The sequence below is a fragment of the Pleurodeles waltl genome, chromosome 1_2, assembly GCF_031143425.1.
Source record: "Pleurodeles waltl isolate 20211129_DDA chromosome 1_2, aPleWal1.hap1.20221129, whole genome shotgun sequence".
NCBI lineage: Eukaryota > Metazoa > Chordata > Amphibia > Caudata > Salamandridae > Pleurodeles > Pleurodeles waltl.
Genome location: NC_090437.1, coordinates 1,233,277,122 through 1,233,421,300, shown reverse-complemented (window position 1 = coordinate 1,233,421,300; position 144,179 = coordinate 1,233,277,122). Strand labels below are relative to the sequence as shown.

At 43.2% G+C, this 144,179-nt stretch overlaps 2 protein-coding genes across 3 annotated transcripts in view; one reads left to right on the top strand and one right to left on the bottom strand.

The window, feature by feature from the left end:
• Positions 1-4,598, top strand: part of FABP1 (fatty acid binding protein 1) — a 6,522-nt gene extending 1,924 nt beyond the window's left edge. The window contains exons 2-4 of the mRNA XM_069204502.1: positions 941-1,113; positions 3,036-3,128; positions 4,481-4,598. Coding sequence (XP_069060603.1) covers positions 941-1,113; positions 3,036-3,128; positions 4,481-4,531 — 317 coding nt within the window. The 3' untranslated portion in view covers positions 4,532-4,598. The remainder of the gene's footprint in view (positions 1-940; positions 1,114-3,035; positions 3,129-4,480) is intronic.
• A 43,223-nt stretch (positions 4,599-47,821) lies between these two features.
• SMYD1 (SET and MYND domain containing 1) lies at positions 47,822-134,064 on the bottom strand. Of its 2 annotated transcripts, XM_069204479.1 has the most exons (10): positions 133,679-134,064; positions 110,599-110,775; positions 87,972-88,185; positions 86,903-87,033; positions 83,782-83,820; positions 71,313-71,508; positions 63,598-63,690; positions 55,394-55,557; positions 51,867-52,035; positions 47,822-48,248 (listed from the first exon to the last, which is right to left on the bottom strand). In XM_069204479.1, exons 1-10 carry the CDS (start codon positions 133,798-133,800, stop codon positions 48,090-48,092), a joined length of 1,464 nt encoding a protein of 487 aa, XP_069060580.1. In that variant the 5' UTR covers positions 133,801-134,064; the 3' UTR covers positions 47,822-48,089. The 2 variants fall into 2 exon arrangements, with proteins under 2 accessions (XP_069060580.1, XP_069060588.1); XM_069204487.1 differs by lacking the exon at positions 83,782-83,820 and having other exon boundaries at positions 133,679-134,062.
• Positions 134,065-144,179: the final 10,115 nt, after the last annotated feature.

Below are 144,179 nucleotides of genomic sequence, written 5' to 3'. Positions count from 1 at the left end.
TTTCAGCCACAACAAAACCACTCGACTTAGCAAAAATTGCTCCTTGTAGGCATGAAAATGCCACATTGGAGACATCTATGAAGGGCAAAGGTGCTCACCATCGTGGGCACAGATAGTTCACAATGAGCCAACAGGGCTACGCTAAAATGGTAGGCTTCAGAAAAGAAGGGGTGTTTAAGCTGTTTGGTGGGGATCCAGGGTGGGTTGAGGGAGCTGAGGGTGAGCAGAGGGGATTCTCATACTCGGCTAAAGGGGGGGGGGGCATGCTTTACAAGGATGGTGCACAGCAAACAGAGCAGGGCAGGGTTTGGTGCTCACGTGAACAAGAGGGCGTGGCGTGTGAACAGAGATTTAAACTTTGCAGAAGTTCTGTGTCAGGAAAGGCATGTTATGAAGAGCCTAGGGGTTCACACTGAGAAGAGGGGTTCAGTCCACAGAAGGGGGATCAGGGTGAGCAGAGAAGTTCTAGACAGAGGAGATGGGCCTGAAACATAGCAGAAAACCTGGGTTGACCATAAAGTTTCAGGTAGAAGTGGGGGAGCTCAGTGCGACTAAAGGGGTTCAGATGGAAAAGAAGGGGTTCTCAATGAGCAGATGCGGCTCATTCTACACTATAGGATTACAGTGCAGAAAAGGATGTGCGGCCTGACCAGTGATGAGGGCGTTCATGCTCAGCAAAGAAGGTTCATGGTGAGCAGAGGGTCTACAAAGCTGAAATAGCTCTTCAACATGAAGTCCAGAGCTCCTTGGTGGTGGGGCCGCCTATGTCAAAGTTTGCAGCAATCAAAAACACTAAAGTTGTCAAATGACTTCTTTCGCTGAATTTTGAAAGGTTTGAGTCTCAGTGTCTCTTACATCACCAATCAATGGAGCATCAAATTCTCTGCGTTTTCCTACACTTCGGGCTCCCCGTACCCACTATCCTCACTTTTACCTGCAGGCCTCCCCGATGAGATGATCCAAAAGGGCAAGGACATCAAGAGCATCTCAGAGATCGAGCAGAACGGCAAATCGTTCAAGGTGACTGTGACAACAGGAAGCAAAGTCCTCGTGAACGAATTCACCCTGGACGAGGAGGCCGAGCTGGAGACCCTAACTGGGGAGAAGGTCAAGGTAAGGAAGCTTGTCCCCCCTCACTCTTCTCTGACCTACTCCAGCAATTAAAGCAAAAAGGGAGCCAGTCTTCCAGATTTAGGGAGTCAACAAGGCTTCTACGCCCAAATATACCTCTACTGTGTCACAGCCGCCAAGGTGATGCTCCAAACACTACAATCCAACATTCCACCTTCCCCAGTTGTGTAGGTAAATCACCTACGCCACCATGGAGATGATATCGTTTTTTGATTTTTTAAAGGGGCAAAAGCTAGTGCATGTTTGTAAAGGAGAAATAAAAATATAGGTATTTTCTTCTTTACATCTCCTTAATTTCAGCTGGACTGGGGGTTGGGAACTACCCACATGGGGTTAGATTTACGCAGCATTGTCTAGCCTTTATCCCAGAACTGGTCAAGTGTGCATACATTTATAAGGCGGATGATCCACATACAATTGAACAAATGCAGTTTATTACCGTGAGTGACTGTGTTGATTCTTTGCATAATTTATGCTACACATCTATACATTAAAACATGTTTAATTTCCAAACGCATGTGTCCGAGGATTGCCAAAGGGCGCGATTGTTAAAATCTGGGCACACTCAAAGGCAGCAATTTTGTAGGTATTGGCAAATTCACACTTTTCTGATCTCCTAGCTGTATGCATAGGGATCTGGGGTAAGTTGTGTAGCTAGAGCAGTGAAATGTGCAAATCAATGTATTTACATGATTGCATGTAGAAAGGATAGCACATATATCACATATAACATTATTATTGAACAAAACAACACAAAACGAAGCTAATTTTCGAAGTGGTGCATGTTCCTATCGATATCCATACAGTCCTGGGGCACTTGTGCATTTAATGTATGCAGTGTACACATTGTGCGTGGGCGCTATGAAACGCACCTGGATCAGGAAAAAAGCAGAACAAGTAAACTTGTGTTTCTGTTGACACAGTGTCTTTAAGGTGACAAATGATGGAGCTATAAGTTTGTCACAGTTTGCATCGGTGCGCTTGAATCACTGTGTGCGGTACAGGGAGTGCTATGTTCTCCAGTGAGGTGAAGGGCAGAGAGTAATCAGAAACCTTTCTGTTTGTTTTCTCCCTGGGAGGGACAGGGTTTTATATCCGCTCTCACATTTCTTATTGACCCAAATGCTGCTATTCTATCCAGATTCTTTATTGTAGGTCATAAACCCGAGGGGCGTGTTCACCAGGGAACAGGACCTGCAAAAGCACTGTGTGATTTCAGACAAAGAGTAGCTGACCCTGGTTCTCCAATTTCACATCATCCTTACCATGTATGAATCCGCCTGTGTCCAGAAGGCATATCCAAGAACCCCCACCCCGAAACAAATGTAATTAGGGGGTGCTTCCACCTTGTACCCCGGCGCCGGCCCTGCTGGAAGTTAGACGCAGCAGATCATTCTGCAGTCGCACTTGTCTAGCGCTTCGTACCCCTCACAAAGCGCCAAGGCACATTAGCCACGAGGAGCATTTTACAGGAAGAATGTGCTGATTGCAGTGTCCACTGTCTTGCAGCATACAGATGCGAAGTGTGAGTGGCCGTGATTGGTGCATCTGCCTTGACCTCACGAGGCACGTGATGCGAGAAAGAGGCGCGAGAGACAGTGGGTGTGCACTTTACATTAATGCTTTGTTGCAGAGCCAAGCAGAGCTTTTTCAGCGCTACGCAGAAGTCTGCGAATTCCGCCCAGGCCTATTTCTGACTTTAGGACTCAATGCTATTATGGAAGCATGGAACCACAGTTCCCAGAATGCAAAGCTCTGCAGGCTAAAAAGTCAGAGCTCTCTGAATGTTTAATGAAAGGAGCTGAATGAATACCACCATTAACTGAGCTATTTTTGTCATGTCATGTCAGGTCATTGACATTTTGTGTTAGGTCCATGTTCTTACCTACTTTTTGTCTCTGCAGTCAGTTGTGAAGCTGGAAGGGAACAACAGACTGGTGACGAATCTGAAAAGCATCGGCTCAGTCACTGAACTCTCTGGGGACATTCTCACAAATGTAAGTTCACGATCTCCCGCTGCTCTCTGCCTCTCTTCACAACTCGTGATCGTCTCTCTTCTATGTCCTCTCACATTCTCTCTCCTCCGCCATCTTTGTCATTAACAACAATGGAATATTTAGTTGACAAGCTGCAAATGGTTTCCACAGGAACCAGGTGTGGCATATGGGGTTTTAGGCTTTGTACAATATATGGGTTGTAGAAAAATGAATACATATTCTGCCTGTTAGTTCAAGTTGGCAGTTGAACCCAGTGTACAAGGCTGCACACTAGTAGCTAGTCTGAAGACTAGAATCAACTGGTAGATGTCTAATACAATAGACCCCTTTGTGTGTACGTGGTGTATATATTTATTTTCCAAATACGCAGGTGTATGCATAACTGTTTTATATGTATATAATTTATTAGGAATCAGCAAAGACTATCATTCTTCACTGTTTGTGAAAAAACTTTGATGCTTAGAGGATTTTTCAACACAATGAAATACTAAAATAGTTTCCATGTCAGTGCACACTCATCTACAAAAATGCAATTCCCTCATCCCCACTCAGGGCCTCACTCACTCACGCACTAACTCACTCTTTCACCTCACTCACTCACTCACACATCCCCTCCCTAACTCTTCTCACATCAATTTCTAACGGGTCGCCTTACTTTGTATCTGACATTAAAATGAACAAGGTGTTTAAACCACCTGCGTTTTTTGGGAATCAGTTTCAAGAAACAGAAGGGACACTGTTAGACAGTCATAGAATAGAATGTGGCAAAGAGAAGCCCATGGGGTACTGGATAAAAAATCACTGGAAGACGATCAGGTCCTACTTCCGGGATACACGTGGGGAAATGACCTACTGTAGTGTAATCTAATGGAAGGTAACTTCTGGTTGTCAAATGCCGTTTAACCTCCTGTGTCATTACAGGAAAGCACATTGCAACATGTAATTATGGCGTTGCACCACTACACTAGGTTTGAAACATCTTTATTGCAAACTTGAATATGAAAGATGTTATTGAACAGTGAAGAATGGCTGGTGTAAAGAACCAGGAATAGTTCCAGCACTGGGTGACCTCAAGCTGGTAGATTGGCAAGGGTGGTAGATTACTGGGTTGCAATGTAGTCAGACGGGTTGCATGCAGCTAAGCAGCCTTGGCATGCTCACCCGTCTCCCAAGCTCTTTAATGAGTAAGATATTGTTAAACAGTGTAATTGAGCACTGAGTTTAGGAAAGCGGTTCATTAGGTGTAAGATCAACAAAAGTGGCTGCATCACCATAGATGTTTAAGAGGCTTATGAGGATGCTGGTACAAAGGCAGACACTACTTTAATGCTGAGTCCTCTTTCTCATTTCAGGTCTTGACCGTCGGAGACCTCACCTACAAGAGGGTCAGCAAGAGGATCTGAATGCCTGCACACTCCCCTATGTGTATTGTGTATACTTTGTGTAATAAACATCCATTTGTAGAAAAAATGTGATCTTATGGCTTCTTTTAAATTACAATTCACTTAATACTCACGGTTTGTTAAAATGTCTTACAAAACAACACTTATGCAAGGAAAGCAAAGGAGTGAGCTATCTTTTGACTGTGAGAAGTGACCATGAGTACAGTCCTTCTGTTTTAAATCACAGACATCCATATCCACATTTCCATACCATAATTTGACTTACTTCACACTAAATCACAACGCCAGTAGATAGAACCATCTCAGCCAGCTTCCTCTTGATGTAAACCCAAAGGGATTCTTTCCAGTTATAAGAACTTTGACCGTATTGTTTCGTTGTTGAAGTTTCTTCATTTATTGCATTTTATTACTATTATTTTCCATTTCTGAGGATATTTATAAAGCGTGGACTCTGGGAGCTAGCGCAGTACTTTATAAAGCACTGGGCATCACCTCTTCCTACGCACAAGATATAGGCGCTGGTACACATACAGATGTTTCCAAAAGCAGAGAAAGAGCAGGACGCATTACAATTCCAGGTCAACAAAGTTTACAAGGCAAAGATACCAGAAGTGACATGGTGCACTGCACCCACCTTGTAGTTTCTGTGAGGGGGGAGATGAGATGGTGAAGATGCAGTCAGAACAGTACTAGTTTGAGTTTATTAGAGCCCTGATTCAATTAAACTCTTCTCATCTACCACCTAAAATGATGATAGCAAAGGCTCTCATGGTATGATAAAGTATTTTCAGGAGGCCTGATTCATCAGGATGTGGGATACCTGAGCCCTCTGGACCATGGTAGTGGAATGGTTGACTTCCCGTCAGCAATACTGTAAGAGTCTGATTTGCCGGATCAGGAAAATCCATGGCACCCAATGGTAATAGTCAACCTGGATTGAAGGGATGGTTGCTCAGTTGAGGGTAGCGCTATGCCCTGGGCTGCATGTAGATTGCATCCTAGGTAGTAATTGCCACAGGTAGGACGGAAACTCGATGGTCCAACCACCCATGACACCCACAGAGAAACTATGACCATTAGGGTCTGGTTAGTGGACCCAAGAGTAAAGTACTGGTAGAAAGGAGCTCAGGTCTGGTGTGGAGGGCCATGAGTTATCTACTCTAGCAGATGATGGCCCTCAGAATTGCACTGGAAGGGTCATTACTGACCTGAAACCCTGTGCTGTTCGAATGACAGATAACAGGAAACGTGGACCAGGTAAGCCCCTGCAAAACAGAAACAACAAATGCCACCCTTAGGAGTTAGGGCTGTGTGCCAAACCAGAAAGATGTAGATTGCCAGCAAGTGGTGAGGGTGGAGAATTAATATTGTAGTCCCCGATTTGCGATCGTCCAGACGCTTGAGATGCCCCAAGAGTGTTTTTCACATACAAGGTTAAATCAGGAAATAGGCTGGAGGTGTCAGTATTGCCTGCTTGGCCATCTGAGGAGACTTTTGGGTACCCAAGTGCACAGGATGCACAGGACCCTAGAATGGCAGGATGTGTCACAAGTGGCCACCTGAAGGGCAGAAACTCTTAGCCCTCCTTTAATGTAGAATGTAGCCATAAGACTTGTTGGGGGAAGGATGGCACAATAATTAGCCTTTGTCTCTAGGAAAAAATGCCCCCCCTTACTGAAGTTGAGAGAGAGATGTCACTCAGATCTAAGGCCGAAACCTTCCTGTGCCTGTCAGCACCCGGGACAGGAAGGAGTCTTAGGCATTGTGTCTGATTCTGATGCTAAAGGCTTAACACTAGGATGCCTGGTTTCCCTAGCCCTAAGAGAACTAAAGGGTCCAAACTATTTCTAAATAGGTCCAAGGAACCTGAAGGTAATTCTTTGCCACACAATAGGTAGGAAATGAACCAAGGCAGTGGATTTGCATATTCACCTGCAAATCAATGGACAGTTGCCAGATCCAGTAAACTGAAAGTCTAGTTTGGCAGCCCAAGTACTATCACAATGGGCCTTTGATTTTGAGTTGCCTAATTGTCAAAACCTATCCTTGTACATAGGTATGAAACTGAACTAGGAAGCAAAATAGGGCATATAAATAATGCCCTATAAGGCTATGGCCATAATGAATACATCCATGTAAAGGCTAGAGATGTCCTCATTGATAGGGTCGATAAGTACGGACTTGAGTGGACAGGTATAGTGATGGAGCCTCAGCCTGTAAGACAGCTGCAAGATTGTCCAGCAAGGCACAGAACTGAAAAGTGCCAAATTAAGGAGCATATTTACAAGAATTGATGCACAAATGCGCTGTCATTTCTTACCACCTTATGTGCGCCATATTCACAAAATGGCGCACCATGGTGGTAAGAAAAGGCTAGCATTTAAAAAAAAGCAGTAGGACTTTGTGACATGTAAGAAAAAAAATGACGCTAGTGCCGTAAAAGTGCTGCTAGCCTGATTAGCAGCACATATTTTGACGCAAGTCATGCTAGTGCCTCTTTTGGGCTTAAAAGCGTCTAAAAAAAGCCAACGAAAATGCCAAACAAAAGATACAAGGTGCTACAATGGAGAATGCAGGACAGTATGGACCCCAGAGAGACCCCAATGAGCCCAGTACAAGCCTGGATGTCTAGACAGACTACCAATGGAAGTGGAAAAGGAAGAGGAATTCTAGGTTCAGTAAGGAGGAGAACAACACCTTGATCACAGAGGTGATGGAGAACCAATACCAGTTCTTTGTCACCTCTAAATTGCCAATAGTTAGGAAGGAGGCCATATGTCATTCCATAATTGATAAAGTCAATAGTGTGGCAGAGGGGAAGAGGACTGTGACAGACTGTAAGAAGCACTGGCACGATTGCAAGCGCAGAACAGAAGAGAAACTGTCCAGCAACCGAAAGTTACACTGCAGACTGCTGGTGAAAGTCCTGCACCCCAGGAGCAGCTGGAGGAGATGGTGGCAGCGGCCATTCCTGAGGAGTTGGTGGCAGCAGATCAGGGACAGGACATTGCAGCATATGATGACCAACAAAAAACACAGGGTAAGTTGCAGCGGGGGCAATGTTGTAACTAACAAATGGCATAAGGGGCACATAGGAGGCAATGTCTGCATGCAAAAGAGTTGCAAGGGGGCACAATAATAGCTAAACACCAAACACATGCAATGTGCACTGACTTCCCCATTATGTGCACAGACCACTTCACAACCCTCACACCACTTTCTTTACTGTATCAACTTTACCATCTGGCCATGTTTAGCTCTCATTGGGCATCATGTACCAGGCCTTTTGTGCAGGGTGGGGCAGCAAGGGCTAGGATACAACTCCCTGCACCTCTGGGAAAGGGCACAAATGTGACGTGCACACAACATACTGGGCGTTTCAGTCATTACATCTGTGTTGATGCACAATTTGCTACCATGTGCCTATGCAGGCACACCTGCACCATACTGCAATGATGCCTGTGTTTTGGGGATAATTGCTGTTGTGCATGAAGGGAAACCTTCCTGTACAACATCAGGCACAAGTGGTGTTTCCCTCCTATTATGTGTGATGCACACATAGAAACATGACATTACTGGGACAAACAAAAATGTCACTCACCCTCTGGTCATTTCTTCGCCACCCCTAAGGTGGAGGTGGTATATTAAACTGCAACATTCCCAGATGTGAAACTCTGGGAAGGCTTCAGAAGTTGGGTGGATTACATGTGCGTTGGGTGGGAACACTCCTAGAAACACACATAGAATGTCACCCACATGCAGTGTGAGGTCTGAAAAGGGCACATGATTACCAGGCCATGAAAAGCCACACAAGGGGACTTCCTTGGCCTGATAAATATGTCCTGGCACACTGCACCACTGAAGTGTAAAGTACAAATTATGGTCTGGTGGGGCAGTATGCTGTCAGTGTCTGGGAAACGTGGCCCATTTTTAACCATGTATGATGAAATGATGCAGTGCAGTGCAGCAGGCCAGCCTACTTTGCTGTGCTCCATCATTTTGAATGTGCAGGGATGTGTATTTGTCACTAACGTGCAATCCACCCCTGTACTACCCTTGGTGATGGGGCACAAACTGCTGCCTAGCATCAACACAGGCACTCCTTGAGTATGGTGTAGGGGTGCCTGTGTTGCAACTCTGATTGCACATGTGCAGGAAGGGAAATATACTGCAACATTAACAATAAGGAATGCCGTCTGCCACTTCCAATGTCTGTTGCTGATTGCAACCCACATTGAAAGATTCAAAATCGGCCCGCAGCAGTATAAGTCATATGTAGCACCACTGCAATGCCACCCCTGATGAGCTGAAGCAACCTGATGCATTCACACATTGACAAGTTTGGGCATGTGTCAGGTCCTTATGCCACCCCACATGTGTTGTAAGAGTGATGCAAGAGGGAGAACTGTCCACATGTATCTTCCTTGTCGCCTCTTGTTATGTGTGCTGTATCCTGCACCATCTATAGTAAGGTGCAACCCCCTCTTGCGTATGTGATTGTACAGGAAGGTGTCCCTTCATGCTCCACAACACTCAGCCCTGCAATGCAGGCACCCTGGCACCCATGCTAAAATCTAGAGTGCTTTTTTTGCAAATAAAAGCTCTGGCCATTTCCCTGATTCTGCTTTCTCAGCTGCCCATAGTGTGGCTGCACAGGAGACCGAACCCTGATTAATGTCAAAATAGGCTGGAATTTCTGTAGCTAAACTGTCAATACAGTCATGATTTGTCAGATATCAGGCGCTACGATGATATGGTCCTGATGCACAAAGGTAAAGATAGACTTAAGCCTAACGTTACACAATTTCGGTGTTCAGAAAGATAAGATAGGGGTTGTATCTTTATATCTGCCCTTGTGTGGAATCTCTGCCCTGAGGGTGTGCCCCGAGGGCATAGATTATGCCCCTCGGATGGGATGAAAATATATGTGTTGTAAAATAACAATAAAACAAACCCATATCCTCTCAAAGCCCCCATCCCATACTTCCCCTCCAGAGCATCTGTCACCTTGAACTTCCACAATACGTATCAATATAAACAAGTTGTTAGGGAATTCGTGTTAATGGGCCTCTGCAGTCAGGAGTTGAATATAGTGATTGCAGCGTACAGATCAATAGAAAAAGCTTCCCCGGCCTGCAAACAGAGTGTGAAGGAATCTGTTGCTTGCACACTGGTGTCAAGTTCTGATGGGCTGCAATGTGACAAGGAGCCCCAACAGTGTTTTGACAGAGTTTACCGGGTCAGGCTTCGTTCTGTGCCAAGGGATTCATGGGATCATTGTGGACAGACTCTGCCCTTCTGCAATCTCTACTGTGATTTATGATTTATTGGCTCCAGCAGCTGTTGGTTACTTGGTTTTTGAGGAAGTTGCTCTGTGTGAGGGTCTCCTTGCATTTTTTACGGTTCCCGCTGCACATTCCCAGGCTCCTGCAGGAGAATCAAAGAAATGAATTTGTTCTTTGTGGATGACTTTTAATGCAGTGGAAACTTCATCATGTATTTTAGGCTCATCGCCCACAATTTGTTTGACTCCTTTGATGGATTTGCATCGTTGTTGGACTAGCTTGGTGTAGTCTGGAAATATGATTGGTGAAGATTGGAATTTCAAGTCCCCCACTCTTCTTTCCTCTCTCCGTATTAAGTTAAGAATTCAGGGGATGATTGGTCTCAGTGGGGCTCCAGAAGAAGGCTTCAGACCAGTGATTTATGGGCCCATTCAATCACAAACCACTGGGATAATGCCTCCCTTGGTATCCATGAGAGCAGTCACGTTTCTATGAATGTGGTCATGTTGGCATCATCTACTCCTTCTGTAAAGCCTACTAGTTGTTTCAGTGGGACCAGTTTTCAGCATCTTCAGCTTTGCATTGCAAGTGATTTGTACAGGAAGCAAGTTTTGAGACAGTCGTTGTAAGAGTATTCACCTCATCTTCTAGTAAAGATATCCACCCCTTGGCCTTGGAGACCCGGACAGCCGGAGATGTTGGTGGAGAAAAGACACATCAATCTTGACCTCTCTCACCTTTGCCTTGACCGCCGCTTGTGAGGCCTGGATAGCCTGTAGTATGGTGTCAGTGCTACAGAAATTTGACAGGCATTGGTGCGACATATTGTCAGTTGCGGAGTTAACAGCACTCTATGAAGGGGTGGTGAAGCGGCCCATCTTGGTACGAGCAGAGGCCAGTGGGCCTTCATCTTTCCCCAAGATGCAGTGAAGGGGTGGTTTCATGTGAAGGTGTCTAAAGTGAGCATTGTAGGGCCTTTTCTTCTGCTGGATGGGCAGTGCCATTTGATTGCAGTCCTACGGAATGAGGAGGCGGCAGCATGAGCACCCACAATATGTGTGTAGGGCGACAAGGGTGAGGGAAACCAGATTGGTCGATTAACACCTCGAGATCCCATCCTTGCTGTTCGTGCCTGTTAGCCCAGCAGTCTAGTTTTCCTCTGGGTCTAAGGTGAGTCAAAACCTGTCTCAGTGTGCCTGAGAGGTTTGTAGATGAGGCCTAGGACTCTTTTGTGTCGAGTGTGTAGAGTCCATAAAGAGGTACTCAGGGATAATTTAGTTCGTTTCAGTCCCATATCGTCCATCCAATTGCCCTCTTGGGGTCTGCACCGGTTCGGGGGAGGAAGGAGGTCTATCCCTTCTGCTTTAAGGATGATGGTGATATTGTCTAACACACCAATGGGTGATATAGGGACTAAGAAGTTTACCTTATTTGATTTACCCTTCAGAGCCGAGGAGGCTTCTCTCCGTTTCCTCTACCTGCAGACGACCGCGCCCACATTATCTTCTGGGGGTTGCCTCTGCTGCAGCAATACTGGTGCGGCTCTGTCTCTAAGAGTCTTCAGCTGCTCAATCATCTGCGAGGGCACGGACTTGGGTCTGGGTCACCGACAGCAATACCACTCGCTCCTGCGCGGCCTACTCCTGGAGTGGCAGATACCCACAGGGTCTGGGTGGCTCCAGTGCTTTGAATAGAAAATTAGAAGCGTTGGTAGTCCCTATGTAGGGTACCTGTTTGCTCCTCAGAAGTGTTGGTACAGTCCCATTAAATATATTGCAGAAATGTTGAGAAGTATTCTCGTCAAATTATAGAAGTGCAGGTTCTCAGTATTGAACTTTACCTGCCCATTTAAAGCTCTAGGTGGCTCCAGACACATCTCAGCCCTGGCCACGGTTGAACAGTCTCCTCCGCTGCAGCCAATGGCCAGCTCAGCATCTTCACTGTCTATCTCTCCCAGCCCCCCTTGCCTCTGATGTCCAGTGATCAGGGTCGGGGGGATTCAAGTCGCCTCTATCCCCGGGCTGAACCAGCCCCGTTCATGATGGCGCCATCCGCAGAGGTGATTCCGTGGCAGCGCTGATGTGTGGCCACGTGACTGGGAGTCCCTTGCTTCTGTGTACCAGAGGGCACTGTAGGAAGTTCGGGACTCGATGTAGCCTCTGCCATAGAGGACGATGTAGGATCACGCTGAGGTGCACTAAAGTGCGTCTGCCTTCTTAGCTCCTTCAGCCACACCCCCTGTTTGTTATTTTTTAATTGCAAAACGCCATTTTAGACGCACATGGATTTTTAAAAGTACCAGAACAACACATAAAACTGCAAGATTAGTGATTATTTTGCTCCCAAATTGCTAAGCGTTTTGTAAGAGGTACCACTAACACTGCAGTCATTGCTCTAAGACATGGGTACTCACAAACATTTTCCCAGGGGCCACAAAGTTTGGTCTGTGGTGTGACTGAGGGCCGCATTGATGCTAGCAGCGTGGCGATCAAAGGGAGGGGGGGAAAACGTGGCATTCATCCCAGCTTCCTCACTTTATCAAATTGTGTGATCCTAGGCAATTGTTTTATTTCGCGTTCCCTTCATTTTCTTCATTATTGTATGTAGGAGGTCTTCACAATGCATGACTTCAGTATGTGCTCTGTGCGAACCGTTCTCCTGTGTTTGATTTAATAAACTATGAAGCTGTTCATGTATAATAGCAAATCAGGCCAATCAAATAGTGCAGATAACTGGCTTGCCTCTTAATTCACTATTGGCATTGTTTCCAAGGTGGGAGTAAGAATGAATGTTTCTGAACTTATGTTTGAAATCTATTGTTTTTAAAAAAATACTTCTCCTTGCACTGATATAATCTGATGTAGTAAAATGAAATGGTCCTGCATGTAAATGAAATACAATTTTTGAATTTTTAACAACCTTTATCATAGTTGCAGACATTTTCTGCAAAGGTTTATTAAAAAATGAAAGTGTTCCTGCAGTTAAGCGGTTCAGGGCAAATTCCTTACTTCCTTTCCTTATCTTCAATAGTGTTTAAATAAAGTATTGCCTGTTAAGTCGAGTAAACAGCAGCCTAGTGCTACTGCTGCCTTGGGGGCCGCATGTAAAGGTCAAAAGGGCCGCACGCGCCCCCCGGGCCCTACTTTGAGTATCACTGCTCTAAGACATGATGATATCAAGGCCCTTCATTGCATATGGTTTATATAATGTGAATGGGCTGCTGCTGCATTCCAAGAACACACACCAAACATGCTTATTTACAGGAACACACCATGAACTTGCACGAACCAAATAAAACAAGTTATTCCTCTAGCACTCAGAGCTAAATTGCCTTGCTAATTGCAACTAACGGGGGCCACTATGTTGTAACAGGAGTGGAGCCTTTGTGATTTTTAGCATTAGTATTTCCACAGGCTCTGTTCCCATTACTCTCAGTATGCAGGGATCTTGGAGACAGTGCCTGTGGCTAAGTGAGTCAGCTGCCCTTGTCTTAGGGGACCATGGTTGTGTCTCTGGCCTCACACAGTAGCTCCACAGAGGCCAGGCACTGAGGCTGGGGAGAGGTTCCTTTCTCTCTTAGTACCAGTGCTTAATTTGTAAATAAAAAGGTGCCAGTGCCCAAAGTCCTCCTCTTAACCACACGGTTGCTGCAATTAAATGTGGGAACACGGAATACTGAGGTAGTGTAATCCGGAAGCCGTCTCGGGCCTCTTCAATCCACTTAAAGCCAGTCCCTGTCCCTTCAGCTCACTCTTGCAGCTTTCTACTTTCTCCCATTGTGACGCTTTTTCGTTTTTTCTCTTCCTCCGTCTTTCCCATATGTGTCTTTTGCTCGCAGGAAATGCTTGAGGCAGAAGAATAGGCCCCGGCCCTCAAAAATAAGTGCCGGTGCTCAGCACCGGAAACAACAAGCACAAATTAAGCACTGCTTAGTACCCACCTCTTTCTGAGGTGAAACAGTAGCTTTTTAAGGGGGGTCATCGTCCAGAACAACTTTACATTTTTAACCGTTTTTTACTAAATCAAGCCCGCGTGCCGTCAAGTGTTGCTTAATTATACGCTAAACATTCAGTAGAGGGGTCACAGAAACACTGTTAATGTATGCCTCGCCGAGAACACAAACATCCTTACAAGAGGACACTGAGTTAGGGAAGACACAGTCAGAAGTAGAGGAGCAGGGACGTCAAAATAGGGAGAAAGGCGAAAAATAGAGAAAAGTCACTTTCCCCGGGGGCCCTTTGGAATGTGCGGGCTCTGGGCATTTGCCCACTTTGCCCATGCCTTAAACATCTCTGTGTAACAATTTATGATGGCTGACACTTCATTCATCAAATGGCTGTCGTGTCTATTTCAAATATAAATGTCACTTCTATCAAGGTGATGACTGAAGGGGGCTTCTTTGTGTTTGTTTTCCTTCATTTAGAGACAATGCAGACAGATAAATCTCCCTCCCCAGAGCTAATGGAATAGGGCCAAAGGCAAGATATTAATCCTGTAATTGATTAAACTGCAAGGCGTAGCTGTCAGATTAATCTGGCATTGGAATAGTGCTTTAGCGGTGTTCATTTCCCGGTTAAACATCCCAATAGCAGTAACATAAATCAGTGGTGTAAGAAAATAGATTATTATTTGGGGTAGGCAACTGCCCTCTTCAGGCAATATTCGCAACTCAAAAATAGTAAATTAACGTGAGCTCAACACCCTGGTAGCTATGGCATAGAGCAGAGAGGCTTAACTTAAGGCAAATTGTTAAGTATTCACACAGTGCCAAAACAGTAATAAGGTTAAAATGACAAACAATAAAAATCCAGTCCACAAAAATCCAATATGAGGTATTACATTTCTAAGTAGGAATAGTGCCAAAAAGCGATAAACTCCAATGATAGTCAATGGTATCAGTAGATCAAGACCTAGGCACGATTTCTGATTGACCAAAATGGAGAATGGGTCGCATACACCAGACAGGTTTGTCCTGACATAGACTTTTAAGACCCAATCAACCACAGGAGTACGCTTCCAAAGCTTCCCTCCCCTGTTCCAAAGCCTTTCACCCCTGTAGCTCAGAGAAGACATATATCGATTTACAGGATGTCAGGCAGAGACAAACACCAGGGTCCAGTCTTGGTCACTTATGTACTTCAGCAATAGGTCTCTTGCAGTTTGTTGTCTCCCTGTATCCACAAAGAAGGACAGGCAGCTGACCCTTGGAGCCCATTTCTTTGTTCTGGGTGCAAATGGGAGCTGATCCAGCCCTCAGGGCTCCTCTCAGATCATCAGCCCTCTTCTGATCTTCTGCTGTTCCAGAAAGTGTTCTGAAGGTAATGTCTGGAGGTGCCACATTTATGCCTTAACGCCAGCTATTGGGTGGGGCTAACTCTTGGGCACGCATCAGTAGTTCATGTTTGTCTTACAGCGAATAGGCCCAAAATGCCATGTGTCAAGGCATTTTTCAAGATGGTTAAAATCTTCGGCCACAATAAAGTTGATCTCTGAGGGCTAGGGGTATGTGTGGGAGTGTCATATGGAAATCACCAATGTCCTCCCACATCTAAAACTAAAATCCAGTTTGAAGCTGGTACGATAACCACAACAAACCGAGAGATAGATGCCTGGTGTGACAAAAGCATGTTCATTCAGGGACCAGGGTGATCCACAAATATTACCTGGCATACTGTTTTCTCACTTTCATGTGTGCCCCAAGTGTTACATGTGGCTCAAAACAATTTTTAGGCAGGGTTTAACAGTGCGGTGTCACAAGATGCCCACAGCTCCCACTCTGAATTTTCTGTGGAGTCATTTGTCAGCTTATTGTTTGCTCCTGGGAGGCATTTCAAACCTTATTCTCACCTTTTCAAGGTTGAGCACAGGCTGAGAGCTGACAGAGGCGTATGCTAATTAGTCTTCTGACAGTTCAGGCAGGTAATGGGTGACTTTCTAATAGCTACTGTTCCTTAATATTTATTAAAAATCCTGCTTCACCATTGAATTGAATTCTTAATAACTATTAAATATAGAGGCTTAATTATTCTTCAAACTGGTCCCATTCCCAAGATACAATATTAGTATTTTAATCTCTACTCTGGCTTTTTACACAGAACAGCTAAGTCAACCATGGTGAAAATAGCTTTTACCGCTTTTTCACTGTTGGGGCAGAGTAAAATTATTTTTCTACATGTCACTTTTAAATACCATGCACTTTCCCTTGGGTGCTACAAGGCTTATGAAAGAGTGGCTTACTAATATTTAGAAGGGAGGTTTTTAGGTGTCAAAAGTGTTGCTCTGCAGGTTTTAAATTCCAGAAGTCAGGGTAGGCCTCAAGCCATGTTTGTACTTCTACTATAGTGGGTAGTACGATTTGTGCGGCAGTCCACAAGTAGCATTTAACTTCCAGGCCCAGGGTGCACTTTTTCCACCATATCCTATCAACCTACAGGCATGTTAAATATGTCAATTTAGAATAAGGTTATAGAGGGAACATGGGCACTTTACTACCGATTAGCAGGTGTACAGTGCACAGAGATCCAAATCCAGCAAAGATATAGGGTCCAGCAAAATGAGAAACTCTGGACTAACCATGCAGAAAATGTGTATTTCCTACACATGGGTTAAGGAACTAGATTCAGAGGACTCAGTGTAGGTTGCAGCTGTCAAGATAGCTCAATGACTCAAGGGCCTGGTCCTAAGGTCTGTATGTAACTAAGACAAAACTGCACATATTTTGTCTTGAAAATGGCAAGTAAGCACTGCAGATATGAGCCTTTAGAAAGCTGTATAATGTCAATACTTTTGCAGTCTGTTATCATCCCTTAACCTTGATGTAAAAACAGACATCTATTCTCCCCATTGTAAGAAACTGGGTTACTGGTTGAGGGGGTGAAACCCTTGTCAAGCAGCAACCACAAATCTTCTCAGGGTGAGGTCACAAGCAAACACTAAATTAACCTGTGCTCAGTCCTCAGGTAACTTAGCACAGAGCAGTCAGGCTTATCTTAGAGGCAATGTGAAATTAATTTGTGCAACACTTCAAACAGTAAGACAGTGAAGATGTACCACAAAAGGAGCTCACAACAGAGTTAGAAAAATAGAGGAATTTTGGGCAAATAAAACAACACCAAAACAACAACAAAATCAAATTAGTAGAACCAGAGATATTGAAGTTTTTAGTAAAAGTAGTGGCAAAATGTGTGAAGAGCCAATTGAGCATATCTGGTTGCGCTGGATCAGGACAAAGTCACAAATTCAGGCCGACCGCGATTGGAGCATGGGCTGGCTACAGGGACCCAGTTAGGCCTGCTGAATAAAAGTACCTTCAATCCTTGTTTGTGGAGCATTGTGTGGATCTGCATTAAAGATGCGTTGCGCAGCTGAAATGTGCAGTGTGACGGCCTGATGCGTCTGCATCAAAAACTCTGTCATCGGGGCTTGCGATGCGCAGCCCGGCATCAAGGATGTGGCACCCAGGTCAGCGATGTGTGGGTTCTGAAGAGCTGCGAGGTGGAGTCCAGCTTGGTCGTCGAGGCTGCCACCAATGAAGGATGCAAGGGCATGTGCAGAGGATGCATCATGGAGTGATTGTTCCAAAGGCAATACGGGCTGCGGTGGTAATGTGTTTTTTTGCATTCGACGCAGCAGCAAAGATGTGTTGGTTCTGCTCGTGGGTACACCACACAGCAGAAGGGATGCATCAGTTCTGCTGGGTCCACTGAGGCTGGTGAGCACCTTAGGCCCACTTCCAAGGGTCCAGTCCTAGGGTGACACCATTTGGAAGTGTAGACTTCAGGTGCAGGCCCAAGGTTGTTGGAAGCCTGATATGTCTCTGAGGCTTCAGATCAGGAGGCCAGCCGACTAGCCCTTGGAGTCACTCTGAATCCTGAGTTCAAGGGATGCAGGTCCAGTCCTTCTCACCCAGGCAGGAGGGCACCAGGTCAGCACAGCAAAGCAGCAGTACAACAAGGCAGCAGTCCAGCACAGTAGCAGTCCTTTAGCAGCACAGCAGTCCTTCTTCCTTCCAGAGTATTAACTCTGCCATTGTGACACATAAAGATACTTGTGCACACACATACAGACTATACTCATGTGTACACACACACACACTCACACAACACATGTATTTGTGAAAGTACATGTTCAGCACTTTTGGGATCTTGGCTGTGAGTAACATACTGTTAACAGACTCAATGGTATTCATTTTATCACCTTCAGAAGGCTGAAAGCGTGAGTAGACTCACCAAGATTTAAACTTGTAACCATAAGGTTAAACACAAATGAATGCACCCACAGACAGACTCATGGGCACACAGTGATGTGCACACTTGTTCACATGCATGCTCTCACATGCAAACGCATTTGGAGGTAGACACCCGACTGAATGTTGGATCCACGGGGTTCAGGAAAGACTGAGGGCTATATTTATAGCCAAGTCATGCAGTGCAACGCAGCAAGTCACCTTGCAGTGCTGCACTGCGTGACAGGGAAAGGGCAGGAATGCTCTGTACTTAAGGCAATACGGCACATTCCTGTCTTTTTCCCTCACTGGCTCACAATGGGCTGCTTAGCACTAATGCAGGCCCCCTTGCATCATGGTGCAAGGGTGCCTGTGTTGTAAGCAGGATACTATTTGTGCAGCAAGGGGCACCTTCCTGCACAAAAACAATCCTCTGAGGCGTTTTCCTCTTTCAGAATGCAGCAAAAATAGATAGAAGAAAAACGAGGAGAAAAATAAATAAAATAAAGATAAAATAAAAAAATAAAAAATCTCCCTTTACACCTCACCTGGAGAGGCGTATCTTTTTGGCTCATTCCCAGGTTTACCTATTCTTGTAAATCTGTGAATGCATCAAAACCCATGGTTGTTGCATGGGAATACCCAAGCAACACCCATGGAAACGCCTCCCTTGCCCAGAGTAATGCAACGCAGCGACTTGCACTACGTTACATTGCTCAAGATTCATGAAGCCACGCAGGCCAGCACAAGATGGCCTTGCGTAGCTTCATAAATCTCATTATTCATTTGCGTTACTCATGCACAACATTGCGTGGTGCAAGAATCACGCAAAGGGGCTCATAAATATGCCCCCAAGATTTGAATTCCTTAACTCCGACTCAGACTGCTATCTCCATACCACCAAGTACTGCAGTGCGGGTTAGGAGGATCCGATCACGCACAGAAGTCTTGTAGGTGACCCCGACTATTTTCTGTAATGCATTGCATCAGGTCACTGAGATCACACAGTCAGGGTCCTGTCAGCGCACAGTACCTTTGTCAGATGTTGTAAAGGACACAGGACAGGATCTGCAACCAGGGGAATATTCAATAGTTGATATGAGAAGAACAGCCAGTCAGCTGTGTCATGAAAACCAACTGACTGTATACAATGGGGGGAGGGGGCCCCCTGCTCACAAGTACAAATCCATCTTCATGAGAACCAACCTAAGAAGATCTCATGGAGCAAAACCATGTGGCCATATTTATTGGGCTCCATCTGAAGCCGCAACACTCCAATGACTTCTTCCTGATCCAGTAACCAGATGCATCTGCTGCATCAGGCTGATATCGCTGCATCTTTTATCATCTTCTTCGATTGAAAAAAACAGATATTTAAGGATGCAAAGCCTCATGATCAGATCCACCTTGAAGGGAATAACTCTGACTGAGCTGTAGTCCTCGACCTAAATCCCTACTTCAACCCAATTAGAATAGTAATTAAATGACTGTAGTTAATATCATTTTTATTTACTGAGAGTCCTTAGTGTGGACACAGTGTTCTTTATGATTTGAACTGCTGTAAATTATGCGCCCCATGTACTAAAGAAGAATTCACACAGTTTGCGACCACAAAATTGCATTTTAATATGTAGGAAGCCCATTTTGTGATTTGGTGCATCCTTTCTGAATCACTAAATGGGTTTACTGGCTCATTCGAATGACAAATAGCAGGGGACTTGAAAGGACTTTCCCTTTTATCTTTAATGCTCAATGGTACGTATCAGTGGTTTTCAACTGCATTTCCAGTCTTAAGCCATTGAAAAGTTACTAACTCCTCAAATGACATATGAACCCATTCACAAAGGGGAGGACAGTTTCCCCTTTGGGAATTGTGTTAGTTTGCCTCTTTTAAAAAAATAGAATCTGTTCCTGCAAGGATCACAGATTGTTTAAAAAGTGTTTCCTATTTGGGAATGCAAAGTGATGGTTGTCTGTAGTTCCTTGCTGATCAAAATCTCTGTGCTTGTAGCAAAACATAGGGAGTCCAAATATTGAGCTGCCTAATTAATATTCATTGGGCAGGTTATTCTGTGACACCGCCTCCTATATGATGGTAGAATTTGCCATGCATGCTATTGATATATAAGTCGAATCACAAAATTAGAAACAGGTTGAACAATGGAATTGCGCAAATTGTGACCACTATTTGGGACAACTATGTGCAACCTGTCTTGATCTGCACATTGGGCCCTATATTGTTTCTTGTATCTCCCATCAACTCTTGCAAGGATAACCAATACAAACATAGATATATAAATCAGTGAGCTAAGTGTAACTACTGACCGGTAAATTGAAACTTTTTACTTGCACTACGGTAATACAGGACTTACCATGGCCCTCTGATCTTTTACTTGTTTGACGACCACTTTCTCAACATACGGAGGACACATTCTTCATTACTCCTAGCACCATCATTTACTACCAGCACATCGGTTTTCTAGTCTTATGTGATTGATGAACAGTGTGTTACACTGTTATCAAGATGGAGTCTATAGATGCTTGACCAAGTTCTAGCCTTGAAAAAGTCACTGTGTGACGAAACACATATTGGCTGTGTCTTACCGAATTTAATAAATCATCTTTTGGAACATCAAGAAGACTACTGTAATTTACATTTGGACCCTCTGCACCAACTTCTACTGTCACTATGTACAAATACTGATCTTCATGAGTGCTGTGGTCTCATTTGTGCTTATGCATATTGTGTATAAAATTATTTTTATACTCAACACTATTTGCCTTTAGGTAGTAGGGCGAGTTGACCACTTGTGCACCAAATGAGAGCTAAACTTACACATAAGAAACAATTATTGGACTACACGAGGATGTGCAGTATTATTGCCATTACTACCTTGTTAAGAATAACTTTGCATGCATGTGTAACTGGGAGTACCTTTGTTGACCAGGTGTTGTGTAAACTGCGGCATAGTGTTTAGCCATTACCTTGTCGTGACTCTGACCTGCTAAGTTCAGGTTGACACTAACCACAGGATCATGCTGTTATGTCCTTGGACAGTCAAGGAAATCACAATACACTTTGATCACATAAAAGGAGTATGTAAATATCCTGGGTCATTGTAGGTTAGTTGGCACTGTGATGACGGTCAATAAAACTAAACAGATCTACAAAATAATCTGAACTGTACTGGTACAGTGCTGACAGGAAAAAAGTAATCTGACTAGGGTGAGGATGTGGACCTGAACTTTGGATTTTTTACATGGCACAGATCAACTGAAAACTGGCTGCATGTTTGGGCAGTTTGCAAACATCCAAGAGCAAGTATTGGCAAAGCCAATAGGTGTGGCTTGAATGTGGTAATACATGCAACTCAGGCATACAGAAAAGCTGTTTGCATGCGTTTGCCACAGTACAACCAGAGCTGTTGGCTTTACCAATGTCTGTTGTATTACAGATGGCAAATGCACAATGTCTCTCACAGACATGCCTTCATCACAATTTCTCCTAAACACACAGAACACCGTCAAACACGTAATGCTCTTATGCACATAAACATATGCGACTGTTATAGCTGTAGTAGCGGTGCTGAAGGTAGTGATGATAATGGTGGCAATGGTAGAGGTTATGGTTGTTATGGTAACAATAGTAGTGTTTTCTGTAACAGTAATTGTGGCAATGAGTATGGTGGTAATGGCAATGATAATTCTAGAAATGCTAGTGAGGGTAATGGTAGTAATGGTGGTGGTGTTGGTGAGAGTGGGGGCCAAGGGTATGCCTGAATTTTGGCCCTGCCCTCACTGTGCCACTGTAGCCAAGCCTCACCTGACTGAAGAGCCCCTACAGGGGTGAAGCTGGTCTTGGGTTCCTTCTGTTCTGGTTCAGAGAGGGCTTGGCCCAGCAGGCCAGACTGAACTGTTCCTATTGGAGCAGGATCAAGACTTATTTGCATATGGCTGGGTACAAACTGAAGTGGAATCATGGGCACAAAGAACAATGGGTAGGAATGCTACTCTGAGCGGTTCCCAGTGGTTAGACAAATTGCAAGCATTCCTTTTATCGCTTTTTAAGTGTTTGATGTATTGCGCTAAACGGCAGGAGTACGCCCAGTCATAGGTCCTGTGCTCCCTGTGCTATTAGAACCAAGGTCTACCCAAGTGAAGAGTCACAATCAATGGAAAAGCCAGTCTAGGGTTGCCCGTGTTCCGGTTCAGGGACGACCTGGCTTGGCTGCTCGGGCTGGACTGTTTCTAATGGAGCAGGATCAAAAGTGATTTGCATATGGCTGGAGTGGCAGGGTCGGCAAAAGAATGAATGCAATCAGACTGATTGCCAGTGGCTAGACTTATTGCAAGCATTCCTCCCATCACCTTTTGTGTGTTTAGTGGTAATGGTGGTGTCACTAGTAATAGCGATGGCAGTAACAGTGTTGGGGTAATGGTAATATCAGTAGTAGTTGTGGTGATAGTGATTGTATTATGGTGGTGGTACTAATGCGGTAGTAATGCTTATTGTACTGGTTATGATAATCGGGTGGTAATGGTGGTGGTTATGACAGTGGTATCATAATGAAGTGGTGGTAAAGAAAATGGTGATAGTAATGGTAATAATAATTATGGTGGTGGTGGTAGTAGCGAGAGAACGGTGGTGGATGTAATGGTGGTGGTGATGTTACTGGTACTTTCAGCTGTGACCATAATGGTGTGTGGTAATGGTGTTGGTCATAGTAATGATCACAAAAAAGGCAGTAGTGGTAATGACTGTGGAAATGGTGGGAGCAATGGTGGTTACTGTGATAATGGTGCTGGCGGCACTAATGGTGTTGATAATGATAGTGTTGGTAATGGCAATGGTGGGGGTGGTACTCATGGTGGTGGTGGTTATAGGAACAGTTGTGGCGGTAAACAGAACCTGAGACAGCCATGAGTCAGAGGGTTGACAGCAAGAGTTGGGATCTTGAGAGACATTAAGATGGTTAATTTTGGCGTCAGTCAATCCTAAAGTGGAAACACGAAGAAAATCAATTACGCAGATATCTTAAGGACTGGCATGAAACTGAGCCCTGACAAAATGACTGCAGAAAAGGCTGCTGCATTGACAACAAGAAAAAGGAATGCTTATGTTATAGCTGTCAGACTTAGGGTGGTCTTCCCCTAAAATGTTTTCCTTACTCCTCCATTTTTGCTGATCTCATTTTTGTTGACGTTAGGACTGCTAACCAGTGCTAAAGTGCTTGTGATCTCTCCCTTCAACATGTTCAAATTGGCTTACACCCAAATGGCATATTTAATTGACTTTTACATCTCTAGCAAAGTGGTACTATACATTCCCCTGACCTGTACATTAAATACTACTAGTGGTACTGCTGCACTTAATGTGCCACCCACTCAATTAACCCTTTCAACATGTTCCAGGCCTGCAGTTGCAGCCAATGTGTGCAGTCTTAAACTGCCATTTCAATCTGCCAAGATAAAGCTCTTGCAAGGCTCACACCTCCCTTTTTAATACAAATAAGTCACCCCTAGGTCTACATAGCCCAGAGGTCAGTGTTTGGTGTATTTAAAAAGTTGGACATGTACTTTTAAGTTTTACATGTCCTGATAGTGAAAACTCCTATATTTGTTTTTCATTACGGCGAGGCCTTCCTCTTCCATATGATAAAATTGGGTTCCCTTATTAAATTTAATGAGGGGTAACTTTCAACTGGGAGCATATAGGAATGTTAGGTTTGGTGTCTAAAGAATTGTAATTTAAAACCATCTTTAATGGTAAATTCGGATTTTAAGTCACAATTCTGAAAATGCCATTTTTAGAAACCTGGTATTTTCTTGTCCTAACAATTCATTTTGCTCCTGCAGCCCGTATCCTGGGTCACATAACTAGGTGTAGCTGGGAGCTGGTCTTTGGGTATTGCTCTCAGACAGTGAGACAAATGGGAAATAGGTGTTTGAATGATGGCCCAGCTCTGCCTTGATAGGGGGTGAAGCTGTCACCTACAACAGTTGCACATCATAAACCCTCTATCTGACCACGTTCACAAAGGGTTGGACACTAATCTTTTGTGACCACAAGCAAACTGAGGCCAGGGCAGGGAGTTATGAAATTCTAAACACCTCTAGGGGTGGAAGCTTCTAGAAACTTTTCAAAGTGGGCAAATGTATAAATAATGAACGCTCAGACCCAACTCTTCAGTATACCTGTGGACCTGTGAAGACTCAGAAGCACTGCTGTGTTGCTCTGCCAGGAGGACTGCTACTCTGCTGCCTGAGTGAGAAGGACTGGACCTGCATCCTGAACCCTGGACCACCAGAGTGACTCCAACCGCTAGTTTGCAGGCCTCCTGATCAGAGCCTCAGAGACAGAAAAAGTCCAGCCCCCTTGAACCCAGCACCTTGGCTCTGCTTGCTGTGAGTCTTGATCCCCAAGTGGTGCTACCCCAGTACTGGACCCTCGGAAGTGGTTCAGAATATTCTCTGCCAGCTCAGCTTTGGTCCACGCAGACTCAAAGCACTACCATGTGCCGCCCAACAGCCCCTTGGAAACCACCACTGTGTGACCCATCTTGATGCAGGACCTCACATTGCGGCCCCATAGTTCCTAGGAACCTCTGAAGAGGGACGCATTTCAATGTATGACCTCAAATCGCATCTCCACAGCTCCTAGGAACCACCCCTGCACAATGCATTGCAAAGCAGGACCTCCCATTCCAGTCACACAGCTCCTCAGAACTGTCACTGTGAGAAGCACCACAATGCAGGACTTCGCATCCCAGCCCACAGCTCATTGTAGCCCCCGCTGTTCTATGCATCCTCTGCAAAGAACCTCACAACTCTTCACGACCTGGATTTAAGGTACTTTGTTCTGTGGACCTGCTTGGTTCCTATACTCAGCCATCCCTCCATAGTAGTCAGCCTAAACCTGTGACTTTGTCCCGGTCAGGCACGACTAGGTAACCACAGTTGGCGCTTTATGCATCTAAGCACTATTTTCACTTGAATCTTCAAAACTGAACAGCTCTGGTTTTACTAACTGGATTTTTCTCATTTTGGTGTCACATAATTTATTAAATTCTACTATATTTTTCTAAATTGGGTTATGATTTTCCTTCTGTTGGATTTTTACTTTATTACTGTTTGAAGTGCTACATAAATACTTTACACTTAACTAAGTTAAGGCTGATGACTTTTGTGCCAGGCTACCAGCAGGATAAGCACAGGTTAATTTGGGGTTTGCTTGTGTTTCACCCTGACAAGAATTGTGGTTGTTGCTGGAGTAGACTTTGACACCCCCTTCCGCAAGTACCTCAAGTTTTTCATATAAATGTGCAAGGTCAGTATGAGAAATAAGTGATGATGGACTGAACTTTTCAGATGTAAAATACTCCCTCGTATTGCAATGAAACTATTTTTACGAAGTGGAATGATAAACCAACAGCCATAGAGTATGAGTTGAGAGATGTACACTCCTCTGGCCTGATCCAAGATGTGTTTCACGAAGTATGAAACGAATAGCTGAGTGGGGCAGACCCAAACAAGTTAGTGGCTCAAGGGTCTGGCCTAATTTCCACTCTTATTACATAGGGAACAATAGCTTCGGTGTCAAGCCATACCTACATAAAACCTTGCCAAATATTATATAAAAATGGACTTATGAGCTACACACTTCACCAAACACAACGTAAATACATATTGCAAACACAAAAATGAAAGGCGCATCTCCCAAATACCTACAAGAAAAAAGCATAACATGCAGCCCTAAACACACCCAAACTGTCTGCAGATGAACATCTATTAATGACCCATGTTAGCTCCACCCACGTGCCCGAAAAAGCCTAAATCAACCCATCATTGCAGTTGTGATGGTGCTATGTACATCATCTTTTTGCGTCTGTGCCTAAAAACAATTGCGTTTTGCAGCAGGCACAATATGAATCAATCCTGTTTATTGAGTTATTTGAAAGTAGCCAAATCTACCGCCTACAATCCGGAGCCTGACGTGAGTTAAGACATAGAACCTGCACATCCCTGCTAGGTAGCGTACTCATATTTTAGAGAAGGATTGGATATTTTCCAAGCACTACAATGAAATGCAAGTATGGCGGGAACCACAAACTTGAAATTTGCATTTTTTCATTGTCTGCCCTTGCTGTACCTCAGGCTATCTCCACCCACCAGCCTCCAGGCTTCACTGAAGCTCCCTCCAGCGTAATTTGTGTACCTGCTACCCAAGATCGCTTCACATTGCCACAATCAAAGAGGCAGGAATAGAGAGATTCATATGCACATATTTATACTTAGTCACCATAAAAGCTGGTATGAGCAAGAACTGCCTGCTGCCTCAATAAATACTCCTGTGATGTTGTCAAATCCAGATAAAAATAAAAGCGGAAATGAGGGCAAAATTAGCTTTGATAAAACCACATACTCAGAAAGAAGGATGATGCAATTGCTTTGTACTGTTCGCGCCACTTTTCTTGTTTGTTTTTTCTTGCTTTAGGTGTAGCTTGCCCCTGCTAATCGGTGTTACCACGTGTTTCTTCCATAAATGGGTCCTTTTAAAGTGGTTACACTCAATTGGCTTCTTTAAATTTCCAGTAAGGATTTTGCACGTAGGTGGGGGGAATGAATGTGTGGTGTGGAAATAAATGTGCATGCTCCAGTGGGCATTTACAACGACAACATGTGTGACTAAAATGCCTGGCATCAGAGAACACCATTGCAAACTCTGGCTGGCTGCAGTATGCCCAGACGTGGGTCCCTTGCTTGCTGTGCCACTGGATTCAAGCTAGCCTGGCTGATGAAGGGTGATACCCTGAAACCGGTCCCTGGATGATTGAATCCTGTCCAGGGAGGACCTGGCCTGGCAGTTCGGGCTGGACTGTTCCCGTGGGGAGCACGGTCAGGACTGATTTGCATATAGCTGGGTCCAAACTGGGGTGACGTGGCAAGCAAAATAATGATGGATTAAACCCAGATCTGTGACTGGGGGTGAGTGTTTGAAAAGTTTCAACACTCCGTCCATCATTTTATTTTGTGATATTGCCTGGCTACAGTTTAAAACCACTGCAGTGACACATGGCAAGGAAAATAACTTAGTCATGTAGGAAACCTACTTATATGCATTATGCGTTTGCAAAGTCACCCGTAAGCTCATAGGGCAAAACTAAACATTACTAAAATCTATATACTCACAGTGAACAGTTTCCAAAAGCGGTCTGTCACTGTGTACGCCAAGCTACATATTCCATGAACAGGCCTGACTGTGAATACAAATCTATTTTCATAACTCAGCCATTGAAAATAGTGGCAAATTAATTCACAGTCCTGCTTCACGTGTTAATAAGAATCTAATTCAATAATGGAAATTATTTTTTGTTAACTGGTGAAATGTAGTGGAAAAGCAACTTTTAAAAGTGTACTTTATGCTTTGTGAGAACAGACTTCCTTTTACTTAGAAGCCCCACTCCAGAAACTGTAATTAACTTGTGTGAGAGACTGGGCATTGGTTGTGGTGGTTGAAACCCTTCTCAAGTAACAATCACAATCCTTATCAGGCTGACCCACAAAAACAACTAAATTAACCTGTGCTTAACCCTCTGATAGCTTGGCAGCCAGGCTTAACTTAGAAGCATTGTGTAAACTATTTATGCTGCACTCAAACAGTAATTAAGTGAAAACAGAAGAAAAATCCCACAGCAATCTAGAAAAAAGAGCAATTGTATTAAATAAGATATTACCAGAGCACCAAAAATTCAGTCAGTAGAACTGGAGATATGTAATTTCAAAGTCTTAGGTAAAAGTAGCGCCAAAAAGCACAAATCACAAACTGTGGTTATCTGGTCGCACTGGAACGAGACAAAGTCACAAGTTCAAGCTGACTGCGATGGAGCACATTTTATTACCTGGAATAGGAATGTTTATGGCCCGCCTGACGGAGTAGCTGGTTGTACTTGGATTGAGATAGAAGGTCCTTCATTGCCCTGCGTCGAGTTGCCCCAGTTCTGATGGGGCTGCCGATCGGGAGCTTTGAGGTGCTTTGTGGAGTTGTATTGCACTGCATTGGTTGTGAAGAGGCCACCAATCATCAGCTGGGAGGTGCTAGACCAGCTGTTCCCTTCCTAATCCCCTCTTCCCCTCTTGAACTCTCTCAGTCTCTGTGATTTATCTATCAGAGTCTTGGAGCTGTTCAGTGGTGGACGTGTTGGGAACGTGCACAGACCCCGAGGATCTGGTGACTCTGACACCTGAGATATGTTTTAAAAGGGTACTGTAGTGGGTGCTACAGGCCCACCAGTAGCATTTAACTTACAGGCCCTTGGTACATGTAGTACCACTTTACTAGGGACTCACAAGTACATTAACTGTTCCAATCAGGTGTAAGTCAATTGTGCCATATTTTAGGGAGTGTGCATGCACACTTTAGCACTAGTTAGTAGTGATAAATTGCAGAGTCTTAGAGCAAACAAAAATAAATTCAACAAAACAGGAGGGGTGAAGGCAAAATGTTTGGGGACTAACAACCAAGTGTAGTAACAACATGATTTTCCCAGAATCACAGGATGTTGACCTGATGCCAGGACTCAAACCTGTTCTCCAAGTCCAAAGTTGGCAGCTCTGGCAGTGATGCTTCACACTGGGCTCTAAGGGACTACTGCCTGAATAGAGGTCTGGTGCCTAGAAGCCTGCTTTTAGAAGCCCAGAGTTTTAGAGAAACCAGATCTGACTTTGCCAGCACCAAGAAGCTTTCAGGACTTAGGGTCTGGTTATTTTACATCTGTCCGACATTATGTTCACCAACCTGATGGACAAATGGCCACTATATTTAGGAATCACTGTCAGTCCAGTGGTGATCTCTCTATAGTTTACAGGAGCCACCGCTACTGAAGCTCCTGCTATGGCACTGAAAGTTTGGTTCACGGCCACCGTATTTTAGGTTTTCCCTGGTGATAACACCCAGAAAAAAGGGACATCAGACCATTTGCCCTAAAAAAGGCAGGTGGTCTGATGCCATTGTTCTGATGGCCCCTACTCTGTTGGGCCACTGGAGTAGTTGCCTGATGTCAGAAAACTGATGGTCTGCTCAACTCAGAATAGAGCGGGAAGACAAGAGCTTGGCAGACAGCGTACTCTGTCGCATTTGTGATGAAGTTCCCTCTCTGCAAAACTCAAAATCAGGTCCTGAGCCATTTGTTTTCAACCTCCAGGTATCAAAACAAGGTGCTTAGTCTACACCAGTGAGTGAGCACCCTCAGTGGGCAAGACCTCCAAGTCCAGGTGCTTGGGACTTTGCCATGAAAAAAATGCTTCTGCAGGGCCTCACTGTGAAGGCACCTGACCTTGTATATTACCACCCAGCTGCAGCATCCAGTCTTGACATGCTTGAGTATTTTGTGAACCCAAATTAAGAAGATAAAACTGATGACTGAGGCAAAGTTACCTCAACAGCGGAGCTACGTCAGCGGCTACGAAATCTTGCTTTGTCCTGCTCTGAGCTTTAGCTGTCAAAACTGAAGGCTTCGGCTAGAGTTCTACAATGACATATGCAACCTCGAGGGACCTTCACTGTCGTCAGCATCCTGCTTTGGCACGCTGGAGGATTTTGAGAAGCGGAAAAGTAACAAAGTCCCAATGTAAAAACGTTGACCACTGTGATCTACTAGGCTTATCCAACCCTCACTCCATCGGGGTTGATTTGAAAGTGCATCTAGACCTTGGTGTTCTGCAAACTTTAAAATTCAGTGGTGCTGTGTATTATTGGCACTTCCCAAATTAATCAGAGAAACCCAAACTCATGAATAAGAGATAATGAACGTGTTCCTGAAAAGGTATTAGAAATAACCAAAATTAAAGTGGAACATAGCAGCAATCTAAATAAATGCATACCTGTCCAATACGATTGAGATTAGGGTTAAAGAATAATGTTTTGTGACATTATGGGTCTTTTTAGCAGCACTGGATCATGGGCCAGGATGTGCAGCAAATGAACATGGCCAGTATGCTGTGGAACAACCTATCAAGATGACACACCTCGCAATTCAGATCCACCCATACACCAATTTGTAGGCCTAGGGAAAGAGAGACAGAGCAAAATAGAGAAACAGAGACAGTGGATTATGCTATACTATCAGGCTGCACAACTGGGCTTGACCTGCACTGCAGGAGCGTTGATATCTAATAACAACATAAAACATTTAGGATTCTTACAGTATTGGCTTTGGCATCTAACCTCTGCCATTACATGCAATGTACCTGCTGACAATTTCTGTATTTCCATCCCCCTATGGTAGAATGAAAAGCATTGGTTTCTCAGAACTGACACACAATTAGAGTTGATATGATAATTGTGAACTACAATCTGAGCTGCTTTTTACACACTGTACCTTTAGGATTATGTCATAATAATCTGTGGCTCTGATTACGTTCAATGTAACTGGTTCATAACTGAAATATTAAAAGCTTTTATTAATGATAATGGGCATTCTTCGTAACTCTTTCATCATTCATGTATCACTTTTTCATGAATTAAAAAATCATTATCATCATATTTTAGAGTAGGTAATTCCTACACATTTTCAGACTTATGTTCCATCACCAGAGGATATACAAACATAATTTGAAACTATTATAGAAAAAGAAAGCAAACTTCAGGGCCCAATCATTTATATCAAACAATCTCCCACATAATACACATAATACAAAGGCCCTCATTATGAGTTTGGCGGTTGGACAAGCCGACCGCCGAACTCATGGGGAGGATGCCACAGCCATGGCGGTGGAACCCACCATACCCTTCCACTGTATTACAGTGTTCCCACCGGGCTGACCTGCAGGAACATTGTATTATGAGGTTTCTGCTGGGCTGCCCGGCAAGAACAGTGCTACAATATTGGTCTTGGCTCTCTTAAGGGAGCCTAGGCCAATACTGTAGCACACCAGCACCATTGGAATGCGCACTGCCTGCAAAGCAGACAGTGCACATTCTGATGTTGCTGGGCAGAGTCCCTCCAGCACTGGCTTACTGCTAGCCTTTCCATGGCAGTCAGACCGCCATGGAAAGGCTGGCAGTAAGTAGAGTTATAATCAGCCAGGTGGCACTAAACTCAGTATATTACACCAGGGTTGTAATGTGGCGGTTGGACCGCTACAGTTGCGGCAGTCCGGCCCTCACTGCGAGACCGCCAGCCTCGTACTAAGGCTCAAAGTCTTTAGATAACATTGTGCAGCTTAAATCCAGCTCGAGTTCACAATGAGTTCAGCCATTTCACTTTCTCAGACACTTCTCCTCCCTGACAGCCAACGTGGTATATCTCTTTACAGCTGTAGCGTTCAAAATGCATGACTTGTAGCATCCTACTGTGTCTTTTTACTTTCTCTAGTGTAGTGTCAATATTCTTGAAAATTGTTGTCCTACATTTTTAAATAGTTAAATGATGCATTATATGAATAATTTTTAAAAACAACCTCCCCTCTACAAAAAAACAGATGTTGCTTGGGAATACTATGTAACTCGTGTTCAGATTATACCTTCCTATCTTTCGTTCAATTTCTATCTATCTTTTAATAATGTTTAGTAAGGTTGTTCACTACTTACCCTATCAAGCCACAATACATATGAAACATTATTCCTACACGGGCCTTTTATTTAAAAAACAGTTAAAAGGCACAATGTGATACAATTATTTACAAAATATTTATCCACCAAGTTTCTCTGCGTAACAGTCTTTTCCTAATATCGCCTCCTCTTTTTCTCCTTTAATACTTCTTCACAAATTTGGAATCTTCATTGTGAATTCTCATGTCTCATCGCAAATAAAGTGTTGTGCCACCCTGGATTTAGTGGTCTTATTCCTGTGATTTATTTTCCACCAGTTTGACCTTTATGGATCTTGAAGTTTGTGCTACACATATTTTCCCACAGGCACACTTAAGCAAATAGATCACATTAACTGGTTCACATGTCACATAATGGTTCAGTAACATCCATTCTCCTTTTACAGGGTGATGTGTAAGTTTACCCTTGATTACATTATTGCATTTTATACAGTTCAAACCAGGGAATGTGGTTCTTGCATTTTTTCATCAAATATATTTGTTCTACTTTGGTGTATACACTTTTATTAGCATTTGTCACAAATTCAGTTTTTTTTAATAGAACAATAGCACTGTCAGTTCACCAGGTCAGCCAAAATCTCACTATTATCACCAATATCCTTACAATGTTTTTGAATGATTGTAACCTTGCCTGGAAAAAAGTAATATCATTTTCATCTTGTTGCCTTTGCCACCCTTTGTACCGGTAAATGTATGTGTTCTATTTATATTACCAGTCATTAATATCATATAGTTCGCCTAACCATTCAGAAGAGCACCAAAAAATAGTCACTTTCACCTCATTCAATTACTGACAAAGTAATTTCATTGTAAACAGCCACCCAAATAGCAGGTAAACATTTGCATTTCTGTAAATTCTGATGCAGCTGTGCTAACGAGCGGCATGGTGTGCTGTACTGTAAATACAGCGCTACCATGGTGTTGTTAGGGGGGCACAGAGCGGTGCAAGGAAAGTGGCGCATCATAATCGATGTGCCAGTTTGTTGTTAATGTGGCCCTATATGAGGCTGGGGATGTGAAACCAGTGAGAACTGAGTACACAATAAGCTCTGGTAAAACTGACATTTGGGGCTCTGGTGACTCATGTGATGACATACATTGTTGCTGGGAGGTGGCTGACATGAATGTTACATATGGGCACCACTACGGGCCTGAGTCACAGAGCTAAACTTATACTTTTGTGTAAGTTTACAATTGTTTGCAATTCACAAAGGAATTTTAAGAGTAGTTTCTTAACAACTGCGGAAGATCCACACTTGTGGTGAAGTCTTTGCATATAAATAGAAAGGCAGTCGCAGATACTACTTGTAAAATTCATTTGTGAATTGAAACATACATAAAAGTGTACGTTTACCTTTGTGAATCAAGCCCTACATGTTGTGGGATGCCATTGTATCGTGCTGTAAAATGTTCACTTATAGTTTATAAACCTCCATAAAACATCTTCAAAAAAAGAAGAAAAAAATAGAAACAAAAGTCATGAGAAAATAATTTTGAAGTGGCCATGATTTCTGCTATTAAAAAAAAATTACCCGGGGACTCCAATTCAGGGATATTTTTTTAGCAAAAAAAAATGAAAAAACCCTCCCGTGCAGCCCGATTACGAGTCTGGTAGTCACAAGGCCGTTAGACTCGCGGTGGTGGTCAGGACCGCCGATCACCACATTACGACCCTGACGGTCAGACCACCAGGGTACCATTGTCTCCGCTGTGATCAGAGATCCCGACAGGTTGACGGCGGGTGCAGGTCATTATCAGCCAGGGTGGCGCTGCATGCAGACAGTGAGCATAGCGAGGGTGCTAGTGCACCCTGCGGGTGGCAGCATTGCCGCTGGCTTGATTATGAGCCGGTGGCAATGCTGCCGTCTCTTTCCAGCTGGGCTGGCAGGCAAAAACCTTGGTTTCCTTCCACCAGCCCAGCAGGAAGGTTGTAAAGGGCCAGGCGGAGAGGTCACCAGTATGGCGGCAGCCTCCTCGTCTGAAGTTCGGTGGACAGGATGACCTGTTTTCCGAACTCGTAATCCAGTAGACGATTGTGACACAACCATTATTCAATCCCAATATTTTTCACATCATCAAGAACAATGGGCACAACTTTTAAATCACTTTAAGGAAACATGAAGTGAACTGGTCAGGTCATAGAAGAGCAACCAAATTTTCCATAGAATGTTAGAACTGCTGCATGTCCTGCTTAGAAGGAGGCACAAGAACTGATAATGCTGCTGAGAGGTAGCATAACTCTTTCAAATGTTTGATTGGCAAAACCCACCTAACGTCTATCATTTTTTGAAAATGTTATGACAGGAACAAAGTTTCCAAGAAATGAGAGAAGATCAATCGTTTGCAAATAGTCTACAATCACATAACAAAGGAAATTAATGAATGGCTCTTAGGTAAAGTACAACAAGTTGGCATACTTGGTAGTACAGATTATTTTGGAAATATTGAATACATTTTAGAGATTTAAAATCACTTCAATTTCTTGTCTTCCAAAATGTTGAAACAATTTTAATTGGCAAAGACCAAGGGCCTCATTCCAAGTGTGGCGGTCTCTAGACCGCCACACGCACGGTGGTAGTCTGAACTCCAGCCAATGCAGCGGTCCAACCATCACATTAGAACCGCCAGCTCTGCCAAGATCTTGGATCCCAGTGGTCTGATGGTAGTGGAGGTCCTAATCCGCCAGGGCTGGAGATTCCGACCTCATTCTCTGCCAGCGGTTTCATGGCGGAAGCACCGCCATGAAAAGGCTGGCAGAGAACATGCCTTGGGGGACGTAGAGGGGCCCCTGCACTGTCCATGCATCTGGTATGGGCAGTGCAGGGGCCCCCCTGGCCAGCACCATTGCAGTGTTCACTGTCTGCGGGCCTAGTGGGAAACAGGCTACAGCATTGTTTCTGGCTCGTAATCGAGCCGGCCGCAATGCTGTAGCATGGCGGGTGCACCAGCAAAGCAGACAGTGAACATTGCGAGGGTGCTGGCCAGGGGAGACCCTGCACTGGACATTGCAAGTGCATGGGCAGTGGAGGGGCACCCCTGGAGCCCTCTGCACCCATTCTCAACCAGCATTTTTATGGCTGTGGTACCGCCATGAAACCGCTGGCGGAGAATGGGGTCATAATCCCCTGGGCAGAGCTGCTTGCAGCGCTGCCCTGGCAGATTAGGACTGCCACCACCTCCAGAACACCGGGATCTCCGATCCAGGTGGAGCTGGCAGTTCCCTGGCAGCCTGACCACCAGAGTTGTAATATGGCACTCTGAATGAGTGAAGGTTGCAGGAGACTTAATAAAAGAGATTCAGCCCACTTGCACTTACCCCAAACAACAAATTGCTGATCTCACATAGAGAGTTTGCCTGTTAGAATAATAAGTGGAAGATACGGAAGACAGAAATTGGTGTACTAATATTACAATTGTAGGCCTCCCAGATATGGTGGCCTTACTCGAGCACTGGATGAGGTGGCACCACAGGACCTCACTGGTTTATTTGCACTAGATCATGCGCACAGGGTAATGACCCAGAGGTCTCTCTCTGGGGGACCTTCAAGAACAGTGGTGGCCAGACTTCTTCACTACAGCAACTAGACATTCTCCTACAAAAAGCTAGTGCAATGGTCCATTCAAAGTTAAGAACTGATAAATCACATTATTCCCAGATTACACAGCAGAGGTGCAAATAAAATGAGCTTCATTTATGGAAGTCAAGAGAGCAGGTATAGAAGCCATTTTGCAGTACTTTTGATTTTTCAGCCAAATTAAAAATAATGATTGATGATACAATCTGGCTTTTCAGCCAGCCCTCAGAGGCATGGGACTGCCTGTAGAAACATAATAATGGAAACAATAATACTACCCTGCCCAAAACCCATCCTTCAGAGAAAACATTACTCAGGAAAAGTCCACCATTCCCAGACAGTGTTAAAAGACTTACTAAAGAATAGACTGAAAAAGACAAAGCAGCTGCTGTGTGGGCGGTAACTAAAATTGGCCAAACTGGAGCCTTGAAGAGCTGAAATTGGCCAAACTGGAGCCTTGAAGAGACACACCTCAGAGATGGGAAAATGATGGATAAAGCGGGTCTTCTACAGATTATGCCCAAACTGCTGATGATTTGTGATTTGGCACGGGATGATTCTGACGCTGAATGCCAATAAATGAGTAACCGATATGCCTATGTGCAATGATGGCTATGCTATTTATGGGGCTTCCCACATACACTACAATAAACAAGAAGCTCCCCCTGCTGAGTTGGGCCAAAGATGTCCGATGGCTTTGTTACTGGCTAGAAGGTGGTAGTTAGTTATTCCTAAAATTATACAGGGAGAACAGTCAGGAAAGAATAGGGAGTCATGTGTCCACACCAATAGTAGGAGCATCCTCTTAGATTGCCCTGACCTTCAGACATAGGCAATATTTTGAACCTAATGATGAAAGTTTCTCAGTTTGCATGGGCCATTGCTGCTCTACTGTGGGGTGAGGGAGTTGGGATAGGTTGTTTACCTTTTACATTTTCATTTATTCATCTATGATGTAGATCCTTTCGGGGGACGGAAGGGGAGGAGATTGGGGCTTTGGCAGCTCCCAGAATGCAGATAATGACTACACCAAGCCAGAGATACATGGGTGTAATAACGGCCCAAACACAATTAGTACAGATATGGTAGTCTTGAAAGAATAATTCCTGTTTCTGACATGGAACGCCTGGATAATGGGATCAGCATCCAAGCAACACAAGGTTAATGAATAATTGAGGAGAAGAGGGGCACATATAGCGGGTCATTATGAGCTCAGCGGACGGTTTTTACTGTCTGCCGAACCTCTGACCGAGAGGTTGCCTCCACACAGGCTACCTACCCGTCGGCCCCATTAAGAGTTTCACGCTAGGTCAGCGGGTGGAAACCGGAGTTTCCACCTACTGGCCTAGTGGGAAACCAGCTACAGCATTGTCTCTGGCTCGTAATCGAGCCGGCAGCAATACTGTAGCCAGCAGGCCTGCAGGCTGCCCCAAAACCATCGCAATGTTCACTGTCTGCCAGGCAGACAGAGAAGTTTGCGATGGTGCAGGCCAGGGGGGGCCCCTGCACCCGTTCTCCACCAGCATTTTCATTGTGGTGGTACTGCCATGAAACCACTGACGGAGAAGGGGGTTGTAATACCTAGGGCAGCACTGCTTGCAGCACAGCCCTGGCGGATTAGGACTGCCACCACGTCCAGACCGCCGGGTTCTCTGATCCCGGTGAGGCTGACGGTTCCATGGCGACCCGACCGCCAGGGTTGTAAAGTGGCGCTGGGGCGGTCCCACCGCCATCCGCAAGTCTGGCAGTCTGGTGACTGCCACACTGGTAATGACCTCCATAGTGTTTCTTCAAGAAATACACCTGCCCAAAGAAGGGGCTACCCATCTATTGTGTAGATGGCGGAGCCAAGTATTCTCCACAAGGTATTTCTCATTCTCTAGAGGATTGCTTATTCGGATAAGACCTGGGGTACTTAACTCAGCCACATACATGCTGATAGAAAAGGAAGATCGCTTTGTATTGGTAGCTGGTAGATTTGGTGGATGAGAAGTCTTAATGGGATGCACATATGCACCTAATTGAGACCATTTACCCTTCATCACAGATGGGATGCTAATCTGAGACAGCAATGATACAGTAGGGGGATTTTAATTGTGTGAACGATGTGAATATCGATGGTCCAAGCCCCAGTCTCCCAGTCTTTGGAAATAGAAAGTACTTTAATGGGATTGATGTCAGACTGGGGCTTATTGGACATATGGAGAACACGACATGGTATTCATTCTACTCTAGCATTTACAATGTATACATTACCCTAGGTAAGGTGCTATGTACGGGGGATATAGGTTAATAGATGTTGAGCTTGGAATATCTTGGAAGAACACTCTTAGATCATAAAACTTTGATAGTCACTATGCGACACAGGACACCTTAACCGCCTGTACTGAACTGGAAACTTCAACCTATTGCATTATCGGATGTCCTCCTTAGAACGTCAGTGAGGGATATAGTCTCTGGGTATTTCAATGGGAATCAGTGCTCCAGCTCCAATGGCCTAGTGGAAAGGGAGGCACTTAAGGTGGTAGTGAGGGGCCCTTTAGTGGGAAAATCGGTGTTCATCAGGAAAATGCTGGATAATGTATTGGTCACCAAAGACAAATCTATATATGCGCTGGAGGTAGAAGTACCTCAACCACTGTTGTGAACCTTGCAGATTGTAGAAAGCAATATATTGACTTTATAGAAAAGTTATGTTGCCATAATTAAAAAGAATATATCTCGAAAGTACATGAAAAGGAGGGAAAATAGGGGAGATTGTTGGCATGGTTGACATGACTGGAAATAGGAAGCACTCCAATTACACAGTTAACAACACAGAATGGTGCCCACTCAATGGGTGATTAACAAAGCCTTCAGGGATTATTATGTTAATTTATATGCAAGGCCTACAGAGGCACCTCCAGGGAGGTTTTCTGGAAAGGCCACTATTGGCCACTTTGACTCCCGAGGATGTGGAGAATTTGGCTGGTCCCATCACTGCCAATGAGATAAGGGTGGCTATTAAATATCTAGCCAGAGAGAAAACACTGGGATCTGATGGAATCCCAGCAGAACCACTCCTGACCCTGAGAATGGTTACCCTTCATGCAGGCCCGCTGGAGGAGGGCCGCTGGCCCTATTATGACATTCCCACTGGGCTGATAGGTGGAAACCAAGGTTTCTGCCAGTCGGCCCAAAATGCTGCTGCACGCAGGGGGCACCAGCACCCTCAAAATGCCCACTGTCTGCACAGCAGACACAGCAGACAGTGTGCATTTCGAAGGTGCTGGACAGGGGGCATGGGCAGCCCAATGCGGCAGTGCAGACGTCCCCCTGTGGCCCCCTGCACCCGTTCTCTGCCAGCCTTTTCATGGTGGTAGTACCGCCATGAAAAGGCTGGCAGAGAACAAGGTTGTAATCAGCAGGGCGGCACTGACTGCAGCGCTGCCCTGGCTGATTCCAACCTGCACCCACCGTCAGCTTGTCAGGATCAAAGATCCTAGCAGGGACGGCTGTAGGTTGGCGGGTCTGCCTGCCAGCCTCATAATGTGGTGGTCGGACCGCCACAACCGCAGAGGTCCGATTGCCACAGCAGCATTGGCGGTCCTTAGAACACCAATGTCGTAATAAGGCCCCAATACTTCCTCCCTTAGGCTGCTCTCCATGGTTAACATGAACTTAAACATTCTAAATTAAGTACTGTCAAACAGATTATACCCACACCTCACCATCTTGATCCACACAACTCAAAATGGGTTCATCCCGGTGCGTAGCATGTCCCTTAACCTTCGGAGAATATATAGAGTGTTGCAAGACACAGAGAATAAAGCATACTCAGCTGTGATGGAGTAACCTCTCTCATTTATGTAGCCATGTAGCTTTTGTAAAAAAATATCTAATTTGTTTGAAATTTCATTTTATTTCAAAATACATTGCATGCCATAACTACAGAATGCCACACCCCTTCTCCTAAGCATGCTTCACTTAGTACTGTGTCTGTGCATAGGGAGCAATAAAAACATGGAATGTTTATGATTGGCCCACGGACATCCTGAGCAAGCTTTGCGGACCACAGGTTAAGAACCTCTGAACCACATTATTAGTAAAATTCATACTTGCATTTAGGGCATTGAGTTATAAATTATGCAGATTCATGCTACCTGAATAAAGAAATAGTGCAGTAAAAACTATTTTGCCAGAGAAACTGAAATAAAGTTGGCAGGATTTTGGCTGAGGATAATGTGCCCTTCGCTTCTACAGATTTTTTAAACAGCCTTAAGCAAACATGTTTTCCAGATGCTAACATTGTGCAGGCTTCAGCTAGTACTAGAATGAAAGCAACTTTTGTTTTAAATAATGTAATTGCACCAGAATTGTTCACACACTTCGTGGCCAATGTAATAGTCTCAGCCTTTTGCCTGTATGGTGATGGTAGCAATGATCAATGCACTGAAAAAAATAAATCCCATAACTGTTGTACTTTTTATTTGAAACAGGGTTTGGTAAGCAGCAAGGGCTAGATTTATAGAAAAATGGCACAGAACGTTGCTGCGCAAAAATTGGCAGCGCCGTCTTGCGTCACTTTAGAGACGCAGGGATGCGCAGTATTGGAGTAAATATGGTGCACCCCTGTGTTTCCCCCTGCGCTGGTGCTAAAATTAACTGAATACAGAATGCAGCACGCATAGAAATGCATCACGCATAGAAAAAGCAAAAAATGAGGAGGAATAAAAGTATTCCTCCTCGTTGCGCCCGGCTAACGATACCCCTGGGGTTGGCTTTAGATTTAGGCGCCGCCTCTGGTTTACGAAATTTCATAAATCTGAGGCAGTGTCAAAATGCAATGGGTGTTGCTGTGGCACGCCCACAGCAACACCCATTGCACGCCCCTGCCACGCACAGTGCTGCGTGGGAACGGGCCGTATTTACAAAGTGACGTTAAGCCACAAAAAGTGGCTTAACGCCACCTTGTAAATACAGCGCAGTGCTTAGCGCCACAGTAGCGTCACAAAAAGTGACGCTCCTGTGGCCCTAGGGGCCTATAAATACGCCCCCAAATGTATTTACATGTCTTTATCAAGGAAAGTACTGCTGAAGGTAGATTCAATGGGGTGTCTAATGTTATGGAGAAAGTTCCACTCCATGGGACAAGAGGGTTGGCTTTGGTGTAAATAGTGCCTCAGTGAACGTAGGAGTGCATAACTCATTCAACACTAGAATACTGTGTTCAAATCATAAAACCTGCTTCTTGGCTTTTCCACGACACACAATGCAGTATATATCATGTTTCCCTATTTTTTTATTGATTTAATTATGTATTTTCAAACTGCTATACTGAGTAACCTGCAAAAGTTTGATGTGCCCATGTTATACTAATGAGCTAGAATTCCCTGGCCTCTGACATGCTTGACATCACTTTCATACCTGGCACCACAAAGCGAGAATTCCCATTTGAGCTATATCAGCATCTGAGAGCGTCACTATTCTATATCTTCTTAAAGTCCTTTTGTGTTTTTCTCATCAGAAACCCAGGCACCTGTTGGTACTATCTTCTAAAGTTTCAATTTCTGTCACGTTTGGTGTTTCAACTGCTTATGTGAAGAAAATGTATAAAAGTGGGGAAATGTGGGGGGGGGAGCTATTTTTAGATGCTCAATTGCTTGGTGAGGCAAACCTCTGTGTCACTGAGCAGAGTTACTGCTAAATGTTTGCTTACTTTTGTTTAATAAGCATGCTTTAGACGTCAGGTGAGCTTGGGCAATATTTTTCTTTCTCACCATGCTACTCATACTTTCTGTTCCAGATGCAACGACTTTAATTGTAGAAGAATTGTAGATGTCTACTTCTGGTTTGGCTATTCTTCAAAATAACGTGTATACTGATTTCTATCACTTTACAATTCCTATTACTGCCACACGCTGAAATTAAGTTCTACGAGGTTTCTTAGAATGTCTATTTGTTTGAATAGACTTAGGGCCATATTTATAGTTTTTGACGCAAAACTGCGCTAACGCAGTTTTGCGTCAAAAAAATTAGAGCCGGCTAACACCATTCTGAAGCGCCATGCGGGCGCCGTATTTATTCAATGACGTTAGCCGGCATTAGCCGCCGGCGCTGCCTGGTGTGCGTGAAAAAAAATGACGTACACCAGGCAGCGCCGGCGTAGGGGGATATGGAGCTTGGGCGCCAAAAAATGGGGCAAGTCAGGCTGAGGCAAATTTTTCGCCTCAACACGATTTGCGCCATTTTTTTCGACTCCCAACCCCCATTGAAATGACTCCTGTCTTAGCAAAGACAGGAGTCATGCCCCCTTGCCCAATGGCCATGCCCAGGGGACTTCTGTCCCCTGGGCATGGTCATTGGGCATAGTGGCATGTAGGGGGGCACAAATCAGGCCCCCCTATGCCACAATTTTTTTTAAAAAAAATACTTACCTGAACTTACCTTAATGTCCCTGGGATGGGTCCCTCCAGCCTTGGGTGTCCTCCTGGGGTGGGCAAGGGTGGCAGGGGGTGTCCCTGGGGGCATGGGAGGGCACCTCTGGGCTCCTTCCGAGCCCACAGGTCCCTTAACGCCTGCCCTGACCAAGCTCTAAAAAACAGCGCAAAAGCAGCTGGACGTCATTTTTTTTGACCCGCCCACTCCCGGGCATGAATTTTGCCCGGGAGTGTAAATACGGCGCACATGCCTCGGAGTCAATTTTTTAAACGGGAACGCCTACCTTGCATATCATTAACGCAAAGTAGGTGTCCACGCTAAAAAATGACGCAAACTCCATGGACTTTGGCGCTAGACGCGTCTAACGCCAAAGTATAAATATGGGGTTAGTTTTGCGTCGGAATTGCGTAAAAAAAAACTACGCAATTCCAGCGCAAACAGAGTATAAATATGCCCCTTAGTCTTTATTTTGACGCTTTGCTTGGATACTTCCTGTCAGCAGCTGATGGTGTAGCAGCTAGCAAGGTCAGATTAAGGAGACTTGTTCTGTATTTTAAGTACCCTGTGACTGAGATCCATGGTCTATTCTTTCAGGCGTTCTTAGCTGTTTTAATTAATGTTAACCACTTGCTACAAAGGGAAGATCTAATCATTCACAGTCGGTAGGATGCTGTGATCAAATGTATTGTTGTATAAAGATAATCAATGTTTTTTAGAAAGAAAAGCTTGCTTTTGTGTGCTGATTTTAGTAGAATAGTTCATATTTATCTTCACTATCTGATAAGATCGCACAAACTTTCTCTTCAGGTCAGCTATTTCAGCAAGCTTCGGCGGACTGACTTCCTTTGCATGAGAGAATGATATTTAAACTGCCTAACACAAAGTATGATTCTTTTTAAGTTGTGGGTTTATATTCATATTTATTTGACTCATAGCCAGAAAATAACATTGGGCCATATGTATGAACACATTTTCCCATAGACACAAAATGGGTAAAACCCTTTGATACATCTGGCCCATTATCTTTTAAACAATGTCTCACATGTATGCCTTAGTTATTTCAGTAGACTGTCTTGCATTAGCTATCTTGATATCCTAAAGGTGATTCCTTTCATAATGATAATACTAGCTTGCTTTTATAATGCTGTAAACTTATTTTCCATTTAGAGCGCTGTAGATGTCATGAGTTACTATTATTCAAATTATTGATACTCCTCAGTTTACCAAACACTGAAGAATGGAAAGATGAGTTGGCGTTGCCCTGCTTTGAATTTGCCTCCTGCCGCTCACCACCTATGTGAGTAGCAAGGGTTTAACTCCCTAAGCCATCCAGCAATATTATTACCAATGAAGAAGTTTCTTCTGTCATGACCGATAATCCAGAATTTCAAAACAACAAAAGTCTTTGTGCTGTAAAATATTTTAGAGTTTTATGAAATCCCACGAGCCAACCTAAGAGACCCCAACTCTTCACAGCTCCTGATTTTGCTTCAAAGAACCTATCTTCAATGATCAATGCTATGCTGGCAAGATAGGACAGATATTTGGCTAAGATTCATACTTTCAAGGTTGAGGTCCATTTTTTCTGGGTGGTATAGTTCAAATATACTTTATAGTGCATATTTTGCCAAAATATTCTGAAATCAGCTGACTGGACTAACACATTTAAAGCATTTTCTTTTAAACCCATTGTAAAGACAAGCTGCGATTACTATTATGCCTTAAGCATGAAAAACCACAGCTTCTATGTCTTGCTGCAATTTAGATTCATTAAATCACCATTCAATCAATTCAATTAATGACCGAGATGTTTCTTTGCTGTAGTGTTCCCTATACAATTGTCAAGCTTCAGCCTCAGATGTAGATCTGCTGAGCGTCCCAGCTGTGCACAAGTCTCTCTGGATGTATTGCTGGGGTAACTATCTTTCTAGAGAAAGAAGGTGAAAAAGGGGAAGGGAAAGAGTGCTAGATGTTTCAGATCAGTATTGGCAAAACCCAAGGTGGTTGAGGATTAAGGCACTGAATTATTCTGAGATGTTTTATAGAAATGAAGGGGGGAGGGAGATTGAGAGTTTGGCAGACAGGGTACTCTATCACAGACAAGATGGACTACCCTGACCTGTTAACAAAAAGATGGGAAGGAGAGGAATTTGGCAGCCCAGCACATGTCCTCCCCAAACAGAACTATAAGTGAAGTAGGTGCTCTTCTGTTGCTTCACCAGCTCTACACTGAGGTAAGTGGAATTTAAGTGGTCACAAGGGGCATCCCTTAAAGGATGCACTGGCTCTCACTGACTGCAGTGGAATGCTTCATCACCGGGCCGTGCTCCTCGCTCGGTGGGCCTGCAGTACCCAGCGGGCCACTCGAGAGTGTTCTTTGTTGAAGATCTTCTAATTCCACTGTTATTTACCAAACAAAGGGATGGTGCCCTTTTCTGAGGTGTGGGGAAGAGTGAAAGAGTGGGTTGTGTGTTTAAAATTGGTTACTGGCAATTTGTTGTCTATTTTATTTCCAGAAATTCCCAATGTCAAGGTTAAAAACATATAAACCAATATGGAAGACAATGAAGATCAACCTGTTTCTTGCCTGGTATGCCCTTTGAGGGTCAGCTGCAATTCTTCAGGACCGAACACTTTATGTCCTAATCTATATAGGGTATAGTGTAATAAACATGTTACAAAATAGCCTTTAATGTGAAAAGGTATACATCTCATTTTTGAAAAAGAGGAATTGCTCACAATGGAGTATTTTAATCCCTCTCAGACCTGTTAAAACACAATATATGACAAAACAACAAACATATGAACAAATATGACGACACATTATAGGTCTTCATATTACAGATTTAAATGTTACTTGTGTGCACACTATTTGCCCCAGCATGTAACTGGCTTAATCACTACATCCGCTATGGTGGTGCTGAAAAATGTGTTTTTATGAAGTCGGGGTATGTTTCTACCAGTGTTGTGGTTTACACATGCTCCTACTTATATCCCCAAAAAACTTGAGAAAACACATAAAGTTGTGGTGCTGCAAAAAAGTAAAGCTGCAGTGGGTAGGGTGTAGTGGGGTATCCCGTAAATTGGCACTTACGTTTATCCGAGGGAAGAGCCGACATTCGCCTACCCATTTCTATGGTTTCTGAAAACAGGAGAATGCGTGGTGAAGCAGTTTTGAAATCAATTCTTGGTGCCGAGCGCCTGCAATGAGAATGAAGTCACACTTGGATGCGACATGACATCAATGTGTCATGTCATTCTCAATCCAGGTGCTCGATGCTTCTCCAGAACCCACTTTGGGAGTTTGTTTTTGAAAAAACAAATACTTTGTTAAAGCTTGGTGAATGACTATCAAAACTGATGTGAGCCAGCTATCAAATGTTTTGTACTTTGACAGGAAGCACCATGAAGACGGTCCCTATCCAAGAACAGAGGCCATTGATGGGCCTCTGGTAATCTTTAAATTTTGCAGATGTTTGTCCATCAGGGTGTTGACCCTGACAATCTGTACGCTTTCTGCCAAACTCCAGATCGGGCCCTAGGTCTGAGTTGATAAGAGAAAGATGGAGAGTTCTGCTTGTATGCAGGTTGGAGTGGTAATAAATGTTGTCATCTCTTCATTGGACATAGAAATAGAAGGTATAGTCCCAAGATCAATTTGGGGATCCCCAGGATGCCTCAGGGTTCAGCAGTCACAACACAGCAGCAGGATGGAACCGAACAACAGCCAATAAACAAAATGTACAAGAAAAATAGAGAAACTAGGCTAAGGAATACAAGGAAGCCGAGAAGTAGGAAACAATGAAGATGAGGACAATGCAAGCCAAGTGGTTGAACTAAACAAGAGCAGAAAGTCACTAGAGTGACAAATCATTGACAGGCACTGAGGGCTGTGTGGAGTGTGGTTAAATATACTTTGCTGCTAATGACCCAGAAGTAAATTCCTGTCCTTGGCAGTTCCGGCTCATGTGGAAGTTATCAGTATAGTTTTCATAATCTCCATTGCACAGCCTATCGGATATGTCTTTCTTTTCCCTGTCTACGCTTTGTGACTCTCAAATTCAAGCAAGGAATGACACACCTATGACTTAACTGTTTACAAAGGATTGTAGTGTGCTGAATTCTATTGACTTTCATTTTGCAGATAATTTAATCTAAATCCCTAATCTCATCTGAATTTAAGAATGATCACGAATAGGTCCCTGAACAAAATGGGGTTTTTGAAGATCATGATTCATACTTTTGAAAAGTGTCAGAAATTGTACACAGGTTTTTTTTGCTCTGGCTCAACTCTGTGATGTAGCGGGGTGGTTATTGTTTCTATATAGTTACTTGCATCACATTTATTTTTATTTATTTATTATTTAGGTTGCACAGTGGATGTTGTGGGTCACTATAACCATTAAACTGTCATCATTAGTTCAGCTGCACAGCTGTGTTTCTCTTCTTCTTCTACACTTAACGTTTTTGGTGTTGACAGACTTGAGTGAATGAGAAGATGCCAAATTCTGTCTCCAAGACTGTGATTCAATATGATTTTCCTTCAAAGCTAGCTATGAAATCTGGATTTTAGTCAATGTCTGCATTAGGACATGAAATTATACCTTGTGATCCAGGTTTCATATACATTCTGATAACGCTTGTATTTCATCAGATGTAATTTCAAAATGTATGATGACATTTGTGAAATTGATCGGGACAAGAATCAATGAATGATATGAGAGGTCTAAGGGCTTGATTTAGGATTTGGTGGATGGGTAATCCAGCAGAAACGTGACGTATATCCCATCTGCCTTAATACAAATACATTATATGTAATGCACGTGCAATAAGGTCGACAGGATAGAAACTTATCTGCCAAATTCTAAATCAGGCCCCAGTCGCCTTTGCAAAGGAGTCAGCTTAATACTGTGGCTGTTACTGAGTAATTTCACTATGCCATTCAAATTGTTAGGAACCCATGATTTAATACCCAGTGAGGGCCTAGCAATGGTACATTGGCAGAATGAAGAAATATTTATTATACCAATAGATAACACTCTGAAAAATCCTTCCACTCCCAGCCAATCAACATAGAAGCAAGTGCCCTGCTACCCTGGAGAAAAGCCCACTACTTAAATATCCCCTACATACTCTAGCCTAAAACATCCTGTTAAAGGTTCTATGCATGTCACACACATCTATGAAGTCATGAATAAGACTTCCTAAATGTCAAATTAAAACTATAAGCACCCAACAGTAATCCACACTCTTCAACACAAACAATAGCAGTCATCTCAGAGCAGATCTCTCACCGAAGAAAAACATTCGATTTAAGTATGTGTATCAAACAGTCATTGTTGCCAATAGCTAATTTGCACCTGGATTCAATGCCACTTTTTCAAGTGTAAGTCTGTTTTCTACCATTAAAACACATTGTGAAACATTCCTTTATTATTTGCTTAGAAAAATGCCAGGGAACAATGTTGAACAAAGGCAAATCCCTTCTGGATCAATGGGTCACTATACTGATGCTTCTGCATCAAAATTACCACTAGAGAGGATGTCACTGCACTGCATTAGATTAGAGCATCATCACTTAAATTCTAAGTATTTTAATTGAATTAAGAAGTAATGGTTAATGATTTAATTTACATGAAGGGTTAGGATTCTTTTTTTAACTGAAACTAATTAGCTATTTTAATTCCTCATACATTATTTCGAAATCAGAGTAAAGATGCGGGTTAGTATTACTCCCTAAGTTAATGCTATTTTTTATTTAAATAAATTAAGTGTTAGGGTTAGGTTAAGGATAATAATTTAATGTAATTAAAATTAATTTAAATTAATCAAGGGTTAGTCCTAGACTTGGCAGAAGAGAAACTTTAAGGTTACGAATGATTGTTTTTAATGTAACATCTTTAGGGCTAGGTTATAATTAGGGTAAGGATTAGGGTAATTAGATGATATAATTGCATTTATTTTCATTCAATTGTTTTCCTTTAATTAAGAAAGATCTGTAGATGTAGAGTTAAGGTATTGTTCCAAGAAGCTGTACATCACATGCTGAATTTATATTAGCAATATAATTTGTATTAACAGTGGCATCAATGTGCTAAGGTAGTGGAACTTGAGGTAGTACCATATAATTATGTGGTGCATGATAAAAAGAAATGTGGTATAGAAAAAGTAAAGCAAATTAAAAATTGGAAGGTTGTTTTATTTTAGTCTAAGAATTCAAGGTATTAGGCAAAACAGGTACACCACACCCAAACATTGATTTGCTTAGAAATGGCCTTTAGTTGATCCCTTTTGGGAAAGTCCTTTGAGCCATGTAATGTCCAGCCTGCAAGTGACACTGTATGTAGCTGCACTATTATTTGATCCAAGCTTGGTGAGTCCTGTTGCAACATTAAACCTGAGGCTGGTTTTTACTGTTGACTGGCAGGATGCAGTCCGGTTGGGGGTTATTGTTTCTTGTTGAAGATGCCCACTGGAACTTCTTTGGCTGGTTCTGGCAAAACCTGCATTGGTCGGTTCTGAAGGGCAGCTTCCCGCATTTTGTAATAGACATATTCATTTTCATGAAACATGCGCATTTCCATCTCAGTCTGATGACGAATTACCTGAAAATAATAGAAGAGCAGATTCAAGAGTTAGGAGACTCAGCATGTAGTGTCAGAATTACAACAAAACATCAGTAACAACTTTTTGTCTTTTCTAACTCCTACCCAAGTTTTTAGAAATACCAGCTGGTATACAAACTTAAATTACATTTTCTTCAATGTTTAGCTCACAAGAAACACTTCTAGTTAGAATCAATGTATAATGCAGAAAAAAACAACTTGGTGAATACCAGGTTATTGGTACCTCACCAGACAAAATTCAGTCTGGGATCAAATCAATTAGGTGAAAAAGAAAAGAAAGAGAAGGACAGAAGGAGAGGCAAAGCAAAGAAAAGTGAAATATAGGGGAAAATAAAAACAACTGGAGGTCAAGTTGTTTCCAGATAAAAGACGTTCAGTACCTTGTATGTGTCAACGTGGCAAATGAACATTAGTTCCCGAGACCTTCTAAGGAACAGATTTAATCAGAATGTTCCTACGTTAATTTTTCATCAACATTACATAGATATGCCCTTGAGATGTTGGCCTTTGAGAAAGTGGTTACAGTATAGAGTAGGCTTGGCCTTTCATGAGAGCGTCTGGGAAGATGCTTAGACTAAGGGATGTATTGACCTTGCTGAAAAAGGGTGAGAGAGCATCTCAAGGAAGAGCACTGATGAAGGATGAGGGTAAATCATCACGTTCCTCCAAAGCTTTAAGGTAACTGAGTATGTCAGTGAGACCTACAATAGATTGTGCTTTGAGTGATGACCATTGCTGAATTCTAAAGAAAGAGGGGGCATTAGAGATGGGCCAGGCTTCGTGCTGTTGATGCTGTGTAGAGCAAACATTTCTATGGCAGTTAAAATAGGTAAACATAACTTTCTTGGCTCCCTTTTTATCTTGCCCCAAGATAGATCTGTATGGAATTTGACATGGCAAAACGTCCCCTGTTGTGCAATTTGACTGCCAAGTTTCATCCAGAATGTCACATGGTACCCATGCTATTAGCAAACAAATAACTGCTTTTCAGATGTAAATGAGACCTAACCAGAACGTCACGTTGCTTTATTTTATTTTTAGCAGTCTTATGCCAATAAATTTCACAGGAACTAAGGGCCAGATGTACATAGCTTTTCTCAGGTCGCAAATGGCCAGATTCTGTGAATCAGGTCGTTTGAGACTAGAAAAAAGCATTTTCCGATGTACCAAGACCTATTTTGCGATTCGGTAACCTATTATGAAATCACAAAATAGTATAGCGATTCAGTATTAGGAAGGGGCGTGTTAAGGGCGTCCCTTGCTAAGAGCAATTTGCAGTGGTATGCCTGAATGTTTTGCCCCTGAACTGAGGATGCAAAACATTAGCTTTCTACCACCAAAATTCAATTAGGTGGTAATCCATTCACAAACGCTTTTTTAGGGCAGGCAGTGGCTCTTAAAAATGTCTTCACTCTTAAAAAATGAAACTGAAATATTTCATTTTTCTTTTTCGAAACACACCCCGCTTCTCTTTCATGAAAACGGGCTGCATTTTTTTTTTTAAATGTTGCTTTTAAAAGCAAACACAGACATGGTGGTCACCTGTCCCCAATAGGCCACCATCCCTGTGTTTTTAGTGAATTCCCAGTGGGTCGCAATTTGCAACCTACCTCATGAATATTAATGAGTTAGGTCAATTGCAACCCAGTGGGAATTGCAAACAGTGTAACATAGCTGTTTGCCATTTCCTAATTGCAAATTGCAAATTGCAAAGATTCTCAATTAGGAAATCGCAAATACAAAGCTACGTACATCTGGCCCTAGGTCTTTATTGTGGTGAGCAGGCCTAGATAAAACATTGAAAATGTACAATTACTAGTTTGTTAAGGAAAGGGAACATTTTCCATGTTTTCTAAAGATGGCTTTGCCTAAATGCATCGAATGTGTAGAGGCAGAGAATTCCACATGGCAGGGCTAAATCAGAAAATGATCTTCCACCAGTCTGAGCCTTCCTCAGTTGGGATCTTTTAAAGAAGAGATCTGTGATCTCAAAGAAATATAAGGCCAGATGTAAGAAAAAAGCGGTTTGAGATGTCCTATATGTGTGATTTTGCGATTCACTATTAGGAAATCGCAAAACTGCAATGTACTACAGTGTTTTTAACACCGTTAGTGATTCTCAGTGGGTAGCAAGTGGACCTGTGTCATCAATATTCATGAGGCAAGTCGCAATATGTGACTGCTTTTTGAAAAAGCATTTTTTTTGTAATGCAGCCTGTTTTCGTTAAAGGGAAACAGGATGAATTACAAAAGTACATTTTTAAAGTTTTCTTTTCATTTTTTAAGAGTAGGCAGTGGTCCCTGGGACCACTGCCTGCTCTTATAAAATGTCTGCACCCCCATTAACAAAGGGAAGCAGTTCCTTGTGGACCCCTTCCCATTTGCGAATGGAACTTGAGGTTGGTGGTAACTGTTAATGTTTTGCAGCCGCATTCCTAGTCGCAAAACATTCCTATATACCAGTGCGACTCACTTTTAGGAAGGGACGCCCATGGAACGCCCCTTCGTAATAGCAACTCGCAAACCTGCTAAATAGTTTTGTACATCTGGCCCATAATTAGCTATTTTTATAGCATTCTTTTACTTTATAGCACTTTCTTTACGTTCAAGAGTATACAGTCTGGAAATGGAATCCAGTGCAAGAAATGCATGGCTGGAGATGTACATGTCCTACATTTAAGTCCAGCCAAAATGTAGACGTCCCTGTTAGGAAACCTTTGCAACTCTAAAACAGGTTTTTAAGAATGGGCAAAGCACATCCACTGAAGTAATAAAGCCATGAAAAGACTAATGCCACCAAAACCCTGTCCCTTCGGATGCAAGACAAATACAGAAAGGCTTCAACAGGTACCATAATTGGAAGAGGCATGATATTTCTACCATGATATCTCAGGCTTATTGAACAAATTAAATTATTGATTCTCGCCTACGTGATTCCAATCTTTTTTGCTTTTTATCAGTATGTGATTGTTTTTTCTGTACTTCCTTATGTATGCCTGCCTTTTTGCCATATAATCCCAACTACACCATATATGAGCACATTCTGGAACTTGAATGCCCAATTACCCCTGCTCGAGACACACCACCTGTTCCATGCTGCCACTTGCTTCTTTTCCTACTGGGTCATTTCACCCTCCATCCACATTGCTCCCCTGTGAAGAACTATGCCACCCTTCCTTCTGCAATGTATGTCTTCCGACCTGTGTGCTGTGTGCAGTGATCCACTGCTGTGCAACTAGGTTTATGCTATACAATTCTACATACATGTATGTAGCAAGTCAGAGATTTTAAAATCAGTAATATTGTGTACCATTAGGCAATATCACTTTTCAATATGATGCAAAATTTATTAAATGCGTTTTGTGAACTCTCCCCATGCACTGCACAACCTAGTAATTTTTTACAATTCCTTTATGCCTTGTTGGTAGCCAAAGTTTGCTTGGATTGCTGGATTCGCTGTAGGATGCACAACCAGTAGGGCATATCCCCTAATCACACTTTACCAGACGCTAACACAACCATACACATCAGAAACACACTACACCAGTGATTAGCTATGCACATTCAGGAAAACATAATAAAATCTTGTTGACCAACCTCCAGATCTTTAGTAATGGGGTGAGTAGGCCCATGGGTGACCAGGAGAATCGCATAGGCTTTACATATCATTCCATGTCCTACATCAATGACACCAGCATGCCAGTGAGTCACTCCAGCCCGCATTAGTGCCATCCCTAACTGGGCATTGTTTGGATGATAGATTTTCCTAAAGAAAGAGAGAAATTTGAATAGTTAATTTTCAGGACTGTTACTCCAGACTTTCAATAATACTATTTTAATGTATCCCTAAACACAAGAATCATAATCTATTCTTTAGTAAGTGACTACATCAGGTAGCACATCTAGATGAAAAGACAAGCAATAGGTATTTAAGGAAAACAACACTAAAAAGGTTGTGAGGATTATGCAACTTCCTCAACAATGTATGTTTCAGCATTTTGTAATAATCTGTGTCATCCCATGTCTTAGCAATCACAGAGGAAGAAGCAAGCATGAGTTCCCTTCAACCTTCTTCAGCTAGTTCTGTTTGTTTATTTTTGTCAATTTCTATGAAAACTGACTTAAGTTCCATGGCATGTGCCAATTTCTAGGACAACCAGGGTTCCTAATATGAAGGCTTTTCCCTGTTTTGGGTCTAGTATGGAAATATCAACTGTTCTGGGCTAGCTTCAACTCAAATAAGCAGGTGAAACAAGAACCCCCACTCAGCTGAAATGCACGTATACCTGATGGGTCACAGTAATGGCCTTGATTAATTGATCTGGATTCAGAGAAAGCAAACAGCATAAACATCCAGCCTTAGACTGGACACGGCTCACTGAATGATACTACTTCCATCCAAACCTCCTATCACAATCTCCACCATCATGGCAGCAGGATACAAAGTTATTTAAATAGGATCTCCTTGTGCTTCGGGTGACGAAGATCAAATAGGTAGTAAGCAGTGTTGGAAATTGTGAGATTCCAGGGGATGTCCAGGACTGGGATGGGGTTTGAAGGAACCAAGTAGAAATCCAGGAATTTCTGGACACATGTGGAAGAAACACACTATTAACACTGTGGCCAGGTACAGAAGAGAAGAAATGGGGAAGGATGAGATTCACAGAGTCATTGGGAGGTTGCATAGCAAAATATCCTACAGAGAAATATGATGTGATGTAAATATTGAGTCCAAAATAATGTTTATAAATTATTGGCCAACAAGAAATAGAGTTTCTTCTATTATCTCCAATACGCCGAAATTTGTGTAGGTGTCACTTATGACATGATATTTTCGTCAAACAGTATTCTGACAACAATATACTCATACCACATCAGAAAGGGAGATAATAATACTTGACAAGAAGTGGGATAAGGAAAACAAAGTAGTTTGTTTCCCTTAGTAGGCCAAGGAACAACAAAATGATACATCCAGAGAACAAATGAATGTGCGGTGACACAAACGTGGTAGATGCCAGGAGGTGTGGACACTGGAATTGAGGCATGGTAGGCCAGTTTCACAGGTTTAACGTTTTCCACAGTTGACCCTCTTCCCCAAAGTATCCTATATATAAGCATTCTATAGCAAATGACCTCAAAGCACACCGAGTCTGCAACCTTAATCAGAGTATTGAGGTCACAAAACAATATGACTTCAAAATTGTCATCTTCGACAAGTGCACAGGCTAGTGCTATTAAAAAGTGGGATATTTTCCAGCAATCTTATAGCTTTAGCCCACTTGCATACTCTTTCTTCAGCAACCAGACATTACACTTAGCCAGTGTTAATCCACTCTAGCAGCAACCGCAGTAATTGTCAAAGTCCCTGTTTCCAAGAGATACAGCTCAATGATGCATTCATGAAAATACTGATGGTCCTACAGATCATGCCTCTGAATGATGCCAATCAGTGTCCTGGATGATAAATTTGCTACTCAAGTCTCTTAGTTTGTAAAAGACATCAAACACAAACTAATTTCATGATCAAATGGCCCACCCTGATTTCGAGCTGCAATCCCTTTCCATATTTAATGAGTTGTTAGAGGGTTTTCCAACCAAAAGACACAGATATGAATTTGAGCTGCAATTGTGTGCAAATGTTAACAGTTCTTGTCCATTGGTTTCATAAACTCTGTCCCTATCAGTCACTTACTACATCTTCCTTTTTCTTACAGACAATCATTATCTCTATCTTCCTCTTTCTACCTTATGAACATACTCCATCCTAATAGCTACATTTTTTCATTTTTATCCATGCAAATTCTGAGTGACACAATAATACACATCAGAGACATGGTAATTCACAATCTACAGACTCTCCCTTGCTATTGCAAACATTCCCGCTACATTTGCACAAAAAGCAAAATTTGTGGGATCTTGGGCCAGATATAGCAACATTCTGAATTGCGACCCGCAAATTGCGAGTCAGAGCGACTCGCAATTTGCGAGTCGCAATTCTGAATGTTGGATGGTGTCCCTGAATAATCATGAGGTGGGTCGCAATTTACGACCCCCTTGCGAATGGCGGCCCTCACAGGGATGGTGGCCTGCTGCGGACAGCAGACCACCATGTCTGTGACTGCTTTTTAATAAAGTAGTTTTTTTTTTTGTAATGCAGCCCGTTTTCCTTAAAGGAAAACGAGATGCATTACAAAAACGAAAAATGAAATGTTTTCGTTCCATTTTTCACTGCCTGCTCTGAAAAAATGTTTACAGTGCCATTCACAACGGGGAAGGGGTCCCATGGGGACCCCTTCCCTTTTGTGAATGGGTTACCACCCATTTGACATGGGTGCAAAATGCGATTGGTTTGCGACCGCGTTCGCGGTCACAAACCAATCCTGCATTGCACTGTGACTCGCAATTAGTAAGGGAACACCTCTTCCTAATTGCGAATCGCAAAACGAGGTTTGTGCATTGCGATGTGCTTTTTGCACGTCGTAAACAGCGAAATTCACTGTTTGCGACGTGCAAAAAGCTTTCTACATCTGGCCCCTTATACTTACACACACATCACGCCACACCTGAAGGAGCTCCACTGGCTCCCCATTCACAAACAAGCACAATTCACACTCCTCACCCACACTTTCAAGACACTACATAACACGAGCTTAGCATACCTCAACAATCACATCTGCTTTCACAAACCTTCCACACACCTCTGCTCGTCCAAATGCCTACTTCCACAAATCCCATGCATATAGAAAACCAGATCTGGTGGGTGAGTCTCCTCTTACATCGCTCCTAAAGTATGGAACATCCTACACATAAAAGCCTCCTCTTAGCTTTTTGAATTCTGCAAGAAGCTGAAAACCTGGCTTTTTGAGTAGTCCAACTAGGTCATAGGTTTGGCTAGACTGCCACCTGCTCAGTGCCACTATACTATCACAGGTAATTGTGCGCTGGACAAATCTGCATAACATAACAAACACATTTAACGCATCAGGGTATTGCCTCTCGATTTTGCATCAAACATAAGTGAGTCCTTAAACTGACAAGATTTCTCCCTTTAAGGTTTTTGGGAAAATGACATATATGATATATGATAAAAGCAAGACTATGCACATAAAGGAGTTTGGGCTTACATGTAGCCTTCTACCATTTGCCTTGCATAATCAGCTGCTGATTCGAAGTTCTGCAGGTAGGCCATCACTTCGGATGCGATGCTCAAAATCCTTAGTAGGTAAATGTTGGTCTCAGCCAACACAGGTTCCTGTTTCTTCAGGCATTCACGACAAAGCTTCATCACCTGCATTTCCAAAATGGAGCAAATAAAAGAGAGGGCCATCAAAGATGTGTCTGTGGCTGTCTAGCGATCAATCATAGACAATTAAGCAATTTTTCCACTTGTGACATCCGGTCAGGTAGATAATAATTGGGGCGGTGTTAGTGGTGACAATGTCTTGACCACTCCTTAGGTCAACAACTACTTTCCCTTGGAGTGTACTCCTATCATAAAACTATCCAAGTAAAAGACAGTGCTTACAGTGGCAAACACAAAAATGTGTCCTGCTGATGCCAGGAGATAGCACTGCACATTTTCAGCACGCAATGAGAATAAGCATGAACGTCCCTTAGCACCAGAACTATTGCCTCATATTTTCATAGTGCCAGGACCTTCAATATAGACGACTTTCCGCTCTGTACACCTATAAAAGCAGAAAGAGGAGCACTGTGGCTGCTGCTCCGACAACTATCGGCGGCTGTATGCAGAATTCACACAGCGATTCTCATGGTGATGCCACTCAGCTCTTTCATCCGCCAGTCTCTCTGGCCCATTCTGACATTGCATGCTTAGCCGGTTCACAATACCCTATAGTCCTTATTGGTATACTACACATACCTTTCTTACCTGGCACATTTATGGATACATAGGTGGCAATGCACTCATTGAGAGTGAGTGAGTGAGTGAGTGAGTAAGTGAGAGTGTGAACGAGTTAGAGATCTCAATCTCTTGAAATCTCAGTATTGATAGTCTAGTGTACACATGTCAGTCACACATGCAGGACAGTGACACTATCTATCAAATGAAAGTATGGCTGGAAGACTTAGGTCTGATCATTGCTTGGCATTATAGATACACCTGAGGGCTGATTACTCACATTACTCTTCAGTACACTAGCATAGACTTCCTATTAGTAGAAAAAGACTAATATGCATGTTAGAATTGTAGTTCAAGGCTCTCATGCACTGCAAGGGATGGAAGGTCAGCACTAAGTCACACCCTCTAAGATGCTGCACCTCTCATAAGCAGGAAACAGTTCTGCTAATGTTTATACCTTTGAGAGCTTTATGATACATACTCTAAAATGAACTATGCAATCTTAACTAAGAGCCAATTATATACACCATATCTTGGATCTTTGAAGAACCTAGGACTAAGTTTAGGCGAGTGATAGCTCAACATTTCAATTGGGTATGGTCAGTCATTCCAAGCAATACAAAGAAATGAATGAAATCTACTCAGAATGCAGTTCCTAGGAAGCTTCATATGCTTCATTACACAATGTGAATATCAGCATTTATATCTTTGGGCAGAGCCTGGAATGTGGAAACATAGAGACTTGCTTTCATGTTAACACATTTTATTGTGCTTTATAATCGCAGCAATTGTTCAAAACAAATGCCTTTACTGAGAGCATATAATTTAGCAATCTCCTGTGCATGTTTAAGAGTGCAGTAATGTTGAAGTCTTATGAATGTGTTTTATAAAGACCTGAGCAAGTACAAAAGTGCTTGCTCAGTCCAGCAAAATAAACTTGGTCATGTACATTTAAGATAAACACTTTTTGAGACAATACTTAAACTATACTAGAAATAAATAAAAAAAATTAAAAGCATTGATCAAAGTACTGTGGAGTTGTTGAATAACGAAAGGGGATGTGAAATGAAATAGTTAAAAACATTGGAGGACAGGTAAGGCAGTGCCGGTACAATAGCCTGAGAAGAGTGTGGTGGTTGTAGGTGGAGGGTGTTGTATGCCCATTTAGGCTTTGGCCCACATTGAGAAACAATGAATTGGAGTGTGTTGGTCTCTGTAAAGGTGGTAGGTGGTCTTCTGGGAGAGCACGGCATCATTCAGGCCAGCGTGGGGAGTACCCAAGGGGTAAATCTGGGGGTCTGAGCACCAAAGCAAGAAGCAGGTCCAGGGCAGACTGGGGTGGGAAGACACCAGTGACTGTGGCCCTATCCTGCCAGCTTCATTGGCCTTGAAGAAAGCAGTTACCCAATCGAGGTCTAAAACATTGATTCCAGAGCTGCTCTACCTGCCTCCCACAGTGCCTTAAAAGTGGTGACACAGTGACAATGAACTTCATAGAAAGGTCATTCAAAATTTGAGAGAGGACTGCTCCACCTTTATTGGGGCACTCAAGCATGAAATAAGATTTGACTGCCCTGAGGCAATGGGTGTCTTCTCTGGTGAAACCCAGCACTGGCTACTCTGAAATACAAGATTTCTTGAGACAGGACATTGTTACCTTGAGAGAACAAAATGTTAGTCTTCACAGCAATGTGGACAATTTAGAGAACTGGTCCAGAAGTAATAATGTCAGGATATGAGCAGTGACTCAGAGGGCTGAAGGGAACAAAATTGAAGGTGTTGTCCGCAGGCTAATGAAACTCAGTGCTCCAGCCAGGGAGGGAGAGGACATGGAAGTAGGCAGGATGCATCACATCGCAGCTCATGCTTCTCAGTACAACAGATGACCAGACACCCTGATGAGAGTGCACCATTTACACTAGAAAGAATGGCAACTGTATGAAAAAAAGGGTGCATATCCTCTATGAGGGTCAATCCACTTTCTTTTCAAGGATATCTCAATTTTCACTCTGCAGGAAAAGTGTGGTTTTCACTGCAACAGGCTTAATATGGCTACAACTTCAACATAATGTTAAAATTGATAGGCCAGATGTTCCAACAGTAAGGCCAGATGTTTCAGATGAAATACCTCGCTGAAACAAAACACATCTTTTGCTTGGAATAAGACACAAAAGACAGAGAATAATTTCCTGGCCCCTAATCGCAAGAATGCCACAGGAACCCAGAGAAAGAGAATTGGAGAAAGGCCTCAAGAAAGCAAAAAGTGTGAAGCCAACCACAGCAGACATCAAGAGAGAGAGCAAGGGGGTCATCGATCAACTTTGTGTGGCTGACCTTTCTCTGTAGAGGACAGCAGCAGCTGATTACAGTGGCCCAACTGGGGGGTGGCCACACCTTCCTGGTTCCTCCAACAGGTCAATTTAAAGTAGGGTGGATGGGGGAGTGGGGAGGAAGGGGAATTGTAGCGTGAGTTGGGGTCTTGATGGTAAGCTGAAAGTTATTAAGAAGCTGATAAAGGTTACTGTTGTTTTGTTGTGGCAGCATGGTTTGAGGGGGTACAGGAAGGAATTATTGCTGAAATCCTTCAGTACCCCCACAAGCTATGAGTGAACCAGGAGGCCCACAGGTGGGTGCAAAAGTGACTAAGCCAACACTTAGACTTGACAATGGTAGTTACAGCCCGCTTAAGTGTACGATTGTTTTACAAGAGATAGCCACTTTAAAACAAACCTTTGCTTCCTACTGGATATACACATTTTACACTCAAACCAAAAGAGACTACAGTCCACTTATTCCCAAACCTATATTTCTCCTCAGTGGCTTGGAAAACAGCAGTGGTAATGTTACTGATAAACCCACAACTCCTGTTTGTGGAGCGAATTATTCAACTATATATGGAAAGCCACTGGTTATATTGCAAGTGGAATAGTCATCCACTCTTGGAGGGATCCATGTATGCCCCAGTCAGGAGCAAGAAACCTTCAGCAAGCATCCTCCAGAAAGCATTGAGACCACTAATTATTGGGAGTCATTTCAATCTAGTTGTTTACCGGCAGCAAGAAAAAGATACAGGCAAGACAGTGTCAATATCTATCAAACAAAAGTGTGGCTGGAAGACTTAGACCTGATCATTTCTTGGCATCATAGACACACCCGGAAGACTGACTACTCACATTACTCTGCAGTACACTAGCACAGACTTCCTATATGTAGAAAAAGACGAATACACGTTAGAATTATAGTTGAAGGCTCTTTAAGCGCCAACTGGTTACAGCCTGATAACTGGAATATTCCATTGGCCTGTTCGGGAGCATGAAGGGCAATGTGAATTGGAAACAAAATGACCAGTGCTGCTTGACACAAATAGGAGCATTAAAGAATACCTAGCTACTAATGACACAAGTGAGGTTGGGAACAGGCTAATTTGGAACACACTAGAAGCAGCCTGTTTAAAGGTGATGAGAGAAGCCCTGTTAGGCCACCTGACACAAGCACTGCGAGGGATAGAAGGTCAGCACTAAGTCACACCCTCTAAGATGCTGTGCTGTTAGCTAATGTCCTTAAGGGGACAGATCTGTGGCATATAAAACAGGGAACATTACATCTCAGCAAGTCTAAGCAGGTATGTTCACGAAGGAGAGAACACAACGAATAGGTTAATGAGTTATAACCTGCATGCGATCAGGATCCTGAAGGATGAGAAGGTGAGGATGATAATGAAGTATCCCATAGGGCAGAAGAGGAGAAATTCTTGTTCTTCCACCCAACATTCCACACAGCAGAGACCCCAGACACACATTTCAGATGACTATATTTACATTCTGTGGATTTGCCTAAACTCGCCATGATAGATAGTCACTCAGTGGAGGCAACTGTATCTAAACAGGAAGTGCTATGAATGATCAAAGGGATGAAACCAGCCAAGGCCCCAGCACTGGATGTCTTCTAAGCTAAGTTCTACAAGATCTTTGTCCCCCTAATGGGTACTTAAATGATGGAAGCATCCAACTGTTAAATGAGACTAAGGGAGTGATCACATCAGTGAAAGAAGCCAAAGTTGCCTTAATCTTTAAACCTAGCAAAAAACACATTCTATGTCCTCACACCACCCAACATCACTGCTTAACCTTGCTGCCAAAGCTTTACAGTCCTAGCTAACAGACTGGATGAGGTATTACCCTCCTGCAGACCAAGCTGGGTATATATCTGGGGACGCTTTTCCAGTGACAATACCAAGAAGGGTTTACCTCTTAATGGCATAGCTAGGCGGATAGGAAGGCAGGTTATTCTCCTTTTCCTGGACCCTGAGAATCAGATGTACAAGATAGACCTAGGCTCCATGCTGGGCCTTCCCTTTCTTGGTTTTAGCCAACTGAAAGAGACCAGGGACAAGAATCAAAGTGAATGACTGCCCTTCTAGGAGCATAGATATCGAGAAAGGCCACCTTCAGGGCTGTCCCCACTCAACCTTACAATATGAACTTGAGCCCCTCTTATAAAAAATCAAGGCTAACCCATTAATCAAAGGGATCGTACTGGGATATGATGCAATCATGTTTGTAGCCAATATCTCAATAGAGTTACTAGAACAATAATGATCTCAGAAAGAGCTGCTATTTGAATTCATAGTATTTTATGCATAAGTGGGCTTCCATGTTAACCTAAACAAGTCCAAGATAGTAGTACTGGTAAGGGAGCCCGGCTGGTGGGAAGAAAACAAGTTTGGACTCTTTTCCAGTGGCTCACTCCTGGAATTAACTACCTTGGCATCAGATTGACCACAAAGTTTTGCTTCTTTGTGCTATGGAGAGCTTTGTAGAACAAATTAGGAAAAATGAATGCAGGACTAACATCCTGGTGTAACCATAGGTGGTGATGAAAGGGATGAGCAGTGGAGCTGAAAATAATACAACTATTGAACATTTGATATATGTTCTAGGATCTTCCATTCTCCCCAAAAGCATTTACAACTGCAATATTTGGTGTTACTACCTGAAGTAAAAGTGGGGGTGACAAGATGGATTATTCAATTAGAGGAACTGCTACAATCGCTATCTTGAAAATATATGGTCTCTAAAGCTTATCAGATCCTAAACACACAACTGCCGTGCCGAATATTCCCATGGGAGAAAAGGCTAGGCATCGCTCTTGACACAAAGCAAAGGAAATAGATTTTTTTGAAGAGCAAATGATTTTGCCAGACATGCCCCAGAGAGGGAGACATTTTGTAAGATGTTATACCGATGCCACTATGTACCTACCAGACTGAACACAATGTATCAGGGGAAGCAAGGCATCTGCTGGAGAGCGTGTGGCAGGTTGGGAAACGTATCACACATTTCTAGGAAATGAAATTAACCAGCTTTTGGTCAGATGTCCTAGAGGGAATTCACCAAGTAACAGGTAATGATGTAGAACAATACCCAGAGATTATCCGACTGCGATTCCCTTGACAATTTCCTATATCTCTCCCCAAACGGGAGCAAGTAATGTTATCACTATGCAAAAAAAACAGAGCCCAATGACTGTAGACCTAGCATTGCAGAGTGTGTAGTCTCTGTTGAGTCTTGAGGAAATTGACATACAGTGCCCTAAAAATGGAGCGTACAGTCTGTAAATTATGGGGTCTGGTGGTTTAAAATCTCAACCAAGATTACAGGGCGCTATTGTGTCCAAAAAAGCTCCAGTTTATGAGAGAATCCTATAGAGGGACAATTGGCTGGAATGTGGATTAAAGGGAAAAAGGAATCAGGTGGATCTAAGAAAATGTATTGGTAGATCAGAGGCCTCCTTAGAATTGGGTGTGTGAAAAGAGATAGAGGTTTGGGTTTGGGGTAAGAGAGTAGACCGAAGGAGGCATTTTGGGTTAAGGGAGAAGTTACTTGGTGGGTATACCTACTTTACATTGTGATTTCTTGAATCAAAACCTTTATAAAAATGATTCAAACTTAAAAATGGTTCACTCAATTTCAGGCTGTTTACAATTAAAACTCCACTTCCTGGCACAATCAGAGACACATGTACCCCATGGTTACTCCTACTATGAGCTGCCAGGAAGAAACCAACCACTCTCCAGGGGTTTCAATCCATGCAAATGTAATAGGTTGGGGCTGACAATGAGATTCACTGCATTTAGCAAGTTTTTGAAAAAACCATTACATACAGTTTCTTTTCCACCAGATTGCTAGTGTGAGAAGTTGGACGCCGCTGTTCAAACGGCAAAATAGCAGTTAGTTGGCTTAGGCTATGGCAATGTCCTGGGCAGATAGCATGTACAGCCAGGTGTCCAAATAAAGAGTATGGTATGGTGTGGTAACTAAAGGGGTGAAATAGAGATTGGGCAGCCCACCAAACTCCCATTAACCCCCAAGTCAGAAGACTACAACAACCATTTCCGTAATATTGTACAAACTGCAGGGCATCTGCTGCCCCCTAGAGGGCACCAGAGTATCCTAATTGGAAAACAGAAGTAAAAAGAGCAGCACAGACTAAATTCTGGTTTAGATTGTACTATTTAGCTACAAAGTTGGCAGCTCCCATTCCTATCAAATAAGCAATTTTGACAGTTCTGCATTCTAAGTATTAAGGAAGGGTAGCTCATCGATAGGAGGTATGGTACAGAGCAAGATGTGGTACGTAGGCACAGTTAAAGAGAGGAATGATTACATAAAGTTAGAATGATGAAACATAAGCAGTGAGGCACAGACATGGTGAGTGACTGAACTACAGTCACATACATTCCGTGAAACATTTAACCATGCATTACCAACAGTATGCATATATTTCCACTTTCTGCAGTGGTGGTGGTGGGCAGATACAGCCTTACATATAAAATGGACACCCATGCATAATAAACATTGGCAAAACCAATAGGTTTGATGTTGGCTGCCAGCCTTTTGACTTTGGCACATTTTGTATTGTCATGGTTTTGGTAAAGCTTTTTAGTTGGGGGAGGAAGCAGGGCCCTTGGCATTATAAAAAAAAATTCTAAAAGCTAAAATATTTTTGTTCTCAAAAAGCTCAAATTGCCATTGTATGGCCTGGCACTGAAGGGGACTACTTTGTCTGAGGATGAGGTCTTTGTGAAAGAGCGGAATGGCGTCATGGTTAGGGCGTTAGCAATTGGCTGAAGCAGCCTCACCCACTGCTCCATGCTCTAAGCAGCAGTGGCCGGGAGAAATATGTGATTGACAAATCAGATGGTTGGTTAAAGGAGGCTAGAATTTGTACCGTTTGTGATCACATCCTTTTTCAAGGCCGTCTGCACTCAATTCCAGAATGGTGCAAATCTATACCAAAACACAGATATAACTAACGAGCTGGCATTTTCGAGTTTTTTTGTAAATGGGCCCATGAAATGTGAACATGTTATACAAAAGTAAAACGTTAACTCTGCCGTGCATATGTTCGTGTCAGTTTCCCAAGTGCAATCTGACCTTGCACGGCCATGCAGTGACGCAAACTTACCTCGTGGTACATCCCTTCAGAGCGAGCCTTTCCGATCTTCTCTAAGGTGTCTTTGGAGAACTGTATGACCTCTTTGACCTCCTCTGCTGACGGCTGTGAAAGGTAAAAGACAGTCGTGACCTTGGGCCTGAAAGTCATCAGTATTAACACTTCTGACGTCACCAGCGGCTCTTCAGTCGCTGCGTCACGTCTCCAGTCTCCTGTACGCCGATCCCTCAGTTACACAAGCTTTCACGTGCTGTAAGTTTGTCAGACTGACGGAATGGAAGCACTTAGCTAAAACTATCATTGCGGCCACTGGGGAAACAATATAAAAAACAGCTCAGCACCACCGCTTGGCAATTTAAAATGCTCACTGCAGCCTCATGAATGCCTGTCCATATGGCTTTTAGCGCTGAACTTTCTGGCACTGTAGTGTCAATGGTGTAAACATACCATAACCAGGTATGTATCGGGCCAGCGTAACTGAACAGCTTATTCAGATGTTGCTGAGGGGAAACCTAGCCCCTTTGCTATGTAGGCGGTATGCCTTTACCAGTAATGTTAACGCAGAGATTTCTTCTTGGTGTCATTCCAAGAGCTGCCTCGTCCCCTCTCTCCTGTAGTGGCCAGAGTATGTGCAGGGGTGGGTCAGTGCAAGGGCCGTAGCTTCCAACAAGTATTCGCGTCGAAGATGCTCCTGCAATCACACCCACAGAGACCACTGACAACATCAGAAACAAAAATATCTGGCAGACAGAATATCGTGTCAAAAATATCGAGGACTATAATATCAAGAATGTAAGAGCAAATACATAAGTATAGATTCACTGTTCTGAACTCCAGATCTAGGTATCTTGAAGAAAAGTATATATATGTGGAGTTAAATACAGTAAAACTTTTGCTTACCTATAGAAACTTACCTCCACAATATTTTTGTACTCGATACTCCTGACACAATATTTTGTCCCACAATATTTTTGTTACCAATATTATGTCAAAATACCCATTCACAGCTTGATTTAGAATTGGGGGCTACGTTACGACCAATCACTGTGGCGCAGTGCCACTCTGCTGATAATCTCATGTCTGCATCTCTGGACACCCATCACATGTTGTGTCCTACACACGGTACATGGGAACCTCAGACTTCATCCCTCTAATTAAACGAGGAGAGTAATGAAAACAAAAATAGAGTACAGCAGTCTGTATTCTATGTTATTTTATGAAATGTTATCAGCATCTGTATGGTGCACATCTGCTGATAGTATGAACTGGCAGCAATGCAAAATACTATAGTGAATGTAGTTCAACCTAAATACTACATGAACAAAGACTAACAATAAAAAGAAGCATGCAACTACACAAAAGTGTCCGGTCAAGGATGGAGATTAATTCTCTGTTTAATGAGACATGAAAGACACAAAGCATGTTTCAAATGTCCTTTCGAGGTTGCTCTCCAGACACAGACTTTGTATAGTGATACCTCTAACAGCAGGATAGTCTCAGGCCTGGAGCACCCAAAATAAAGGCACAAAGAGGAATGAGGTTTCCGCACTCGACTGTCAGCACCCTAATTGAAAGTGTGATCATAGAACATAATCAATCAATCAATCAATCATAGCGTTTGTAAAGCACAGCACTTTCATCCCTAAGAGTATCTGGGCTCTGAGGGTGCCGTGTCTCTGTTTAAAAGCCACGTCTTGAGTCTCCTTCTGAAGTCCGCCAGGGAGGGCGCTGTTCGAAGGTAGAGGGGCACGCTGTTCCAGGACTTGGCTGCTGTGTAGGAGAAGGGGCAGCCTCCGCTCTCTATGCGATGGATGCTGGGTGGGTGTGCGAGGTTTAGCGAGGCGGAGCATAGTTGTCTTGCTGGGACATAGAAGCTCAGTTGATGGTTGATGTAGGATGGCCCTAAGTTGTGGACAGCCTTGTATGCCAGTGTGAGGATTTTGAACTGGCATCTCTTCCGGAAGGGGAGCCAGTGGAGGTTCCTGAGGTGTGGTGTGATGCTCGAGTGCTTGGGGAGGTCGAGGATGAGTCTGGCTGCAGTGTTCTGTAGAGTCTGGAGTCTTCGATCTAGCTAGGAGGACACTCCAGCGCAGACAGCATTTCCATAGTGGTGGCGGCTGCTGACCAGGGTGTGCATCACTGTCTTTCTGGTGTCTGTAGTGATCCATTTGAAGATTTGGAGGAGCATACGGAGGCTGTAGAAGCAGGAGTAGGTGACTGAGTTTACTTGTCGATTCACAGATAGTTGGCAGTCAAGGATGACGCTGAGGTTTCATGCATGGTCTGATGGCGAGGGCATTGGTCCGAGTTCTGCTGGCCACCAGCTGTGGTCCCATACATAGGTGTTCTTCCAAAAGATCACGATTGTTTTGTTGATGTTTAGCTTGAGCCAGCTGTTTTTCACCCATGTTGCTACGTTTGTCATGGCATTGCGGAAGTTGGCTTTGGCGTTGTGGAGGTCTTCAGTGAGTGAGAGGATTAGTTGAGTGTCATCGGTGTAGGAGACTATATTGAGTCAAATCTAACGATGTCTTCGAGGGGGATCAAGTAGATGTTGAACAGGGTTGGGCTGAGGAAGGATCCTTGGGGTACGCCACAGGTGATGTTCTTGGGTGTAGAAGTGAAGGGAGGAAGGTGGATGCTCTGAGTGCAGCCTGAGAGGAAAGAGGTGACCCACTTAAGGGCGTTTTGTTCAATGCCTATGTTGTGAAGTCTGTTAAGGAGGGTGTGGTGGGAATTGATTGAATGATGGTAAGGGAGCCAGTCACCATCCTTTCCACCTCAAACTACAGGAATGCAGACAATACACTGCCCGAACCACAAGCTACAGGAATGCAAGCGATACACTTCTGATGTCTTGGGAAGCTGTCCTCACCCACCTTCTTGTGCAGTGCCAAACTAGAGGCATTAAAAATAGATTCCACTTTGTTTTGTAACTAACACTGGGAGCCAAACTTGAGAACGAACAGCAGAAGACATCTACTCAACTCTTTTGCAGAATCTCCATTTCATGAGTCATGTATTTTCTAGCATTGCTCTGATCTTGAAGTTACTGCTTCATCTGAGAGCAGCTTTATACTTTCAGCCATTATGTTATACCCCTGTGCTGATCAGTAGTCTTTGCTAAGGCGGTGGTCTAGAGGTAGCCTGCAGTGTACAAACTGTTCACTGCAGGCTACCTAATGTAGCACTATCTTCACATGCAAGTAATGCTTCTTTCTACAGCCTTGCATCATAAAATTGCATATCTCAAAAACCATCCTCTATAGTTTCAGAATCTAGCATGAAACTGACTTTACTTAAAACGTCTGACTGAAACAAATCACCTGAGCCTTTGATTGTTTGCATGTTGACCACAGCCTTCTCTATGTCACATGCATATTTGATTTAATGTCTATTTATGCATTTTAGCAAAGTGCCTACAAATATTTTCAGAGTTTACAACCTCTACTTCTTTGAAAGTCATAAACTTTACACCATAGCTATATTGATACTTCTCATTCTCAGGTATTACAGTTACCAACCATCCACAGAACTCACATACCTCATCACTAGTTTTTTTTATTTATTTTAAGACAATGTCTTATAGAAATATATGCCTTACAAACACATCTTAAAATAGTGTGTACACAAATAACTTCCACATTGAAACAAACAACTTTCAAAATATAGTCAAAATATATTACAAAATTGCAACAGCCGTTAAAAATTGATTCAGCATACTATAAAAGAGACAATGCATTTCTGCACTTGTTAAAGATATTAATGGCATATGCAATATGATATTATAAACAACCTGCAAAATCAACAGCTTTTAGCTAATAATGCAACCTCTCTTAGTTTCCAAACAGGTATGTAGGGGCAAAGTTATAAATGAGCAGATTTCATATTAAAACTTCTTTAAACCGTTGCCTATGACTTGATTACCAAATAAAAGATAATCAAAAACCTATGTATCTCAATATCCAAGTAGCCTCACATTTTACATTTTTTCAATTCACAAAGATGCTTCTTCAGCAGCCTTTATATCAAATGCAATGCCAGTGCAATTCCATTATCTAAGGATACAAGACCTCTAAACGATTCCAGGCCAAAACTTCTTCTTCTTTAAACGTAAACAATTGACAGTATACTAATAGGTGGATTATAATAGATTTACTCCAAGGCCACATGAGCATTCTCTTTCATTATCAGGGGAGTAGCTTCGGGAGGGAGGTTTTACAGCCCCCTAATAAATGTATTATTTAATAAATAGTTGGGTAAGGTGCAAAAGCTTTCATTCGGGTATGATAGGATGCCTGTTTGATTTCACCTGGGATTTTTAAATACTTACTCAGACAAAATACACACACTCTTGTCTGTTTTGAAGGTCCTAAAACATGGTTATTTTACAACATATTGTGTTTAAAGTACCCATCACAATCTGCACTGCTTTCCTTTTCCACTGGGCCTTGAACCGCCTTATGCACTGCTTCCGATATATTGATTAATATGATATGTCAGCGTGATTGTGGAAAAATATAATGCTCACATCCCCGCCAGTCTTACTGACAAAGCTACACCAATGCTCATTATGTTTATTAACCTTAGACATTTTTGCAATTAATACTTTTTACTTACTCAAGGTGGTTGAATTCTCTGGTTGGAATATGCTTACCTCAACTCTAGAATTAGTCAAACAAGAGATGATTTGTTTGGAAAAATTGTCATTCCTGTTTATCATTGCTTTCTAACTAATATTGGCATCTCTCCCAGTGTCTGGAGAATGTCTTAAAGAAAACATACAAAACAGGCATTTGCAATGCAATAGGTCTCGCATTCTCTTGATTTAGAGCTACTGGCTCCAACTTAAGAATATGCCGGTGTACCCCTTGCCAGGCCTAAACCTTCCCTTTTACTACATGTAAGCCACCCCTAAGGTAGGCCCTAGGGAGCCTCATGGGCATGGTGCAGTGTATTTAAAAGGTAGGACATGTACTGGTGTGTTTTACATGTCCTGATAGTGAAATACTGCCAAAGTCGGTTTTCACTATTGCAAGGCCTAGCTCTCTCTGGAATTTAGGGTCTCTGAACTCACAATTTAAAAATACATCTTTTGGTGGAGTTGGTTTTTAGATTGTCTGTTTCAAAATACCACTTTTAGAAAGTTGACATTTTCTTGCTTAACCATTCAGTGCCCCTGCCTGTCTGTGGAATCCACGTCTGGGTCAGACTGACAGTTGCGTTGTTTGTGAATTCCCTCTAGACAGTGACACAAAGGAAGCTGAGTTGTGTCCTGCATATCCTGTTGAGTCTTCATGGGCCAGGGGAGGGAGGAGCTGACACCTGCACCTCAAAGGGCTGTGCTTGTCCTCACACAATGCAGTCTCCGACCCCCTGGAGTTTGACTGGGGGCAGGCCTGGGCAAGGCAGGATCTTGTGAACAGAGACTTTCCTTTGAAGTTTGCCTACTTCAAAGGCAGAAATGAGTATAAGTAGAGGACCCAGAACCCCTGAATATTAGAACACTTCTGGATCAAAAGGTACCTCTGTCAAGGAGAACAGCTGAAGAGCTGCAGGAGGGGCACTGCCCCTTTGCTGTGTGTGCTTTGTAGGGTTGGCCTTCAGTTGCTGCTTCTGCTTTAAAGAGGACAAAGACTGGACTTTGCTGTGTATCCTGCTTGTGAAGTTTCTCCAAGGGCTTGAAGTAGAGCTTGCCTCCTGTTGGAAGTCTCAGGGATATCAAATACTTCAGGTTCATCTGCCTACAACACTGGGAACTGTGTGTTTTGTGCTGCAACAGAAGAACAACCACCACCACACCCTCAATGACACCGCTGCCTGTACTGTGACCTGACAACGACGCATGGAGTCATGCCCCGCTTCGCACCGAAACCCTGGCCTGATAGCCCCTTCCTCCTGATGCAGTCACAGAGTCGCTACTCACACCGCAGCCTTGGTATCACTGACGGCAATGCTCTATGCTGACACCGGCACCGTTGCCTGCACCGTGGCATGAGGACACCACATGTCGCACCGTCCCACTTCACACAGCATCCTGGTCTCACCGACGTCGCAGGGCACCGTCACTAAGCCGCTGCCTGCACTGTGACCTGTGGGCACTGCACGTCTCATCATCCTGCTTCGCACCACAGCCTAGCCGCCATCAACGCCAGCGCTCCCCACTTTGTCATCGGCCTGGAGTTCAATTTGCAACACGTGTGACTTCAAGGGCCTGATGGCCCCTGCACGGACACCCGCCGACGCCAGCGACGCCACACTCCAGAACTCATCGTGAGGCTCATGACGCTCTACATTTCCAAGATACTGTTTGTGGGTCTTCCCGACGCCGTAGCAGGCCCATGACCCCACGGTCAGCCTGAATTGTTGGATTTGTTGTTCACGACGCCATGATAGCCCCAGGTGGAGCTATCGACTTCAAGGAACCGTATTTTTAAGTATGGTAGCAAAATCCATATATTTTTTAACATATGTTGGATTTTTCTTGTTTTGGTCTTGTTTTACACAGATAAATATTTGCTATTTTTCTAAAACTGGTGTGGTGTCCTTTTGTAGTGTTTTCGGTGTATTACTGTGTGTTATGTGCAGATGCTTTACAAATTGTTTCTGAGATAATCCTGACTGCTCGTGCCAAGCTACCAAGACGGTGAGCAGGGGTTACCTGAGCTAGGTATCTCCTTTACCCTGACTAGACTGAAGGTCTCTACTTGGACAGGGTGTAAACCGACTGCCAACTCGAGACCCCATTTCTAACAACCATTAAATCCCAGGAGATTAAATCCAATACTAGCCTTAGCGATGTGGCCATGGCACTTAAAGGAACTGACAGGAGATTTTTTTAAGCTACAGCTTTCTAAGGATTACCAATATACCCTCGGGCCAATATCTCAGGAACATACAAAGTTTGATGAATCAATTTCCCCCGTATGGATTTCCTTATTGGTTCAAAGGAGAGACCACCATATCTTGAGTGAAAGCTCTTTAATGCATTTGTTGTGGCCAAGAGATTTGCTTTAAGTGCAGAGTAATGGATATCCCAAAAGATATTTTCTGAAAATGTAATCCGAAGTATTTAGATAATCGTACCTTGCTCTGAAGGAATATTAGAAAGAAAACAAACTAATTATTGCACCCAACGCCTATTAATTTAATTTACCACAAACAAAACGAAGTGAATGCATGTAACACTCCAAAATACATTTGTAAATATGGAAATATGGTGAGAAAGACCCTCAGCTTCCACAGGGACATGGGAAAGAGATTTCTCCAACAGGAAAATTATTTTCACAGTGTAAAAAGAAAAGGAAAAGAAAGCTATATGTGCATTTGTGATGCACCAACTGCTGTGATTTGCCTGCCATGTGAATAATGCAGAGGAATAGATGGAAAGCAGGCCGAAATTCAGTGGAATTATATGACTTCTGTAGATTTCAATATATACAGTACAAAAGGGTATTTTGATGAAGTCCCTAAAAGTAAGAAACCTACTGTAATCATTCAAGAAAAGTTACAATGAGCAGATTTCCACCTTTCCAAAACATGTTTGTGAATTGGCACTTCTGTAAGTACCTGTTTGTAACAGAATTATTAAAGGGTGCACAAATCTTTCCATACTTGATCTAAGCCTGTGCATGCAACCTCATAGCATCGCTTGCCTTAGTGAGCATGGCACATTTGATTGCTAATCTTTGATTAAGGTTAACACCAAGTTGATAAGATGAGTATACCTTGTGTTCTTCATCTGATTTTGCAGCCAGCATCAGATCATCTTTGATCCCCTTGGTGCAGTGCTCGCAGGTACAGTCGAAGTAATACTGTCTCTTCAGCTGCTCCTTCCTCTCTGTGCTGAGATTTAGGAAATCTACGTAGGAGACACTCAGCTCCTCCCCTTTGTTGATTTTGCCGAGAGCACGCAGCTCAATTCTGGTTTGAAATGAGAAATGGTAGACTTAAATTATGGGCATTGGGCATTAATCACAATAAATAGGAAGAAATCAAACAACATCAACAATTGCACAATGATTATAAAGTTGGGGTGGGTGTGGTTTTAACCCTAATCGATCAGCAGATTCTGAAAATCTGTTAATGAATGTTTGATAATTTCCCTAATGGTAATTCTAGGTGCCATGTTTCAAGAGGTTTCTACTAGAACCAGATGCTGGCATATAGGTTTGAAAGATATTTCCGAAATGGCTCTGAGTAAATTCCAGTAGATTCCAGTTGGTACATAGAACTGGCTGTTAGGGTTGAATTGTGCTATTTGGTTTTAATAAAAATGTTATTTATTCATTAGAATTTTTTGTGATTTTTTTTCTTCTGATGGTCATATATACTGTAATGTTCACAGACCCCTATGATGCAACTGGATCCAAGAAAAAAAAACATTTGTAACTGGTCACCTGGAATTACCACCAGGCATGTTGTTAATTCAGTGCTGTTACAGTTCACGCTTTAATTTTAAAGTTCACACTTTAATTATAGATTCATTATGCATTAATTAAGCCAAGGACAGCCTCTCATGACAAAAAGACACATTTGTGACCATGTGGGGGCATCGAATGACTTCCTGAAGTCTTCCTACAGAACGGACAGACAGAAAGGCTTCAGGAAATTCAAATGATGAGTTTTGTATAAAACACAGAAAATAAAAAATACGGATTACCTCCTGGAAAACCGTGATTACTACAATTAGCAAAATATTGTAGTATCTATTACACAAGTAAATTCTAGTGAACATGACAACCTGGAAGGCGTCTAACAATTTTCCAAATAAAGAGGGGATTTAAAGCTTGAACCCACCCTCATCACCACTGACACAAAAATTACCCCGCTCGCACCCCACATCTTTGACCATTGTGCCCCTTCTCAAACAGGCCTCTCATGGAATTGCTTCAGTGTTCCTATCTCACATTTATCTTTTCACGTGAGTAGGAATTGTTTATAGTGTCTATCTCCCCCTTGGGACCTGTGCTGAAGTCCCGTAGTTGTGTGACAGTGTGAAGGGTGCAATACAATGAACAATCCAATCAGCATACACTAATCTACAAATCTACTGAAAGGTCACCTATTCGGTTGGGTCCACCAAACAGAGGTTGCCGTGGCTAGCCTTTGCTGCTGAGGGCAATAGCATCTTAGAAGCAGATAGGATGCTCTTGAGGGGTGAATGAGAGGGCAAGGGGTCAAATGATTACTTTCTGCAGTTTCCACTCTGTCCTCTTGCTCTAGCATCTTTGAAGCGGAAAGGATGCTCTTGAGGGGTGAATGATAGTGCAAGAGTCAACTCGGTGATTTTATGTGGTCAAGGAAGTGTGATGTCAATTCCCAAACCACTGGAATTTTGGTGTATTGGCAACTAAGTGTCCTTCTTCGCTGTCAGTGATCATACATCAGTCCAGCTGAAGTAGTCTTTTATATGTGGATTTAAGCAGACACAGAGGCCATCTCGGACTGATTCTCACGCTTCCACGCTACCTGGACACCTTCACATCTGGAAATGTTTTTTTAGAATGATGTTTGGTAGTCAAGGACTTGAGAGACATGGAGATGGTGAACAGGTCTTCAAAAAGGATGTTGTGGAAGAAAATTCAAAGGTAACTACTTGACACGTGGTTTTCTATTTAATAGAACTTTCTGATATGATTATTGATAAACACAAAAACTTTCAACGAGTTGTATGAGAGGTATATTCTCTTTCAGATAAATTGAATCCATCATCAAAGCCCACTGTGCTCGAAACATTTCTTTAAAAAACAGGTTTTTATATTGAATCTGGATTTTGGGAGGCATCAGGTTGTTGTCATTTCTAGAGGAGGAACAGCCAGCAGCGGGGTGAGTATATAGCGAACATCTTCTTCCAGGTAATACATTCAATCAGCTTTGGATACTTTTTTGTGTGAGGGGGATCTGCGGCAGCAATCAATTTATCACCCACCGGTGGTAACACTTTTTTACACAGGTTGTAATTTTGCCCTCAGAGGTAAACATGTGGAGTACATTCTACCAATGGTGGGACATACCTCCTTCTCCAACAGATGCTATCACCAACGATACTCATTGCCCCCTTTCATAATGAGGCCCTTGACGTGAAGTTCTGACTGGTGCCATCCACAGTCTTGAAGGCAAAAGCCCGAAAACTCACAAATTCTAGACATTGAAGGGCAGAGACTGCACGCTCGAGAGACTTTTTGCAACAAGGCAAAATGGAATCAACACAGGGTCATGAGTTGCAATTCACAAAGACCACATTCGGGGCCTTATTCTGAGCCCGGGCAAATTATTGTGTATTCTTTTCAATGTACAAAATCCGATCCTGCACCTTGTATTGTTCCCCCACTTCAAAAGTACTTCGCCATTACAAGTTCATTAGGTCAGAATGAAGAATAACATGCGTTTCGGGCTTTGCGCATTTGGGGCCATATGTACGAAAGCTTTTTTTCCATAGACACAGAATGGGTAAAATTCTTTGGTACATCTGGCCCTTGGTCACCAAAATGTTTCCTCTTTCCAAAGTCTTTTGGCCACTGCCAAGTTTGTTGGGTATTATTTCTCGGAATCTGCACAAATAAATAAAGTGGTACTGCATACAATTTCACTCCATTTCTAATGCAGTATCAGGTGCAAGTACCAATTTGAATTTCATTCAGCATTACGGTCAACTTGTAACAAGGACCTTGCTGTCAAAAGAAATTGCTTTACCATAAATCAGCATGTATGCTTAGTAATCAGATAAACACTCAAGAGGAGGCGTAAACTGGGTGTCAAAGATCAAAAAGTATTTGTTGGATCGCAAAGCATAGACAGGGATCACATACAGTCACACCCAGCAGAATGTAACATTTCTAAGGGCATTCTATGGCACAGCTCAACCACAGGCAATAATGTGTACAACAGCAGCAATAAATAATGAGGCGCAGAAGCATTATAAAAGACATCTTGAAGAAAGAAAGGCAATAAAATCAAGGGATGCGAACAAATGTATACAAAAGCGCAGCAGATTAGGAGAGTGGTCAACAGAATGCCAGGGTTTCCTTATATTGAATAAATCGCAAAAGAATTGAAGAAATGTGGGAAGGATAGCTCCTGTGAGACCGCACTGTGCCTGCCTTTCTGGCCTGGAGCTGCAGCAGCAAGTTCAGTATCAACACCCAGTCACAGCTACCGGAGGAGAGTGAGCCTTTCCCAATTGTCAGGTTCAGCCTCTGTTTCTTTGTTCCCTGAGGCTTGCAAACTGATCCAAAACATTGGAGCCCTTCCTGTTCTGCTGTTCGCTGCTGGTGATGCAGGCCAAGCTTCCTCGTAAGCTTGTGTTGACTTTTGCTGCTACGACTCCATGGAGGAGATGACTCCCTGGAGGGCCAGGGCCTCTGGACGTCCATACCGGCTCAGGGTCCAGGTGAGGTGCAGGCATCCAGAAGGTGAAAGCCAGACTGTGGCCAAAGATGCTTATCACAAGCCCGTTGAGGTTGCATGTTTCCCTCCCTGTAAACCAAAGGCTCACCAATTTTATCTGTGCTGAGAAAAGGATTAAGAACTTACCCTGTCATCACAGCGTTCGCGGTTATCCAGAGGATGTTACGAGAACTGCCTGGCGCATTGGTCATAAAGAGTGACAGTGAGACTGAAACTGCAGCATTGGGCGAGGGAAGACAAACTTGGGCTTGTTCTTCATGTGCCAAGCAAATGCCATGAGTTCCATGAAAGTGGTGTGGACAAGCCTTATAAACCGCCTTTTCCATGATGGTGGTCTGTCCAAGGTTCCTAATCCAAGATGAAGCACAATACTTTGCTTTGATGTCAGTTCCTGTCTGAATCATACATAAAAAGGCCTTTCCAAGTGAAGGATGCATTGAAACATATTAATGGCCTTATTTTACCTTAGATTCTTCGTCCCTTTGCCAGGGGCAGCTCCTCTGCTACAAGGTGTTTAGTTTGTATTTAAAAGGGGCGGGGCCCTGGCAGTGATGAGCAGTGAGGGGAGTGCACAGAGCACTCCCCTCAGTGTGCATGTATGTTTGGCCGGCCGTCTCGGGCCAGCCAAACACAGATGAGCACAAGGACTCCCTCCGATCCGGCACTGTGTTGCCGAACTGGAGAGAGCAGACCCAGGCTCCCAGTCTGCGTTAGGCCCAGGTACCCAGTGTGCGTTGGAGCATCCAGCCAAGGCGCCCCAGCCAATCATAACGTTGCTCTGAGCAGCGTCATGACTGGCGCAGGGCAGGTTGGGAGCCTGTGCCTGGAGTGCGGCAGCGGCTACTTTAAGGTAAGTTTATTTTTTTATATATATATATATTTGTTTTGTTTTGTTTTGCTTCCTCCATCCCTGCCCCCACCCCACCACTTTGCCCAGTCCCCAGCCACGACTGCACTTTGCTACTATTTTGGTCCCTGAGTATCACTTCTGGCAGTCGGAACTTCAACTGGATTCTAGTTCTGGTTTCTTGCATGGCTCATTTCTCATCCCTAATATCGAGGGGAGCTTGGTTTCTAGCTAATCACTTCAGCATGAATGTTCATCTTCACTCAAGAGCTACAAGGTCGCCAAAGGAAGTTTACCTTTTGTGTTTTTCCTCCTGAGATGCTCTTAAAGAGACACTTGGACCCGTTCACATGTACTATTTTGTGCACAGTGGCACCCTGGCTACTGGGAACAATTGCCATTCGTTGGGCAATGAGGAAGGGGGCTCAACAGATCTCCTCATTGCCCATTCCTTGACAGCTTTGTAGATTGTCATTAGAGCTGGCAGTGGAGATCTGTATGCTCTCAAAAAACAAATCAGGATTTTTTTATCTGGCCCAAATCATGTTGGTGTGAGAAGAGGGATCAATGAGCTTGACACCTCCTGAAATGTGTGCGATCCCAGTGAAAACCATCGCCATCATAATGAGGGCATCACGAGAGCCACAGAGGCCAACGTGGACAGTATTTCTTCTGTTGTAAGAACCCACGGACCACATCCTTGTGCCAAAGACCTTGGCAGTCCTTCTGCTTGTAAGAAACCCATACCCAATTAAATAACTGACAGATGGAGTAGTATCCTTTTAGAAGAGGAAATCACCTCCTATCAGCTCCTAGGCCAATATCCTCTAGCTTTTCATGAAAATAACGTTCATAGGAGATATGGAAAGGGTGCTTTCAGTAACTAAGGACAGCGCAACACACATTAGCAAACAACTCAAAGAATGATAAAGATATGTCGAAATGTCATGCAAAACACAATTAAACACATGTACAGGAAATACAAAGTTCTGTAATGGGGGATTCCTTGGATTCTTGTATGCATTGGATCCTTACAAGTTGAAGGCTGAGGCAGCACTGGTACTTTGGGCCTCGCCAGGCCACAAACAATTGCAGACAGCTCATTACAATATAGCAGCTGCATCTTCAGAATGAGGGCAACCAAGTACAAGATCTTGGTTGCATCATCCAAGCATGTAGAATAGATCACATAAACTGTAAACTTCGCACTTGTATAGCACACTACTCACCCGTTAGGGTCTCAAGGTGCTGTACGCATACTGCTGTGGAACCCTTCCTGGCTTTTCCATGTGAGGCACCAACTCCTGGGCAGCCCCCGGAGTGAAGCCAGGCATCCAAGCACTGTCAGGGTTGTTTTGGAGATTAAGCAAACTATTGCTCAGAGTTAAACCCATTAATTAGATTAGGCACCGAGGTGAAAATTATCTGGTCCAAGGGAACTGAGCCGAAGACCCACTGAGGTGGGAATTGAACCCTGGTCCCGGGCCAGATCTCTGCATCAGGGTCTGCCACTCTAACCATTTTGCCACACTTCTCCCCAGATCACATGGTATAGGGAGGATGTTCAGGTTACCTGCGTGTGTACAAGCTGTATGATTAAATGCAACCAGACTCGTCCAGGTTTCCAGAGGTCACATGTGTGATCAGGTGTATCAATCACAGTTATAGGATTTTTCTTCATTGACTGTGGTGCAATACTTGCAGTCGTTCTATTAAACACTTGTGACATGCTTTGACATCTCAATTCTTGTTTCCTTTTGCAGCATGTTGCAATTCGTCATTGTTCATGCCAAAGGGCTGACGGCCTCGACCTTCTAAGTTCTTGTAGTTTCTGCAGCGTTTGTCCAGTTCGTTTCGGAGTTTCTTTAAACTCACCCAGGCCTTTGCATCTGTGTTTTGTTATGGGCTGTTTGACCTTCAGTAGCGGATTTATAAACTGCACCTGCATTGTTATGTATTGTATTTATGTTAATGAAATCCGGCAAAGATTTATTTTGTTGACCTGTTCCTGTTTGGTCTCTTTTGCTTTGTTTGAGAGGTTCTTGCTTTCCTCGTTGACACTTCAGGCACAGTTCTTTCAACCACTCGCCACTGTCTTCACCATGGATAACAATATTTTTGGGTATTGGCTAGACTCAACTGTTTTCTTTCTAGTTTTCCTTATGAACTCCCTGGCTGCAGACCAGTGGTACCTATGAGTAATGTGTTGGATGGTTAAAACCTCCAAAACGTCATACAAATCTAGCCCTATCTTAAAGAGCGACTAGGAAGAGGACGCATTGTGGTGCTGGATTTGTACAAATCACAGAGGCAGGTTAACTTTAGTAAAAGTATTACTAATTAATTAAGAAAGCAAAATATCTGTCTTTCTTTTACAATGTGACGCATATTATTGATATGGCATCATATATTTGATTCACATGTTATCAATGGGTAAGTGGTTTCCTTTAAGCGTTAATGAATTCTTGTTTATCTCAAATTCTCATACCATCATGCCTCGACGTCTGTTATCACTGACTAGAGTGGATGTGTCTAGATGTGGTCTCTGTGCTCCCTGTGCCTGGACAAACCAGCTACACCCAACGAGGCAGTGTACGGTGTTTCATTGTGTCTCATGTAGAGGGAATATAGCTTCGCAGTGTACACTGGACTCCTCATTGGACTGCATGAGGCTGACCATCTCCTGACACAGAAAGGCCAAATATTCATGAACACTGAGCCAAAGCTATATCCAGTGGTATAGAAGCATTAGCTCAAATGATTCTGCATCCTTTCCAGTTCTCTACTAACATGATTTGATGGACTTTTATGGGTTCTCCCCAGAACACCTCAGAGCAAAAACAAAAGTGCACCTTATGTGCTAAACCACAGAAAGTTTACTGCAGTATTATTGACAATTCCAACCAATAAATACTCTAATCACAAAGTGCATACATTTTGAGACTGCTACACCCACGTTTTGGGACATCATCTCAGTTGCAATTCGCAAGACCCAAAAATGCTTCCCTTTTGCCAGGCAGTAGAAAAATAATAATTTTGTGTCTCCTTTTAATTCTGTGTTGTTTTCATAAACTATGCTCAGGCATTCTGAGGTTTCATGGTTTGAATAATATATTAAAAAGCACTTAAACTTGAATATTGAAATTTTTAAATGTAAAGTCTTAATGAATTAACCTTAAAATGGGTAAAACATGATTGTTCTAGGATAGCTAGAATTTCTCTCCCTTCTGAGCAAGGCCTCTGGGCCGGTGTTGAACTTAAACTATGTGACTTTGGTTTGCAGGTTTTGCTGTATCAACCTATACGGCCTGTTTAGCAAGCAGATTCCTCCCCTAGCAATTTCTGTTGGGAGTGATGGGAGCGGAGATTTTTACTGCCCTAGAGGCAGTTCTATGGAATATCCTGTCTTTACACCTAAGACATGAACTCAAGCAGCTTTGTTTCAGGAAATTCTTAGTATCTTATCTTTTCCCTGTCTACAATTGTTACAATACGGTGGCATAAACAACACCATGACACCTCTGGAGGCACATGCACCTGGAGTACAAAACAGGATAAGATAAGATTAAGATAAGATAAGATAAGATCAGATAAGATACAAAGAGAAACCATCTATATTAGTGACATGAAAGAAGTTCATAACTAGAGACAGTTAAAGGAACAGTCAAATTAAAAGAAAAGCTGCAAAAAGAAGAACATTATGAAGCAGTTCTATGAAAAGAATACACATCATGTTAAGAAGTTAAATACATTAGCTAAAACCAAAACGTACTAAATAATCTGTAAGAAAGTCACAGAAGTAAATGAGGACAAGCCAGCTGGTTGGAGATCTGATGAATACAACACACTGTGAATTAATTTGTCCTCAACATTAATAAGCACTTTTTGAGATTGAGCCTTAAAATGTATATATATTTCGACACTCACAAGTGATCACTTAACGGAAGCATTGTAGTAAACCGGGCTTGAGTTCTGCATCTCATTCCAACTACCAAAAGAAACAGATCAGCTGAATTGGATACAATCAGCAAATGCAATCTGATATACACTTTTCATACCAAATCGGTCAATGATTTTTCATATTGATAACTCTGCTGGGCCACTTTGGCTTTAAAAATGTTCCCATTGAGGCCTTAAAGTTGCTCAAAAGGGGCAATTTTCTTTGGCATGAAGAAAGCTTGAATAGTTCTTATTGAGAGGCCCAGCAAATCTGCTCGTCACAAACCTCTGATAGACCACACACATACAGTTCAGTCCACCAAGGCCTTTACTAATCTGAGTGGTTTCCTTTGAATGCTCAGTGTTATGTGAATGACCAACTAACCTTGAATTTATCTTTGCTGCCTTTTGCTGGCCATACTACAAAATGTACAATTTCCAGATATGTTAAAGATGTATAGACATCACCAGTCTTGCAGTGAATGATAGGGCACCCCATAACACTCAAAAAGGCACTTGTGAAATGCTCTTTTCTTACATTAGGATAGATAGACTCTGAATTGAGCCATGTTTGTTTTGTTTTGTCCAATTGTTTCTCTTTGGTTGGTTTTTTGTTCTGTCATTTAGCCATATTTACATTAAGGAGCACATTAAGACAATGCAATGATATAACATGTACATATGTTTTACAATAACAGTCACAAATTTACAATTTTAGCACAATCCAAGCCTAACAAAAATGGGGCACTCTCTCGCCAGATATATCCTCCAAGTCTAAGAAGGCCATCATACATTAATTTAGTAAGAGAAGTGTCAATATACTGGACACCATAAAAAGAACATTGCATTTGATAGATTTCTCTATGTTATAAAATTATATTACAGCCTAGAAATAGTTATCGGTTTGTGAGGAGAGCCCACACAGTCCTCAATAATTAAATTTTGTTTAGAAACCTAAGCATAACTTCCAAAGTAATAGCGGTATTTGTGCACATTCAATGAAGTTACTTCAGATTAAATGAGTTTAAGTTGTATTTCTTTATTGGGCTAATAAAGTGGTATATTATATTAGGACAGTTTGGGCCTCATTACGAGTTTAGTGGAGGGGATTACTCCACCACAAACCTGACGGATAGCCCGCCATATTGCAAGTTCCATTATATCCTATGGAACTTGTAAAACGGCGGGCGGGATATCCGTCACGTTTGTGACGGAGTAATCCCCTCCACCAAGTGTAATGAGACCCTTTGTGTTTTCTAAAGCAGTAGAAAAATTGCATGCAAACTTGCTGAAAAAAATACCTATGTTAGGCCATAATTTATATTGCTAGATTTCATGGCCACATAGGCACCTTCCTCAGGTAGGAAAAATGGGAATCATTTGGGAATTCAGAAAATTGACATAAACATACACTCTTTGTTTTGGTTGTGAGGTGTTACTGTATTTGAAAACCCTCAGATTGCAACTGTGCATGTTTTAGCATTACAAATCTGAGTTCATTTACAAATTAAAAAAGTACCTTCTGAAGAAATATGGTTAAAACCTAATTCTTCATAGAACTGGTGCAGGTGGTACACAATGGCTGAAACTATGCAAGTATGTAATAGCCCTCCCGCAAATTATAGCACATGATGCATACACTGATTCTCAGCATGACAAAATCTCTGTTTTCTAATATACCTTTCATACCATGTTCTTATACATTTACTTTTTCGGTATGTGCCATGAAGCCCAAGGGCAAATCAGTCAACTATAGAAATTTTAAAAGGTATAATAACATAACATATCAGAATATAAGAAGCAAAATAACATCCCTTTTAGAAAGAAGACATTATGGACTTCAGTTGTTTCGACATACAGGAATTTAAAAGTTAGCCTTAAATAATAAAGGACTTTAGGCGCATTAGATTTCCCTGATAGATTAGAGAGGAATATATACTCTGACATTTTTAGATTACAAGGATATAATTTCAATGAGCCTAACCATACAAAATACATGCATTTAAGGAAGCAGGCCAAGCTAAGATGTAAGTATTTAAAAATATTAGCTTTAAATTATTTAAGAACTTAAGCAAGTGAGTTTCAAAAATATAAGAAATTAAGAAGGCAAAACTTTCAAGATAAAATAATCGAAAAAGTGTTGTCATAAAACTAGAGCAATTTAAGGAGTCCGGAATTCCAAGACATTTGAATAGAACATCATGGGTGTCAAACTGCAGCAAACGTTTTACTAACCATCCTTCAAGATACAATGATTTAAAGATGCTATTATGAACATAAGTTAAAGTAGCCGGCTCTTCAAAATAAAGAAGGGTAATCAGGACATCCTAAAAAGATGTAAGGCTTTAGGAAGTGCAGCCTTTCAAGAGGTTAACATGTAATGAGGTCAGTCTTGAAAGTTAAGCACAATTATGGGGTCTGCCTTTCAAATAGGAGAAAGTTAAGGAGACCATGCCTACATGAAATGACGGCATCGTGTCACACAGTCTTCCAAGGTATACAAAATTAAAAATGTCACTCTTCCAAGATATTTTCATTGTTTAAATATGGAATGGCCACTCAGAGTGTATAATGACACCTATTTTGATGAATGTGCACATACATGGACCGAGCTTAGGCTGTTGTTATTTTTTATTTTTCTTCACTCTGCTGACCCTGAAACCTAAGACATAAGAAATGTTACAAGCTCCAAGCATGCATAGATTAAGGATGTTATTGGGAGTCACTCAGATAGAAACTGTGATGTTATTGAGGCAACAGCAACTTTTTGTTCCTGATTAACAGATGTGTAGTCTCTGTTCAGACAAGACAAAGCTTTAAAATTGTTTTTTCTGTTGCCTACCCCTGAAAATAATATCTTGCATATTAAAAAGGCAGACATCTTTTTTAGAGTTATAACTTAGTAAGAATAATTCTTAGTTGGAACCAGCAATTTCTTTAAAGTGCTTCTAATGCATTACAAGATTACTCACAAACTCAGCCAATTACATGCCACCTCAATATTTTTAGTATGTCAAACAAACCATTACATTGAATCAGACCTTACATTTTTTTATGATGCCTAACATTGCTGTTGTATTTACAAATAAGTAGATGGATTGCATGATTGGAAGAATACAGCTATCCATTTTTATTAAATATGTAAATTAATTTGAAATGTTACATTTTGGCCTTTTGGGCAACTCTAGCTTAAACTATATATGTGCTAGCAGCATAGTGTAATACATTTTCAATCCTGACAGATGCGCAGCACTAGGGCTTTTGCTAAATAATCATTGCAACAACTCTTAAACCCTGGTTTAAGCTTCACCTAGAGGGAGGCAAAATGTAATATCAAACTGATAACTGGTAAACTGTATTCATAAATATTGCACACTATCATTTGACGGCACGTGTAGATATTAGTCAAAGAAAATATTTCACTTTAATAAAGGCAAAGTATATTTCTAATTTGAGGAATCCAATTGAATTTGCACCGTTTTAATTATTCTATGACCCCTTTTAGTTTATCACATCAGGGCCATGTGCTGATTTTCTTTTGCAAACAGTGGCATCATAAAAAAGGATGAAATAAATAACCAATATATCTCAAGCTGTAAAGTAGAATAACATTAAATCAATACTTTATTCAACATTCCAATGACAGTGTCATCACATAGTTAACAAGGAACATACACTACTTTAGTTTGTCAGTGCTGGGAGGCGCATCATCATTAAAAATAAAAAATTAGGGTGATGGTGCATCCAGAGTTTCACTGTTAAACGGACTTTGTGACCATGCTCATGATGGGGGTGGAAGGAGCTCATGGCAATGATACTGGTGCAGATGATTAGATGTAAGGATGGTAAGTGTTATTTTCTAACAATCTAGTACAAGGTGCAAAACTTTAAATGTAAGACAAATTCAAACAATGGCTAAAGTTCCAGTGGACTTGGTTATTTTAGTGGGGTGAGGGATGATTGTCACCAGAACACCGTGAATGCTTACGAGCTTGACCCACCTCATCTCTGTGTGAAACATAGACTTTACAGCCTGACGACTGAAAAACAAAACAAAGATCTAAAATGCACAGTACAAGTACAATTTGAAAACATCAGACATATTCCACAGGGTTGTAACTGTATCTGTCAGTGGCTTTTGCTCCAAGGACAGTGTCTTCATCAGTAGTTGGGCAAATGGCCAGTGTAACATAATTGGCTAACAGTAGTCCTAATATGCTCCTATTTCAACTGACTGCTTCTAGTAGCAGGCACATGCTCCACAAATTGGGAGAGAATGGTCACTGGATGCCTTCACGCCTTTAAAAAGACAGGCTGGTGTGGGTGTGAGATTTCTGTTTCGGTCCCATCAAAATAACTGTGGCCAATGGAATGCGACCAGAATATTTGTTCTGTTACTTTATAGTGATTGCTTTTTCATGAACTTATTAGATGTTCTACTGAAAACCTAATAGCATTTTCAGGATTGGTGCGCCACCTAAAGGTACAAACGGAACAATGATGTAAATACTTGTGCACACGAGTCACTGTGATATACTGGGAATCCCAATTCGTGTCTGCACCTACCAAATAGCACTATGTCCATTCCAGGGTACACTAAAATCTGAATTATTCAGCATGGCATTCACTTAAAATGTCCCTGCATTGTTTCTCTTCCCTGGTAAATGAATACTTTTTCTGAAAGTTTCCTGAATCCCTATCTGCATTTAATGCAGTACTGCTTCATCCTGATCTTTACAACATTCAAAATGCAAAGACAATACAGACACCTGCAGATGTTGACCTGTCCTGGGAGAGGGGCAGGGTGGTTTCAGTAAAATAACACCAACTGTTAAAACTCTTTTGTTTTGTGATAGAAGCATCCCCGGGTGAACTCGTTCAGGTCTGCACTCCCTGTCGCCATCAATGGTTAGATAAATTGTGACTAATTGAGGCCTGAGATTACATACCCATTCACTGCAAGAAACTCCTTCATATACAAATTCTCTCATGCAAACTTATGCAATGACCTGCCCCAGTCCATCACACCTTCCACAACAAAAGGGCAGCAGGGCTGTTTCAGCTGTATCAGTATGGATACCAACGACCCTGCCCAGGATAAGTACATTTGTTGCCAACAGCAGGATATTTCTTCAGACCCTTCCAGAACCTAACCTAACTGATGTTGGTGATGCTGTACATTGCAGGGAGCTTCCATGTGAATTACATTGTCTGGCTTGGTTTATGATGTGTAACCTCACTAGAACCAGTAAAGGCCAGAGAGGCATCATTACCAGCAGGAAGACGCTTCAAAAATACGTTTAGCATCAACAGCCTAGTACAACAGGTTGTACCTTTCTAGGCGTGTGAGATGTAGCGCTTAGTAAAGATAGAAGAATATTGAAACGGTCTATCTTATCAACCACCATGTAAAAGGTAATCTCACCCTTGGGCGGCCTGCAAAATATTAAGCACCGTGAAGACAAACACAGACAACAGACTACAGTGAAATAAAAAAAAATACCTTCAATGAGTTCCAAAAGATAGCAGAGCACAAACTGTCAGCACACAAGAATCACATGATCAGCTTGAGAGATTTATTAGGAAATAGCGAGATCTACCAAAATATCGAAACACAATGAACTAGGGGATGGAAAATGAGTTGGAAAGAAAAAAACATTTGATGGTGGTGTACTGACTGAAAGAATTATCATTTTTCACTTTCAAAGCTACTGTGAATCTCAGGCTTTATGAAGTCCCCGCTGTGAAAACGAAATGCTTGCACAACACCTGTTCAAATTCCATTCCAAAAACAGCACTCATGAGCAGCCGACAAAATTCAGACACAAGGCTGCAGACAAGTTCATCAAAGGTCAGGCCGTGTGCTGGTGGATGGCAGCAGATGTTCCAAGGGACCCAGCTACCCGCAGAAATTGCCACCTCCTAAAACCTCTCATAGGCCTTCGATGGCGCATACACTCTTATCCGCCACCAGAAGTGGAGGAAAAAGAAACAGACAGACCTACAAGCACAAGGCACACAAATGTGGGACACCCTGTGCCAAACTCCGAGCAATCAAACACACTACAAAACACCAGCAAGAGCTGAAATGTGTTTTTCTGAACAACTTCAACCAGTACCATCTCGCTCTAGCCTTTTTATATTAAATCATTAGTTTGTTTGGTCTCCTACTAATCTGTGCCACAAAGTGTATCAGATGAGTTTTCTTCATTTTTGATTAAGTTTATTTGCAGTTCAATTACTTTTTTCTTAAAAGTATTCAACAATCTGTGTTCTGTTTTCCCTCATGCAAAAGTGTGTGCATAACAGAAACTCCGTTTCAGTCCATTCTCTGTTATGCAAGAAACAAAATGGTGCAAGCGGGTATCTGCACCAGTGCAAAGGTCAGGTATCCTTAAAGTGTGGAGTGCTGCCTGTGCTGCTGTTTTGAATCAGGCAAAACCTGTGTATTTTAGCAGTCGGGGCTCGCTGCCTTCACGTGGGGCGGGTGCAGTGTGCAGGAGTGGGTAGGTGGGGGTAAAATGTATTTATTTATTTATTTTTTTAAAACAACTTACCTGCACGCCGTTGCGCCACTCCGCTCCTTCATCTCCTTTGCAGCAGGCAGGTACAGGCTCCCGACCTGCCCTGCAGCCAATCCTGACGTTGCTCAGAGTAGCGTCAGGATTGCCTGGGTGCACCCAGCCAGGACGCTCCCAGGCAGACTGGGAGCCTGTGCCTGCTCTCTCCAGCCCGGCAACTGTGTTGTTGGGCTGGAGAGATCCTACTGCGCATGTGTGTTTGGCCGGCCCGGCCAAACATACATGCGCACTGAGGTGAGTGCACAGTGCACTCCCCTCAACTCCTCGTCATCCACAATGCCCCACCCCTTTAACAAACAAAACGATAATAAACATGGTTTAGTACCATTTCGGATGCTGCTGGCGGGGGGAGGAGACGCCCTAACGGAGGAGCCGCCGCTGTATTTTAGGGCACTTGCATCCTGTCTCACTTGAGGTAGATGAGCTATAGCATTAGGCAATTGCCTGCCACCTGCATGGAGGGTTCCTGGGCCTGTTTTTGGTGAACACAGTTTCAAAGAAGACACATGCACCATAACTTAAAGATCACTTGTGCACTTACTTGCCATTGTTGAATATAACCGTGCAATTGGGCCAACAGTTGTGGTTCACCAGGCACAGATTTGGGAAAATTGCTACACCGACGGCCTGCAGGCCTCTTTGGTCGCTCACTGTGAAACCATTGCAGTTTATCTGTCAAAACACGGAGAAATGAAGCACAGCGGTTAATAGGATACTGGTGAAAATGTGCTTTCAGTTTTGTGATGCAATGCTCATCCCCGAGAAGGAAGTCCTGGTGCACAAGGCCCTGCTTTTATTAGTTAGAAATATTGAACCTGAAGCAAGTTTCTGAATCACTCGGGATCTATAGAGAAGCCAAGGAGGAGCAAAGAAATGAATTTGTGAATATCCAATAATATGCATATACATAAAATCTAGTAGTGCAGAAGGATCACTAAATGGTGCAACATTCTGAATGTACAATGTACAAATTTCACATGAAAATGCATTTGTACACAACTTTTTTTTTATCTCCACGCGGAACTCGTTTTCCCCGTGGAGGACTCCTTCCCTTTCACTCACATTAAACATGAAAGTGCCCTCTCCCCATTCCCACACTGGATACATACTTCACGCCTTCACATTGGTGTTTCCACAGTGGGAAATTACCTGCAAGTGCTTTATGAATACCCACAAAGTAACACATTTGTGGGTGCAGACCTTCATTTGCAGGTGTGTTAGCAGAGAAAACTCCACAAAATGTATACTTTTGAAAATGCACTTTAAACATATAAAATTACACAAGTATTGAATCAGTAAAACAGGATTTCAGACAATTCTTTATGAACGAGTCCTGGTGGCTGTTTAAAGCTATCCTGAAAGAGTATTTTAATCAACTGTAACATCACAAATGGCAGATGTTTCCTAATAAGCTCCCTAGGTCAAAAATAATGTGGGATGGATATAGGCAGGTACTCAAGCAATGTGTTTCGACGTTAATGAATCCCATCTACAAGGACCATGGCATGTAGGGCTTCATCATGGTAGATATAAATATAAGGTGTGAAAAGCCCACCCTTTGTTCACGTTTAGCAGGAGGATCAAAGTGGGCAGCTGCTTTGGTGACTTACCACTCCGAACACGTTCGAGATGTACTGCACGCCAAACATGCTGCTCTCAGGTGGCCAGTAGTTGAGAAAGGTCTCCACATCGGCATCGAGGTCTTTCTTCTGTTCCTCTCCCAGGCTTTCCACGTGATTCTGCAGGTCATCTACAGCGACAATACATCCCTCAGAGAGACCAGTGCCTTCTCTCTCTATCCTCCACAAGATCCGGGCTGCAAGCCTGCGAATACAACAAGTGTAAAATAAGAACATGTAGAGGCACAATTACACTTTGTTGTGTTATGTTATGTCAAGTGTATTTGTAGGGTGTGCCTCAACCGGGGTTTAACCTGGAGCCAGTAGACGCGTCGGGTCTTGAATAGGGTATGGTTAAAGAGCCAGGTTTTGAGTTTCCTGTGAAACTCAAGGAGAGACCTGGCAGCTCTGATGTGAAGGGGGAAGTCATTCCTGCCTTTAGGAGCTAGGCACGAGAAAGCTCCAGTGCCGGATCTGGTTCTGCAGATGCGGGAGATGTGAGTTAGCGGGAGGATAGCCGAGTGTAGGGTTCTGGACAGCGTGTGAAGGCTGATGTGGCTGTTCATGCAGATGGGTCTAAGACTGTGTAACACTTTATACGTGTGAGTAAGACATTTGAAGAAACCGTGTTTGTGAACTATTAATCAGTGTAGGTGTTTAAGATAGTTTGTGATTGTTGGACCTTTTTGCAGGGTCATCCCCAAACATTTTGCCTCCTTCCTCCTATTTTTTATGACCAGTTTTTGGTGGCTTTAGGACTCTGGGAACTTTACCACTGCTAACCAGTAATAAAGTGCATATGCTCTCTGTGTAAATTGTATTGGTGATTGGTTTATCCCTGATTGGCATATTTGATTTACTAGTACGTCTCTGGAAAAGTGCACTAGCAGTGCCCAGGGCCTGTAAATCAAACGCTACTAGTGGGCCTGCAGCACTGGTTGTGCCACCCACATGAGTAGCCTTGTAAACATGTCTCAGACCTGCCACTGCATTTCTGTGTGCAGTCTTAAACTGCCAATTTGACCTGGCCAGTGTACCCACTTGCCAGGCCCAAACATTCCCTTTTTATACATGTAAGGCACCCCTATGGTAGGCCCTATCTAGCCCCATGCAGTGTATGTTAAAGATGGGACATGCACTGATGTGATTTACATGTCCTAATAGTGAAATACTGCCAAATTCGTGTCTCACTGTTGCAAGGCCGATCTCTCTCATAGGTTAACATGAGGGCTGCATTTAAATACGTTTTATGTGCAGTTTCCCTTTGGGAGCAGATAGAGATTTGGAGTTTGGAGTCTCTGGAATCACAATTTAAAAATACATATTTTGGTAAAATTGTCAGTTTGAAAATGCCACTTTTAGAAAGTGGGTATTTTCTTGATTAAACCATTCTGTGACTGCTTGCTTGTGTATCCCCTGTCTGGTTCAGACTGGCAGTTGGGCTGTTTGTGAATCTCCACTAGACAGTGACACAAAGGGAGCTGGAGTGTACCATGCATATCCTGATGGGCCATCTGGGCTAAAGTGGAGGAAGGAGTGATCACTTACACCTGAAAGGGCTGTACCAACCCTCACACAATGCTGTCTTCAAACACCTGGTGTGAGTCTGGAGCCAGGCCTGGGCAAGGCAAGATCTTGCCAGTGCTAAGATCTCTACTACCCTATGCTAACTCTAAAAACTGCAGCTCCTACCTCCCCTACAACTGAACATATTTGCTGTTTTTTGGACCAATCAGACAGTGCCCCTGCTGGTGGAGTCCTATTGTACTGTGAGGAGTGAAAGCAGAAAGTCCAAATCCGAATAATGAGGAATACTGGTGGCTAATCAAGACACTACATCCTCATCATGTTACTTACTTGAAGTGCTTCAGAAAATAAGAAAATACCCAAGCAATAAGTGTTTGCTGAAAACCCCTAAAAAGAGACACATCACACCAGTAGTTGTAAACTGCATGTCAGATTTCATTTCAGCAACATGAATTTTCTCATGCAGTGCTAAAGCCAATATCATGCACCCCAAATCCACCCCTCAGGTCTCCCACCTTAGGCCTGCTGCAGGACACAAAGCTAGAAGCCATAACACAAGGCACTTCGTATGAAAAAAAAGATCTACTGGCATCCAAACTCAGCCTTTAGCAGGCAAGAATCACCAAATAATTGCAAGGAAAGTACAGGCCCGAAGGTGTTTTTTCCAAAATATGGAGCAAGATATATGATCAAAGTCTGGGGGTGATTCTCTTGCACCTCAAAACATCACTTTTTAATCTTGGGGTAGATGGAAGTAGATAGGGTAGATGGAGGTAAATGGAGGAGGGGGGAGAGAGCGCAGGCGCTGAAAGAGAAAGGGACAGAGTGAGACATGAAAGGGGGAAGCAGAGAATAAAAAAGGGAAAGTAAGGAGAAATTAGAGGTACAAAGAGAAAGAGATAAAAAATGGAGGGAGACAGAAAGAGAGAGGGAGTAGCAGAAAGAGTTTTCCATAGCTATCTATGAATGCTGATGTGATGAACTTAATAAATGGTGATAACCTGAGAGAATCCAAATACAAATTTCAAATACCGAAAGCCCTTAAAGATACTAGTGTACATACATAAGACAATAAAGCAGGTGCGGCTCCTCCATAAGGTTGGAGGAGCGTCGCCCCCCCCCCGCCAGCAGCAGAAGCTGCAAACCTTTCAACACAAAGGGATACTAAACTAGGTGTATTATCCCTTTGTGGTAAAAGGGGTGGGGCACTAGGTATGACAGCCTCAGAGGGGAGTGCACAGAGCACTCCCCTCAGAGCACATGTGTGTTTGCCCGGCTGTCTCGGCTGTTCTTTAGAAAGAGCATTTTTTATTTTGCCAATAACTTTAGCGCTGATGAATCTTTAACTGCCGTCTGGAAAGTTTTGGGGGTGGTGTGATCTGTCAAGCGGGGCCGATATAAAGGGGGGGTCCCAAAAGGTGTTTTCCCCATTCATTTTTCCATAGGGATTTTGAACAGCAGTAGCACCCAAATTTAGCAGAAAGGTAGCTCTTGGTCCAGAAAGAGGCTTTTTTTGTTATTTTGTGTAAATCTGTTCAGTAGCTTTTGAGAAATTAAAGAAAATCCAAATTTGTATATATGGGATGCAAAGGCTCCGTGAACCCTCCCAATCTCATGCTGAGATCTCATTGGCTGCCAACACTTCAACAAGGAAGTGATGGCAGCCATCTTAGTACTTGGCTTCACCTGGCCCCCATGCAGCACCGGGGACCACTACCTCCCTGGGGCTAAATTCACGCCCGTCATGCACAGTTTTTTCTTCGGGTAACAACTGCTAATGTTTCATTGGTATTTTTATTGTCGTATAAAACTTGTCATGAGTTCTGTTATATCTGAGGTAATTAGCCGTGCATGGCGAGGGTGCAAGTTATAGTTACCTTAGGCCGCGAGTTATAGTTACTTGGAATAACTCTAACTATAACTGATGAATTTCTCGGGTTTTGTGTGAGTAAATTCAGAACCTAACTATAATGTCGCTGTAACCTTTGCTTTTTTTAAGTGATTTCTATGGCTTTTAATTTTATTTCCTAACTATAGCATCCCTGTAACTTTTGTTTTGGTCAGTGAATTTCTATGTTTTTTTTCACATAAAGTAATTTTCATTACCCTATTTTAAGTTGGCTCCAGGACCCTATAACTACCCAACCCCGCACCGCTCATGGATCTGACTGTGCACAGCAGGGGTTGGCTGCAGGGCCTGTGACCAACCCCACTCGCCCCAACCACGTGCTGCACATGGCAACTGGCTATGCGCGGCAGGAGTTGGCCGCACAGCCTGTCACTCTGGGTGTGAAAATAGGTGTGAGAGAGTGGCTCTTGGTGTGAGAGTGGGTGTGAGAGTGTCTGGGTGTGAGTGGGTGTGAGAGGGTCTATGTGGGTGTGAAAGTGGGTGTGAGAGTGTCTGTCTGGGTGTGAGAGTAGGTGTGAGAGTGTGTCTCTGAATGGGATAGTGGGTGTGAGTGTTTTTTTACTGTGAGTGGGTGTGTAGGTGTGTCTGTGTGGATCCGTGAGTGTATCTGTGAGAGTCTGAGTGGGTCTGTGAGTGGGTGTGTGAATTTCTGAGCGGATCTGTGAGTGGGTGCATGAGTGTCTAACTGGATCTGTGAGTGAGTGCATGAGTCTCTGAGTGGGTCTGTGAGTTGGTGCGTAAGTGTCTGAGTGGGTCTGTGAGTGGGTGTGTGAATTTCTGAGCGGGTCTGTGAGTGGGTGCATGAGTGTCTAACTGGATCTGTGAGTGAGTGCGTGAGTCTCTGAGTGGGTCTGAGTGGGTCTGTGAGTGGGTGTGTGAATCTCTGAGTGGGTCTGTGAGTGGGTGTGTGAGTGTCAGAGTGGGTCTGTGAGTGGGTGCGTGAGTATCTGAGAGGGTCTGTGAGTGGGTACATTAGTCTCTGAGTGGGTGTGTGAGTATTTGAAAGAGCTACTCTGCCACAAAGGAACCTCACCTGACCTTTAATCTAACAAGAGTCCACAATTTAGCATTAAAACATCCAGTGTCCAATGTCCAGTATGTATGCTACACTACAGCTGTGTAATGGAGCATAAGGAAATGTCACCAGTGACCTTGTGTGCGTTTTGGCAACATATTGTTCCTGTTGCCTATTCCTCTACAATTCTATGATAACATGAATCCTCCTATAGAGAGTCCAACGAGACTACAAAGATGTAAATCTCCACCAAACCAGGGTCCTTCCTCTTATCTGTATGAAGTAATTACTTCTTTGTTTTGTAGAGATGTCCTCATATTCTTCCACATCAAAAACGGTGGGAAAGGCACTGAGGTGCCCTTTGGGAAGTTGTCCATCATCCTGGCAAAAGGGAAAAGACCTTTGCGTACTTCTAAAGTGGGCAGTGAGAGGCCAAGCGGGTGCAGCTTCCAGGTGATTTTCATATTTGCATATTCATAGCAATTTAAAGGGAGCACCATGTACTATACAGGGGCTGCGCAGCTGATTGCGAACCCAGGGACCCCATCCTCCGGGGCCCAGCCATGTGACCTGGGTGCCCTGTGCACCCAGTGTGCAGGATGGGGGAGCCTCAAGGGCCCTGCAGTCCCAGCCGGCTCTCCACCTCCTTCAGTAGCTAGCAATGCTCTTGCACACAGGGTGTGTGCAAGAGCAATCGTTTCATTGCTTTACCTGCCCACATCTCTGTGGGAAGGGAAAGAGATGAAGCCTCTGCTTCCAGTGGGTGAGAGCATTTTGACAGCTCTCGCCTGCTGGAAGCAGAGTGTTTGCTCTGATTTGACAGGAGCTGTCAGAGCTCCTCCCTAGTCAGAGCAAACAGCTATGCCCTGTGATCCTGGCACTCCGGGACATAGCAGGAGTCAGCCCTGGGTAGTGGCGGTCCCCAGGGCCTTTACTGGCTCCACGAGGGGGGGCGCGCAACACCCCAATCCAACCATTAATTCAGCCCCAGGGATGTGGTGGTTCCTGGGGCTAGGGGTCCACAATGGACCCCCTTCATCTTGCTTTTTCAACCCCAGGGAGGTGGCGGTCCCCAGGGCTGTGGTGAGGCCCGTGGGACTCCTCCATAAATGTAATATTCTTCCCCTGGGTGGTGGTGGTCCCCAGGGCTGTGGGGCAGGCCGTATGGGCCTCCTTCATTACAAATACACATTTTGCTCTGGGGAACCCCTGCTAATATAAGCCCTAGGAAGGGGGCTCAGTGTGCCCCCTTCATTCTTTCACCCCCGAATGCACCAGGAATGTGACCCAGGGTCAAAAATAAGGAGGCCGCACTTGCTTTTTTCTTTAAATGACAAAGAAATTTGCAGATCCACTGTGATTTTTGCAGTGATTTAAAAAAATACTTGTATGCCTTGGGTTGGGGGGCCCTGGAGGACCCTTTGCACCAAGGCTAGAGGGGTAAGGTAACAGTACCTTACCCCCTTTTCCTTTTTTTAATTTTTTTGTTTTTTGGACTCGGCTGAAGCTGAGTCTCAAAATGGCTGCCAACACGTCCTGGTTAAAGTGAGATTAAGAGTATTTGCAAAGCCTTCATGTCTCCAGATATCTATATTTAGTTTTCTATTAATATCTCAAAAACTACTGAACAAATTTACACCAAACAACAAAAAGGCTTCTTTCTGGACCAAAAGGTGCATTTCTGCCAAATGTGGTGTCATTCTGTCCAGCAGTTCGGGCTGCAGTTGTGTTCAAAATCCCTATGGGAATTATAATGGAAATTTCGGAGCTTCAGACAGACTTTTCTTCAATTCTATCAATTCCTTTTCACATTCATCATTCCGTGCAAAATCTACCCCTCTTCTCAGTAAAAGTCGCATGTTAAAACAGGAACTGGCAAAATCCTTAACAAATTTATTATACTACTCAGCCATTTCCAGGAATTGCATCAGTTCCTCTTTTAATGTGGGAGAAGTTAAACTTTGAATAGTGTTAACTAGTTCTTTCTTGGGTATTAAGCTGTCACCAGTAATAGTGTGACCTAAATAATCAATAGTGTCAACAGCAAATTTCCACTTTTCTGCTTTGATGGTTAAGTTGTGTTCAGAAATTTTCTCCAAAACCTTCCTGAGTCTCCCATTGTGTTCAGTCATGTGTTTGCCATAAACTAAAATATCGTCTTGGTAAATACACGCCCCACAAATGCCATTCAAGGTCCGTTGCATTACCCTCTGGAAGACAGAGGCATCAAAAAGTCAACCCAAAATTTAGCCGGACGAACCTATAAGTACCAAATGGAGTTATGAATGCCGTTAGACTCCTGCAAGATTCATCTAATTCTATTTGGTGATAGGCCAAAGTCAGATCGATAGTAGAAAATACTTTGGCCCCAGACACCATGGATAACAATTCGGAAATATTAGGAAGAGTATACTTGTCAACTACCACACTCTTGTTAATCCTGCGGAGGTCCACACATAACCTTATAATGCTATTAGGTTTCTTTGCAATCACAATAGGGGCCAACCATTCTGTCCCTTCCACCTCAATCACACCTTAATCCTTCAATTTTCCCAATTCATTTTGCAACTCACTCCTCTTTGCAAAGGGAACACAGCAAACTTTGCTGCAGAATGGTACTGCACCAGGAACTAGTTTAATTATGTGGGAATATCTTTCCATACACCCAATCTTGTCACTGAAAATGTCACTAAACCCCTTGTCACTAAACCCCTTACGTAAGTCCGCCGAAAGATCAGAGGCGGACACTACTTGTTCAACCTTATTTATACTTTGTCTTTCTTTTACTATAATGGGTGGAGAACTGTTAGGATCAAGCATTACGCCTAGATCCTTCTGATACCACCAAGTAATGATACTGTCACCTTTTCTTGAAACATGAATTTTACCTGAAGTATAACGTTGATTGTATTCAATCAAACCTATAAAGTAACAATGCAGATCAAGAGGTTCACCACCATACGCACATGGTCTAATGTCAGGTTTCAACAAATTGAACTTTCCTTTGAGTTCTTTTTGATAAAATGAATTGGAAATTATAGTGATTTTAGTACTTGAATCAAATAGTACTTTTGTTTTCTTTCCTTCAACAGAGATGTAGTCTAAAGGACCACTAAGGTTGTTATCAGACACTTGTAAAACTATCTGACCACAAACAAAGTCAGAAGCATCTTCATTTCCACCTGACTGATTACCAATCACATTTACTGTTTGTTTAGATTTCCTTAAATTACACACAGATGAAAAATGTCCCTTCTTTTTACAAAATAAACAAGAACTGTTAATTGCTGGACAAGACTTATTATTTGCAAAATGGCCTTCTTTGCCGCACCTGTAACATTTCTTTTTGACTGTATTTTGAGTTGTTTCTCTGTTAACAAACTTGTTATATTTAGAATTACCATCTCTTACTACACTAACATCCTTGGTACCATTGTTTTTCATCACTTCAACACACTTCATGGAATGCTCAATTTTCTTAGCAAGTGATATCACTTCATCAATTTGGGGATCATCCAATAACCACAATTCATCACGTACCTTATCAATATTACAACCTAGCATGAACTGGTCACAAATTCTTTCATCCAGTGACGCTACAAACTTGCATGAGGAGGCTAAGTGTCTTAGATCAGTTATGTAATTCTCAACAGTTTCACTCTCGAACTGAAGTATTTTGCCAAAATAATATCTTTCCAAAATAGTGCTAACTTTCGGTAAGTAGTGTAAATCTAACTTTCTAATGCAGATTTCGTATTCATTAAGATTGATAGCTTTACTGTCACGAATAACAGGAAGATGGTCAAAAACCTCTTGACCCACTATTCCAAGACTTGTAGTAATAACGCAGTTCTTCTTTCTGTACTCAATGAAGTACCACAAACCCTGGAGTACCTCTCAAAAACTTTCTTCCATTTTCCCCACTTAATAGGTGGTTCCCCAGGAGTAGAAAGAAAGAAAGGCGGAGCTGCAACATTCTGCAGTATAAATATGTTCGAAACACCAAAGGAAAAACAATGAAAACAAAAAGACAATGAGTATATATAACTAAGTATGTGTACTAGGTAAGAAATAACAAGGCACACCAGACGTTGTGGAGAGACAAGCCAATAAACAAAATATCAAAACATGCCTATGGCTGTGGGAAGACTAAAATCTCCCTGTGTAATTAGGTTGCAAGTGTTTGCCTATCGCAGTATTCAAGAGTGTGACAGGCAAGTATGCAGAGAAAAAAAAAAAAAAAGAAAATGAATGTCAAAGCCAGTAGCCAAAATACAGAAGCGTGCCTATCGATGTGGCAAATCTGAAATATCCATGTGTAGCAGGGTTGAAAGTGCGTGCCTATCGTAGTGTCCAAAAGTGCGACAGGCAATGATGCAAGCGTGCTGTAACACGCGATAAATCAAAGGTCCACTCCAGAAGAAGGAGTCAGTACTGAAAAGACTGTTGATTTACACACTCGCCACGTCAGCGTCTTCCTAGAGGAAAAAATAATTGACACGCGCGGTTGTAGAAAATGAAGGCATCTTTCCGGATGATTTAGTTACCAGGAGACCGCAGAGTGCATGCGTCGCACGGACACAGGAGAATATTATGCACGCGTTGTTCGTTCTTGATGGCGTCTTCCTGAATAGATGGGTTGCCAGGAGACCGCAACCTCTGGCAGCAGAAAGACACAAACAAAGTGATGCGTTGCCAGGTTACCAAAAAAAATTGTAAAACGTGCAGGGTAAATAAAATCAGTATGAGTGCATTTAACTAACTTGGAAATAGTAAAAAAAAAAAGAAAAATACGGTACAAAGTCTCACCGCCGTAAGGATACGATAGAACGGGCAACAGAGACAAAGAAAAGTCTCAAAGTAGGGACTTTTCAATCTTTGAAATGTCATGTCGGAGTTGGGATGCTGCTTCCAAGTGTAGCATAAGTTCTGTCCGCTCGTAAAAATGTAAATTAGCACTTGTATAGCGCACTACTCACCTGTTAGGGTCTCAAGGCGCTGTACTCATACCGCTATGGAACCCCTCCTGGCTTTTCCCTGTGAGGCACCCACTCCTGAGCACCCCCAGGGTGAAGCCAGGCATCCAAGCGCTGTTGGGGCTGTTGTGGAGATTAAGCAAGCTATTGCCCAGAGTTGCAGAGTGGGACCCATGAATTAGATTAGGCACTGAGGCGAGAATTATCTGGTCAAGGGGAGTTGAGCCCAAGACCTGCCGAAGTGGGACTTGAACTTGAGCCAGATCTCTGCTTCAGGGTCTGCTGCTCTAACCATTGAGCCACACTTCGCCAGTGTAGAAAAGACGCTTCCGCAGGAGAAGACTAGTTTTCCTCGTTTAATAGATATAATTTAGAGAAGGTTACAGGTACAAAACATCCCAGCCTCCGCACCTCGTCCTAACGTCTCTGAACCCCCAGACTCCCACATTCTCCCCTGGAATCCACAAAGTGAAGATTCCATTTAACTTCTACAATCAGATATAACACACTTGTTTTTAGAAATTTCGTGAAGATTCGTCAAACGGCACCAAAGATATAGGCAAATAAAAAAAATACAAAATTTATTTTTAATGGAAACGTGACAGAGTTATGTGCTGCACATCAGTTATAAAAGTAGAATATTCCGGGTGGTGGTCCCAAATCTATCATAGCGTTTTATGTGTTCTTCTTATCAATAATTTTTTTTTCTACAGTTCAGAATGCGATAATCTTTCCCAAAGTTCAGAATCTGAAAATATTTACTATAGTTCCGAATGTCAGTAGGTTCTCGTCTCAAGACTCAAGGTAGCAGGAGGTAATGTATGTAGTTCAGTAAAACGGCTAAAACGGCTAATGCAGGTGCAAACTATTGAGCAAAATGAAGATAGGCAGGAAACAAATGTTGAGACAATTTCGAAGGCACAACACAAATGTTGATTTCAGTAGGACTTGTTCCAAGTAGAGCGTGAGCCTATGATATGGAGGAGGACACAGGCGAGAGTGCAGGATGTCAAGAATCCGAGGATGCTTCAGAGTAGACCAAAAATATGTGAAGAGCTAAATTGAAGCAGAATGGTGCAGAACTAAAGGTGGTCTAAAGCAATATCCAAATCCATTCTGATTCTGGGCAGAAAATTTGAGAAAGGAACCAATAACTGAGTGACATTGAGATCCCTAACCACTACATAGGCAAACACTCACAGAAGTGTGCATTACGACCTTTACCCCAAACTATGATGTATCATTTAATATCCATTTGTAGTTGCCTTATATTAGTTCTACTTTTTAATTCTCTTTTTTTTTATTTTACTTTTCCCAAATCCACAAAACGTAAGGGTTAATTGAAATGTTAGTGGTTGCTGGCTGGTCCTAGGCATGCAGAAACCATGTGACTGTGAGCTGGAACAGATGCAGAAAATCTTGAACATTTTTTAACTGGTTTACATAATGATACTCTATCCAAAAGAAATTTGCTATTATTGAGCAAAGGCAATAATTTTACAGTTTCAAAGATATATTTGCATTAGGTTGTCTATGCCTGGTGCAGAGGTCTCTCTCTCATGGTATGTGGCCCACACCTATTCATGCTGTCCTTCTTGGACACTAGGCTCCATAGTATTCTTGAAGGTTCCTTCCCACGGTGATGAGTGTGCAGAGTTGGTGTGACGTTTCCGCAAATTCAGGGTCTTCTCACTGGAAAAGTGCATATGTTTCTGGTGGTGTATCGTCAAAGGAGAATGCTATGGTTAACAGCCGTCAATATTTCTGTGCTTGTCCAGCAAGCATATCAAAGTGATACCCTAAGCATAAATCACCACTATTACTAAAATGGTGATCACTTATCATGATAGAAAGGTAATTAGGAGAAACAAAAGAGTGGTGGTACTGTGAGGAAGTTATGGTAGATGTACATGTAAAAGCACTACATGCAGTACCGAGATTTGCACCATACCCACACATCGACTGGTATTAATCAACTTCAGTACCTTGGCCAAGCGAAGGCAACTGAAATTAAATGAAGAGAAACAATATGTAGTATCCAGATGATGGGAATTCAAAAAATAATACTATTAAACTATAATGAAACAATACTGTACAACTGCTTATAAAGAATGGGACTGTAGAGTTAAATATGTAGAATATAAGTTTATTGTAAACTTGAAATAAATTCACTGGAGTCGAAAAATACCATTCTCACATCTACAAAAATCTTGAGCCAATGAAGACTCGGATGCGGAGGAGCTTTGCAAGAAGAACACAGTCAATGAGAGCTGAATACAGGGCTCAATCATATATGCTTGGTGCAAAATGGTGCCCACATTCCCTCCGTGACCAGTGTTTCAAGCCTCTCGCATCAAAGCTGGAATAAGCCACAAAAGGGTCCTTTAATAACAGTCTTTTGTCAGGACGGTACACTTATGGCAATGGGTGGTACTTTTGGCTTGGTGAAGAACCTTGTGAAATAAAGCAAACTAACTGGACTGTGATGATGGATATGGTGGATTAATATGTTCCAGGCATCCGGCTCTGGTGAAAAGCAGGGGTTTCCCAGTAAACTATTAAACTTTTTAAGCTCTCAAAAGAGCTCTTAGCAAAGTTCTTCCTGGCACATTGGCCAAGACCTAAGGAGGTTCTGTTTGTGTTCAGCCAAGCTGGCATATGCATTCAGGGCTTGAGCATTACAGAACTAAATTAAAAACCATCTTGGAATTTACCTGACCTGTACCAAGCTATGAAACTTCTGTGGCAGGCCCATTACCATTGGATCATACAGGCAGGCCAATCCTCAGTTTAGGGCCTTTGACCATGTCCACTGAATAATCTCTGGATCGTACCTTTGTCCCTCAGTGCGCAATGAGCACAGCCTGGAGCCTGCCCTCCAGGTATGGGGCAGAGAGTGCACATTGGGCAAAGGCAACAGTTTTTACATTCTTTCTTACAAAGAATGTCCTACAGGAATTTCATTTGGAAATGTTACAAATTAGTTATTAATTGTTACCACTGATACAAATGTCTCAGTTATGTATAAACAATTACGAGGGAATGAGGGACACGCAATGTAGAATGTGCATTATATAACTTTTTTGGCTGTTCTAGTACACTGTGTTATCAACAGGTAAAAAATGTGTTAACTATCAAAAAGACATCCTAACATTTTCCATACTAGTTGCTGAGTATTGTAGCGGATTATTTTAAAAAGGGAGAAGAAATTTTGAATTATAATTGTCACTTCCAGTGCGAGCATCTATCAATCTTATGTTGAAGCCACTAGGATACTTGTTCAGTTTTGCAAATTAAATTACATCTGACAAAAGCTATAGTACGGAGGACTGACATCCTACTTCAGTCTCAAAATATCCCTCATAGTTAATCTGGATACCAGGATGCCTGGAGCATTACGCATTGACACTGGGTTTGTCTTGCGTGGAGGTTTGCGAGCTGGAGAAGAATGCTACGCTTGGCCATTGTCCACTGACTCTAAAGTATTCAGTATGTGGCGTGCCTAAGAGATTTGCAGACAAGAGAAAAGGTTTTTCATTGTTTCTACAAATAGCTTTACTGCAAGTTCCTTTGCTATGGATCATTCACTGGAAATAGTCATAGGCACCAAAATACTTTAAATATTTAGGACTAACCCACGAATAAATGACTATATGGGTCTCTTCATAAGCTACAGTACTATCTTCCTTTTTAAAGTCATGCACAGTTTTCTGCAAATGCTATTGCTTGTATGTTCAGCCTCCTTACAATATGGCCGTCACTGGCAAGCTTTACCATCAATGAGCACTGGCGTGGTAGTTACTTTTTTGTAATCTTATCATAATACAATTGCTGCTGATGCTTGCATTCAGGGAATAAGTTTTTCTTTAACTTAAAGCATTCCATGGACGTGCATGTGTTGCCTTGCTCCTGTGTGCTACTTCCCTTGCTCTCCTTGTTGCCTCTCATCTCATCAGTTGCTTCTCTGGCCCATCCCTATCCCATTCATTTTTTTTTTTACAATCCTCCTGTTCCTCTATCGCTCCCCTGCCCCTCTCCACTTGGTTCCCCCTTTCCACAGCCACTCTGCCACTTCATTTTTTATTTTTATTACGGATTAACTTTATGGCCCATGCAACGATACCAGTAGGTGTCCAACTTAAAATGTTTTTCACTCATTCCAAGATGGCCACCTATGCATGCATGGCTGACACTGAGAAATGGATTTGAAATATTTTAACAAACCCAGTCAAAGATGGTCGCCACAGATAAGCAAGCATCAGCTGCAGCCATCTTTGAATGGTTTTGTGAAAATATTACAAATACATTCATAGACAGCAACACACCTTCCTGGCTGCTATTTGTAAATGAGTTTGTTAAAACATTACAAATGCATTATAATATGGCCACCTTGAAGCATGTGCATCCATGGGGCCAGCTTTGAATGCATTTATAATATTTTAATATAGCCCATTTCATGTTAGATCCCGTGGATGTGTATCAGCTATCTAAACAAACAAGGATTGGCAAAACCTATAGGTTTCATGCCGATAACTTTTGCTTTTCTATTGCTTGTAGTAATGAGGTGTAAAGCTTTCCAGTAGTTTTTTTTAAATATGGTCTAATTAATAACTTCTAGATATCTGACAATGTGATTTCCAGATTATATTTGAAATTGAAGTCCAGCCTTACAATTATCTTAGAAAACTAAACAAAAGGATGTTTATCGCAGTTGACAGCACATGCTGAGTTAAAAAAGAAAAAAACACCACAGCATGTGGTGGTTAGGTTGTGTCAGCGTAACCCCAGATTTGTGATCTATGACTTATGAAATGCTGCCCATCTTGTTCTGGGGACTAGCAAGTAACACCCTCTATGACAGCCCACACTGTACTTTGCCTTCTGCATGAGTTTGACCATGAGCCAAAAAGAAAACTCTATGTCTCTCTCTGCTTGCCTCCTATTCTTTCAGATCCAGCAAAGGAGTGAGGGCAGAATTCTGAATATCAGATAAGTGATAAGCCCACCATGTATCACTGTGATACCTGCCCGGTGAATCTGCAAACAGTGACTGGAAGAGACCTCTGTCAGATGTCATGAGAGCAAACCGATTTGCAAGGGTTTGCCATCTCAAAACAGACAAGGAGAAAATGTGAAAGAGCATTCACTGCTACAAAAATAAAGAAAACCGTGCTGGAGCACAACCCTCCCCAGCTGAGTGAGTTTGGAAAACTACAAAAAACGATGTGTGGTCCATAGTCCAGCCAAGTATGCAAGCGCATGGCCTTCTCCTAACAAAGTAAAATACGCCATCCGGGTTGGACAGGCCAGCCCCCATAGGAAAAGAAAATAGCACTGAAGGGGTGAAAATGAATTAGAAAAGAAAAAATAGTCTGTGGGCCCTGCCCTCCCCGTAACGTAAAACAAATGGTGCCACAGGTAGTTACCAGATGTTGAGGAGGTCTACAGACGCATCTAGTAATGGCATATGGTACTATATACTTGTGACTAAATCTAAAATGACAGTAATGGCCTGTCGAACAATACTCAATGTTTCACAGGCCATTACTAAATGTTCTTGTAGATTCAGAAGGGTCAGGCTTCTAAACCACAGGCTACTATTATATTTCCATCTGGAGGCAGCAGCCTAAAACGGATTCCACAGGAACACCTCTGCTATGTGTTCTATAGTCTGTGAAGCAAGAGGAAACAGGACATTGGTCCCACAGGGCACAATTGAAAAATAGGAGACAGTATCCAGGCAAAGTTATAGCCAAAGGCCATAGCAGGAGGCCAGAACTATATGCTATAGTTAAATACAATGTCCTCCGGCCAATAAGGGCAGGGAGCCTAGCAGACTGAGTTGTCAAATGTCAGTCTCTATGCCCAGAGATTATTTAAGTAAGGGTGAAGTCCATGCTCTGCACCCTCTGTTATCAGTGTGACAGGGTGAGGGCGTGGCCTATGCCCCTATTCTGTTCCCAAAGCGCGCAGGGAACTACCCATAGTCTGTGGGTTGGCTCAGACAACAAGGGACCAGATGCAGGGCACAATCTATGTCCAGAACTCTCTGTGTACTGCCAAAGGCCATGCCCAGTTGTTTCTAGGACAAGGAAGACTTGTGCATAGCTAGGCTAAAGGTCTTGCACTGTGCCCAGAGCTGAATGAGCAGCAGCCTTCTCCTGTACTATCTCAGTACCATTGACTAATTGAAGAACAAGACTAAAGACCTTGCCTTGTGCCCAGAACTCACACTAGCAATGCTCACTGAAATCAGGGAGCCTTTGGAAACACACTAGGCTCAGAGCCCCCTCAGCTGAAGGCCACGATTTGAAGGATTGAGAATATGAGATGGCACACGTCAACACTCTACGTACTGTGAATACTTCAGGTCATGCTGCAAGGATAATATAACAATTACAAATAAAATTACTTTCCTAAAGGGTAGCTACAATTATTTACTCACATCACAAAAGAACATGTGCTCTAAAAAAGCAAACACATGTTTCGCTACAAAGTCTCAGTTGAAGACATTGTCACTTTACTATTCAAAATCCTAAAACTATTGAAAGGTATTTGTTATGATTTGCTACGAACCATAACTTAGGCAAATTCACGGTTCATGACCTTATACCCCCTGATAACATAGATGACATCAATGAAGCCATAACTGATTACTCTTTTGCGGAGTTAAGAAACAGCCTTTTTAGGTCTGGCTTGATAGTACAGCTGTCGCCAGACGTAATGTGATGAACATAAACATAGCTTTCAGGAGTCCTCCAGAGAGGGACTTGGACTCTGCTAATATGTTAATACCCAAGAGTACATGTTTTTATTGGGCAGAAGTTGTGTGCTTCCACACAAAAAAGTGCTTCCATTCCACAAAGTTGTGATTATTCTGTTTGTTTTTCCTGATGCCTGAGCCAGCCGCAGGATAGCTACCGGGGCTTGAACGGTCAGGGGTACACACATAGCATTGTAGTGCTGTTAGTGTCTTAGATAACTAGATAATTTACAGTGATTTCCTCTGGCAGCAGCACATATGTGAGGAAGGCAGCCATGAGGAATGTATTGAAGTCCCAGAACCCTTCTCTTCCATCAGTAACTAATGACTTCAGTGTAAAATCCAATAAAAGATCTTCACACGCAGGTAAGATAGAACAGAGGTTTATTACTTGAACACCTCACCCATCGCCAGCTGGAGTCAACTGCCACTTGATGAAACATCAGCAACTGTCTCTGGAACTTTCATAACCCACATTCCACATTCCATTAATTTGCATGTGGTTCTAATCTTAGAACCACATGCAGTGGACATCACAATTCTCCCTTCCCTATTTTATATAAATAATAAATATAGAATTGTGAACAACCAAACCATGGTTGATAAAAGTATAAACCTATAAACATGAATAACATAGGAATTACACAGTGAGAAAATCTTTCAGATAGCGTGGTGACATTTTCCTACAATAACTCATTCTTACTTTTCTACAATCACCACCAAACCACCCACCTGGACTTATAGTGACATCTTCTCCTTTGTTTCTGATATGCACATCACTTGAACTTCCTTCATCTCCGCAACTTCTTTTTTCAATATCCATGTTCACTTTTTTTATATCCATCTTTACTAGCATAACCCTGATTTTATTCCAAATCCTACCATCAGCTGTTTTATAGCATTACGGAATAACTTGACTACTTTTTGTGCCTTAGTGAACTTTGACCATGATGTATTTATTAAACCGCTCAACAGCGCCATTCGTTTCGGGATGATGAAGGGCACATTTTTGGTGCATGATGCCACATGCCTTTAGGTAATTATCCATTTCCTTAGAGCAAAATTGAGCACCACTGTCTGACAAAATACTTTTTGGAGAGCTCTTTTTCTTAAAAACACTCCCCATGAACTTACTGATCCTAACAGATGAAATATCCCTAACCTTAATACCTTCAACCCACCTTGAGTAGAGATTCATCTTTACTATTAGGAATGGTGTGAGATGTTCACCTTGCAACAGACCCACGTTATCAATTGTACCTCTTTCTATGGTTGACTCTGTAAATTCCTGCAAGCCATGGGCATTTGATGAGTTCTCAAGACTTTATAGCTACAGGCACATTCCACACACTCCCTACTCGATAACTGCCTGCTCAACCTCCACATCCATCCCTGGCCGCAAAACAAATAGCTCTCAGATTCCCTTTAGTTTTTACTATACCCAAATGGCCAATGTGAGCTTGTTTTAATCATTTGTCTTAATTTTGATGGTGGAATCAATCTTGTTCCCCTCAGCAATAAATCACGATCTGGGGCCAGCTCATCTTTAACCAACTTCCACACTCTTTCAAGATTTCCAAACCTTCCATGACTAATAGCATTTATCACTTCCATTAAAGTTTCATCATTTTGTAGTTCACATTTCCATTCCAGCTCTGTTATGGCACTAAGTGTGATTTCACATACATCTTGTGTTAGTTCACACACATCTTTACTCAAAATCTCGTACTTCATCATGTCCATGTTTTATTTGCTGCTCATCTACCAGTCTTGATAGACAATCTTCATTAACATGTTGTATACCTGAGAGATAATCCACATCAAAGTTGAATTCTTGCAATGCAACGATCCGTCGTCTGATCCTTGCTGAAATGCAATCTAACCTCTTCATAATACCACAAACGTCATTCACCAAATAAAATTCCTGAACTTCCCGGCAGCCCAAAAGATGGCAATCTCCCTTTCTATCACAGAATAGGTTTTTTGTTAGGCATTCAACGTTTTTGAAGAACACTCTATTAGTCTTTATGTCTGTTGATTCTTTGGGTCAACACAGCACCCAAACTTTTAGAACTGGAATCTGTAAGTATGAAGGTCTCTTCATCTGGGATAAACACCTGTAAATACTGTGCCTCTTTCAACTCCTCTTTTATTTCAGTAAACTCCAAATCACATAGATCACCCCACAGAAATTCTGTGCCTTTCTTTAACAGCATTCTCAAATTCACTGTTTCCCTGCTAAGTTAATTATGTATCTCCCATAGTATTCCACCACCCCTAAAAATTACTTAACTGCTCCTTAGGACTGTGGTGTTTTCAAATTACTTACAGTGTCAACCAATTATTTTCTGGGTTTCACACTTTCACCTGAAATCAAATGTTCTAGGTTCCCTAACTCAACCATGACAAACTGGCATTTGTTTGAGACTTGCCTCCTTTAACTTCTCCAAAGCTTTACAAAAACAGGCATTGTGTTCCTCCATACTGTTACCAAATATCAGATCATCTTCTTGGTAGCACTTGACCCCAGCTAAATCTTTTGAAACTTTACACATTATGCGCCGAAACACTGATGCAGCTGACACAAGACCAAACTGCATTCTTCTGAATTTAAAAGCACCAATGGGAGTTATGAATGCTGTAAGATCTTGTGATCTACCATCTAATTCCACCTGATGGTATGCTAAATCCAGTGGTAAAAACTTACATCAAAATGATTTCCTCAATAGTGGGAAAAAGATACTTGTCAACCACCAACTCTCTGTATAGTGCCCTGAGGTCCACATATAAACTGATATCTCCTTTACTTTTTTCGGCCAATACAATGGGGGCCAACCACGGTGTGGCCTCTGCCTCTTCTATGACACCTGTAGCTTCTGACCTTCTAAGTTCAGCAGTGACTTGATCTTGTAATGCCAAGGGAATCCTCCTTACCCTTGCAGTGACAGACTTTGCACCATACTTTAACTTAATGCAATGATTGTAGTTCTTCAAGCACCCCAAAGATTCTGTAAAGACCTCAGGAAACTTGGAAGCAAAATCCATACCAGACATGTGAATCTCTTGATCTTGAACCTGTGGCTCAGTATTGGGACTGAGCACAACCCCTAACAGCCTTTGGTGTGGCCAACTCAAATTAAATTGTCCTCTTGATTGGACATCTATATCTTGCCTACTACAAATCTTTCTCCTAACTCCGAACAGCCTTCAAAATAACCTAGCATTTGATTGGTTGTCCTCCATACCCTCGTGGGTTCACATCCATTGAGTGTAATTTATTATTTTTCTCAAGAAATCATTCAAAACACTGTTTAGAAATAATTGCCAAATGTGACCAGGAGTAGAACGTCATTAATACTTTCACTCCATCTATCACAAAATTCCCACTGGAATATTCATCCTTTTCTGTAGGCTTGTTTAATTGAAACACTATTTTCTGTGAAACTTCTTTAACCTCTTTCTTGGTATTTTTCTTGCCCCTATTTCGATAACACTTGTCGAAATACCCGTTCTTCCGACAGCCATTGCAATAAACATTCAAAGCTGGACAAGAACTCGCATTTACTCTGTGACCACAATTACCACACCTAAAACAATCTCCCATGAATTTCGTGCATGTCTCTTTTTCTTTTTCTTTGACTTCCTTTTCTTTTTCTTTAACTACTTCCTTCTTTTTCACTTCACACACCAAATCATCTCCCCCTTTCTCTGAACACACTTTGCTCTTTAGTTGAGATTAATTCTGAAACACACTTTAACATATGCTCCACTCTTTTAGCCACCATAATCACTTCTTCCAAGGGTGGCTCATCCTTCAACCACAATTCCTCCCTGATTTTATCACTGTCGCATTTTAGGACAAACTGGTCACAAATTCTTTCCTATAACATTGCATCAAATTTGCACACAGCAACACGTTTTATTAAACTCATTATATAGTCTTCACTTGTCTCAACTTTCCGTTGTTTACATCACCCAAAATAATACCTCTCCATTATTGTGCTCACTCTGGTAAGGTAATGTCTGTCCATTTTCATTAAACAAATCTCATACTCATTTAAATGTCTTTGTTCTTCTGCACTCAGATCCGGTATATTCTCCATGACCTCTTGTCCCTCACTCTCACCCCCCAAACACTGTCAATTTCTTGCAAGATGTTAATCTGTGGAATTCTCTTCCATGAACTTCACCATCTCCTCCAGTACTCTTCTCTCTCCATGTTGAGGTGTTCCTACGCCCCTCGTCACCAGTGTAAAACCCAATAAATGATCATCACATGCAGGTAAGATAGAACAGAGGTTTATTACTTGAGCGCCTTATCCATCACCAGGTGGGGTCATCTGGCACTCAATGATACATCAGCAACTGACTCACATTTCAGATTCCATTAATCTGCATGTGGTCCTACTCCACATGCAGGGGACATCACATTCAGTGTGTAGCTTTGTGTTTGAGAGTAATATGGGATGTCCAGGGCTGCACTAATTTATTTACATAGATTTGTAGGTCTGGCTTGACGAAGTAGCTGTCTCCTTGCCTGATGTGATAAAAAAGAGCTTTCAGGGTACTACTGAGAGAGGAACTTAGGCTCCATCCACATATTGATTACCCGGAGTACAGGATTTAGTTAGGCAACATTTATGTGCTTCCACTAAAAGGACTGCTTGTATTGCAATTTTTGGCTTGTTTGAAAGCTTTACTCAATACAGCAAGACAGAGCTGATTATGGTGGAAGGCCAGTGATCATGGCTATGGCCTTGATCTGCATATTTAGACATGTTATGAATGATGCAGAAGGCCTCATTTATTTATTGTAAAAAGCATATGTTAACGCCAAAAAGCATTTAAGTGCGCATAGTTTTGCATTCTATATTAAATCCTACAGATATGCATTTTGTTACATGGGATCTCACAGATTACATCAGTAGGCAAGGGCTATGGTGTTGGTTATACCTTGTGGCAAACCGTGGTGATAGAAGGTTTGAAAATATGTCAAAGACAATAGGCTTTTAAGGATGCATGGTTATTATACTGTGCTGAAGCCTGTAGGCAGATATTCTGTTGCATGGAATCTAACAGATTGCCATACCAGGCAAGGGTTTTGGAGACCCACCTGAAAAAACTGTGGGCATTTTCTGATAATGGGTACATCCACCTTTTCAATCTCAAAAGGCATGAACTTTATTGTCAGGGCTGGTTAGTCAGTATTGAAGTTTTAAGTTTTCTCCTTCTATAGTTCCCTTTTCATTTCTCAGCGTCTCCTCTTTTTGCTTCAATGTTTCTTAAGAGGAACTATAGCTCTTCAGACAGTGCTAAGAAGTCGCTTGCTTGACGCTCATTTCATTTACAGTGCGCTGCATTCAACATGGTTGCTTTGTTTAATTCAGAAGGCAATTATAAAATCCATACTGGTTCATTTTTTACCATTCTAAGTTGGCCAACACTTTTGTTTTAAATGTGGCAGTTTTTGCTGGAAATTTAAAAAACAATAGACTATTTACAGTACCTCCGAAACGCTCTCTATGCTATGTTTCATTTCGTTACTGGAAACATAAGCCCACATGTTTAGACAACAGCATATTTTATTTTTCGACTTGTATTCTTTTAATTTATATTGCATATGTTGTTGAGTTTAAGTTTTATTGCGATTGTGTCAGATGGTGAATGGAAGACTGAGTCACTGTATGGATTCATGTATACAAGAGTGCAAAGACAATTGACAGGGGAGATTTATGATGTCTTATTGAGTGCCTAATCCCTTTTTTCATAAGCCAGACCTCTTGGCATTGCCACTGTATGCTTTGCACAGGCATCTAGATCTTGAAAGTGGCACTTCAGGCTTCCTCTAGAAATAATGTCTATAAAAATATGTAAATCTAACTACAGCAGCCCTTACTATATACAATCTCAGAAGACATAAAAAATAACATAACCAGTGTCATTACTGGTGACTGTAAATAACGCCATTAATGTCCCTGATGACATCACGCAAGCTGTAAACAAATTGATTTTCATATCTCTTTATTGACAGTGGTAATACAGATGTATTTCTATATGTAACACTGGGGGGTCATCTTTATTTTAAAAGGGGTGCTCCAGCCTTCCATCTACAATTAATGTCCTTGAGGTTAGGCACTGCTAAGGAATAGAACTGCAACCACCTATTTTCCCACATATGCATAAATCTAGTCACAGGCAGTAGCACATAGAGGTGCATTTAAAGTCCATTGAAATCATATTTTGTTTTTATGTATTTATTGTATCACAGTGCACAAACAAATGCAAAAACAACAAGGAGATGGATGGAATGCTGGAATTAATCTCAGCCACTCGCAATCACTCGGCGCCCGTGGTGCGCCACTTCTCAATCCATCGTTTTTCACAAATGTGAAGCACTCTATGGGAATGTGTACTGAACCAGCTCTCACCTTATATTCTCAGAAGGCACGTTTCCTAACTTCTTGATGGCAGCACACTCGCTTTTGTGTACCGTCCAGGCATCCTTCTGGCAGGTTCTGTCACAGTAGTGAGCAAACTTGCACTGCCCGCAGCGATGGAGTTTCTCTTGCCTTTTAAAGCAGGTATGGCACACACGATGAGTGAGGCTGAGGTCACAAAGATAAAAGAAAGAGTTAAATCCATATTACTGCTGTTCATTCATGTAGCATATATTTTAGGCAATAGGAATAAGTGGATAGATGATGAATTACTTCTGCAAAGACCATCTCTTTCAATCACATTTAAGGACATTTTTATCTACCTCCGCTGCCACAACTGTATCTGCGCGTCAAGGACCACAATTCAAATATGTCATCCAACTTGAGCATCGTTGTTGATTCTCTAAAAAGCCAGGAATAGTAGAAGTGAGATTATGCAACCTTTTACCCCCTGAAGACATCACAGGGTCTGACCAGTTGTCCCCTCAACTCCATCTAATTTGCTTCTGAGGGGCAGTGAATGGAAACTACACAAAGCAATCATGGCTTCTGTGGCCCTGTTCGCTACCTGATTTTACTGCTATCTTCATGACCCCTGAGACCTGGATGGTATGTCTACACACTTCATCTACAACACGATTGATGGGCTACTTGCAACATGCCGGCTACATAAACCTGTTGGCGACCATGATGGAAGGATAAGTCCACTTCTCATTATAGGATCTGGGAGTGGGGTTTAATACATTTTATCTGAAAGGCAGTCTTGGGTGGACTCTGTTCCATTTTCCCCATCTTTGGCAGTCTCCTGTCTTTTCTCCATTGGAGATTTAGATTTCGCTAGTTTCAATATATAGCTAAATAAAAAAAATTGCATGTCCCTCTCCATCCACATTATGCCCCAGCTACAAATTCAATTAACTCAAAAGACCTAAATTGCATGAAAACAAAGCAACACCATGGAATGTGCTTATTTAGTTCCATATGTCACTCTTTAAAGAAATGTTCTTTTGGTAGTCAGTTTTAAGAGCGGCTTTTTGGAAACATCATTAAAGTTCTTTTGCCTCTGGTGAGTACGGATGGATCTGTATGCAACCCTTGCTTACACAGTAACAGCCCATTATTTGGGTTATAGCGAAGTGGTTCTACTGAAGTAAACAGGGTCACTTGATGCAGTCAAAGTTTGCTGCTCTCAAACTCCTGATGCAGCCTGATGCGTTGTAATGAGCTTCTCCTGAGATACAAGAGCATGGAAACAGCAGGGACTGATTTAAGACTTACAATCCTGAAACAGATCTAATTTCTGAATTTTTCCTTCTTTGTAAATCCTTGGGAACTGGGATAAGGATGAAAATACTGTAATATAAAATATAACATTAAGCCATTCTGTTCAACGCCTTTTGCCATGTTCGTTCACTGCCAAAATGTATCCGCGGCCAATGTACAGAACTCAGAAGGCCCGATTCTCAAAGTTAATTAACATATATGTCGGACTTACACGTAGAAATAGCCAGATTTACGAGTGTAAACCCAATTTGCAAATCAAAGAGGTTTTTTTTGCACTCATAAATGGATTGACTCACATGAAGAGTTTTGTGAGAGTAAATTTACCAGGAAGGAAGGAAAGTGGATGGGAGTGGGCTTGACAAGGTAGAAATGACCTCAAATGTGTAAACATCACAAACTCATGTTTGTGAGTATTCACAAACTCCTATCCGACCCCTTCCAACTTTGTAAAAGTTTGGAGATTTACTCATGTCAACAATAAGAGTAAATTTCTTTGCAAGACAAAAAAATAAATCCACAAAATTGGTGAGGGTGTAAAGGAAGCGGTTTCTCCACAGAACAAGTGGCTTCCCCATGGAGAATAAAAAAGTCAGGAAAAGTCTGCAAAAGTTAACAAGTCCATTGGCACTACCTCTGCAAGATAAGCATATCAGTGTTTAATTTGAGCCGGTGGTTGTCGGTGGGGCCCACCAGCACTCATTTTGGGGACTGGCTCTTATTTATCATTTTCAGATATTAAGATTAAGATAAGAAGAAGTGGAAAACACACAAAGGAGAAAGAAGGAGTATAAGAACGACGGACAGCCACCACAAAGGAAGAAAGCAGCAACCTGTAAGAGTGAGACAAAGGGGCAGGGACTGCCTGGTAGTGGATTAAAGAGGCCTCGGGTGAATTGACAACATGCATTTGGCGAACCAACATATAACCGCACCGGTAGCTGGCTTCTGAGCAGAGCTTTCTGCACCCATACTCATTCTTGTACAAATCAAGCAATGAAGCATAAATATTTTTGTATCAGAAAACCGAATTAACAAAGGTTTTGCAGGTTCCCTCTGGAAACATCTTTGGGCTTTAGGAAGAAAAATTAGTGAATTCCAATTTCCAACTTCTGTTTGTTTTGCAGTGTAAACTCAATGACAGAGACAAACATTGTTTTTGCTACACTGGATGAAATTAAAGAGACCAATGCTGAGAGGCTTATTGCTGTCAGGCATTTCCATCTAGGCCTATATTAGCTGCTAACACCCTGAGCAGAGGCTATTAGGGAATAATTAAGCACTGCTTGGGGTGGGTGTACTAGTGACCATCAAAGTATGTATTTTCACATCTTTTTGCTACGATTTCAGTTTTGAATCCTATTAATTTGATTTCATTCTGAATTCTGGAATTCGGCTCCCATCTCACTGGCAGACTTCCTTAAAATGACATGCACAATTTGGGGGAAAAAAGGAGAAATTGAATACTTCTAAACAGGGCCAGCTTTAGCGTTGGTGGTGCCCTGTGCGACAGTCTTTTTTTGGCACCCCCTCCAGCCCATGACCACCTCCTCGGAATCCCTCACTACCACCCGGCAAATGTGCCCCTCATCTCTCCATAGCCCCTTTCTCACATACATTCATTTGTTTTAAAGCGATTGTACAGGCTGGCTTTATTAATCTACTCAGCTATCCACATAAAATACAGATCTGTTATTCTCAGCAGGCACATTAACCCTCTACGCTACTTTATATCGGGTCAAAGCTGCCGCTAGACAAAACTCCAATCTCTCTCTCTAGCAGGAACATTAATCACAAGAGGTATCTTGACATTTAAGCCCATATTTATACTTTTTTAGCGCCGCATTTGCACCGCTTTTTGACGGAAAATTGGCGCAAACTTACAAAATACAATTGTGTTTTGTAAGTTTGCGCCGATTTTGCGTCTAAAAGCGGCGCTAAAAAAGTATAAATATGGGCCTTAATTGTTCCCTGAAGGCTGGACGCACTAGGAACTTTTCAGCAGGTGCTTTTAAATCACAAGTTTCGTAAGTTATTTCTAAAATGAGGTCAGCACCCACCCAAACCCAGGCCAGCACCCGGTGCGTCCGCTCTAAAGCCGGCCCAGCCGCACCCGGTGCGGCCGCACCACCCTAAAGCCAGCCCTGCTTCTAAACGTCACTGTTGCTTCTTGCAATGTACGTTTTGGCTCAGTATATCATTGCAATGATGGCGGCCTGCTGTTGGCATGCTTCCTGCAGAATTCACGCTCCCTCTCGCTGGGTGCAGCCTACGTGGCAAAGGACATGAACTAAAAACTCCAAGCTGAATACTTGAGCTGCCCTGCTGACAGGTGTGTTTCATTGATCAAGAAATGACCGACAGCATCACTGCTGGGCGAGGGAAAGGAAGGGAAAGTTAAGGTTTGTACAGACTGCCCCTTGAGAGCGGTATTAATAGACACTCTGAGTATGTGACCTTGTGAATAGATAAGGAACAGTTTTGGCTTAAGGCGTGTGCCTCGTGATGGTCCCATCTAGGATGCAAGTCTTTTCATTAAAGGGGCCAGCTGGTGTAGGGAATACAAGTAGTTCTCTTTACAAGTCCTGCATCTCTAACAATAACCAACAAGCGTTCTACAATTTTGCTTTGTTTAATGGCGTCTGGGCTTTGGGCAAAGTAGGAAATTTGCGTGGTCGCCCCAGATTTATGCCTTTTGCTGGACCCTATATTTTTGCGGGTTTTAGAACTCTGTGTACCTTGCCCCTGCCTATTAGTAGTAAAGAGCCGACACTCCCTAGTTAAACATGGTTGAATCAGCATACTCCTTATCAGCATATTTAATTTGCCTTCAAGTCCCTAGATTATGGCACTAAGTGTGCCAAGGGCCTGGAAGTTAAATGTCACTAGTGGACTGCATCACTTGTTGTGTGCCATCCACTACAGTAGCACTGCAAACATTGCTTCAGGCCTACCATTGTGGTCTGACTGTAGCTGCAATGTGACCTGACCAAATAAACCCTTTTGAGGTGGGCACAACTTCCCTTTTAATTATTAATAGGTCAGCCCTACACAGACCTTGTAGCGTAGCAGTGACTAGCACATAAAAGCTATATTAGAAACACTGTGAAGCAACATTAAATGTTAATACTGTATCTTGGGAATGAGACTAGCTAGAAAAATAATTAAACAAGTGTTTTAATAGTTATACAAATCCCAATTCAATGGTGAAATCAGTTTTTTTATATATATTATTGTATATTATTGACCTTTTCTCCAGTTTACTACATAGTACAGCTATACCTGTCACAATGAAATATAGCTTATTGGTGCTGGTCACGGTAAGGCCATGTGTTAACATTAAAATTCCATAAATCCTACTTTTAAATACCATACACCTTGCCTTAGGGGCTACAAGGCGTACTCAGAGGTGACACTGGGGTTCAAACTGTGCCCTTGTGGAAGATGTAAAACAGCTGCTAAATTACTATTCCTTATGATGTACTGCACTGGGACCCAAGGAACATTCAGCCTTCTCTTTATTCAGAGACATGAAGAAGGGAGGATTGAGATGGTGTGACATGCTAAGAGTGACAGTGGCACAAGCAGGCTAGTGGAAATTACAAGGAGAGGCTACTGCATTTTGTTAGAAATGGGGTCTCTAGTTGGCAGTGGTTTGCACCCAGTCCATGTAGGCACCCTCACTCTAGTCAGGGTAAGAGAGTCACACAGCTAAGATAACCCCTGCTCACCCCCTTGGTAGCTTAGCTCAAGCAGTTAGGCTTGTCTCAGAGGTAATGTGTAAAGTATTTGTACACACACACACACAGTAACACACTGCAAATACCACAAACATACTCCACACCTGTTTAGAAAAATATCCAATATTTATCTGAGTAAAACAAGATCATAATTACATAAATCCAACATGCATAAGTGAAGATACAAATGTTCAAAGATTAAATGTAGCATAGCACTTAGAAACACAATAGCTCCATCTGGGGCTATCCAAATGGCTTGACGGAGTCGCTTCCAACAGTCCAGCACCACCCGCGAGGAAGCGCGACCGGCCATGGAGTCGTGTAGACCCGGGTTACAGTACCTTGGAAAACGATGAGGAAACAAAGATGTTGCACGTAGTCGGGGATGTGAGGCATCGCTGGAGCAGGTGCGACATTGGTTCCTTACTGCCGCCAGGGAGGTGAGGCATGGGTTCCTTATTGCTAGGCAGGGGAGGTGAGGCATGGTTCCTTACGGTTGCAGAGGAGGTGATGCAGCGAGACGTCTGTTCCTTACCACAAGGTGGGGTTGATGAATCTAGCAGATAAGGACGCAAGGCTTCGACTTCGCAGTGTCGCGATCACACAAACCACGGGTGCCATAGATGTCGGTGACACAGAACTCTGGGCTCACACTGTGGCAAGACTTCAGAGGTACTAAAGGGTGTCTGGCCTACATTGTAGGTCAGGGTCGTTACACTCAGCGGGGACCATGGCTCCGGTGCAGGCAGTGGCGCAGGGTCACAGGGCGGCACCAGTTCCAAAGGCATTCCGGAAGTCGATGCATTAGTTTTTTCTTTGTTGCAACAGAACTCACTCCCAAGGGCCCAGGAACTGGCTTTGGCACCACTTGCAAGTCAGAACTCTCCACAAGAGAACCCAGGTGCTGGCAGATAAAGTCTTTGATATCCCTGAGACTTCTTAATAGGAGGCAAGCTCATTCCATGCCATTGGAGAACCTTTGGAAGTAAGATGTAGAAAACAGAATCCAGTCCTTTCTCTCCCAGTACAGAAGCAGCAAGAAGCATACCAGTGCAACAAAGCAACAGTCAGAGCGGCAGTCACTCCTACAGCATCCAGCTCTTCTTCCTGGCAGAACTTCCTCAGTCCAGAAGGATTCTAACTATGTGGTGTCAGAGGCCTAGCACCTATACCCATTTCTGTCTTTGAAGTAGGCGAATTTCAAAGAGAAGTCTTTGTAGTGCAAGAGTCCTATTCATGTGCAAGTGTCAGCTTCTCCCACCACTCTAGCTCAGAAAGGCCCATCAGGATATGCAGGTCACACCCCAGCTCCCCTTGTGTGACTGTCTAAAGTGAATGCATAAACAGCCCAACTGTCGTCCTGACCCAGACATGTATTCAACAGTTAGGCAGAGGCACAGAACGGTTAAGCAAGAAAAACACCTACTTTCTAAAAGCGGCATTTTCAAATTCACAATACAAAAACCTAACTTCACCAAAAGATGTATTTTAAAATGTTGAGTTCAGAGACCCCATATCTCTATCTGCTCCCAATGGGAAATTACACTTAAAAGATATTTCAAGGCAGTCCTCGTGTTACCCAATGGGAGAGACAGTCCTTGAATAGTGAAAAATGAGTTTACAAGTATTTCATTATCAGAATGTGTAAAGCACACCAGTACATGTCATACCTTATAAATACTTGCACCCTGCCCATGGGGCTGCCTTGGGTCTATTTTAGAGGTGACTTGCATGTAGTAAAAGGGAAGGGTTGGCCCTGGCAAGTAGGTTCACTTGCCAGGTCGAAATGGCAGTTTAAATCTGCACACAGAGACACTGCAGTGGGAGATATATTTACAGGGCTACTCATGTGGGTGGCACAATCAGTGCTGCAGGCCCACTAGTCGCATTTGATTTGCAGGCCCTGGGCACACATAGTGCACTCTACTAGGAACTGACTAGTAAATTAAATATGCCAACCATGGATAAACCAATCACCAATACAATTTACACAAGAAGCACTTGCACTTCAGCACTGGTCAGAAGTGGTAAAGTGTCCATAGTCCTAAATCCAGCAAAAACTAAATACAGCATAGGATATCAGAAGCAAAAAGACAGGAGAAACTCCACCAAAAGCTGACAAGCATAACACATTTTTAAAAAGTGTCTTTATTATCGACTCAGGATACCCCTCTACAATAACTGCCATCTCTGCCATGCGCTGTCTCCATAATTAGCACTTCAGCATGTTAAACGTGCATTCAAGAAGGGGTCGCATAAGATGTTTTCTTGGCATGACCTTCATCGTGATGACATCAGACAGCCACATGACAGTCACAAGATTGGCACACCAGCAGCAACACGCCCCTCACTCCCAATCACCCAAGAAGAGCAGATGACCTCCATTGTGAATACCAGGATCGGTGTGTGAAGCACATTCGTTTCAAATGGGTCTTTTCAACGGAGCATGTGACCCTCAAGTAGCTGACTGAATTTTAATAAAAGCTGGAATTTCTCAGTAAACTGGCAAATTTGCAAGCAGTGAATTCATCTTACAACATTCATGAAATTGTTGCTTATTCAACAAAGTGCTGTGAGCAAAAAGGTCACCAGTATGATTGTATGGTTACTGCTAAACTGTTCAGATTATCAATATTTTGTTTACAAAAACAAGCAGAGACATATTAAACCATAGGCAAAGAGGGCAATTCCCCAGGGCCCACCCTTCCAAGGGGCCGTTGGTAAAGTGATCTTTCCCCTATTCTGTCACACCTTTGTCCATTTCTCTATCAGATATCTACTTAGCTCTACCTCTGACTTTCTCTGTCCTTTGTCATTTTTAGGAATTGTGGGGTCCAAGTGAAAACTTTCAGCTGTTTTTGAGCAAAAGTTAAAGAATACATTCAATATTGTTTGGCATCATGTAGGCTTGAATTAGTAGAAAATAGGTAATGCAATTCAAATTGAAATCAACAGGGGCCCTAAAATATTCCTTACCCAGGATTCCGAAAATCCTTAAGATGGCACCGAAAACAAGGTCCTGCAGATATGCAGTGTTGGTAACAGTGTAAGAAGTGCCTATTCTGGTACATAATGTAGAGGGCGCTTATGTTAAGCCAACAGTTCATCTCTCCTGCCATAGTAGGTGCCTACTGTGCCACTGGCACAGCTAATAGACAAGAATCGTGTCACTCCGACTAGTAAAAGCTGGGCAGTCCCGTTAAGACATGCCACCAGCTGCACCCGATCCCCCAACGCCCATCTATTGAGGTTTGCGAGAGAGAGCTGGTATGAACCACATACAGGTTTCAGGTCACCAAAAAGACTGAGACGAAAATCGTGGCTGATACAAACCAACCGAACGAGGCTTGCTGAAAGAAACGGCACAGTACATACATTTCGAGATGCTACAGTTAAGATGCAAACTTTTTAAGGTATTCGTTTTCACCTACCAGTAACGTGAATTGACTTGTGAAAATGTGACCTGTTCTGCAAGGCTGTAGTCGTGTTCCTATTAGAGTCTGGGCTGTGCAGGACAGCCAAGTGGCCGCATGTCACGTGTCATACTCTTTGTTAGCACCGAACTCTCATTTACACGTATGAAAAATAAAATATAGCATTCTACAGATTACCACACATTTAAACACAGTTGACTCAGTGCTTAATTTGTGCATGTTGTTTCCGGTGCTGAGCACCGGCACTTATTTTGGAGGGCCGGCGCTTATTCTTCTGCCCCAAGCATTTATTGCACATATGGGAAAGATGGAGGAAATGAAAAACGAAAAAGCGTCACAATGGGAGAAAGCAGAAAGCTGCAAAAGTGAGCTGAAGGGGCAGCGAGTGGTTTTGAATGGATTCAAGAGGCCCAAATGGCTTCAGGATTAGGCTGCCTCAGTATTCTGTGCTCGCACATTTAATTGCAGCAGCCGCATGTTTAAGAGGAGGTCTTTGAGCACCGGCATGTTTTTATTTACAAATTAAGCACTGAGTTGACTGATTCAGAGAGTTAACTCCTTCAATGCGATGAAAACGGTGCCCCACTTGTGTGGCTGGGCCATTTTCTATAAAAGTTATACCTACGTAAAAATTGTTGAGTAGGTGCAGTAATTTTTGTGTGTGATGTTTTCTTTCCCCTGGAGACTGCTCTCCATGTATGTACAGGGGTCTCTTTTTGTTTTGGGTGGCTGGCCTAGCGCCAGTGACATGAACGGATCCAACCGGGGTCAATAAGAGTCTCCATGCAAAGGTTACCATTGTCCTTGATTTGATCCGCCCCTGTTGCAGCACTGGGTGCAGCCACACAAGTGGGGCAGCATTTTTATTGGCATAGGTGGGGCAATGCTGGGTGGTAAGAATGTTGTGGATTCCGGAAGTTTCCATCACAGAAATGTAAGAAAAATGTGTGAGGTCAGGCAATGTTTGAGGTATGCAGGGCACTGTGGGTAAAAAAAAACTAATGGGATCCACGCAAGTCATGACATCCTAGATTCCCCTAGATGTCTGTTTTTCAGAAATGTGCATGTTGGCTAGGTTTCCTAGGTGCTGGCTGAGCTAGGGTTCAAAATCTAGAGCTACCCACATTGGAAAAGAGGGTCAGTTTTCGGTGGAAAATTACACCAAGCCCATATTGCGTTTTGGGCCGTTTCCTCTTGCGGGCACTAACCTACCCACACAAGTGAGGTACTATTTTTATCGGGAGACTTGGGAAATGCCAGGTGAAAGGAAAAATGTGGCTCCAGCAAGATTCCACAATTTCCCATCACAGAAATGTGAGGAAAATGTTTTTTTAGTCAGTGTTTGAGGTTTGCAGGGGATTCTCAGTATAAAATGTGGTGAGACTCATGCGTGTCAGCCCACCCTGGATACCCCTAGGTGTCTAGTTTTCAAAAATGTACAGGTTAGCTAGGTTTCCCTAGGGGTCAGCTGAACTAGGGTCCAAAGTCTAGAGCTACCCACATCGGAAAAAGAGGGTCAGTTTTCAGTGGAAAAATGCAATGCGTCCATGTTGCGTTTTTGTCCATTTCCTGTTGCGGGCACTAGACCTACACACACAAGTGAGGTACCATTTTTATTGGGAAACTTTGGGGAATGCCAGGTAGAAGGAAGTTTGCGGCTCCCTGCAGATTCTAGAACTTTCCATCACAGAAATGTAGGGAAAGTGTTTTTTAGTCAATGTTTGAGGCTTGCAGGGGATTTTGGGTAAAAAAAATGTGTTGAGCCCAACCTGGATACCCCTAGTTGTCTAATATCTTTTAATGTACAGGTCGGCTAGGTTTCCCAGGGTGCTGGCTGAGCTACGGTCTAAAATCTCGCGCTACCCACATCGAAAAAAAAGGGTCAGTTTTCAGTGCAAAAATGTGATGTGTCCATGTTGCGTTTTGTGCCACTTCTTGTTGCAGGCGCTAGGTCTACCCACACAGGTGAGGTACCATTTTTATTAGGAAGCTTGTAGGACCATAGAATAGTAGAACATGTGTTATTACTAATTGGATTTTGCTGCATTTGTGCCTTTCAAATGTAAGCCAGTGTATACAAAAGATGACATTTTGAAAAAACCCTCCAAATTACACGCTAGTATGGGTATCCACAAATATAGAGATGGAGAAATAACTACTGCTCCTAAATTCTATATATTGTGCCCTATTTTAGAAATACATACTTTTCCTTGATACCCATTTTTCACTCTGCTTATCAGGCTAAAAGAACTGGTCTATACTTGGTGCTCAATGAAAAACTATTGTAGTGTAGTTGTTTGCCTTTGGTACCTTGGGTTCTTGGAGAACCTACAAACCCTATATGTCCCCGCAACTAGAAGGGTCTATCAGATGTAATGGTGTATTGCTTTTGTCAATCTGCCAATGTGACAAAAAGTTGCAGATGATAATGTCACAAAGTTCTGTTTTTTTCTAGTCATTTTCAATATTTCTTTTTACAACAGTTATTTTTCTTGGGAAAACCTGAGGGATTTACACATATTATCTCTTGCCGAATTCAGAATGGTGTCTACTTTTCAGAACTCTCCAGCTTTTCTGCATCACCAATGGGTTTCATACAGGTTCCCACTACAAACTGGAAGTAGGTTGAGAGCACAAAAAATAGTTAAAATAGGCAACCTCTTAGAAAAATGCTAAAACTGTGGTACAAAATGTGTTTTTTATTGAGCTCTGCATGTTCCTGAAAGCTGAGGTTGTGGTGGCTTCAGTACAGCAAACCGTCCGTGGATGCCATTTTAGGGAAAAACAGGAACTTTTTTCTGGAGCACTTTTTCCCTATTTTTCTAAAAAAAACACAATATTTTGCTTATTTTCTCAGTCCCCTCCTGGAGAATCCACAAACCCTGGGCACCTAAGAATCCTCAGGATCTTGGCAAAAAAGGACACAAACTTGGCATGGACAACTTATGTGCACAAAAAGTTATGGAGGCCTAAGCATGAACTACCCCAAATAGCCAACAGGCATTTGCATTGCAATGGGTCTCGCGCTTGCTCGAGTTAGAACTATTAGAGTTGTAAATTCCTAACTGGGCTTTTCTTGCCACATAAATTGAAAATGAAAAGTAAAACAGTTTACATTAGCGAGCCAATTCAAAGCACCACGGTTGCCATTAGCGTGACCATGAAGGAGAGACACAAAAGGAAAAAGAAGTTCTCTCACAGTCAAACGTACTGGCAAAAGTACAATTATCCATGTAACAGAGTCGGTGTCCAGAGCGGGAACAAAACTGTTCCAAGGAGGGACAAACGTACAGCATTTACCAATGATAACAAAGGATTTTTGAAATGCAAGCTCACGAACGAGTTACAGTGATGGGTATGCGGTGAGCGTGGCTAAAAGCCCACGGAGATTACAGCACGTCACAGTGCTTGCACGCTCGACCTAAAAAAAAAGGATCTAACACTGGGGGGAAGAAAGGACTAGCAGCGAAAGCATAAAAAATAATCATCACTGCGTGGAGAAAAAAAAACACGTTTCCGCTGAACTTTTTTTCGGTCATAAGGCCACACAAATTAATGAGGAAAATTGTACTTTCTGCAATTATTCTCCAATTTTGTAGGCAAAGTGCTACATCCACTTGTTTCTGGAGCGTAAAATAATCATCATATTGATGAACTCAAGACAGGTTGAACAGGCCACTCTAAAGTGGTCTTTGCCTTTTAGGGTCGAGCCTGCGTTGCATGCGCTCGCGCATGCGTATAGCAGGGAGACTCTTTAGTATTTAGAAAAGGGCTCCGAGCCCTGTCAACTTCACATCAGTGCTTTTTAGTCGAAGGCACACATAGGTCATGCCTTTTCCGGTGGCTAGCCCTCCTCGAGCGCAGCGACCAAGTACAGAAAACATGCGAGGCTCGCTGTTTTCCATGGGCTCGTGGACTTCTTTTTAAACTAATTTACGAGCCCGATCTCGCTTGGCAGAAGTCGAGCGCTTTACCTACTTGATTTCACTTTTTCGGGTTACGTGCATAAATGCACTTTTGACCGATAGGTGAAAAGTCGGGTTAGGAGTTTACAACGCGATCGGCTCTAACACGAGCAAACGCGAGACCCTATGCATTGTAAATGCTTGTATAAAGTTGAACCTAAATGTCACACCCTGCGTTGTGCTTTTGGCTAGAAAGCCAGGGTGTAAGTCGCAGCAGGCCTTTCGGCAGCAGTGGGTTGTAAAACGGAGCAGTGTTAGGCATCTCTTTCAGGGCTGTAAAACTGTAGGTCAGGCTGACACGTTGCAGACACCATGACACGTAAAACACTGATAAGCCAAGAACCGGTTATCAGATGAATTGGAACCAGTGCAGCAAAGCTGTGAGAATCCCTCCTGGCTACACAGTCCCTGCAAGCTTTTGCACTGCGCTTCCAAATAAGGCAACAGAATCCACTGAGCTGGAGACCCATGTTCGAATCTCGGCGCCGGCGCCTCATCCTGTGATTCTAGGCAAGTCGCTTAATTTCCCCTTGCCTAAAAAAACTGAATGTGACTCAGTGCAAAGAAATCGCTGTTTACATACACTGATCAAATAAATTACCTCCGGGTCAAGTTGGCGCTGTGTTAAGAAAAATGTAAAAAATGACAATGTATGTGGTATTGATACAAATTTCTCCTCACTATCTCTTCTTGTCTTCCTTTATTTACGTTTCCATACAGGGAGTAGAACAAATTGGTATTTTACAATTGTTTACTGTCCGCTGGACCAATTGAAGAAATCCATCCAAGCAAGTCGAAGACGCTTGTGATTGTTAAACGTCTTTGAGACATGGCTATTCTAGGCTGACAACAACAGAGGACAAGACACGCCGTTTTTCGACTGTAACGGCGTTTTGACGCTTTGCTTCGACACACTAAACTGCAACGTGTTAATCCTCGTCACAGGTCGTGGCCAGGGTTTAAAATCATCTTAAAACTGGAATGAAAGGAAGCCTTATCTGTCCATTGGCTGCTTTCACTTGTGAAGCTGTGAATGATGCGGGCACCCCCTGGCAGGAGGGTGGGAATTCATAGCTCAGCTGAAAGTCTAGATTGGGCTATTAACAGCCCGTAAATTTGGCCGCTGCTACACTTGAGGGCAGATGTTGCCTTTGGGGGCATTAGTCTGTCACACAGGGATTAATATCGTTAGGTGTTTTCCACAGCTGGCATAGAGGGGGAACCAGTCGGGATCTGTTCGCTTGCCAAAGCCATGTACCAGGTCCGATAAGCGAAGAAAACACATTCTTTTTCACTGCTAACTGGCACTAACATGAAATAAAGCAAGTTTGAGGGGAAATGCGATGCCAAGGTGTAAGCGTAGAAAAAGCAGAGCCCTCCATGAGCTACGGATAGGTCAATATCTGGGGCTATATCAGACATTGCGTAATAAAAACTTTGCAAGCTCCAGTAGTATTACCTGGTATATATCAGAGGCGGCTCGTCCTTATTGGCGGAAGAGAGTCGCCCCACTGCCAGCAGCGGCAGCTGCAGCTGCAAAACCTTTTAAATAAAAGGGGCGGGCCACGTGGGTGACGCGCACTGGGGGGGGAGTGCGCATGTGTGTCTGGCTGGCCGTCTCGGGCCCACCAAACACACATGCGCTGCAGGCTGTCTCCAGCCCGGCAACTGTGTTGCCGGGGTGGAGAGAGCCTGCGCAGGATCCCAGCCAATCTGGCCGTAGGGCAGGCTGGGAGCCTGTGCCTGCAGCAGCGACGAGGGACAGAGGAGCGCGGCACGGGACCGCGCCGAAGGGGTAAGTGTTTTTTTTTTTTATTTAATTTTTCCGCCGCTACCCCCTCCCCCGAGTGCCTCCTTTTGGCCCCGCCCCTTTCGTGGCCCGTGAGCCGCTACTGGTATATATTCCCTTGAAAACTTACCAATCAGGTGCATCCCATCCTTATGGACGGAGAGGCCCCACACTCCCACCTTTTCCAAACATGAAGAGTGTCTATCAGGCTGATCAAAGGCCAGCCTGACAAACAGGTCAGACAGCGAAGTGCTGTACATGCCTACATGTGCTGGCTCCTGGCTGCCTCAGCTGAACTTTGACGGGCTGACGATTTCACAGGCCTGCGGGAAGGGCTTCTTCAGCCTGGCTAAATGCATGGTGGTCCTCCCCCTCATAACGAGGGTGCATGTCACTGATAGACTCGGATCTGGGCACTTCAGTTGTAAGCCGTGCAGTGCCCATGACCGAGTATCCATTAGTGACACTGGTCATAGAGTGGGGTGGGCTCTGTAACGAGTAAGGAACTGCAGCCTCCTCTCATTGGCCTTTCTCATTGGCTGACTTAAGGTCAGCCAATGAGAGGAGACTGCAATCCCAATACTCCATGAACCTCAGAGGCTTCCCTCCCATCACCCGGGATCACCACTGTAGCCTGTTCATATTTTTCCTATTTTTTTAATGTTTGGTATGGGTGTGCGTGCATATGTGTGTATGTATGTGTATTATTGCAATCGTGATGTGTATGGGTGTGTAAATCTGTATGTGCTAATGGGTTTGAGTGAGTGTGCACATAGATGAGTGAGTGTGAGTATGTATGTGTGTATCATGTGTGGCCTGCCCAACCCAACACCTGCTCAAATTATCAGACACAACTGCTGTATATGTTGTACATTTTCAAAAGTTACAGATGGGAACCTAGTGGCCGACTTTTCTATAAGGCTCATGATGCACTAACTTTTGTTTACAATGTGTAAGCTCACCTTAGCCCTAGAAATTCATAAAAAGTCAGCCCTAAACCTGGACTAAGACACACCTACTTACAATAAATGGTTTGTTAATCAAGACAGTTGTGCCAAACTACAAGAGAGCATAGCTGAAGACGGCAGACATACATCTGTGCCTGTTTTGGCTTTCATGGGCTATGTTCTTTAAATATTGTTCTTTTGATAAGAATCCCACCTCTGCCTTTATTTAGCGATCTGAGGTTCTTGCTCTGAATTTAAAGAGACTTTAAGAAGGAAACAATAAAACGTGGCCGAAACTCAGATCTGAAAAAAAACTGTATTTTGAATACCAGAAGTTTCTTTTCCAGAACTCGTCACCTACCAACTCCCTCTATCTCTTTTAACAGGAAACAGCACCCTCTAGTGCCATCAGCTCTCTACACCATGCTACACTACATCCTCCTACAGACTGTCAAGGAATCATCACACCAAATTCAACCCAGAAGGTGTAAGGTTGAATATTTAACAGAGAGATCTCTGACGCATTTCTCAAAGCCAATGGCTTTATACAAATTCAAGTTATACTTCCAAATGTAAAGTTGAACTTGCAGTCACCAAATAATTTACCCATCAACCCATTTACTCCCTGATGGTGTAATATTATTCATGTGTCAGTCCAACTTCAGGGATAAGGACTGGCTGTTGCAGGATGGGGATATCATTGAAAGTTTGGGAACACCCACCAACTAGAGAGTTTGTGAATTTTGACAGACTTGGTCTGAGTCAGAGATTTACTCCTGTCAATGACAGAATTAAATTATTTTTTCAGGATGGGAATCAGCTGAGATTTCATCTCATAAGAATTCACATTAAGTATTTCTGGCTTTTTAGTATTGCATGATACAGCAGGTTGATACAATTGTAACCATGTCAAAGAGAAAAATCAACGGAGAAGCAGTGGAAGGGATTACTCCATTGGGAAAACATAAAAAGAAAGTTCTATTGCATGTATGTGAAGTCATTTCAGCATCACAGTTGTACACAATCTACAATTACAAGCGCAAAACTGCATCCACATAGACATAATTAGGAATTCACAAAACCTTTCCAGGAGTATCCCTGGAAACCTGCAACTGATGCAGGTTTCCAAGTAGAGACCTTTATGACTCCCTGAAATTAATAAATCCACACCAAAGTGAACTAGTAAACCTATCAGGGGTGGTTCCTCCTAAAGGGTGGAGTAGCATCACCCCGCCTGCTTCGAGCGCAGTGGGCAAACACAAATAAATAAAATGGCATCATAGTGTCATTTTATTTTGCCACCAGCTCACTCTGTGTCCAACGCTAACATGAGGGCAGGGGGCGGGATGAATCCTGCGATTGCAGGATGACTGCTGCCCCTTTTAGCGGGCATTTCAGGTTGGCCGGCTGTCTAGCTACAGTCAGTCTGACATACGCACTGTAGACCCATCAATCTCAGGGCTGTCAAACAGCTAGGGAATTGCTGGCACAGGCCCCAAGCCTCAAAATGAGTGCTGGGTTAGCCTGCTCCCACCAGTCCTAGAGCTGCTCTTATGCTGAAAACATCATGAGAGAAGCTCCAGTATTGGCTGGATTCACATTCCACTGAGCAGGCACAAAGTTCTTCCATTCCTGCTCGTGGATGCTTGGGGAAAAGTGCCACACTGGGGAAGTCGCATATGCTGTATGGTGAGTTTGGCGCCATCGCGCCCCACCATATTTTAGTCCTGCTAGCCGCCACTGAAACCTATGGGTGCAGATTTATGAATTTGTGCTCAGTTTCTAATTTTCCCGCTTGTGTTCACCAAAGTTGTTTGGCCTATCAAAATGAGGCCACTTTAAAGGCCTGATTCATGAAAAAAAAGTACATGTGGAGATTTACATTTTTGACTAGAAGTTCCTTTACATTTTTTTCGATTCCACAAAACTTTACTGTAGTGCATCTTTTTTCTCTCAATATGAGTCTGACGGTCACTAGACCGTCAGACTCGTGGATGGTGTTTGGACCGCCGCCAATGCAGCAGTCCGAGCGACACATTACAACCCTGGCGATTGGTCCACCAGGGAACCACCAGGTAGGTGGCATTCCTAATCCACCAGAACAGTGCTGCCCTGGGGATTACAACCTCATTCTCCGCCAGCCTTTTCATGGCGGTAGCACCGTCATGAAAACAATGGCATAGCAAGTGTGCAGGATCCCCGGGGGCCCTACACTGCCCATGCACTTGGCATGGGCAGTGCAGGCCCCCCCTGACCAGCACCCTCGCAATGTTCACTGTCTGCTCTGTCAGTGAACATTGCGAATGTGCTGGTGCACCCTGCTGGCTACAGCATTGCTGCTGGCTCGATTACGAGCCGGAGACAATCCTGTAGCCTGTTTCCCGCTAGGTCAGTAGGTGGAATCTCAGGGTTCCGCCCACTGACCTAGAGGGAAACTCTTAATAACTCCAGAAGGGAGGTCGCCGCATAGGCGGCGGCCACCCGTCAGGAGTTTGGCGGACGGAGTTTTCAATCCGCCAAACTCAAAATCCCTATATCTTTGCCATCTGAAGAACACTTGTAACCGTTAAGTATTTACCTATGTTATAGGAAAATTTGTATAGTGCTTTCTTACCTCATTTAGAGTCCCCAAGGTGTTAGGACCCAATAATGAGAATTAACAGTTTCTGGGTGCTGACAACGCAAAGTAGGGAAATGAGGCACTTGGGGTGTGGCAAGGGGAAAGTGATCTGCTCAGCATCACAAATTTGATCACGTGCGAAGCTGAAATTAAAACCAATGTCCATTGTTTCCAGACTCAGCAAATGGATAACAAGACCACATCCAACGTAGATCCTGGCCCAGAAGTGTCTACAAGTCGTCACGACAAGCTCTGTTTTATCACAATGTTGAGTGTGTGCCACCCGAAACACTGACACTGGCATTACTCTGGAACCCTTCAAAGTAATGGAACTAGGCCTATGCCAACCCAGGATGAAAGTTTAACTTAAACCTCGTGCTTTCTACAACTCCCAAATAATGCTACGGGCACTGTTTCAGACCTTGAAGTATTAGGATATTTTATCAGCGCCTCTTCAGAGCATCCTGTAAAACCTATGGCTCTTTAGTCGGTATGATTGAAAAGTGTACACTGTAAAATGAATTGTAAGGAACCCCTCTAGGGTGACATGATATCCCAGATTTGCCAAGAGAGTTATGATTTTGTCTATCATAACAAATTTCTACAAACCTACCAATACCTCTATACTCGATGAGGTGTAACTAAGCACAACTTGGGGGCGCAGGTTCCTGTGTACCCTGCAGGATTAGTTAGCAGGGCTGATCAGGAAGCAATTTAAGTGAGATATGTGGCAAAGCTGCATTAAGTTTTCTGCATGCCCTCACTGCACAATACCAATATTTACACCTTACAGCCTCATTGTCATCTGTTTTTATATTTGAGAGTGCTGTCAATTAACTCATTCTGTGTCTTATAGTTGCTGGAAAATTGCCATCCTACTTCTGTGTCAGTGGCTTGTCACTGTTTTTGGGTTTCAGAATCTGATCACCCTAACTCTCTCCCAAGGAACAGGCTTGCTCAATTACCTGGTGGAATATGGTGCTGATATTAACATTTCCTAGGGTTCCTGTTAGCCTCAAGTCCAGCCCTGATTACATTATACGAGTTATGCATTAACAGCCTGAGCTATCTGTCACCTTTCAGATGAAGAAATATATTTCAGTGGGACTCGTGATCAGCCTTTAAGTCAGTGCTTAATTTGTGCTTGTTGTTTCTGGTGCGGATCACCGGTACTTATTCCTGAGGACCGGAGCTTAGTTTTCTGCATCAGGCATTTACTACAAGCAAAAGACACATATGGAAAAGCCGGAGGAAGAGAAAAACGAAAAAGCGTTCAAAGGGAGAAAGCAGAAAGCTGCAAGAGTGAGCTGAAGGGGCAGGGAGTGGCTGAAAAAGGATTAAAGAGACCCAAGATGGCTTCAGGATTACGCTAACTTAATGTTCGGTGTTTGCACATTTAATAGCAGCAGCCGCGTGTTAAACAGGAGAGCTTTGGGCACCGGCACGTTTTTATTTACAAAGTAAGCACTGCTTTAAGTGAACGATGAACCGGATGACATCACTAGCAGAGATGCCAAGCTTCCCACAACTCTCTGGATGTTTCCAGAGGTTATCACCACCTCCAGAGAAAAGTACACAGATCCGCCAAAACATTTCGATTTTCACGTGTTATGTTAAATTAGATCCTCCGTGCCTCATTTATGTCACTTTTCTACTTGGTTCTGCATGGCGTGCTCACACCCAAGCTTGCACACGGGCCACCCTTCAGTCATATCACAGTTCCAACGCTGCTGTGAGCCTGGTACAGATTGTATACACATGGCATACAACTGCAGTGTAAATGGACACTACTGGAAAAAGGTTTCAGAGCTGGTGGGGATGTGAATGGAGGAACCTGGAGACATGTCACCAGGAGAATGAATACTGGGGCAGCTGCAGAGACCAGAGAAGAAGAAGCACCAGAGCAACTTTACTGATCTGGCCTTGGTCCTTGTCAGGAGACACATTGTTTGGGAAGAAATCCACCAAGGCCCCCAGTATTAGACAATGGGTACAGGATATAAAATATTGGTCAAGAATTGAAGGTGAGGTTGTACGCAGTGAGAACAAAATGGTGAAAGAGACAGTGAGCGTTTCGAGACCTGGGATGCGCTGGTGTAATTGTGTGAGGAGGGTACAGTGGTTGGCGATTGCCAGGGAGTGAGGATGAACCAATCTAAATGATGAGGAAGCATGGGCATAGGCCATCACAGATCTGCGGAGTCGTCCTAACAAAAGACATGGTGGAAAAAGAGCTGATTGTCATTACTACTGGAATTATGTGGCCAAGAGGACCAAATTATGTGGCAGGGTTTACTTAGTTATGCGGCTAGAAAAAAATAATTATGCAGCATAAGTCGCCACATTTTGGCATTGTAGTACTTCAATATTTTGACATTTTTCACATTTTGGGCAAATATTTACCTGATTGCAAACAGTTAAACACCCAAATACGGCAAGAAACAAATCGAAAGGCACTTAATAAACATGTCTTTGCAAACGGTCTCCGACTGCGTAGAAACACGTGTCATCGTTTTTTTTCTGTAATTTTTGATCTGCTTACACTAGAAACATTTTTTGGCTAAAACCTGGAGTTTATTCAGCAGGTAGTGAATTATGCTGGGAAATGCGGAAAACGGAGTGTCACAGAATCACAGAATTCCGGTGGTCCTGCTTATTTTCCCTGGCATACCTACAGAGGGCATGCACTGTTATGTGACAGAGTCGAATTAACTATTAGCGGGCACTCCAGGCACCCTACAGATACACAGAGTTTGGTTTGACGTGTGTTGCGGGAATATGCTTCGAAGCAAGTGTGGGTGATGGACTCCCATGGCAAAATGTTTGCATTATAGGTCTTGCATGAAATAAAGGCGTACTACATTGAGAAGTACACATGCATTGTGCTGTATTTCATGATAAAAAAATGCAGCTTTTCAGTTATGCATGCTGGGACAGGCTAGCTGATTCACGAACGTGTTTATTGTACCACATTTGAATAAATGACATTTGTAGGGTTATTGCTCTCAGCAGACTCAGGTCTGTGCCTTGCGATTTCTGCTTGACGCTTCCTTAAGGGTGCCCTCCAGGGATAACAGTGTCAATATGTGTCCAACTCCGACCAGATCTTGTCAAGTAGAGGGTTAATTTGGATTTGCTAATGGTGATGATGTAGGATTTAGAACAAATAATTTGTTTTTATTTTCGGCGTAGGACTCCTTTAAAATTCGGATATTGCAGGTAATGTGTGACAATTTCATCCAGTCAAGGGTTGGTAGCCACCAACACGTATTATTCTGGGAGTCAGGAGCCTGTATAATATCTCTTTAAGCCGTACCCCAGCACTTGCCCCCTCTTTTCTGTAGCCCACCCCCCACCGTCCTTGATACTGTATCCCCAAAACCCCCACTCATCGCCCCCTCCTTTGTTTACACTGCCTACTGTAAACCCCCCACTCTGTAGATTACCGTGGGCATAGCTAGTATTTGTCCAGCAGGTTAAGTGATACCGGACCTAGGGCCATATGTACGAACACTTTTTCCCATAGACACAGAATGGGGAAAAACCTTTGCTACATCTGGCCCCTAGTGGTCTCAGGTGCCCCACTTCATGGAGTAAAGTTCACCAAATGACCTGGTGCGTCATACTAGGTCATATGAACTGCATCAAGGTCAATTGGCCCACGGGAGGCCCAGAGTCATGGGCTTGATGTACATATGAAAAGACTTGGAGTCTCCCACATTTCCCAGTTTCCCTGAACCATGAACAAACCAGTGCTTAATTTGCAAATAAAAACGTGCCGGTGAGCTCTCGTCTGAGACATGCGGCTGCTGCAATTAAATGTGCGAGCACAGAATACTGAGGTATCATAATCATGAAACCACCTCGGGCCTCTTTAATTCATTTACAGACACTCACTGCCTCTTCAGCTCACTCTAACAGCTTTTCACTTTCTCCCTTAGTGACGCTTTTTCGTTTTTCTCTTCTTCTGTCTTTACCATATGTGTCTTTTGCTCGCAGTAAATGCTTGAAGCAGAACAATAAGTGCAGGCCCTCCAAACTAAGTTCCGGTGCCCCGCACCGGAAACCGCCGGATCAAATTAAGCACTGGAACAAACCATTAATTTATTAATGGTTTAATGTCGAATGGCATCAACATCTGGCGCCAGGCACCTATTTTTCAAATAACGCAGAGGCACATCCTTTTCTAAAAATATAATATGAAACAAATTTAATATCTGTGCATTATGCAATACACATGGTTATATGTAAACTAAACAATAGGTCTATATCAACATTTTATCTGTCATGGCACAGCAGTACAAAATATTAGAGGCGAAGCATGACCATACATTGAAAATATGCTCGTGTTTATAATAATTCGGTCATACCTGCCTGCACTGAAACTGAATGGGGAACGCCACGTTTGTTAACACGCTACCGTCCTCTTATGCGTTATTCTTTATATATGGAGTACATCAAATGAATATCAATTATTGATTGTTCGTGTCAGATACAGCTTCCCATCCCGGGATCCCATTTTAATGTGGTCACGTTCTACTTTTAATAGTGCTGTGAAGCGCCTACTGTTCTTCTGAGTGCTATCCAAAACACCAAATACAGTCAATATTATCACAGAAAGAAATATGAAAATAATGTTATCTGTTGTAAACTCACAGGTATTTTTTTTACATATTAAGGTGTTCCGCTTTTAAGTGACACAAAGCAACACGACTCTGAAACAAAGACACGCGTTTGCTACATTAAAAAGTCAGTTTTCACCGAGTAATCAAGTGTTTTGAGCATATGCTGCGAAGTATTAGCGATTACTTCAAAGCACAGAGGTGTCTGTTTCATCAGCATCCTTCGGAAATGCTCATCCGCTCTACATTGTTTCTAGTTTTTTTTCATAAAGCAAGGGATGCCTGGTAATACTAACCAGACACAGGGAAGAAGGGGTTCCTTTCTGTCATCCTGAGATGCCTCGTGTCCTCCTGTTTCACACACGTTACACAGGGACAGCACAGTATCTCCCCCCCCCCCCCCCCCGCACATCAGGCCAGATTTAACAGCCCCCATTCATGAATGATGCTGCGGCCTGGATTACATGTTGGTAAAAGCAAAGCTGCAAAGGGCTCCTGTTTAACCAGTCATGACTGGCTGACTGTGGCCACTCGGCACCTATTTACAGAACGCCTCTAAATCGCCCTGAATAGACACCTGAGACTGAAAACTCGACATAGCACTTAGAGTGCCTTGAAGCCTGACATTGGCGCTTCAGCCTCTGCTAGATTCACGGCGAGAGGGCCTACCTACCTGTCGAAGACCACGGCGGCGTAAGCGGGCTCCGCGAAGATGACATCGCCGGCCCAGGACTCCTTGGTGGCCTTCAGCCCGCGACCCTTGCCCTCCAAGGTGAACAATTCCACGCTCTCCATGTCCGCCAGATTTACGCCAAGAGCTCCCTTCGCGTGAAGACGAGGGCCCGCGGCTCCGGCCTGCTCTGCAGCCAGGCCTGCTATCTCAGCACCTTACATTCCCTCAGGCCAGTCCTATAAATGGACTCACACGCCCCCTCCACCCCTCTCTGCCCCCAGCACGTCCCAAACCTCCCCGGCGGGGACTGGGCTGGGGGGGATACACAGAGTACGAAAAGCAAACTTAAACCGGGGGGTCGCAGGACTCCTCCTGGCTCTCTCGCCTTCCAGCTGCAAGCGAACTATGCTGGTTGTCGTGAAATTATGAATTAATGTTATAGTTGTGGACGCCCCCGCCCCCTCCTGGAAGGATACAGCGCCCCGGCAGGTGTATTTTTAGCAAGCAGTTGTTTCTGCGTGTCAGGAGTCAACAGCTGAACAGTGGTAACCATCAAAAGCCTATCTGTTTAGACAAGTGGCGGCGCTGGGAATGCCGTCTGTTCCCCTCCCCAAATCTCGTCTCTGTGTTTCTTCTGGCGCTTTCTGACTTGCAACAAAGCACGAAACACGCAGAAGATGTAACATGAGGTTTGGCAGTAAGTTCTGGAAGATGCGCTCCCGGAGAACAAGCAGGAGGTCCGTAGAATCCCGAGGAAAGGTCTAGAATCTTCTGGAAGCGCGTGACGCGCATTCTATCCTGCAGAGACTGACAGGGGAGTGATGGGAGCCAACAAACGTTCTTAATGTCATGTGGGTGTTTAAAAACGATGAAATAATGAAGCAATACTATTACAAAGTGTGCAGCATTATTCCACATTACTCAACCCTGCCACATAATTCTAGTGGCTCTAGTCATAGAGCCTTAATGCCACTCTGGAAAACATTTAAACGTGTTTTCTATTTCTATTTGATGTTTGAGTATGTACAGAGAGAGGCAAAAAATATTTGTTTAAATGATTTTGGTTATTTTTGTACCGGCTGATACATCAAACTATCGTAGAAAATCGGTCGCCTGGCAGCCCTAGTTTTATAGCGCTTGCACCTGGGATCAATTTGTAAAACAGTAAGGGCCGGTGCTCCAAAAATTCTCAGAAGCCCGCAGCCATGGCAGCTGGATGTCAGGGTTGCTGAATACCAAGGCTGTCCAGTCTTGATTCCACATAATGCCTCTTTCAACGACCACCATACTCTCTCTGGCCCTTTATTTCACTCTGGGAGGTTCTTTTTTGTTCTTTGTTTAGGGTCTAGCGCACAAGCGCTCTAGCCTGCTGTAATCTCTCTGTGAGCTTTTAACTATGCCCACCGCACGCCCATCAGTTTAGTTGGTTTGTGGGTTTGCCTTTTAAAAATCGCTTGATTTCATTAGTGAAAGGCATGCAAACATCATGCCTTTTCTGTTATTTAGCCCTCCTAGAGCGCACCAACCAACTACTGAAAACATACGAGGCTCCATGTTTTCTGTATGGCCTCTGGACTATCTCGCTGGGCAGTAGTTGAGCATTTTTAATTACATTGATCCTGTTACCTGGATAATTGCACATTTGCCAGTACGTTTGATGGCGAGCAAACTTCTGTTTAATTTTGTGTATTCTTTCATGCTCATGATGTGGCTCTCTAAATTCGACTCTCTTATGTAAAACTGTATTACTTTTCATTTTCAATTTATGTGGCAATAAAAGTCTGGTTAGGACTTTACAATGCTAATAGCTCGAACTCGAGCAAATGCGAGACCCATTGCATTGCAAATGCTTGTTCTTCTAAGTTCTCCTTTTATCTATTATTCCGTCTTTCTCCTTTATACTTTTTGAGATGTTTCTCTCAATTGCTCTGAGTCAAAGTGCTACGAGTCCCCAAGAATAAGTGCTGGTGGGCCCCAATTGCAGCCACCGCCTCAAATTAAGCACTGGCTAGCACCTCCATCATCACAAAGGGCTGTAGCTGACAAACAGTTTTGTGCTGGCGGTATTTGAATATGTCACCAGCATTGGCCGCATCATGTAAATAGAGGGCTGCCTGAGGTATCCGAATTCGTCGGTGGTAAAAGAGGTCGGCAGATTTTACTTTCCCAGCAGTAAATTGCACGGAGCTCGACATTAGCACCATTTAAGGTGTTTTGAAATGTTCCAGTGCTACTTCAGTAGATAGCATTTTGCATAAGTTAAAACACCACTGCCTGGTTTTACTGCCAACAATTTCACACGATGCTGATGCAGCTCTGTTTAGGTAACACGGCCTGCACCGCTGGCGAATCTACATACCACCAGATTCGGGCCTTCTCTTACCATGAGCTGGCCAGTAATTTAGGCCCCGGTGCAAGGATCCACATATGATTGGGCCTTTACTAGCCAAAATACATTCTTATATCTGTAGGCGCCCCCCCCAATTGAAATATTAGAGGCGTCTCCATAAAATGTTTCCAATGGGCCCCATCATTTTGCGTTATGCCACTGACCCAATATATATTTTTTGGTTTTACTAGGCATCTGCTAGTAATATTTAACTACAGAAAACACGTGTTTCTCGTCAGAAAATTACTGCTGAATGTCTTGTTTGCCCATGAATGGATGAAAGCGAGTGACTACATGTCATCATTCTGCCTTCAGGATCAAAACACAGAGGGTCTTAGATATACAGAGCATAACATTATTTATACATGCTGCTGCAACTGACTGCCAGGCATCTTTGCAGATCGCGCTCAGATGATGTAACCAGCTGAAGTTTAGAAATAAACGCAGTAGGTGTTAGTATTAAAGTGTGTAATGATTAAAAAAATACTTCTGCTGCCAACTGTACTGTTGTACCTGCACAGAAAAGGTACTGCAATGCTGATACTCATATACAGTACGGGGAATCAGGACTACTCGTTCGGCCTTTGTTAAAGAAAATCTGTTCACATGTCAAATTCAGGTCCGAAAAGGTTTATTAACAAAAGAAAAATCTAATTCACAGAACCAGTCGCCCAGGGGGTCCCCTAGAAAACAGTGTTGGAGCTAACCCGACAAACAGAGGCAATGCACACATTTATACAAGACAACGGTTATGTTTGCATTCGAGGCCTGATGCAGTCAAACAAAGGGAGCACTTTGCAGGCCGAGAGCACGAGAACGGAAGACACCGTTCCAGTAGTCAAATGTTTGTAAATCAGTGCTTAATTTGTGCTTGTTGTTTCCGGTGCTGTGCACCGGCACCTATTTTTGAGGGCCGGGGCTTATTCTTCGCCCCCAAGCATTTGCTGCGAGCAAAATACACATATGGGAGAGACGGAGGAACAGAAAAACGAAAAAGCGTCACAATGGGAGAAAGAAGACAGCTGCAGGAGTGAGCTGGAGGGGCAGGGATTGAGGGTAAATGGATTGAAGAGGCCCGAGATGGCTTCACGATTATGCTGCCTCGGTATTCCGTGCTCCCACATTTGATTGCAGCAGCCACGTGTTTAAGAGGAGGGCTTTGGGCACCGGCACGTTTTTATTTACAAATTAAGCACTGTTGTAAATATTTCGGCTGAGCGAGCTAATCACATGCTAATCAACACTTTGTGGTCTCAGGAGCCCAGATGTGGAAGTGGCTTGAAACCCCAGACAAGTGCACTTTTAACCATGAGCAGAAAACATGGCTGAAGAAAGTTAGAGTCGCGGTAATTAAAATTCTGAGTAAACCATTGTCCAAATGTGCCAGGTAAATTACGTAAATTGCACTGAGTAACGGTGGACCCATGACGTAGGACCTGTGACGGTAGCCACGTGCATCGTGTCAGGGAACGAAATCATGATTTCATACCACCGTGTTGTGTCACCACTTTGGTAACAGGGCAGCAGAAAAAATAACAAAAAATATAACTTTTGAGTAGAATTACATGAGTATGATACACTCCTCTTTTTACATTTCTGAGTCTATCTGCACAAGTGTCTCGTGGACGAGTTGAGACCAGAATCTTGTGTCATTTAAGGAGACACAAGAGGGCACAAGAGGCCTTATTTTGCCCCACCAGGCAGGGTTGTCGGTTTTCTATATGAGCTCCTCTCAAATAATGACTCCAGAGCCACTTTAATCTTCGTGGGTCCGATGGACAGAGATTCAGCTCCGAGTATGTGTGACGTACTGTTGTAGTATTCCTGGATTACTACTGAATTCCAGGAGAAAGCTGGACGTACTCCAAGAATAAGTGAAAGCAAACTCTTTGTGAACCAGAGTCAGAGTTTTTGGAAGTAGTAAAGCATTTGATAATGGATATAACCTTGCTAAGGGCTGACTTGAACTATGTGATGGCATAAAGAGTGACTATCTTACAAAAATGGGAAAATTACTGACACGGTGGCTGAAAGAGAACTACTTGAGGCCAGAAGGGAATTAGGATGAAAAGAGATGCCTTAGACAGACAAACACTGAAGGAGTATAGGCAGATGCTCCACAGGGATGGGGACAAAACTGGTGCACTTTGGCATGGATCTTAAAGAGGGAAATACCTACCCCATTACTATTAAGTTTGCACAAGGCAAGAGGGTCATGGTGGCCAAACAGCCTGATATTAACAACATCCTCTGCGAATACTTGGCACAGTATAGGGAGGACCTCCTGGGAGGAGCACTGGAGACCTTACCCATCCCACAATTAACATTGGAAGGACATGCCAATAAACACAGTGGCCTCCTCCAGTTTCCATAACCTCTGCATGCTATGTAGGATTTTCAAATGGATCCCCTTCAAAACCAGAAAGACAGTCACCCAGGCCATCATCACCTGCAGACTGGACTATGGAAATGCCCTCTATGCCGGACTCCCCGCCCAGCTCCCCCACCGCCTCCAGACCATTCAGAACGCGACCACAAGACTCATTCTAGACCTACCCAGAAAAGTACGCATCACCCCCCCCACCTCAGAGAACTACACTGGCTTCTGGTGCACAAGAGGTGCAAATTCAAGGTCCTCACCATTGCATACAAAGCCCTCCACAACATCGGACCCAAGCTGATAACCCACAGATTTTCCTTCCACTAGCCAACCAGATTGCTTTGTTCCACACCCCTCACCATCGCACAGGTCCCATGAATCCTACGCAGCCACTGCGGGGGTTGCTCATTCTCCTACTTCACTGCAAAGTCCTGGAACAACCTCCCTCTTCACCTGCGAACATCGCAGCCCCCTCGACTTTAGGAAAAAGTTCAAGACATGGCTGTTTGAAGAGTAGACAACAACGCACTACCATCCTTCCAAAGCACCTGAATACCCCCTGGTGATAAGTTGCATTTTATAAATCCACTGATTGATTGATTGATTGATGGATGCCATGGTGGAGGCAGATCTCCTCAAATAGGAGTTAGTAGAGGCCCTGGATGCTATGCCGTGCTGTAAATCCCGGGTTCAGCTGGCACACCTCCAGAATTTTACAAAACCTATTTGGAGATAGTGACAAATAAAGTGTTGGAAGTGTTCACCGATGCTCAACAGCATGCTGAAATGCCACAATCTATGTGTGAGGAAATGATAGTAATGGTTAAAAGAAACAGAGAGAGAACCAAGATTATTCAGCTCTTATAGACAGACCCTTGTCAATAGTCAACATGAATGCCAAGATATTGGCAAAAGCATTGATTAACAGAGTTCTGCAGGCTATTTGCTTCATAGTGAGCGAGGATCAGTTTGGGATTGTGTCAGGACGCAGTACACCAATGATTCTGAGGATGGTGAACCAAATTCTGCAAGTGACAGGGTGGAGATACGTCGAAGCTGCCCTTGTCGCGTATGGTACAGAAAAAGCATTCAACATTCTAGAATAGGGCTACATGATACACGCCCTTCAAAAGCTGAGCTTTGGGCCAAAATTTCTTGGACAGGTTAGATTAATATAGAGAACCCGACGGCCAGGGTTAAATCTAGGGCCATAGTCTTGTTTTGGGCCATTTTAGTGATTTCTCTGGGCACGTTTTTTTAGCAACTAGTTCTGCTACTTGTGCCCTTTAGCCTACTAATGTTTCAATTAATTTAATTTTATTCTTTTAGAATGGGCCACATTCGTGGTGGTGTTTTATTTTCTTTATCTTGTTGTCCTTTCACCTAGGAAAGCATTACATTTCTTAGCACGACATTCTTTCACTCTGTGCTTTCTTCAAGGCTGCCACAAGATAGATTGTTAGCACAGGTGGTACACTGCATCTCTAACAGTCAAAGGAACACACATATTTTTTACGTGGGGGCATTTTCTCAGAAAATCAGTTGTTTTACTAGAATTTTTTTTTTCTGTCCCATGCACTTTAGAGGGAGGAGCCAGCCAGATGACCGTGACTGCATGCTGTCTGACTTCGTCACAACGGCTCGGTGAGACCACCAGTTCCCTGGCTCACATGGGGATGGTGTCTCTATTGATAACAGGCTTCTTCACTACTGTCCTACTCAGGTATGGGTGATGATATCTTCCCGGGGGAATCCTGAAGAGCAGATTAGGGCTTATCCTGCTGTGCTCTAACATAGTTTAGGTAGGAATTACATATATCGTGCATAGTGACAGTATGGTGGGACTTTTCCTGTGTTTCACATTTTGTTTGTCACCACTTTGCTTCTAGTATGTTTCATCATTCTAATTATTGCATTTCATGTTATTTTATCTAAGACACACCTGATTCAATAAATCTTATTGAACCATTTCCTACCTCTGTTTTATCTTTGCATGTTTGAGACTAATATACCTGAGAGAAAAGGGTGAGATCTGATCTACCACGATTTCCCTGAGAAGTCACAATGTCATGTGCCCGGTTGCCACAAATCATTCCTACTCTTAGGCAGAGATGAGGTGCTGCTTGCTGGCTGGAAACAGGTTAGGCCAACAGTTGTCACGTGGTGTGGGATTGGAATCAGTTCCCCACAATTCAGGTGATGCTGTCGCCCAAATCCAGCAGCCTCATTGGTACAACGAGAGCCAACATGACATGGCACCCCTCCTGAGTAACTCTGTCTCACTACGTGTTGAAGGCATCGCACTACTAAATACGAAGATGTTCGTGCTATTGAGGATTTCCTCCTCAGCTAGATAGGCAGAATCTCTTTGATGCTGTAGGTTATTCATGCTTGAATCTTAAAAAGATCGATGCTCATTTGGTGTCCTTATCTCTGAAGAGGTATATCTACCATGGCAAACCCGCAACGGGTGGTAATTGCAGTAAACATGCAACCTTCCCTCACTGCTTATTTGTTAGATAATGAGGTTACAGCCCAGAGGTGTCCTGTTACATTTGTAGTTGAGGCTCCTCCAGCCTATAGAACAGAAACATTTTATTCCTGGGTCAGCTTTCCAGCAGTCGATGGGAACACTAATACATTTCAGCATTACACACCTGCTAATATACCTGCACAATACAGAGCATACGCATCCTTAGAGATACCTCTATCTTTTCAAGACCTTAATAATTGGCTTGATGGCGCGCTACCCCACAAATACTACAAGTTAGGTTAGGCCCTCTGAGCAACGGGGTACAGGGTCACCCACCCATTGCACACCATGGCACACACAGATGCAATAATCATGCCTTTACACCCCTGCAGGACCCCTACCCAACGTCACCGGACAGAAGGTTCCAGACATGTCCACACCCCCCACAGAAGAGGCCCACAGTGATGACAACAGCTCTGTCCAACTGGATCTAGATGACCACCCCGGCCCCTCTGGGACCTCGGACAGTCGGTTCCCCACACACTGGCACATGCCACCACAGATCCACCCCCCTCAGGAAACACCAGCACAGCACCCACCCAGCGGGCCCATACCTCTGTCCCCAGGACACGTCAAGCAGCAGTGTGTCCACCACTACAGGGAACCCAGCCAAACCCACCAACCCAAGAACATCAGGGACCTGGGGGCAGTGGCAGTGGGCACTCGGTTCAGGGGACAGAGGAACAGGAAAACAGGGGAACTGGGAGGACTGCTGTGCGACAGGGGGAGGACAGGCCAAGGGAACCCACTCTCCACGAGGCCCTCTCCAACATCATGGGAGCGTACCATCATTCCCAGGAGACGATGGCAACGGTACTGGCCAAGTTTCAGGAGACCCAGCGGCTGCAGAAAGAACAGTATTTGGGGATCAGGGAGGAACTCAAGCCCATCAACACCACCCCGGTCACCATTGTAGGGGTGCTGAAGGACCTTGTGAACACCAGGAGGGACACTGTGGCACAATAAGGGGCCCCTGACACTAGCCTCAATGATGAACAGCCCACCACCTCCGCCGGCGCTAGTGGACAGGAGGCACCGCCACAGGACCACAACACCAGCACCCCACCCCCTGCAGATGGAGAACCAGCCCGCAAACGGTCCCTGAGATCCAGGACAAAGACAGAGAACAATGCCAAGACCCCCGCCAAGAAATGAGACCACCCTGATTTTCATCCTTCTGTCCCACTTCGTCACCCTGTCCATCCTTAAACTGCCCTAGCTCCACTTCCTATGCCCCTTTGGACAATGCACCTGTGAGACAAATAGCTGGACTCTGCCATGGACATTCCTCCACCATCACCCCTGACCATTTTACAACCCCCTCCACTATTTTGCACTTAAATAAACACCCTTGAAACACAAAACAATCTGGAGTCAGTCTGTGCTTTCACAAATGTGTATTTGCCATAACTAAGGAGAATAGCAATGTCAACTGTATTGTCAACATACCTATGTCACACAGCTCTAGTCCATGAGGTAATATAGCAGAGGTCACACAGTGGGACCCACATCTGTGAAATGGAAAGGCAAAGTGACAAGTCAGGGTCCATACACTGGGTGAAAGTGACAGACATATGATAGGTCGAATAATTGTATGAGATGTGTGAGGCAGTGATGTCTTCTTACCTGTGTCTCACTGGAAGTATTGCTGGATAACGGTGTTTCTGTTGTCGATATCCTCTTCTTCTGCCTCCGCTTCTTCACTATCCGCAGGCTCCACAGCTGCCACAAGACCTCCTTCTGGACCATCCGCCTGCAGAAAAGGCACCTGTCATCGCAAAGCCAGGTTGTGCAGCATACAGCAGGCCACGATGATCTGGCACACCTTCTTTGGTGAGTAGTAGAGAGAACCACCCGTCATATGGAGGCACCTGAATCTGGCCTTCAGGAGGCCGAAGGTCCTTTTGATCACTCTCCTACTTCGCCCATGTGCCTCATTGTAGCGTTCCTCTGCCCTTGTCCTGGGATTTCTCACTGGGGTCAGTAGCCATGACAGGTTGGGGTACCCAGAGTCACCTGCAAATGTTGAGGGACAACTGTTAGACACACACTAACCCTTAGGGTCAACCCCAGACAATCATTCAAACGGTATAGGGACCTTGTCCTCACCTATTAGCCACACACGGTGCCTCTGGAGTTGTCCCATCACATAAGGGATGCTGCTATTCCTCAAAATGTAAGTGTCATGCACTGAGCCTGGAAACTTGGCATTCACATGGGAGATGTACTGGTCTGCCAAACACACCATCTGCACATTTATCGAATGGTAGCTCTTCCGGTTTCTGTACACCTGTTCACTCCTGCGGGGAGGGGGGTACTAGTACCACATGTATCGCGTCAATGGCACCTAAGATGTTGGGGATATGTCCCAGGGCATAGAAGTCACCTTTCACTGTGGGCAAATCCTCCACCTGAGGGAAAACGATGTAGCTGCACATGTGTTTTAGTAGGGCAGACAACACTCTGGACAACACGTTTGAGAACATTGGCTGGTACATCCCTGATGCAATGGCCACTGTTGTGTGAAAAGACCCACTTGCCAGGAAATGGAGTACTGACAGGACCTGCACGAGAGGGGGGATTTCTGTGGGATGGCGGATAGCTGCAATCAGGCTCCAACTGGGCACACAGTTCCTGGATTGTGGCACGATCAAGTCTGTAAGTGATAATGATGTGTCTGTCTTCCATTGTCGACAGGTCCACCAGCGGTCTGTACACCGGAGGATGCCGCCATCACCTCACCTGCCCCAGTGGACCTGCCCTATGGACGAGAACAGCGAGCACAGAGTCAGCCAACACTGAGGTAGTAAAAAAATAATTTATTGCACACATTTGTCAATCCGCAATGTGCCTGTCACTGTGTGTATGCAAGGCCTAGATAGGTGTGACGCATTTAAAAATAATGCCATGTGGCCACCTGAAATGACGGCTGCCTGACCTGTAATGTGGGACAAGGGGATATGAGGTAACTGTGCTGGCGTTGTACACCGTTGCGGTAGGCGGTCAAAGAACGCGGCACCATCCTGCATTGGTTAACATTGGGCCCTATGGGTCCCAGGAGCCAATGACAATGTACGCCGGCAGTGACGGTACGCACCGCCGCGGACGTGACTGCCATTTTCTCTGTGTTCACTCACTTGATACCTGACCTTTGACAGTAGAGGACCTACACTGCAAGTGCTGCTGTGACCTCAGTCTA

Bases quoted from the DNA above. Each gene is read 5' to 3' on its own strand.
- SMYD1 (XM_069204479.1), bottom strand. From the start codon at position 133,800: ATGGAGAGCGTGGAATTGTTCACCTTGGAGGGCAAGGGTCGCGGGCTG. The intron at 88,186-110,598 runs GTGAGAGCTGGT...TTGTATTCGCAG, and splicing joins GTGCCTTCTGAGAATATAAG to GCTTGCAGCCCGGATCTTGT. The intron at 52,036-55,393 runs GTAAGCCCAAAC...CTCTTTCTTTAG, and splicing joins CAAATGGTAGAAGGCTACAT to GAAAATCTATCATCCAAACA.